Below are 122,975 nucleotides of genomic sequence, written 5' to 3' on the forward strand. Positions count from 1 at the left end.
AGATCAGTCTGAGTTAGTTTCTTCCCCTACCAGAAGATCAAGTTTTCCCAGACTGAGAATGCAGGGCCCCAGGCACCTGTGAGGGTCTGCACTTGCCCCCTGAGTATTCCGATGCCTGAGAGTGCAACAAAAAAATAGCAAATAAAAAACACCATAACAGGCTGAGAGAGAGACTGCAGAAGAAAGGGAAAAGCATTTTTTCCTTCTTTTATGAAAAAGAGGTCCCACATTTTCATTTCAGACTGGGCCCCGCAAATATGTAGCTGAACCTGCTGGCAGATAAAGCATTCCTGAAGGAGTTAGCCAAAGCCTAAGAACATTCTGGGGGTTTTGTGGCTTAAGTAAGAATGTCAGTTAGCCCTGCCCAAATTTGGAACAATGTTGGGGCTATTTCAAGCCACGTGAAATGTCAACAACAGTGGTAAAGGACTATTAGCGAAGCAAATATGAAGTGACTGCACATGTGATAAAGAAACATAAATCAAACTTGCTAGAAGGTGTTTGTGGCTGTTCAGTTTCACCTGGAAGACGGAAAAGGTGGGTAGAAAAGGGTGTCTGGCTGGCGCCCCCTTGAAGCCAGAACTCAGCTTGTTTACCCTGATAATCTAGGATCAGATCTGAGGATGGAAACTTCAGAAAATCTTGATTTGAATAGAGAGTTGATCTCACACCGTCTTCAATATTAGGTGACACCAAATTCTGGTTGTTGCCAATTTGTTACTGAACAATGGTATTATGTGTTTATTTTCATCCAGTCCCTAGGATAGTTGAACTTAACTTCAAATGGGTCTTCCTTTAAAAAAACAAAACAAAAAATCTTCAGATGTTTGTGTCCTTTTTTGAATTCCCCAGTCATATTCCTCATTTTATTTATTTGCAAGCACTTCCTACATATCGAAAATAACATATTGCTTATCATATATGTTGCAAATAAGTTTTCCCAGTTTGTCCATTTCTTTTAACTTTGTCCCTCTGGACTGTCTCCAAAGCACACCATCTGATGGGAATGAATGAGTTCACACTAACAGTAATACCAAAATCTCATTAATTCAAATTAATAATCACCTAATTTACCACTAATAATAATCAACATTTACTGAGCACGTACTAAGTGCTTCATGTGCCATTAATCCTCACAATTACTCTATAGGGTGGGTACTGTTGTTAGTTCCATTTTATAGATGAAGAAACAGGTAAGAGAGAACAAGTAATTTGTGATTACACAGCCTTAGTAAGGGATGGAATACGGGTCTTGCTATCTGTCTGACACCCATCCCAGGTTCCAACCATGCACTGGCCAGTACAGTAGCCATATGTGGCTACTGAGCACTTGAAATGTGGCCAGCCTAATTTTGAAGCCCAAGTATGAAAGAATGGGAGAGATCTCATGATTAATTTTTAAATTGATTATATGTTGAAATAATAATTTTTAATACATTGGCCTAAGTAAAATGTTTTACTGCTTAAAAATTTTGTTTGATGTGGCTACTAGAAAATTTTATTTTATTTTATATTTATTTTTTTTGGCCACGCCACATGGCTTGCAGGATCTTAGTTCCCTGACCAGGGATCGAACCCGCACCCTCAGCAGTGAAAGCGCAGAGTCCTAACCACTGGACTGCCAGGGAATTCCCTATTTTATCTTATTTTTTAAATTGTTTTCCTCTTTTTTCTATTTTTAGAAAATTTTAAATATGAATCACTTTATATTTTTATTGACAGGACAGTTCTAACCATTTTCCTCTGCTGCCATCCTTCACTTGGGTGAAGAGTCTTTGTGGTCCCTTGAGTCTTTTCCAGTCACATCACATCGTTGGCTTTTTTTTTTTCGATGGTGTAAACAACAAACTTTTATTTCTCACAGTTTTGGAGACTGAGAAATCCAAGATCAAGGTGCTAGCAGATTTACTGTCTAGTGACAACCCTCTTCCTGGCTTGCAGATGGCGAACCATCTTCTTGCTATGTCCTCAGGTGAAGGAAAGGGAGCCTGTTGTTGACTTTTAAAAAATTTGTTGTTAACTTAAAACCTCCAGGGTTTTGAGGGTTTTTTAAAATGTCTGCCTTCCTTTTATTTATTTATTTTTAAAACATGAATTAAAATCATCCTAGGACCTCACTTTCTTGAATATTCTTAGTCTCCTCTACTCTTTCTTATATATGATTTCTCCTATGACCAGGTTTTTCATCCTCGTTATCCACATCTGGATATTCTCCAGTGTATGGCTTTGTCCCCCTCAAACCCACAAAGAGGGAACATGGGCAATTGCAGATACCCCACCAAGGTGATGGATGCCCTAAATTCACAGAGACTAATTAGAACGGTGGTTGCCAGGGGCTGGAGGACTTACTGTTTAATGGGTACATAGTTTCAGTTTGGGATGATGGAAGAGTACTGGAGATGGACAGTGGCGACGGTTGCGCATCCATGTGAATGTACTTAGTGTCACTGAACCGTACACTGAAATTTGGTTAAAATGGTAAATTTCAGGTTATGTACATTTTACCGCAAAAAAATAAAATAAAATAAAAAGTAAAAGGAATGAGGGGCTTCCCTGGTGGCGCAGTGGTTAAGAACCCGCCTGCCAATGCAGGGCACACGGGTTCGAGCTCTGGTCTGGGAAGATGCCACATGCCACGGAGCAACTAAGCCCGCGTGCCACAACTACTGAGCCCGCGCGCCGCAACTACTTAAGACTGTGCGCCTAGAGCGCGTGCGTGCTCCACGAGAGAAGCCACCGCAATGAAAAACCCGCGCACCCCATGGAAGAGTAGCCGCTGCTCGCCGCAACTAGAGAAAGCCCCGGCACAGCAACGAAGCCCCAACACAGCCAAAAATAAATAAATAGATTTTAAAAAATAAAAATAAAAAATAAAAGGAATGAAATCCTCATATACGTTACAACATGAATCTTGAAAACATTATGCTAAGCAAAATAAACCTGACGCAAAGGGGGAATATTGTGCGATTCCTTACATGAGATACCTAGAACGGGCAAATTTGTAGAGATGGAGAGAGTAGATAAGAGGTTACCGGGAGCTGAGGGGCGGAAGGGAGAGGAGATTAAAAAAAAAAAGGGGGGGTTGCGGAGCAAAGGGTCGCTCGGAGGGGAGCGGGGCGGAGGGGGGCGGCAGGAAGAGGGGGACAGAGGGCCGGCGGAGGTGCATGCGGGGCGCCGGAGCTCCGCGCCCGAGCTCCGCGCCCGAGCTCCGCGCCCGAGCTCCGCGCCCGGCGCAGGCATCTTTGAGCAGAAGGCGGCAGCTGCCCGGCGAAGGCGGGGCGCGGGGCGCGGGGCGGCCCAGGCTGGGGAGGGCCGCCCGCGGGGAAACGCTAACCCGGGCACAGGGCCCGGCCGACGGACGGCGGACCGTCCCGGACCCCGCCCGCACACCCTCCCCTGCCCTTCGCCGGGCGCTGGCGGCGCGGCACACCCTCCCCTCTTCACGTCCTCCTTAACAAAGAGCAGGGAGGAAGCCGGCACCGACGCCCACGAATTGGAAACGACGCTGCCGGGCGCTTCCGCTGCTCTGCTGCTCCTCTGACTGCGCCCAGACCCTTGGCCTCAGGGTCTTTATCACCGATCTCGGGACCTGGGTAGTTTCTGCTTTTGTTTTGCACTTGCTCCTTTTACTGTGTAAGTTGGAAGGATTTTCCCCCTCTCCCTTCCTCATCTACCACTATCCCAATTTTAACCGATATACTTACGTGATTTTCCCCATGACCACGTAAAATCAGACACAGGCACGCGCGCGCGTGCACACACACACACACACACACACACACACACACACACACAGTACTTCCTTTTGTTTTCCAAAATGGCTTCATATAATCTGCACTACTCTGCGTCTTGCTTTTCTAGTACATCATGGAAACCCCAAATCCCAGTTGGGATTCACTCTAATAATGGCTGAATATTAATCCACGGCATGAAAGCACCTCGGTTTACTTAATAATTCTGTTGTTTATGCTCTTCCCTTTGTTTCCTGTGTTTTACCACCATAAACGGTGCTGTCTTGAATATCCAGCCCCCAGAGCCGGAACAATTCCCGTTTTCACCAGTGAGGTCTGAGAGGTCGTTCTCCCCAGGCCCATGAACGTTTTGCCGGCCCGCCGGGTGTCAGTGTCACTTCATCATGCCTGCTTTCTGACATGGAATCCGCCGGCAACGTCCCCTCCATTTCCCTCCCTTCCACCCTGCTCCTCCTGAAGGTCTTTTCTCCTCCCTGGCAAGACTGACTTCCTCCTGGGCCTCGGAGCTCTCTCCTCCCACTCCACTCCCGGGCCCTTTTTCACCTCCCCCCTCCCCCTCCCATTTTCAATTTCATCTTCCAAAGGTGCTCAAGTCTCCCTTTCCTAAGGAAAAAAGAAGCTGTTACTCCTTTGTGTCCTACTTCTTTCCTTCCATTTTCTACACAACTTGAAAACCTTCTTCTAATTATTTTGCTGTTAGATATTATATGCCCATGGCTCATTGTCCAACGGTATAATCTAAAAGGGAGAGACAACAGACCCCTGTCTAACCACCCATTTTTCTCCCAAGGCCCCCGAGTGATACCACTTCCTTGCGTATTTTTCCAGAAGAATTATAGCAACATATATATCTTTCACAAACAGTAGCCAGAGGTGCAGACTGCTCTACAATGCTGCAGGATTTCTTGGCAGTCTATCTATTCTCTCTGGCTCCTCACCTGACTTCTCACCCCCTCTCTGCTTCTGGTCTCCTCACACCACCAAAGCTGCCTTCTCTGAGGGGCTGGAAACTCAGGTCTAGTCCCTTCCTCTGGATTGCCTCCCTTATCAGATTAGGTGCTGGGTCCTGGCAGTGTGACCTTTGCAATATTTATTTCTCTGATCCCTCCTCTTTGTTCCTCCAACTCCTCCTTCTTCGGGCCTCATCGGTCACCCTGCCAGGCCACTGCAGTAGCCTCCTGGCCGTCTCCTCCCAAGCTCTGGTGCTGATCCCTCATCCTGCTGCGGGCCGTTGATCCATCGCAAAGACTATGCCAAGGAAATGGCCCCTTGGTTTCTGGAGATTGATAAAAGTCTCTTGCATGGAAGGAGCACTGGCCTGGGTGACCAGAGACCAGGGTAGAATCGAGACCCTGCCCTTTCCTTGCCTGTTACTGCCTTCAGCAAATTCCTCCCCATCTCTGATTTCCTCACCAGTTGAGCTCCAAGGCCTTTCTGGCTCTAGCCTCTGTGAGGCTACAATTACCATTCCATTCCTTCCAGCCCCACCCCATCTCCCACTCCCTGTGCTGGTCCTTTCCCCAATCAGCCACACTTTCCTTTCCCTCTCACTGCGCCCCTGGAAAGCCCCTTTCTTATTCTAAATATCCAGATCCTAATCATCCTTGAAGACCTGACTTTCAGTCTTTTTTCTCTAAAAGCCTCTACAATGTCCCCCAGTGAGAGGAACCGCTTTGTTCTTGCAAGGCCACTGTTGGTAGCACTTTATCTGTATCTCATCAATGGCACTGACCACTCTGCTTTGTACAGTTGTTCCATACCTGTCCTTCTTCTACTGCTGTCTACCTCTCCCCCACGACCCCCAGCATAATACTTTGTACATCGTAGAGGATATGGTGTTAGGAGTCCCAAGACCTGGACCCAAGTCTCAGCTCTGACACTCAATAATTGTTATCTTGAACACGTCACATAGCCTTTCCGAGCGTCAGTTTCTCCAGATGTAAAGTGGGAATAACAACCTGTTTCATAGTGCTGGTGCGTCAATTAGATGACGTGTGAAAAAGTGCTTTGTGAACCGTAAAGCTATATACAGATCTAAATAATAATAGTAAAGATAATATTACTCAGATGCTGGCAAGAGTGATTGCCTTTCCAAAGCAGAAAAAAAAAAAGTGGGGAAATCTTTGGAAAACGAGAGAGCTTTTCCTCTTGGTTGCATTCTCAAAATTTGGGGACGGCATTCTAATTCTTCCTTTTAGATCAAATATATGGTATTAAATATAGTAGTAAAAGCTAGAAATAATCTATATTTTATTTCTTTTTATTTATTTCTTTTTATTTATTTCTTTTTCATTTATTTTTTATTTCCCCCCCTCCCAGAATAATCTAAATTTTAAACAATGGGGGAATGACTAAAGGATGGTTAGGTAGTGGGAATAATATGTGGTCATCAAAATTATATTTCTGAAGAATGTTTAATGACATGGGAAACTAGTCATAATTTGACATGAAAGTTTAAAAAGCAGGATACTAAATAGTGCGTGTGGAGAAGAGGTGTAAGAGGGTAAGAAGCTGGGGCTTCCCTGGTGGCGCAGTGGTTGAGAATCTGCCTGCTAATGCAGGGGACACGGGTTCGCGCCCTGGTCTGGGAGGATCCCACATGCCGCGGAGCAACTAGGCCCGTGAGCCACAACTACTGAGCCTGCGCATCTGGAGCCTGTGCTCCGCAACAAGAGAGGCCACGATAGTGAGAGGCCCGCGCACCGCAATGAAGAGTGGCCCCCGCTCGCCGCAACTAGAGAAAGCCCTAGCACAGAAACGAAGACCCAGCATAGCAATCAATCAATCAATTAATCAATAAATCTTTAAAAAAAAAAAAAAAGAGGGTAAGAAGCTTTCCCCACCTCTTTTCTTAGCTTTTTACTAGGCCTCCAAATTGGGCGCCTGGTGCCGGAGAACTTGGGATACATTCCAGGGCCAGAGTCTTACACAAATAGCTCACTCCCTGCCTCCCCAGAGTCAGGGATTCAGGACAGATGAACCCGGAGCCAAGTGCCTAAGGGGAGGCCACAGCCTGTCCCAGATCCAGGGCTGGCCTTCGGCCTGCCTGTTTCCCCCTGCTGATATTCCAGGTCATCTCTCCACCACTTCTTCCAGTTGGATTGTGGCCTCCAGACAAATAGAACCCCTCAGGGCCTGCTTTCACAGCTTCCAGACTGGGTTTACAAGACCACTCCCTCTAGCCAAAACGCAGACTCGGCGCACAAACACTAGAGAACTAAGCTCCAAGAGGAAGGGCCACGGGCCACAGGAATGGGCAAAAATTAGCCATCACAGGGGGTTGGGGAAGCTCAAGGGACTCCAGAGAGAAGGTAGCATTTATGTTGGTCGTGGAAGGGTGGTAGGAATTTGGCAAATGGAGGTATCATTAAAATAAAGCTCTATGGTTGTTATTTTACCCACATTTATATCCCAGAGTGGGAGAAGAGAGATGTTTTGTTTAAAATATCTTTCCCCCTTATTACAACTTTTATTGTAGAAAATAAAGATTAAAAAAGAACAAAAGTCTCCTATAGCCTATACCAACTTAGAGCATTGGTTTTCAACCCTGTTTAGAATCTCCTGGGGAACTTTCAAGAAATATCATGAACTATCTGCATGCAGACGATCTGATTCACTTGAGATGAGGGGGAGTCCCAATGTAGACACACACACGCACACACAAACACACATAAGCCCACACGTCTCACCCCATCCATTAGCAAATCCTGCCAGTCTACCTTCAAAATATATCTAGGATATGAATACTTCTTAACACCTCCTCTGCCATCACCCTGGTCCAAGCCACTGCCTTCTGCCTGGGTTATTGCTGTAGCCTCCTAACTAGTCTTCAACTTCTATCTTTAGCCCTCACACCTGACCCCTAAGTCTATTAACTACATTGCATTCTCCAGAGCGATCCTTTAAAAGCGTAAGTCAGGTCATGTCCCTTCTCTACCCAAAATCCCACTGTAGCTCCCCGACTCACTCAGAGTAAAAGGCAAATCCTTAGAATGGCTACAATGTCCTACATGACCTGACCTGGCTACTTCACTGACCTGTCTACTTCACTGACCTGTCTTCTCTCACTCTCCCCTTGGCTCACTGCACTCCAGCCATACTGCCTCTTTGCTGGTCCTCAAACACAGCAAGTGTGTTGCTGCCTCAGGGACTTTGCACTTGCTGTTCCCTCTGCCTAGACTCCTTTGGTAGTTCTCACCTTTCCTTCAGGTCTCCGACAAATGTCAATCCATTAGAGGGGTCTTCCCTGACCACCCTAAATAAACCTGCAAAGTCCCCCATCGCCCATACTCCCTATACTCTCTTATCTGCTTTACTTTTCTCCAGAAGAGTTTTCACCACCACACCTATGATATCTTTTTCGTTCATCCCAGGCAACAGTTTAAAGTCTCACAAAGTCCCTCATGAAAACAGCTTTTCTGCTTCTGTCTCAAATCTCTCTTTCCATTGATATTCAACAGTCCCATTGTCTGCCTTTCCCGGCCCCCAATCCTGTGTTCCCCAAACTCCTCCTTCCTCCTGCCTTCACCTGTCAGCTCAGGAAAATGAACTCCCAGAGGAGTTACCAGCCTTCCAGCCCCACAAATGGCCCAAACTCTAAGCCCAGGCTGGGCTTAGCTAGGAGTCTCTGCTATGTGTGTATTTATTTATTTATTTATTTATTTATTTATTTATTTCAATTTTACACAAAGGAGATCATAACATTCCTATTATTGGACAGTTAGGGTGTTTTCCCAGTTTTTACTATTGTCGGTAACCTTGAACACACCCATGATTGTTTCCTTGAGATAAATTATTTGAAGAGGAATTATTGAGTCAAAGGGTACACGATTTTGAAGGCTTCTGGTGTGGATTGCCAATTTTTCCTCCCGTTTATCTAATTATAGTCTCACCAGCTGTACGTGATGCCTTTTATATTCTTACATCTTTGACAAAACTGGGTATTTAAAAAACACTGGGAGGTGAAAAAATGATATTTTGTTTTAATTAACATTATTGGTGAAGTTGTACATATTTTCATTTATTTCCCTTTTTTAAATGATTTGCCTCTGCCCTTTTTCCTTCTATTGGGTATTTAGACTTTTTTTTTTGATTTATAATCCTTTTTAAACATTTATTTTATTGCAGTATAGTGATTTGCAATGTTGTGTTAGTATAGTCATTTTTATATTAAGAACATTTACTCTGAAATTTGTGTGCAAGTATTTTGTTTTCAGTTTGTTTTTTACCTTTCAATTCTGTTTTACACCTTTTAATGTAGAAAATTTAGAAATATTTTCAAAACCAAGTTTCTAAATCTTTTCTTTGCAGCTTTTGGTTTTGGTTTCATGCTTCTAGGTGGCAGGTTTTTTTTTTTTTTTTTTTTTTTTTTAGGTGGCAGGTTTTAAATAGCCCCCATGATACTCCCTGACAGCTGAGACCTAGTATTAAGTGGAGAGGATTATAAACCTAGGCATTCCAGCTCAGTCCACCTAGCCAGGGGCTTTCAAACTTTTTTGTTTAACTGTGACTCGTAAAAAATAAATTTTACATTGCAAGCCACTACCCACAAAAATGTTTATTTTAAAAAATTATTTCAGTGAATTCCCTGACAGTCCAGTTGTTAGGACTTGGTGCTTTCACTGCTGGGGCCCAGGTTGGATCCCTGGTTGGGGAACTAAGATCCCGCAAGCCGCAAGCCACAGCCAAAAAAATTAATTAATTAATTTAAAAAAAATTTGGTTTTTAAAAAATGTATGTATTTTAAAATGTTTCATGAAACATTACTTACCCTGACTACATGTGATATAGTCTATTTCCTGTTTGACTAATTCTATTCTATTTCATTTAAAAAAGGTGTCAGTCTTGGCTCAGTAAATTGACTTAACCCATCAGTGGAGCCTGACCTAGAGTTTGCAATACACAGATCAGAACCATGAAGAGGCTGATTTTCACTCTCCCCAAATCGTACCAACTTCCATGCCACTTTCACTCATCTCCCACACCCAGGGGTGATGGAGAGGCCAGACAATCGTCAATCCATAGAGAACACTGAAGACCTTGTGTTTAAGCACTGAAGCTGAACTAAGCTTTGATTGACATCTAACAGGCAAAAGCAAAAACTGGTTTTGGATTTCAATCCTGAGGTTTAGAATAAAGTTCTTTCTAGTTCCATGGTCCTGAAATCCTCACCCTAACTATACTCACTTTAATGTAGTCCTAGAAAACTCCTCTTGTCTACTGTGTAATCCGGGATTTGGCAACAAATGGTCAACAGGATCTGCTCCAGCTCAGCTGTTCTTGCAATTAGAGCCCAAGAAAAGGGTGACACTATTTTCTTGGGCAGAGAAACTAATCGGATGCATTCTTTAAAAGTACACTGGCATGGAGAAACCAGTCCCTCTGTGTAAAGGTGAAGAATCATTAGGTAACATACTCTGGTGTTAGAAGACCTGAATTCAAGACCTCATTCTATATGGAGTTTCCCAATATGCTGTTCTAGGGCCAAGTCAAAACTCCTCTGTGCCTCTCATTTTTCTCATCCATAAATAGTTGTAATAATAGCAGCTTTCTCAGGATTGTAGAGACGTGAAATTGAACTAGCAGTAAGGTGCTGTGCAATGGTAGTTGCTGCTGTGTATTCACATACAGGCCTTCCTGACTTTGAAAGTCTGGCTGAACTACTGGCCATTTAATGTGGTTAGTGGTTTGTGCCTATAAGCTGAACTTCAGTTAGAGCTAATGGTTTTAATAGCCTTAAATGAGTTTTAGAATTTAGGCCAGGCTTGGTTATTGCTTGATGAGACTGGCTGTGTGGGGCAGGTTTCTATGCAATGAGCCCAAACACACAGTTAAATGGAGTCAAATGCATGACATACATATTAATTGTCTTTTTCAGAGAGCCCTCAGGGGTTCCTGGAGAGTGAGCACAGCCTGCCACCCAGGCAGCTCTGAGCTTTCTGGATTGTAGGCCTTCATTTCTTCCTGCCCTGAGCGGCCCTCTGACCCACTAAACCCCCTATAGGGTTACTTTGGAAGGCAAGATCCAGAGCAGCCACCTTGGCACAGGTAAGATGAATTTTAACACTTTAAGTCCGCTGAGGTCAAAATTGCAGATATGCTGCCAAAGTTTGTAACTCCGGATAACGATGAAACTGTGAATGGAACAATATGCAAAGCTTAGGCTGAATTTATAGCTCAGAGCATTTCCACAGGGGCCTCTCGGGGTGCCAGGGTACTCCTGTTGCCTTCTTCCCTCCCCCAGGAAATTTCCTTCTGAAGACACATCTGGGAGTCTGCCTGGCCCACAGGGACTCGCCCCCTTCTCTGAGAAGAGCCAACACCCAGGATGAGCCCCAGTGGCCAAGACTAGTGTCCAGTCCTCCACTTCCCTGGGCAGAGCTGATTAATAGGGCTGTAGACACCTAACCCAGGCAGGCAAACCGATTCTCCCTCCTGGGACTTTGAAACCTGAACAGAGAGTCTCTGAGCCCGGCAAGCTCAGGTGTACATCACATGAACTGCCACATTCTAGAGAGACGGTCCCCCAGCTGCCCGGTTTGCTAACTGTTCCTTCAGTTCTCTGAGCCCACAGTCTCCTTCCAATAAAGTCCCATTTGGAGCAGGTAGTCAAAGTTGTTTTGGGAGGACTCAAAACAAAAACAAAAAATAAAAACCACACAAACTACTATGTATAAAATAAATAAGCTACAAGGATATATTGTACAGGGAATGTAGCCAATATTTTATAATAACTTTATTTATTTATTTTATTTTTGGCTGTGTTGGGTCTTCGTTGCTTCACGTGGGCTTTCTCTAGTTGCCGCGAATGGGGGCTGCTCTTCGTTGCCGTGCGCGGGCTTCTCATTTCCGTGGCTTCTCTTCTTCCCGGACCAGGGATCGAACCCATGTCCCCTGAATTGGCAGGTGGATTCTTAACCACTGCACCACCAGGGAAGTCCTTATGATAACTTTAAATGGAATATAATCTGTAAACATTCTGAATCACTATGTTGTACACGTGAAACTAATATAATATTGTAAATCAACTATACCTCAATAAAAACGACACAAAACAAAACAAAAACCAAACCAAGCGAAACAAGAAAGACATTATAAATATTATAGCATCCAAGAAGTAGAGGCATGGTGAAGTAGAAAGAGCATGAACTTGGGGTTTTTTTCTTTTTAAAATCTTTCCACATCCAGAGTAGTCTTGAATCTTGGTTCTTTAACTGGCCAGCTGTATAAATGTAGGCAAGTAACTCTTTCTAAGCCCCAAGTTCCTTGATCATGAAGTGGAGATGATCGCCTACCTCATAAAATCTGTTCTTTAATGTCTAGTGACATTTACTGTGGTCACTCAGAGGCTATTTTTGCTTATTTCTTAGTCCTGGGCTCCGCGATAGATAGTTGAAGCTTCTGGAAATGTGTGATATTAGGGTACTTTGAGTATCACTGCATTTGAACATTTTATTAAACCAGGAATCCTCTCTTTCTCCATTTTCTTTAAGAATAAAGGTTTTGATACCTTTCCTACTCAAAGGGGTTTTTGTTTGATCACCTTGAAATCTCACTAGACAGAAGGGCTAGGGGCATTGTGGTAGCAACTGAACACTCAGAGAGGTCTTTTACAAAAAGTGGTGGTGAAAAACACATAGCATAAAGTTTACTGTCTTAACCATTTTTAAGTGTACAGTTCAGTGGCATTAAGTACTTTCACGTTGTTATGCAACCATAGGACTTACTAAAAATTTTTATGATTTACTAAAAATAAACAAAAACTTTTAAACCCTTTGTCAGACCACTTGTCTCTATTTTTCTGGATTGGAAACTGCAGTGACTGTTAGTATGAACTGGGTCAAGTTCTAAGCAGTTTTGAGCTCGGCTCTGGGGAACAGTTCTCAGAAGCTAGTGCCAGAAGAGAATTTAGGAATTGTCCAGTACAAGGGCCTTAATTTACATGGTTGCTCATTTAGTTGGTCATTCAGGCATCAAACCTTAACTGAGCCAGTGTCCCAGGAACTGGGATGGGTGCTGGAGGATGGACACGGCCAGAGGGGTCCAGCCACTGCCCTTCCTGGTGGAGCTCATGGCTGTCCAGAGGCGGATATGACACACAGGGTGGTAGGGCAACAGGTTCAGTGGTCTGGAGAGCAGGAGAAAGGCACAGATCTGCAGATGAGATAAAAAAATGCATCCTGGGACCAGATTTTGAAGGGCCTCAAAGGACATAGAGAAGAGTTTAGATTTTTTTTTCCTTCTGGTCATGGAGGCTGCGGGGTAGGAGTCGAGCTGGAGACTGATCCTAAACTAGGGAGGAACATGGTCAGATGTGCATTTCAGAGCGAGCGCTGGCAGCCGTGCAGACAGATGGTGGGCTGGAGGGACTCAGGGGCTCAGTGAGAGGCCTGTTGCACTTAGTAGACTGGAAACATGAAACGTCTTTTTTTAATGATACAGTGAGAGAGCCAAGTCCGTAGCCCGGTCCCAGGTTCTTTCTGAGTGACTGATGTGAAGGATTTTTCAGATCTTTGCATATCAGAACTTGCAGATGTTTCCTTTCAAAGAAGACTCCCTCCTACCCTGTCCTTGTTCTTCCCTACATTCCATCACCAGTTTCCCCAGGGCCTTGCTGCAGGAAGGTCCCTCCTCTGAGAATACAGTAGCAGTGAAACTTGCTAGAAGAATGTGAAGCATTCCGAACCATGCCACCTCCACACCAGCATCAGGCTTTGCAATGCTATCATTGTGCCTTCAGATAAAGAGATCAAAGTTTCTCCAAGATCTGATTCCCCAGGCTGATTTACCTGAGGAGGGTGGGAGTGGGGAGGGTGGGGATAAGCAAGATAGGATGCAGAAGGAAATTTCTTTTTCAAAAGTTAAGTGTCCGTCATGGCCAACAGCATTGGATCTGCACTAGAGAGGGAACCAGCCCTGTTCTCTAGCTGGGGAATCAGACACAAAATTTAAGGCAGAGTCTGACCTCAATCTAGAATTCTGCAGTGTCTATGTTGGAAGGGGCCTTAGGCCTGTCTAGGCCAACCTACCCATTTTACAGATAGGGACATTGAGATCTCTGAAGTGGCAGACTGGACCTGTGGACAAATGCTCTTGGCTTTTTTTTTTCCAATTGAAATATATTTGACATACAACACTGTGTAATTGTGTAAATTTAAGATACACAACATGTTGGGACTTCCCTGGTGGTCCAGTGGTTAAGACTCCACGCTCCCAACGCAGGGGGCCCAGGTTTGATCCATGGTCGGGGAAATAGATCCCACATGCCACAACTAAGAGTTCACATGCTGCAACTAAGAGGCCCACATGGGGCAACGAAGATCCTGCATACCGCAACTAAGACCTGGCACAGCCAAAATAAATAAAAATAATAAATAAATAAATAAATATTTTAAAAAAAGAATAAAAGAAGTTAAAAAAAAAGATACACAACATGTTAATTTGATACCTTTATATATTGTAATATGATTGCCATTGTAGCAATAATTAGCACCTCTGTCATGATACATAATTATCCTTTCTTCTTAATGGTTGGACCGTTAAATTCTAGTCTGTCAGTAGATTTGATGATTATAATACAATATTGCTGTCTATATTCACTATGCTGTGCATTAAATCTCTAGGGCTTATTTACTACTCTTTGCAAGTGCTCTTGGCTTAATGTCCATCGTACATTCCACAACCTCCTGTTGATTTCATCCACTAGCATGTGTGTATGTGGGTATAGATTTTTTTTTAAACATTTCATATTTTTAAATTTAATTTAATTTTATTTATAAATTTATTTATTTATTTTTGGCTGTGTTGGGTCTTTTTTTTTTAATTTTATTTAATTAATTTATTTATTTATGGCTGTGTTGGGTCTTCGTTTCTGTGCGAGGGCTTTCTCCAGTTGCGGCAAGTGGGGGCCACTCTTCATCGCAGTGCGCGGGCCTCTCACTATCGCGGCCTTTCTTGTTGCGGAGCACAGGCTCCAGACGCGCAGGCTCAGTAATTGTGGCTCACGGGCCTAGTTGCTCCGTGGCATGTGGGATCTTCCCAGACCAGGGCTCGAACCCGTGTCCCCTGCATTGGCAGGCAGATTCTCAACCACTGCGCCACCAGGGAAGCCCTGTGTTGGGTCTTTGTTGCTGCACGCGAGCTTTCTCTAGTTGTGGCGAGCGGGGGCTACTCTTCATTGTGGTGCGCGGGCTTCTCATTGCGGTGGCTTCTCTTGTTGCAGAGCACAGGCTCTAGGCGCACGGGCTTCAGTAGTTGTGGCACGTGGGCTCAGTAGTTGTGGCTCACAGGCTTAGTTGCTCCGCAGCACGTGGGATCTTCCCGGATCAGGGCGCGAACCTGTGTCCCCGGCATTGGCAGGCGGATTCTAAACCACTGTGCCACCAGGGAAGCCCGGGTATAGATTTTTAAATAAATAAAATTTAAGAGATAAATTACGTTTATTAACAGACTGAACAGACTATGCCCTAGAGTAGCTATATTTTAAAAATGCACACATTTAGAAAGAGCCCAAGTCAAAATGCTCAGCCTTTAAGAAGCTCTATGGTCTTGTCCCCTTCCTTGTACTGAGCTCTGTTCACCCCAGCAGCCCCTCGTAATGAGTTCGGGACATGAGCACACCTTCAGCTGGTCAGGTGGGCAGAATGAATCAGAAGAGAGCAAATGAGGGAGCCTGGGGTTGTGGGATCCAATCTCCATATGGACCAGTTAACTTTTTACTCCAGTGATTCTCATCCACGACAGCACATTAGAACCACTCCCTCCCTGGTTTAAAAGTCCCCAAACTCAGGCCCCAAACTAATTACTTCAGAATCTCTAAGGATGGCGCCCAGGCATCAGCATTTCTCCAAGCTCTCCAGCTGATTACACAGTGCAGCCGAGGTGGAGGACCACTGTTCTCTCCCCAGGTCACATCCTGAACCTCAGAGGAACTGACCAGTATGTCAAAAAAGTCTGGCAATCTTTGTAAAAAATATTGGGAAAGAGAATGCAGATAGATGGTTGTGTGTTTCAATCATGTTAAAAAAACATTTAAAGTGTATGTGTTCCTGAGGGTGGGTTTTTAACTTGGGTGTTCTCGGCTTCACACAGCCCTTTTATTATGTCGGGGCAGGCATCTGTGATGCACCCCAACTATACCCCAAGGTCTTTGCCGCCAGGAAGGCAGTTTGGCCAATTGGTTAATAATGGGGGTTTGGGAAGCCAGTGTACTTTCTTAACTAGGGCAAATTACTAAATCAGTGCAAAGTGCCTGGCAAGTAGTCAGCCTTATAAAAACTGGAGCCATTATTAATATTATATGGCTTCCTTGGGCAAAGTGGGTGTCCAATAAAAGTTCACTGGGTGAAGGGCATATGGCAACACTGTCCAACAGAAATATCATGGAAGCCATAGATGTGATTTCAACTTTTCTAATAGCAACATTTTAAAAAGTAAAATGAAACAGGTGAAATTAATTTTAATAAAACAGTTTACTTCATATGTTCAAGTATTATAATTTTAATGTGTAGTCAGTATAAAAAAAATCAATAAGTTATTAATGAGCTATTTTACACTTTTTTCTCCCCCTGTATTATATCTTTGAAATCTGTTGTGCTTTTTACATCTAATTCAGATCAGTCACGTTTCACGTGCTCACCAGCCACACGTGGCAAGGGGCTATGTGTTGGGCAGTTTCCTTCATGTCCCAATATCTGCACATTGAAAATGTCCATTAAATGTGCTCCTCTAGGGACTTCCCTGGTGGCGCAGTGGTTAAGAATCCGCCTGTCAATGCAGGGGACACGGGTTTGATCCATGGACTGGGAAGATCCCACATGCCGCGGAGCAACTAAGCCCGTGTGCCACAACTACTGAGCCTGCGCTCTAGAGCCTGCGAGCCACGGCTACTGAGCCCGTGTGCCACAACTACTGAAGCCTGCGCGCCTCGAGCCCGTGCTCCGCAACAAGAGAAGCCACCGCAATGAGAAGCCCGCGCACCGCAACGAAGAGTAGCCCCTGCTCTCTGCAACCAGAGAAAGCCCGTGCACAGCAATGAAGACCCAATGCAGCCAAAAATAAATAAATAAATTTATTAAAAAAAAAAAATGTGCTCCTCTGGGCCGTTTCTACCTCCTGACCCCTCCTCACAGGGGCATCCATGCCCTGCAGCCCTTCTCTTGTTCCATCCGGAGCCTGTTTTGAAAAAGGTCACAGTTTTCTGCCTAATATTGTAAACCCGACCCTTGTGCAAACATCCCAGGGCTTTGCAAGATCCACTGGCCTCATCCTTGCTTCAGCTTGTCTGCTTGCACCAGAAATTTGTGGCCATAAGCGGAAAGTTACATTTTCTGTCTTAATTTTTACAAAAATATTTGCTTGACCCAAAAGGCAGCCTGCCCAGGGGCAGGGTGGAAAGTTCACAGGAACTGCTGTACCTGCCGCTCTTCCCACCCAGGCCCCACCCCACTGGGCGTGGCAGCCTCCTGGTCTCTGCAGCCAAGCAGCATGACTCATCCTGGTCACTTGTTCAACCTCCCCTCCAGTCTCAGAGCCGCTTTTGTATTTCAGTTGAATAGAACGCCTGAAACACACACACACATACAGGCACACACACTAGCAGTGAGCCAGGCCGAGGGCTTGGTTCTTAAGTGGGAAAGCGTATTGTTTGCCATAATTACTGTCATATTCCTCAACCTGGCCCTCCACTGCCATTCCAGGGCTCCCTGGGTCTCTCTGTCAGGGAAACTTTCTGTGGTTTAACTCAAGGCAAGAAGTTGGAGAGGAATTCAGATCCTGACCAAAGGGCAGAACAAGTCAGGAATCTGTCCTCTTGTCACTGGGGGGATGCCCACAGCCCCACAGGACATTGAGGTTCAGCCAGGGTAGCTGAGCCTCTCCTTGTCCTCCCCGCTAGGCTTGGAGTCTCTATATGCACAAATGAATTTTTTTTTTTTTTTGCCATGCCACGTGGCTTGCAGGATCTTAGTTCCCCGACTAGGGATTGAACGCTTGCCCCCTGCAATGGAAGTGCAGACTCCTAACCATTGGACTAACAGGGAATTCCCACAAATGTACTTTTTGACCCCAGCATTTCTCAACCATGGTTGCATGTTAGAATCACTGGAGCAGCTTTTTATTTTTAAGTTATTATTTTTCTTTTATTTATAAATATTTATTTTTAATTTTTATTCTATTGAAGTATAGTTGATTTACAATGTGCTAATTTCTGCTGTTCAGCAAAGTGACTCAATTATATATATATATACTTTAAAATTTTTTTTAAATTTATTTTTGGCTACATTGGATCTTCGTTGCTGCACACAGGCTTTCTCTAGTTGCAGCAAGCGGGGGCTACTCTTTGCTGCGGTGTGCAGGCTTCTCACTGCGGTGGCTTCTCTTGTTGCGGAGCACAGGCTCTAGGCGCGCAGGCTTCAGTAGTTGTGGTGCTCGGGCTCAGTAGTTGCGGCTCACGGGCTGTAGAGGGCAGGCTCAGTAGTTGTGGCACATGGGCTCAGTAGTTGTGGTTCACGGGCTCTAGAGCACAGGCTCAGTAGCTGTGGTGCACGGGCTTAGTTGCTCCGTGGCATGTGGGATCTTTCTGGACCAGAGATCGAACCCATGTCCCCTGCATTGGCAGGCAGATTCTTAACCACTGCGCCACCAGGGAAGTCCCTATACTTTCTTTTTTATATTGTTTTCCATTATGGTTTATCTCAGGATATTGAATATAGCTCCCTGTGCTGTACAGTAGGACCTTGTTGTTTAACCGGGGCAGCTTTTTAAATTCTGATGCCCAGGCCCAAAACCAGACCAATTAAACTGGAATTTCTTGAAGCTTTTACTCTGTGACCAGGTGGGTTTATGATTTCCAGTTTGAGCTGGAACCCTAAGTTCTGCCCAGCAGCCCCTCAGGCCTCCCTAGTCAGTAGGCCCAGGCCATGATTCCACACCTCCACTGCCCTCTGGACTCCCATTCTCCTTCCTCTGCCAGTCTAGGTGGGAAAGGACAGAGGTGGGAAGTTACTTTCTCGGGAGGCGCCAATCCTCACCCATCTTATGTCCTTCCCACTTCAGAGGAAGCAGAGACCGAGGCTAACAGGGTCCCCACCACAGGAGTCCATCCCTTCCACACCTTCTGTGTGTTGCTCACCTATATTTTTCCTCTGTCTCTTTCTCAGACTTTTAGTCTGCTTCACTGTCTTTTCATTTTCAGCTTATAAACATCCTCGTGTCACTACCACCTGAAAAATTGGAATCCCTTCCTCAATTCTGTCTCCCTTTCAGTTTAGTACTCTATCTCTTTGTTCCTCTTCCTTGCTAAGCTTCTTGAAGGAGTCCTCATCCTCATGGTGGTCTGCACTTTCTCACTTCTCCCCAACCCCCCACAGGTGAGCTCAGCTCCATCACAATGCTGACACTCCTGACACTCGCTAAAGTCACAGGTGACCTCCTAGACACTAAATCCTTGGCCTATTTTCTATCTTCCCCTCCTCACTCTTTGGCTGTGTTGGTCACCTCCTCTCCCTTGAAATTCATCTTTGGTCTCCTGTGACTCCTTTACTGATTTCCTCTCATCTCTTTGATGGTTTCCTGTTCCTCTACTCAGCCTTGAGATTGGTGTTCCCCAGTTCTATCCTTGACCTTCTCTCTATGTGAATTTATCTATCCCAAGGCTTCAGCTCCTACCTATATGATGTTAACTCCCAAATCTTTGTCGCTAGCACAGATTTCTTTCTTTTTTTTTTTTAAACTTTATTTTTTGGCCGTGCCGCACAGCATGTGGGATCTTAGTTCCCTGACCAGGGATCGAACCTGTGCCCCCTGCATTGGAAGGGCAGAGTCTTAACCACTGGATGGCCAGGGAAGTCCCTCTAACCCAGATTTTTTTTTTTTTTTAATTTTTATTTTTTTTTGGCTGCGTTGGATCTTTGTTGCTGCATGCGGGCTTTCTCTAGTTGCAGTGAGCGGGGGCTACTCTTCGTTGTGGTACGTGGGCTTCTCATTGCGGTGGCTTCTCTCGTTGCAGAGCATGGGCCCTAGAATGTGCGGGCTTCCATAGTTGTGGCACGTGGGCTCAGTAGTTGTGGTGCGCGGGCTCTAAGGCATGTGGGCTTCAGTAGTTGTGGCACACGGGCTTAGTTGCTCTGCAGCATGTGGGATATTCCCAGACCAGGGATCAAACCTGTGTCCCCTGCATTGGCAGACAGATTCTTAACCACTGCACCACCAGGGAAGTCCCTAGCCCAGATTTCTTATATGTCCAGCTGTCTACTGGACATCTCCACACTAATACACCTCTGAACACGTCCAGAATGGGACCCGTTATATTCTTTCCATCAAACTTGCTTTTACTCTAGTCATCATACTTAACAGTGAAACACTAGAAGTATTACCGTAAAAGTTAGGAACACAAAAAAGGTGCCCACTGCCATCATTATTATTTTGGATTGTTCTGAAAGAACAACAGAAACCTGAATAGAAAGATCTATTCAGTTCAATAAGTTTTAGAAGAAAAGTCAATAAGAACAATACATGTTGGAAAGAAAACAATTATCAATATTTGCAAATGTGGAAAATTCCAGAGAATCACTTGGAAAACAAAGCTAATCAATAATTCAGCAAAGTTCCCTGTTACAAATTAATGACACACTAAGACAATAGCATTGCTTTATGTTCACTTACTTAGAAATGTATAGAGCCTACAATGTGAAGCCACTGTTTCTTAAGCTGTAGGACTACAGTTATGAACAAAAGATATGTAGTTTCTGCTCCCATGAAGCTTTCATTCTGGTAATAAGAAGTTACATATTGTATTAGAAAAAAGGTCTCACCACAAATATAAAATATCTAGGAATAAACTTAATCAGTAGTGTGTAGGACTTAGAATAAAACTATTCAGAAACATAAAGGGAGTCTTTAAAAATGGAAAGACCTGTACCTAGATAGATACATAGGTATCTATGTACCTAGGTTTAAAAATGGAAAGACCTGTACCTAGATAGATACATAGGTATCTATGTACCTAGATTGGAAAATCTAACATGAATTTTAAGTTTTAATTAATTTATTTTGGAGGTACTTTGATTCAATAAACTTACAAGTTTAAATGAGAGAAAATACTCAAGAATGTGTTGCAAAGGGTGTAAGCCTTGTGCTACCAGTTATTACGGTTTAGTGCATAGAAGTAATAACCAAAGAGGGTGGAGAGGGCACAGGAAAAGACAGGCATATCGATAAGGCAGAAAGGAAAGTCTAGAATAAAAAAGAATGTATTTTCTAATAAAGGCCTCTCACATCAATGGGGAAGAGGAAGGATTAGTCTAGAGAATGATAAAGAGTTTCATCTTGATACCAAATGTCACAGGTAGGAGTAGGAGGTGGCTGCCTGAAGTTCTAGGAGGGCTGTGAGGCCTAGTCTAGGCTTAGCCAGGAGTTCTGCGTTTGATTAGAAATGTCTTCCAGGGGCCCAGGAACAGAAGACTACACTCAGGCCACATATTTGTCATTCCTGGATTATTCAAGAAATATCATTGGGACAACTAGGCAGCAATTTTGGGGAAAAAAATTATTAGCTTTTCCTACCATATATACCAAAATAAATTTCAGATGGATTAGATTTCAACGTAAAAAATGAAAACATAAAATACTAGAAGAAAAAAGAGGATTTTTTTTTTTTTTATAATTGTGGTGAGGAAAGGACTTCCCAAGCGTGACGCTAAAGACAGAAACCATAAAGTTAAAGATTGATAGATTTAGCTTCTTAGTCATTAGAAACTTCTGCAGAGCAGAAGCTGAAAGGAAACTGACCAATTGAGGGGGAAAATGCAGTATATATGATGAAGCGTTAATATTTTAGTATATAATGAGCTCCTCAGTCAATAAGAAAAATATGAACACCCCCAACAGAAAAAGGTGAAAAAAGTGTTAATAGGTGATTCACCAAAGGAGAAGTGCAAACAGCTGAGAAACATATAATTTTTTTTTTTTTTTTTTTTTTACTCACCAGTAATCTAAGGAATGAAAATTAACACAATGCCATGACATTTGTTTTCACCTGCCAGATTGGCCAAGAAAAATCTCTAGTGTGCTTAAGAACATGGGAAACAATCCTGGGAAAATCCCTGCTCACGGGGCTTAGTCATCTTGGATGCAAAAATCCACTTTGTAATGCTTTCTGATTACCTTTTTCAGAGAGCAGTCAAGCTCTAGAAGGTAGCATGTACTGGAGAGATTTGCAAAAAGTTGCGAAAGGAGATCTCTGTAGCTAAGCTATAATTCTGTAAATTTGTGGTTAGCTAGAATATCCTGTCAGACTGTTAAGTTCTAGTTTCCTTTTCTTATTTTCAAATGGCTCTTCCTAAGAAATGGGTCATGAGTGCTTTGGCTATTGTCCCCTAATAAAGCTTTAACTTCTGGAGACCCGAATCCCTTGCTAAATTTTTGGGTATAAATTGGCCCCATCTCAGGTACGTTGAGACAGCCCCCTGCTGGGCACCACAGCGTTGGCATGAGGCCAGGAGCCCACCCGGATGGGCCACCTCCTCCCCTGGGAGGAGCAGGAGACTCACAAGTCTCCAGACTTCGGAGCAGGTGAGACCCACCTCATCAGACACGCAAACAATAAACCTTACTTCTGTCACCTTGTTCTGGGTAAGCAGGAATTTTCTCCCCAAGGACACTTGGTTGGGAGATGTCCTGGCATGATGACATCAAAGGTCATCTTCATTCTGGCTCAAATGTGATTTCACTTTCATTGTGTAATACCCACATAATCAATAGAATAAAAATAAGAAGATGTTATTAATACTATAAAAGTGCTAATCTGGTACTTCCGGATGCCTTCCTAGGCCAAACAGGCACATTCACACTGCTGGTGGTAAATTAAATTAGAGGACAATTTATTTGACTTTAGGTAGGGCAAAAGGAAAGGACAAAACCATGAAAAATACTGGTAGGTTTGCTTATATAAAACAAAACAAAACAAAAGAAAAAACTCATGCACATCAAAAACACATCCAACTTTCATGACAAGGGGCTAAAATCCTAAATATATAGAATGCTCTTACAATCATTGAGATAGAAGATGTTCATCTCAGGAAGAAAATGTGAAAAAGATATGAAAAGGCAATCTATAAAAGAAAAATATAAATTACAAAAATCATGAAAAAAGTTTCAACATTATGAGAAATTACAGAATGCAAAGTCAAATCATAAAGAGAGCAGGCTTTTTGCTTAACAAATTAGCAAATGTTAAAAAAAAACGTGTAAAGCAATTATACTCCAATAAAGATATTTTAAAAAATGATGTAAAATAGATAACTAACAAGGACCTACTGTATAGCATAAGGAACTCTACTCAATATTCTGTAATAACCTAAATGGGAAAAGGATTTGAAAAAGAATAGATACATGTATATGCATAACTGCATCACTCTCCTGTACACCTGAAACTAACACAAAAAATAAAAATTTAAAAAAGAATAAATAAAAATTAAAAAAAACATGATGATGCCCACTGTTGTTGGAGGTGCAGGGAAAAGGGTACAGTCATAAGAATATACTTTGGTAAAATCTTTCCACAGGGCAGCATTTCTCAAAGAGTGGTCAGGGACACCTAGGGCTCCTTGAGACTCTTTAGGGATCTAAGAGGTCAAAACTATTTTTATGATAATACTGAGATGTTATTTGCCCTTTTCATTCTCATTCTCTCATTAGCGTGAAGTGCAGTTTTCCAGAGGCTAGATGGTGTGTGATATCTCAGCCAGCCTGATGCAGAAACAGATAATGAGGCTCCAGCGTATTCTATTAAACCAGATACTAAAAGGGTTTGCACAAATGTCAAACAGCCACTTTTCTCACTAAATATTTTTTGTTGTGGAAAATACGATTTTTAATAAAAAAAGTATCATTTATGTTAGCACTTAATGGGTTCATGATAGTTATTTTGAAATGAATATATAAATGTTTAAATTTGTTTAATGTTTTAATTTCTAAGACCGTTAATACGAATAGAATAACCCACACAAACAAAAGCCTGTTGGGAAGTGCAATAATTTTTGAGTGTAAAGGGATCCCCAGACCAAAAAGTTTGAGAACTGCTGCTCTAAAGTCAGGTGGTGGTATGCATCTAAAGCCTTGAAAATAAAGCTGCCCTTTAATCCAGCCTTTACTCTTTTGAATAATTTGTCCTAAGAAAATAATCAGAGATGTATCTCAAGATATTTTTCTAAGAATATTCACCACTTTATTATTTAAGACAGTAAAATGTAAAAACAATTTAAATGTCTGTAAATAGGAGATTAGTTAAATAAATTACATGAGTGTAATGGAGCACATATGGCTAATAAAAAAATACTACTACAAAATAATATTTATTGATTTATCACAGTGGAAAATAGTCACAGTTTATTAAGTTAAAAAATAGGATATAATGAAAAAGTTTTTCAACCAGTGAGTGGTGCTGGGACAACTGAATATCCACATGCAAAAGAATGAATTTGGATCCCTACTCAGACCATAAATAAGAATTAGTTCAAAAAATGGATCAAAGGCTTAAATCTAAGGTCATGAAGATTTATACTTATGTTTTAAGAGTTTCATAGTATAAGAGGTAGAACAAAAAATTCTTAGAAGAAAACATTAGTATAATTCTTTATGACCTTAGATTAAGCAATGGTTTCTTAGACACCCAAAAGCACAACAAAGAAAAAAATAAACTAGACTTCATCAAAATTAAAAACTTTTTGGGAATTCCCTGGAGGTCCAGTGGTTAGGACTCGGAGCTTTCACTGCTAGGGCCTGGGTTCGAGCCCTGGAACTAAGATCCCACAAGCCGTGTGAGGTGCGGCCTAAAAAAAAAAAAAATTAAAAACTTTTATGCTTCAAAGGACACTATCAAGAAAGTTAAGAGACAACCCACAGAATGGGAGAAAATATTTGTGGTCATCTATGAGATAAGATTCTAGTATACAGAATATATAAAGAACTCTTACGGGACTTCCCTGGTGGTGCAGTGGTTAAGAATCCGCCTGCCAATGCAGGGTACACGGGTTTGATCCCTGGTCCGGGAAGATCCCACATGCCGCGGAACAACTAAGCCTGTGCACCGCAACTACTGAAGCCCGAGCGCCTAGAGCCCGTGCTCCACAGCAAGCTTAGCCACCACAATGAGAAGCCCGCGCACCACAATGAAGAGTAGCCCCCGCTCTCCGCAACTAGAGAAAAGCCCGCGCACAGCAACAAAGACCCAACCCAAAGAACTCTTACAACTCAACAAGAAGATAACCTAAACTTTTAAATGCGCAAAGTATTTGAATAAACATTTCTCCAAAGAAGATATTCAAATGACTGATAAGCACAAGAAAAAATTCTCAGTGAAGGAAATGCAAATCATTAGGGAAATGCAAACCAAAATCACAATGAGGTATCACTTCATGTCCACTAGGATGACTCCAAAAAAAAAAAAAGAAACTAACAAACATTAGCAAGAAGGTAGAAAAACAACTGGAACCCTCATACACTGCTGGTGGGAATGTAAAATGGTGCAGCCCCCATGGAAAACTATTTGGCAGTTCCTCAAAAAGTTAAACAGATTTACCACATAACCCAGCAGTTCTACTCCTAAGTATATACTCAAGAGGAATGAAAACCTATGTCCACACAAAAACTTATACAGGAATGTTCATGACAGCATTATTCATAATAGCCAAAAAGTGGAAACAACTCAAATGTCTATCAGCTGATGAATGGATAAACAACTTGTGCTATAGCCATACAGTGGAATATATTCAGTCATAAAAAGGAACAAAGTATTGATATGTGTGACAACATGGACGAACCTTGAAATCATTATGCTAAGTGAAAGAAGCTAGACACAAAAGGTCACATGTTATATAATTCTATTTATATGAAATGTCCAGAATAAGCAAATCCATAGACTCAGAAAGTAGATTACTGGTTGCCAAGGAATGGGGTAGACGGGGTGTGTGAGGAATGAGGAGTGACTGGTAACAGGTATGGGTTTCTTCTTGAGGTGGTGAAACGTCTGGCATAAGATAGTGGTGATGAATGCACAGCCTTGTGAATATACTAAAACCCACTAAACTGTACACTTTAAAATGGTGAATTTTATGGTATACGAATGATATCGCAATTTAATAAAAAGGAAAATAGCATACAAGATAGTGTGTAGAGTATATCCATTTTTTAAAGGGTAGTATATATATGCTACTTTATTTTTTTTATTTTTATTTTTTTAATAAATTTATTTATTTATTTTTTGGCTGCGTTGGGTCTTCATTGCTGTGCGCGGGCTTTCTCTAATTGAGGTGAGCGGGGGCAACTCTTTGTTGCGGTGCGCGGGCTTCTCATTGGGGTGGCTTCTCTTGTTGAAGAGCACAGGCTCTAGGCCCACGGGCTTCAGTAGTTGTGGCACGTGGGCTCAGTAGCTGTGGCTCGCGGGCTCTAGAGTGCAGGCTCAGCAGTTGTGGCACACGGGCTTAGTTGCTCCGCGGCATGTGGGATCTTCCTGGATCAGGGCTTGAACCCGTGCCCCCTGCATTGGCAGGCAGATTCTTAACCACTGAGCCACCAGGGAAGCCCTATATATGCTACTTTAAAAGAGCAGCATGTAAAACAAAAGGCTAGAGGATGTTAACCTCTAGTTAGCAATACGTAACAAAATGGATTTTCATACGTATTATATATTTATGTATGTTCTACAAAAATATGTATTGCTGTCTTAACTGAAAAATTGGGCAATAAAAGTTATTAAAGACAAAATGAAACAATGTGCAGACTATCTGTCCATTTAGGCTCTCCCAGGGCAGTTTTTCTGGCCTAGTGGGACAGTCCAGAATGGTGGTTAGAAAGCAGCTTGGAAGCTACATTGCTTGTGCTCAAATACTGTCTCTGCCTCCCACTGGCTCTGTAAGCTCGGACAAGTCACCTCACTGCAGTGTGCCTCAGTTTTCTCACCTGTAGAATGGCATCAGAATAACTGTGCCTCATAGGGCCCTGTGGATTCAAGGAGTTAATTCATTTAAAGTGCTTGGAACAGTGCTTTGCACATAGCAAGCTTTTGATAAATGTTAGCCAGTCCTGGAGATGTTGCTTGAGTGGCTCAGGTTGCAGGCTGGGGAATGACCACATCTGACCTCACTGACGTCCTGTCAGGAGCCAGTGGGAGAAGGTTCTCTTAAGGGCTCACTGAGCAAGCCCTGAAAATGTTTTCTGAAATAGAGGTAAACTAACAAATGAAGGCACGGGTTTTCATCTACATGGAGGCAGGTTTAAGAAAGTGCATCTGTCTCCTTGCTATGGTCGAATGGCTCAGGGAGTAAGCAATCTGGGGTCTTCCACCGCCTGAGTGACTAATTGGGGAATGTGTATGCTATCACTGAAGCAGTTAGTTGCCTCAACTCCCCACCACGGTGGACTCAGCCTCGTGGCAGATGTCTGGAGTCTTAATTGGCTGCTGGGAGGAGAAGGGGGCAGCTATAGTTACCCTCTCCCTACTTTAGTGGACATGGGTCCAGGGGGCACTCAGGGGGGCCAGAGCCATCTCACAGAGCCCTCACTGTTAGGGCCTGAGAGCAGGGGAAGGAGGGGGAGGGGGCCTGGGTCTGCTTGGGGGCCTATCTCCGCCTGCCCGCATGTAACCTTCTCTGGCATGCCCCCTTTGCCTTTCCCCCTACTGCCCTCTCCTCTTCCCCAGAAAGTCTAAAGTGGACGGCACTTTCAGGGATATTCAGAGCAAATCTCTCTGGTAGCTCCTTTCTGCTTCCTCCTCAATCAAGCCCTGGTTGAATAGTTACCCAAAATGCCAAGCTGGGGCTTGCTGCTGCCAGTTTTTTGTTAACTTCCGTTTTTCTCTCTTAGAGTGTTTACAGAAGGCCTGTGTGTCAAAAGTCAGCCCTGTGGCAGGAGGCAGAAGCAGGGGTGGGTGCCCATGAAGGCAGTATTTCCCAAGCAGCCATGGATATTATCTTACCCAGTTAGCTCAGAGGGAGAACTGCGACCCGGGAAGGGGGAGCAATTTGTCCCAGATCACTTAGAGCCAAGACTAGAACTCAGGTCTCTGAACCTAGAACCCAGCAGAGTATAATTTTCCTTGCAGAATTTTGATGCTCCAGAGCAGGAACCCCAGAACCCCAGGCAGGTAACGAAGAAGAGGACAGCCAGGGTCAGAGTTACAAAGAAACAATGATTTCCCAAATGCAAGGATGCCCAAACAGAATGACTTTGGGGAACTGCCAAGAGACTAGCAGTCTTTGCACTGGTGAGGCTGGTGGGAACAGATCCTGAAGGGTCTGGAAACTCTGCTGAGAAGTTTGGATTCTCTTTTGTAGACCACGGGTAGAGGTGAGACTTGATGGCCTTTAAGCAGGGGAGTGATGTGGTCAGATTGGAATCCTCAGGTGGCCAGGCCAAGCAAGGTGGCCAGAGGACTTGGCAGTGGACAGCTTCTCCGGTGGTGACTGCCTATTTATATGTTTGGCTGGGTGCTGCCTTTTCGCAGGAGATGACAGGCCCAGCGATGCTGGACCGTTATGTGGTTCACTACTTGGGGTAGCCGGGGGCGGGGTGTGTGTGTGTGTGTGTGTGTATGTCTGAATCCACCTGTGTGAGGTGGATTCAGCTCACAAACCTCAAGCTTTTGGCAAACAGGTGACAGAGAATAAGTAACTGCTCCACTGGTGAACCCAAGAATGGTGACCCATTGCCCAAACTGCTGGCTGGGGTGGGGCATGTGGTGGTGATGTGTGTGTGTCTGTTGAGTGGGGCAAGGGAGGGGACTGGGGGTTGGGGGGAGACCAGCCTTCTAAATATGGGGAACAACTCCAGGGGCTGTGACACCACAGGTGTTTGTCAACCTGTTTAAGTCTCCTCCAGACTGTGGCAGTGGCGGTGGCCTAACAGCTGGTGGCAGGAATGATAGGGCTGTGACAAGCATCTGCAGGGGGGGCTCATGCATTTCCAGTCCTCCATCCATTAGAGGATGAGACCTGCTCAAGCTGCCCCGAAGAGAAAGGGGAGGAGTCTTGAAGTGCAAGTCCCCATAAGAGAGGGGACAAAGTGAATTTAACTCTAGTAGTCAGACTGGCCTGGCACCTGATGATAGTCACTGCTCCAATGCCCTCTTCTATTTACAGCCTTCTTAAACCTGTAGCTTTTATTTTTAGCTTTCTATTGCTTCCTTATTACTCTGCCTTTAGTGAGATTCCTTTCGAAAACAACAAAACAACAGAAAACCTTTCCCCCAGTTCTCCCCCCTCAAGTCACTGCGCTATTTCTTTCTCTCCTTTGTACCACGTATTTGAGCCATCTATACTCCTGTCTCCATTCCACAGCCCCCAGGCCCTCCCCTCCTGCTGCAGTCTGGCTTCTCCCCATATTTCTGAAATTCTGCTCCCTAAGGATACTCATGATATTGAAATTGCCTTCTCCAGTATCCCCTTTAATCTCTAAAATGAATGGGGGGAAAGGGAGTAAAAAAACCCTATTAGAAATTAGATTTGTTTTTATCTTAACTGTTAACATTTAAGTTTTTTGTATTTTCTAATATACATAATATTTAGAATTATGCTTGTATATAGTTTATAAAAAAGCATGACTATAGACATATACGTAATTTATAAATAAATGAGCATGTAATAAGGGTATAGGCTAAAGACTTTTTTTTTTTTTTTTTTTTTAATTTTATTTATTTATTTATTTATGGCTGTGTTGGGTCTTCGTTTCTGTGCGAGGGCTCTCTCTAGTTGCGGCAAGTGGGGGCCACTCTTCATCGCGGTGCGCGGGCCTCTCACTATCGCGGCCTCTCTTGTTGCGGAGCACAGGCTCCAGACGCTCAGGCTCAGTAATTGTAGCTCACGGGCTTAGTTGGCCTAGTTGCTCCGCGGCATGTGGGATCCTCCCAGACCAGGGCTCGAACCCGTGTCCCCCGCATTGGCAGGCAGACTCTCAACCACTGCGCCACCAGGGAAGCCCTAGGCTAAAGACTTTTTACAGAAGGGGTACACTTTAAGAAAATGTTTGGAGACGACTGGTTTTCAAGATAAAGCTCAAACCCTTATTTCGGCATTCAAAGCTGTTTATAATTTAGCCTCAAATGATTCTGCGGCTTCCCCCACCTCCCCTTCCCTCCCTTTACCAAGTAACATGCTCTAACTACGATGGGCTATTACACATCTCCCAACTGTACCAAAGCTTCAAGTTTTAGTTCAAATCTATGTTTGCACATAGATGTTCAATCAAACCTGTTAAACCTCACAACTGCTGCATTACTGTCATTCCATTGGCCTTGAAACTTTCCTCCTTGACTACTCTCAAGGGCGCTATCCTGGTTTTTCTTCTGCTGCTTTGACTATTCCTTCTTCATTGGCTGCTTCCTCCGTATTTATTCCACAAATACTTACTGAGCCCCTGCTGTACACCAGGTATGGTGACAGGCACTAGAGATACAGTGGTGAACAATTTGACTAGGTCCCTTTACCCCCAGCTTATACCCCAAAGCTCAATCTCTAGCCCTCTCCTCTTGTTACATGTCTCCCTGTAGCTCTGATTTCCCTTCAGAGTTTGTCTCCTGGGCTTCCCTGGTGGCGCAGTGGTTGAGAATCTGCCTGCTAATGCAGGGGACATGGGTTCGCGCCCTGGTCTGGGAAGATCCCACATGCCACGGAGCAACTGGGCCCGTGAGCCACAACTACTGAGCCTGCGCGTCTGGAGCCTGTGCTCCGCAACAAGAGAGGCCACGATAGTGAGAGGCCCGCGCACTGCGATGAAGAGTGGCCCCCGCTTGCCGCAACTAGAGAAAGCCCTAGCACAGAAACGAAGACCCAACATAGTAATCAAGCAAATCAATCAATCAATAAATTAAAAAACTTTAAAAAAAAAAAAAAAAAAAGAGTTTGTCTCCTATTTCAAGCTACTTGAGTATTTCTGCCTGCAAATACTCCCATCACCATGTCTGAATTCACTGCTCCCCTTCCTTACAGCTCTTTCTCTGGTCTCCTCCTGCAGTTTCAATCTCTCTTGCATTGGTCCCTTTCTATATGCATTTCTATTGATACCGCTTCCCAACCAATATTAGAACCTACTTACCTGAGGTAGTTTTCTAACTGCTGTTCCTGCCTTTATTCTCTCCAAGTTGCCATTCTTCCCATCCTATCCTATCCATCCTTGCTGCCTAAATCATTATTTTACATAGTATTGCCGGCTTTGCCTTTTAAGGGGTGGGGATGGGGTTTGAGGAAAATTTGAGGCCTACTTTTTATAGGGTATTGGAACCACTTCCCCCAGCGAGTTTCAAGGATATCTCACAAACCATTCAACGTGGTGTTTGAGGGTCCAACCTAATTATCCCCTCCTGCTCTACTCTACACAAACTTGATTTGTGCTCATTATTTCCAGAAGACATCAAACCCATTGCTGGGTCTTCACTAGTGTCTCCCTTACCTATCCTGGTCCCTCAAGACAGCTGTCTTCTCTCAGCTTATCATTTAGTACACATTGCTTTCTTTCAATATTTCTCTGCCCAAAGACACTGGGGGCAGAAACGGGCCTTTGGCTTTTTGCAATCTAAAGTATACTGAAGTTTACTGTGTTATAAGCACTGTTCTGTTTTACACACGCTTTTTTTTTCTTTCACAAGCCCAGATGTGTACTTCAACACCTCCATTTTATACAGAACTTAAGTAATTTGCCCAAGGCCACAGTGGCAGAATTCAAATTTAAATTCAGGTTTAACTCCAGGACTTGGGCTCCTTTCAGGGACTAACTGCCTGACTCCGCAGTGAGTATAAAGTACATGGTAGACGCCAATCTTACCTCCAGGGACCCTCGGAACTAGGTCTGTACCTCCAAAAACAGGAGCAGATGCCCTGTGGAGAAGAAACCTCAACAAATATTTATGGTGGCTAATACTCCCCTCCCACAGGAATTTCTGCTGTTGGTGATCTCCCACAGTGCCTGGTTTGAACAACACACTCTGGCACCTAATCGTCTATTGTCCTAATCTGCTGTTTCTAGTGTTTCTGCCTAATGGTGGAAAAATTTTCTTCTCTCATCAGTTTCAGCCTAGACCCACTGGCTGACATGAGGCTGCTAGGCCTTTACAGCAACATCTTCCTACTCCACTGGTGAAGAGAATCAGTGGCACTCACATCTAAGGACCTTTTGGAGTTTTGCTGAAAATGCAGTCTTCTGATTAGATTTGGGGTGGGACCCAGGAATCTGCATTTTTTAACACTGAGGTCATTCTTAGGCGGTTGTCAATGGATCAGCCTACATTCCTGCCTGTGTGGACTGCCCCATTTAGGCAGAATTATTTCCTGGTACAATGATTTCTCTAAACATTGCACACAGCAGGAGAATTAGAAGCTGGCCTCCTTTGTTTCTGGGTAGCCACTTGGCAGGTGTAATAACATCCTCTTGACAGGCCGCTTGCCACAGGTGCATGCGCGACACATGCGCCCCGCTGCTACCATCCCCCATTCAGTCTTGCTGCCCAACCAAGCCCACTATCCCCACCACCACCCTGTAGCAGCTACCCTCTCCCAAGCCCTTAGACCCACCCAGCCCCTTTCCCTTCCCCCACCTCAGCCCCTCCCTTCCCCCCCAGCCCAGCCCTTCCCTCCCCCACCTCTTCTCTGGGTCCCCCAGGCTCCTCCCACCTCAGAACGTTTTTTTGTTCCTGGCTAAGAGTTTTGCACGTGAGATTGAGGGCGGGGCTGGTGGGACTAGAGGACACACTGCCATTCATCAGAGGTCCTACCGAGTGGGCATACTCTTCCCAGCTGAGAAACCCCTTATGTTTTCTACCAGAGAAATGGGCAGAGGCCTCTCTCTGGAACCTGGCTGGAGGGATGTCACTCTCCAAGAGACCCCCACTGTCTCTGCAAACGTCCCAAAGCAGGCCCAGCCTGCCGTTCTCCTTTGTTGGGATGGAAAGGGAATGGAATCTTACCAGTAAGGTGAAAAGGGCTGGAGAAAATACCAGGGACGGGCCCACCCTTCTCCCTACAAAAGCCTAACACTAGAAGGGAAGAAAAGAAATGCACCAACAAAGAGTTTAAGATAGTAGTTCCCAGCTTTTTCAAATATGAAGCATTTTTTAACCAATCCATTTTTTAATTTTTAAATTCTTGACATTACAGAACTAAACTGAAATTTATTAACATTCCACTCTTACATTTCTTATCGACAAACAGAAATAAAATTCATGACCCAAAAACCCAAAACAAAACTAAAAACAGGGAAAAGCTTATAAAACTAAATATGGATCCCAGCATTAACAGCTGAACAGAGAATGTGATTTTTAAATTCTTAGCGGATGATAAAGTTGTGTAGAAACTGAACACTTACAAATTATTTAAAACCTGGAATCACTGACCAGAAATTACACAGTTGGATCATGGGAAAACAGCAGAAAGGGGTTATGAGGGAACCTACACTGTTCTAGCTGCACCCCATGCCCTTCTCAGAGGAAAGCCTGGCATTGATTAGATATTGGGCCAGACTAATACTGGCAGCAGAACCAGTGATAGTAACCTGCCTACCAGAAGAGCCTTCCACTGGGTTAGCAATTTTGATCTGGGCCCCGGACATCTGGCGGATCTCATTAATGTTGGCGCCTTGGCGCCCGATTATGCAGCCAATTAAGTTATTTGGAATGGTGAGTTCATGGGTAGTTTGAGTAGATGCATCCAAACTTGCCCAATAGCCTTTCACCTCTGGAGAGCTGGAGTCAATTCCGGCGAATCCGGTCCCGCCGTGCATCATGGCAAAGTGAGACTGCTGTCTTGCCACCTGGTTCAGCTTGGCCAGATCGAGCGGAGAAATGGTGTGTTGTCCTTGAATCGAGTAGGCATCTAGAGGTGGTCCCTCCAGGTCATGGGTGGCGTGAGGGTAGCCAGCAGCGTCGCTGCACCGATCTTGGCCGCCCGCGCAGATCACTGGAGAGCTGGCCGGCATGGGCTGGTACGGAATGGTCATGACTCTCCCTTGCGGAGACTGGGAGAGCGTCTCCAGCATGACCAGGCAGATCTGCTTGACACACTCGGTGACAGACTGCGGCACGCCAGCAATGGTGATGGCCCGCTCGGTGGAGTTGGGCAGCATATCCCCCGCCACCTGGACCTGGGCCCCCGTACTCTCGCGGATCTCTTTGATCTTACAACCGCCTTTCCCAATCAGGGAGCCGCACTGGGTGGCCGGCACCACCAGCCTCAGGGTGACCGGGGGCCTGCTAGCAGCCGTGCTGTTGGTCATGGAGCTGTTGATATCTTCTTCCAGCTTGTCGATGATCATAGCGAAGGCCTTAAAGATGGCATTGGTGGGGCCGGTCAGAGTGATGATTCTCTCCGGGCAATTCCCCTCCGAGATGTTGATCCGCGCACCACTCTCCTCGCGGATCCTCTTAACCGACTCCCCTTTCTTCCCAATAATGCTTCCTACTTCCTTTCCGTGCATAAGCAGCCGAATGGTGAGAGTCACATTTAGTCCACTTTCAGTCACACCGGCATCCATGGCGAGCGGCGGGCGGCGTTCGGGGGAGTTGGGCTCGTTACGTGGTCAAGTCTTTGGTGGCTGGCTGGGGGAGGGGCGGTGTAGGCCCAAAACTGCCGGCGCGAGGCGAGCGAGGGCCGCGGGAGCGAGCGGGCGCGGGCGGGAGGCCGCGGCGTCGTCGCAGGGGCGGGCGGCGGCGGCGGAGGGGGCGAGCGGGGCCGGGAGCGGCGGGCGGGCGGGTGGGCGAGGGCGCGGCGGTGGCGACTCCGGCGGCAGCCTCGGCGGTCTGGGCGGGGCGGGAAGCCCGCTTTCAACCCCGCGTACCCTCTGACCCCGGAAGTGCTTGCTGCGCAGGACCCCTTGAAAAAAAATGAGGACCCGTCCTTTTTAGGTCACAAGATTGCGCCAACCCCCATAGAGTAGTTTTTAAAATACACTTTTAACAGCCTAGCATTGAAAAGAAAGCCCCGGTAGGCAGAAGCTGTGAGTCCGGCAAAGTTTTAAAACGAACATGTATTTTATTAACCCCAGAGGCGCCGGCAGATGTTTGGAAAGGGTAGTGTTGTGCGCGGAGGCGACACATTATTTTCCCGCCCTACAAAAGCGGTTTAAGCGCGGAGCGACACGGGCAGCCCCGGCGATAACTGCAGGCGGCTGCTAGGACGCCGCGGGTTTAAAACATGCGCTTGAGGCGGCCAGAGCGCATGCGTGAGGGTGTGGGGCAGACGGGAGGGGCAGCCGCGGTCTTCCGGGGGGGAGGGGCGGCGAGGCGAGGCCTGCGGGGCGGGCCCCCGCCCGGGCGGGCACGTGGGGCCCCTTCATCTTCGGCGTCGGGGCGCCCAGCGCCAGCCCCCACCCCCGCCTCGGCCCCGTGGCGGCGGTCGGTGGGGAGAAAGACCAAAACCCACCACCCGCTGCCGTCAAATTCACGGCTCTGCTCATGGTTTCTGGGGAGGGCTAGAAACATGGCCATAAAGAGAATGGCGTCCATTTACATAATGCTTTGTCTGCATTTTGCAACTCTCTTTCGTTTACCCGCAGAACCCCCACCTCCTGCGCTGGTGTCGTTTTAGTCGCTGCCGCCTCGTCAGACATTTAAGACAATGGCGTGCATCTTGGGGGACCGCATTTACTCCTGCTCTGGGGAGTTCCTGCGGTTTTCCCCGCGCGGCTTACGCTCCCGCTGCTGCCTTTCGGCCCTTTCCCCGCTCGGTGCAGCCACGGCGCCCACGCTCTCCGGGGGCGGCCCCCAACAGGACCCGCCATCTTGGAGGGCCTTTCTTGCCGTGTGTGGAGCCGCGCGTTCCTCCCGGTAAAGAAAGGTCGCTGGGGCCCTTGATGCGCCAGTTGTGATTTCTGCCCCTTCTCCTTTTCCTCGGCTGAGCGAGACAGAAAAGGCCGAGTGCGCGGGGTGCTTCAGGATCCCCCAGGGAAAGCGGCTAACGTGGCGGTCCTTCCCTCCCCCCTCCCTTTCTTCCCCGTGGGGGTGGCCGCCATGTTTCCTGAACACAAAATGGCGACACGTGGCCTATATTCGTCGCCAACGAGAAATAGGGGTCGGGCCGAAAGCTCTAGAACGCGGCCGCCCCCCATCCCCCCGTCCCGCCCGTGAGCCGGGGCCTTCCCCGCGCAGCGAGTGCTCTGACCAGATTGGGATGAGACCCCGCAGGCTGGTCCCAGCCTCACCGGGCGAATTTTAATACATTTCTCATTAATTTGAAACGGGGACGCAAATAACTGTAAAATGTGGGCATCATACCGAGTCTCTCGCTCATTTCGTTTAATAATGGATAAGGGGGGGGGCAGTACCAATGCATAATTTGGGCCCTCAGTACCAAAACATTTAGGAATCACTACTTGTAAAGAATGAGATGGGAAATTATTGCTTTCCTAGACTTCTAGCATAGGCTGTTGTGCTAGAGAGATAAAGAAATGGTATTATAAAGTTTCTTTTTAAAAAAAGGCAATTTCCATGAAGCGACTAGGATACCTAAGAGCTGGCCAGTGACCTCAGTTTGCCATAGTTGTTGACTTGTAGGCTAGAAGGGACAGACATTTATTGTGCATTTACCAGTGCCAGATCCTGTGCTAGCCATTTTACTGCATACTGTCTTTAATTTTTACAATGACCCTGTGAGGTATGTGTTATCTCTCTCTTTTTTTTTTTTTAGCAGATGAAATCACTTAGGCCCAGAGAGATGCAGTGACTAATTCAAGGTCACACAGTGTCGAGGATGGAATCCAGACCTGATACAGTTATTGGTGAGCACATTTCCAAATTTTTCTCTAAGTCAGGGTTTTGAATTTAAATGCTATTTGGACGTTTAGGTGGGCTTGTTATTTCAAGGAACCCCTCAGGTAATTTTTTGTTGCATAGTCACCCGCTATTTGTATCTATTTGGGGATTCCCAGTTTCTCCTGGTGTGAGCTATGCCTGTGAGGAGCTCAGAGGCTATTTTTTTTTTTTTTTTTTTTTTTTTTTAGAGGCTATTTTTTTTAATGAGTTGTCTGGGTGAGGATAGAGAGAAGGAAGTGATTCAGCCCTGCATAAAGGCTCAAGTATCTGTCAGTCCAGCCTGGTTTGTGGCGCATTTGAGTCTACCTGGCTCTGTGGGAGCAAGCAATTTCTCTGACTCACTTGCTTCCTTCAGCTACCCATGGGCATGACTTCCGCCTTCCCCATCCCAACCTCCACCCAGGTAAAAATAAATAAATTTACTCTGGCACCAAACCTCTATTTCTCTGCAGATATTGACAGAGCATGACAGAGTGGTAGATAAGTCATGGTCTGTGGACTTTTCAGTTCAATGTAACAAATAACTTGTGGACCAAGCAACAAATATGTGCTGAAACAGGGCTATGCTTGTATGGGTATTAAGAGGTGGAGAGGAGGGCTTGTTGCTTCCTTTAACTTACACTAATATTGTATATTAGACTTTCCAAAGTGCTTTCATATTACCTTAGATAATCCTACAAACAACTTTAACAGGTAGGTACATAACAGCAACAATGACAGTCATAGCACTAAGTGCTTACTGTGTGCCAGGCACTGTTTGAACCTTTATTTTGTGCATTAATTCAGTGGTTCTCACAGTTTTAAAAGCAAACCACCATGAGAAGTATATTTTACGTAATTGAAACATATATGCACACATATAGATAAAGGAAACAAAATTATTGCAAAACAGTACTTATTCATACTACATGCAGTGTACTCTGGTAATTTCTGTTGTCTTCTTTACATTAAAAAAAAAAGAGGCACACATCACACTAAAGGATGAAAAACCCATTATTAGGTTGTGACCAATATGATTAATCTACACATTTAAACCTCACAAAACCTCCTGAGATGGGGGTGATGTTATTTCCATTTTAACAGAGGTACAAAGAGAAAGATTTATCTAAGGTCACACAGCTGTTAAGTGGTAAAACGAAGATTTGAATCGAGGCAATTTGAGCCCAGAGCCTATATACTTAACCATTAAGGTAGACCGTCTGTGGTCTCTGCAGAGGACCTTATCTTGTAGAGAGACAGTTGATCTTAGTAAATGTTAAAAACTTAGGAGACACCAAAAGGACTAAATTGCATATAATCAAGAATTATCCTGATTCAAAGCATTCTGGTCCTCTAAATCTGCCACCTGTTTCTTTTCCCTAAAGAAAATTTTACCCACTGGGTATGTCTTCCCAAGACTGCAATTTTAAGCCTTTTTTGGCAGGCATATTTCTTTTTTTTTTTTTTTAACATCTTTATTGGAGTATAATTGCTTCGCAGTGGTGTGTTAGTTTCTGCTTTATATCAAAGTGAATCAGCTATACATATACATATATCCCCATATCTCTTCCCTCTTGCATCTCTCTCCCTCCCGCCCTCCCTATCCCACCCCTCTAGGTGGTCACAAAGCACCGAGCTGATCTCCCTGTGCTATGCAACTGCTTCCCAGTAGCTATCTATTTTACATTTGGTAGTGTATATATGTCCATACCACTCTCTCACTTCATCTCAGCCTGCCCTTCCCCCTCCCCATGTCCTCAAGTCTATTCTCTCTGTCTGCGTTTTCATTCCCGTCCTGCCCCTAGGTTGTTCATGACCTTTTTTTTTTTTTTAGATTCCATATATATGTGTTAGCATACGTTATTTGTTTTTCTCTTTCTGACTTACTTCATTCTGTATGACAGTCTTTAGGTCCATGCACCTCACTACAAATAACTTAGTTTCGTTTCTTTTTATGGCTGAGTAAAATTCCATTGTATATATGTGCCACATCTTCTTTATCCTTTCATCTGTCGATGGGCACTTAGGTTGCTTCCATGTCCTGGCTATTGTAAATAGAGCTGCAGTGAACGTTGTGGTACATGACTCTTTTTGAATTATGGTTTTCTCAGGGTGTATGCCCAGTAGTGGGATTGCTGGGTCATATGGTAGTTCTATTTTTAGTTCTTTGAGGAACCTCCATACTGTTCTCCATAGTGGCTGTATCAATTTACATTCCCACCAACAGTGCAAGAGGGTTCCCTTTTCTCCACACCCTCTCCAGCATTTATTGTTTGTAGATTGTTTTTTAATTTTTATTTATTTATTTATTTTAGTTTTGGCTGTGTTGGTTCTTTGTTGCTGTGCGCGGGCCTTCTCTAGTTGCAGCGAGTGGGGGCTACTCTTGGTTGCGGTGCACGGGCTTCTCATTGCGGTGGCTTCTCTTGTTGCGGAGCACGGGCTCTAGGCTTGCGGGCTTCAGTAGTTGTGGCACACGGGCTCAGTAGTTGTGGCTCACAGGCTCTAGAGCGCAGGCCCAGTAGTTGTGGCACATGGGCACAATTGCTCTGCGGCATGTGGGATCTTCCTGGACCAAGGCTCGAACCTGTGTCCCCTGCGTTGGCAGATGGATTCTTAACCACTGTGCCACCAGGGAAGTCTCTGTAGATTTTTTGATGACGGCCATTCTGACTGGTGTGAGGTGATTTGCATTTCTCTAATGATTAGTGATGTTGAGCATCCTTTCATGTGTTTGTTGGCAATCTGTATATCTTCTATGGATAAATGTCTGTTTAGGTCTTCTGCCCATTTTTGGATTGGGTTGCTTGTTTCTTTAATATTGAGCTGCATGAGCTGCTTGTATATTTTGGAGATTAATCCTTTGTCAGTTGCTTTGTTTGCAAATAATTTCTCCCATTCGGAGGGTTGGAGGGTCTTTTCGTGTTGTTTATGGTTTCCTTTGCTGTGCAAAAGCTTTTCAGTTTCATTAGGTCCCATTTGTTTATTTTTGTTTTTATTTCCATTTCTCTAGGAGGTGGGTCAAAAAGGATCTTGCTGTGATTTGTGTCATGGAGTGTTCTGCCTATGTTTTCCTCTAAGAGTTTTATCGTGTCTGGCCTTACATTTAGGTCTCTAATCCATTTTGAGTTTATTTTTGTGTATGGTGTTAGGGAGTGTTCTAATTTCATTCTTTTACATGGAGCTGTCCAGTTTTCCCAGCACCGCTTATCGAAGAGGCTGTCTTTTCTCCATTGTATATTCTTGCCTCCTTTATCAAAGATGAGGTGACCATATGTGTGTGGGTTTATCTCTGGGCTTTCTATCCTGTTCCATTGATCTATATTTCTGTCTTGATTACTGTAGCTTTGTAGTATACTCTGAAGTCAGGGAGCCTGATTCCTCCAGCTCCGTTTTTCTTTCTCAAGATTGCTTTGGCTATTTGGGGTCTTTTGTGTTTGCATACAAATTGTGAAATTTTTTTGTTCTAGTTCTGTGAAAAATGCCATTGGTAGTTCGATAGGGATTGCATTGAATCTGTAGATTGCTTTGGGTAGTATAGTCATTTTCACAATGTTGATTCTTCCAATCCAAGAACATGGTATATCTCTCCATCTGTTTGTATCATCTTTAATTTCTTTCATCAGTGCCTTATAGTTTTCTGCATACAGGTCTTTTGTCTCCTTAGGTAGGTTTATTCCTAGGTATTTTATTCTTTTTGTTGCAATGGTAAATGGGAGTGTTTCCTTAATTGCTCTTCCAGATTTTTCATCATTAGTGTATAGGAATGCAAGAGATTTCTGTGCATTAATTTTGTATCCTGCTACTTTACCGCATTCATTGATTAGCTCTAGTAGTTTTCTGGTAGCATCTTTAGGATTCTCTATGTATAGTATCATGTCATCTGCAAACAGTGACAGTTTTACTTCTTCTTTTCCGATTTGGATTCCTTTTATTTCTTTTTCGTCTCTGATTGCTGTGGCTAAAACTTCCAAAACTATGGTGAATAATAGTGGTGAGAGTGGACAACCTTGTCTTGTTCCTGATCTTAGTGGAAATGGTTTCAGTATTCCACAATTGATAATAATGTTGGCTGTGGGTTTGTCATATATGGCCTTTATTATGCTGAGGTAAGTTCCCTCTATGCCTACTTTCTGGAGGGTTTTTATCGTATGTGGGTGTTGAATTTTGTCGAAAGCTTTTTCTGCATATATTGAGATGATCATATGGTTTTTCTCCTTCAGTCTGTTAATATGGTGTATCACATTGATTGATTTGCATATATTGAAGAATCCTTGCATCCCTGGGATAAACCCCACTTGATCATGGTGTATGATCCTTTTAATGTGCTGTTGGATTCTGTTTGCTAGTATTTTGTTGATGATTTTTGCATTTATGTTCATCAGTGATATTGGCCTGTAGTTTTCTTTTTTTGTGGCATCTTTTATCTGGTTTTGGTATCAGGGTGATGGTGGCCTTGTAGAATGAGTTTGGGAGTGTTCCTCCCTCTGCTATATTTTGCAAGAGTTTGAGAAGGATAGGCGTTAGCTCTTCTCTAAATGTTTGATAGATCTTGCCTGTGAAGCCATCTGGTCCTGGGCTTTTGTTTGTTGGAAGATTTTTAATCACAGTTTCAATTTCAGTGCTTGTGATTGGTCTGTTTATATTTTCAATTTCTTCCTGGTTCAGTCTCGGAAGGTTGTGTTTTTCTAAGAATTTGTCCATTTCTTCCAGGTTGTCCATTTTATTGGCATATAGTTGCTTGTAGTAATCTCTCATGATCCTTTGTAATTCTGCAGCAGACATATTTCTTTAATCTCTTTGTGTCTGAGTATCTCCGGGACTCTACTCACTTTCCCAATGAAGTCTTCTCTTTCCCAGCTCTCAGGACCGCCTGCATCAGAGTCTTACAGCCCCTCCCTTGGGTAGCCCACATTTAGCTGTTGATGAAATTGTAATGTGTCTTGATGTTGATAATGTGTTGTAAGGGCCTCAGGTGCCTTGGGTGACCCTGAGATCTGGCAAAGAGGGTACTGGACTTGAGAATTGGTGGCTCTGGCCCCTAGCTCCAGCTCTGCCACTAAGTAGCTTTGAGAGTTCTACAATTCAGTTCATTTATCTGGGCCTCAGTTTTCCCATCTGTAAAACGAGATTAGATGCTCCCTAAGGCCGTTTCTAATTCTGTCCAGGGAGTGATGATATTTGATGATCTTGGTTATTTATCCCTGGGAGGGAGGGTTGGGTAAATGTTTTACGTACTTATGGTAAATTCTGCACTCCCTTCCTCAGACCTGCGTTATCTTGCGGATATGTGAGTGAATTCCACACCACCCATTTTACAGATGAAGCCACTGAGATACAGAGCAACTGACTAAATAGTCACCGCCCCACTCCTGGAGCCTCACATGACTCTTCTCCCAGGTTGGTTAAAGGGTTTAACAAGGTTGGGAAGGTGAGTCAGGCTTACACTTTAGAAGTTGAACCACAGGATTTTTGCTTCCTCTTACCACATTGGCATGTTATATAAAACTTTTCGAAGTGTTATTTAATCATCACAGTCAACTTTGCCAGGGAGATATTATTATGCTCATTTTATGAAAGAACCGTCTTTGGATCAAAGTAGTAAAATGACTTGACCAAGGTTACACAGCTTGTTAGGATCTGAGCTAGGTAGGCCTCTTGACTCCTAGTTGTGGATTGTTCCTTTCCTTGGCTTCTGATGCTTGTGGCACTGACTTTAACACGTGGAATAACTTTTTAAATTCAAAGAGTTTTCTATCCAGTCTTTATTTTTCTGTCCCAGAACGTCCAATTCACTTATGTTAGGTTACTGACTCTTTTGGTTCAAGAGAATCTCCTTTCTCTGGTTCTTTAATGTTTACATTTATGGGTTTGGGAAGTGGTAGGAATGAGACTAGGTTCCCTGGGGGCAGGAACCACCTTTTTTTTTTTCCCAACCTACCTGGCCCAGCAAGTATCCTATAGCTTTTGAAATTTGTCCTATCAACACGCAACATTTTTCCCAAAAACATGGTTTCTTTTCCTCTTTGCCCTTCATATTTAGCTTCCCATTTCTCTTTTATTTAAAATTATTGTAAATTAAGAGGACCTTTACCCTATTTCCAGGATACTACAGAGTGCAGTTTAGAAACATGTCTTACCCACTGGGGATAGTAACAATTTGACCTCATATGCTGATAACCCTGTGCTGCTGTTAGGGGGTCGCTACTTGGTTTCCTCAGAAACAGCAGAAATATGTTGGTGTGCTTTACAGAAGTGACCAGGATATACAGCAACATCCTTGGCCTAAGTTCTCCCAGTTGGGCAAAGCATTGCTCATGTATTCCCCAGGGTCATTTTAACTAAAATAGGCCTGGAGAACAGAGTGCAGAGAAAAGTTAAAAGGAAAATGAGAACAGAATGCAAATGCAAAGTATAGAATGAGAGGAAGTGGGAAAAGGTAAGTAAAGCAAAGAGAGAAAAGGATAGGGCAGAGGGGACTTCCTTGGTGGTCCAATGGTTAAGAATCCACCTTCCAATGCAGGGGACCCGGGTTCGATCCCTGGTCAGGGAACTAAGAGCCTATATACCGCAGGCCAACTAAGCCCGTGTGCCATAACTGGAGAGCCTGTGTGCCGCAACTACAGAGCCCACACGTTCTGGAACCCGCGTGCCACAATTAGAAGCCCGTGGGCCACAACAAAGGATCCCATGTGCCACAACTAAGACCTGAAGCAGCCAAGAATAAATAAATAAATATTAAAACAAAACAAACAAAAGAAGAATAGGGCAAAGAGGAGAATACAGAATCGGTGGAAGGGAGGTGAAGAGAGCAATCCAGAGGTCCATTAGCCTCTCCTATGGTGTGGGACAAATCAAGGAAGAGCAGCTAGTATGATAACTCCTCCTGATCTGATTTTGAGCAGCACATATCTTTTCTTATCCTCTATTTCCAGTGTCAGGTAGGGGAAATTTCTTTGTTTCTGCTATCAGTTGGGGATATGAATAGATGCCAGTAATTTTATTTTATTTTCTTTCTTTTTTTTTTTTTTTTTGTATTTTGGCCATGCTGCATGGCATTGCGGGATGGTTCCCCGACCAGGGATCGAACCCAGGCCTCTGCAGTGAAAGCACTGAATCCTAACCCCTAGGCCGCCAGGGCACTCCCTGTTTTATTTTATTTTTATTGACGTATAGTTTTACAATGTTGTGTTAGTAAGAAACTGTTATAAATATGTATACATTCTTTTTTATATTCTTTTTCATTATGGTTTATCACAGGTTACTGAATATAGTTCCCTGTGCTATACAGTAGGACCTTGTAGTTTATCTATTCTACATATAATAGTTGGCATCTGCTAACCCCAAACTCCCAATCCATCCCTCCCCCACCCCCCCCTTGGCAACCACTAGCCTGTTTCCTGTGTCTGTGAGTCTGTTCCTGTTTTGTAGATAGGTTCATTTGTGTCATATTTTAGATTCCACATATAAGTGATATCATATGGTATTTTTCTTTCTCTTTCTGGCTTACTTCACTTAGTATGATAATCTCTGAGTCCATCCATGTTGCTGCAAATGGCATTATTTCATTCTTTTTTATTGCTGTGTAGTATTCCATTGTATATATGTACCACGTCTTATTTATCCATTCAGCTGTCGATGGATATTGAGGTTGTTTCCACATCCTGGCTATTGTGAATAGTGCTGTCGTGAATATAGGGGTGCATGTATCTTTTCGAATTACAGTTTTGTGTGGATATATGCTCAGGAGTGGGATTGCTGGATCATATAGACGCCAGTAATTTTAATATTAGCCTCAGTTCACCTGGTTTATCAAGGAAAATGTGCTACAAAAATCACGTAAGGTATTCTAGGTCAACTTTCATGTTATTCGTTCATTCAGCAGGCACTTGATTGTTTGATATGTTTCAGACACTGAGGCTATAAAAATGAATGAGATATTGTCCTTGCCCTCAAGATGTTTATGGTCTGGAGAGGTAGACAGAGAAGTAAACAGATTCACAGTATAATGTGTTAAAGTATTGGGATATGAGTAAGCTGTGGTGCTTACCAAGCTGTGCTGTTACGGGTTCAGAGGAGGGCCCTTGATTCAGCCTTGGAGGGGATCTGGGAAGGCCGCCTAGAGAAGTTGTCATTCAGGCTGAGTCCCAAGTTGGCAAATTGCACGGTGGAGGGCAGGGAAGGGTATTCTTCCCAAAGGCAGGGAGCTCAGTCCTTTCAGAAGTTGTAGCTGTTTCATGAAGACATGAAGGATGTTTGCATGATCCAGTTTTTGGTGAGTATTGTTCTGCTTCAGAAGTGTAGATTATTGAGACTTGACTCTGTTCGCTAGAGCACTGGTCCCCAACCTTTTTGGCACCAGGGACCGGTTTCGTGGAAGACAGTTTTTCTACGGACAGGGTGGGGGGGGATGGTTTCGGGATGATTCAAGAGCATTACATTTATCATGCACTTTATTTCTATTATTATTATATTGAAATATATATTGAAATAATTATACAACTCACCATAATGCTGACAGGAGGCGGAGCTCAGGCGGTAATGCGAGAGATAGGGAGAGGCTGTAGATACAGGTGAAGCTTCGCTCGCTTGCCCGCCACTCACCTGCCCTGCTGCCTGGTTCCTAACCAGTACTGGTCTGTGGCCCGGGGGTTGGGGACCCCTGCGCTAGAGCACAGAAAGTTAAAGTCCTTATTTTGTAACAATAATTCTCTTTTAAGGTGAAGACACTAGAAATCGCACTTCCTATCTAGAGATTTTAAGGACAAAATGTAAACAAAGTACAGCCTTTGAATTAGCAAATAATTATTAACCCTTTGTACAGTAAAAGAAAGCAGCTACAATAGACGGCATATCCCTTTCTCATCCAACTTTTGGATTTTATTGTGTTCTGCTTTGTTTATAAAGGGATGTGTGTGGAAATTTAGGGTCTTTGTTTAGCTGCTTAGGATGTTTGAGTTAGGAAGGAGGAAAATGAGTTCAAGAATAATTGCTACTTTATGGCAGAACAAAAGAAATACATTTAAATAGCTCATTTCTCTGATCCCATCTACTGAACACAAGTAAGACTTGGTCGGGGACATTGTTTCAGAGAGACAGTTACTTCAACCAGATAAAGCATTTGCTCAACATTATTCACTGTGTAAAGTCTGCTGTGTCCATATTAAGAGCATTGATTTTGTTTTTTGAGATGCACATATAGCTGCATTAAACAGAAACCTTATGTGTATTCATTGGACAATACTGGGATTTTACCTAGATTAAAAGAAAAAAATGTGTTATGTGTGGATTAGGGAGGAATGCTTAGAAAATAGTACATAGATTCAGTGGTCATTTCTCAGTCATCTTCTTGATCTCTCAGTAGTATTTGACACTTCCTCCTCACACACTAGTTTCACTTGGCTTCCAGGATGCCACTACCTTGGTTCTCCTTCTACCTCAGGAGCCCCTTCTTCTCAAACTCCCACGTACCGCCCCGCCCTTTTGGCTGTTTCCTTATCTCCTCAGCCTCCAATGATGGAGTACTCAAATCAGTCCTCGGATCACTTCTCTGTCTACACTCATTTACTAAGTGCTCTCTTTTAAGAATTTAAATATCATTTATACCCTGAGAATTCTCAAGTATATATTACCAGCTTGAATGTCTTCCTGTGAACTCAAGACTCTTCTGTCCAGCTGCCTACGGGATATCTCCACTTGTGTATGTAATAGCTTCTTTTTTTAAAAAATTAATTAATTAATTTATTTATTTATTTTTGGCTGTGTTGGGTCTTCGTTGCTGCACGCGGGCTTTCTCTAGTTGTGGCGAGTGGGGGCTCCTCTTCGTTGCAGTGCATGGGCTTCTCATTGCAGTGGCTTCTCTTGTTGAAGAGCGCGGGCTCTAGGCGCACGGGCTTCAGTAGTTGTGGCTCGCGAGCTCTAGAGCACAGGCTCAGTAGCTGTGGCGCACAGGCTTAGTTGCTCCACGGCATGTGGGATCTTCCCAGACCAGGGCTCAAACTCATGTCCCCTGCATTGGCAGGTGCATTCTTAACCACTGCGCCACCAGGGAAGTCCTGTAATAGCTTCTTGAACTTAAAATATTCAAAACATTAATCCTGGAACTTCTCCTCTCAAACCTGTACCTCTGGCAGTTTCTCCCCATCTCAGTTTCAGTTATATTGAGGACTCTCCCTTGACTCTGTTCTTTCTCTTTCTCTCATCATCCAATCCACCAGCCAGTCCTGTGAGCTCTACCTTAAAATGCATCCAGGGTTTGAACACTTCTCACCCCCTTCCTTGCTACTATTGGAATAGCCTTCTAAATGGTCTTCCTGCTTTTGCTCTTGGTCTCCCCCAGTCTAATCTTTTTTTTTTTTAACATCTTTATTGGAGTGTAATTGCTTTACAATGGTGTTAGTTTCTGCTTTATATCAAAGTGAATCAGCTATACATATACATATATCCCCATATCTCTTCCCTCTTGCATCTCTCTCCCTCCCGCCCTCCCTATCCCACCCCTCTAGGTGGTCACAAAGCACCGAGCTGATCTCCCTGTGCTATGCGGCTGCTTCCCACTAGCTATCTATTTTACATTTGGTAGTGTATATATGTACATGCCACTCTCTCACTTTGTCCCAGCTTACCCTTCCCCCTCCCCGTGTCCTCAAGTCCCTTCTCTAGTAGGTCTGCGTCTTTATTCCCGTCCTGCCCCTAGGTTGTTCATGACCTTTTTTTTTTTTTTAGATTCCATATATATGTTTTAGCATACGGTATTTGTTTTTCTCTTTCTGACTTACTTCACTCTGTATGACAGACTCTAGGTCCATCCACCTCACTACAAATAACTCAATTTTGTTTCCTTTTTGGCTGAGTAATATTCCATTGTATATATGTGCCACATCTTCTTTATCCATTCATCTGTCGTTGGACACTTAGGTTGCTTCCATGTCCTGGCTATTGTAAATAGAGCTGCAGTGAACATTGTGGTACATGACTCTTTTTGAATTATGGTTTTCTCAGGGCCCCCAGTCTAATCTTAACAGTGACCAGTATAATCTTGTTATATGTATATCAAATCATACCACTCTGCTGAAAACTATCCACTGGGTCCCACCCAGATTAAAAACTAAAGTCCTTCAAGTGATCTACAAGGCTGCATGGGATCTTCAACATAACCCTCTCCCAGCTGCTCTGACCTCATCATCTATCACTTTCCCTTTGTGCTCTGGCCACACTGGTCTCCTTGCAGTTGCTCCAACATGCCAAGCCTTGGGACCTTTGTAGTTGTTTTTTCTGGAACACTTATTCCAGATGTCAGTGTGGCCTCCTCCGTTACCTCCTTCAGGTTTCTGCCCAACTGTCACCTAATCTAAGCATTCCTTGACCATCCTATTTAAAGTAAAAACCATCTCCTGCTCTGTGCCTTCCTTGTTTCCCTTCCCTGCTTTATTTTTCTCCACAGAACTTATTACTATTTGACATACTGTTCATTCATTCATTCATTCATTCATTATTTAGATATTTTGAGTCCTGCCTACTGTGTACCAGGCACTGTTCTAGGAACTCTCTACTATAGTTTATTATTTGTCACCCATGACTAGAATGTAAATTTCATCCACTTTGTTTTGCTCATTGCTATAACCCCACCTCCTAGAACAGTACCTAGCACATTGGAGTTGAATGAATAAATTTATTCTTTTTTAAAAAATTTATTTATTTTTTTGGCTGTGTTGGGTCTTAGTGGCAGCATGTGGGATCTTTCTTTGTGGTGAGTGGACTCTTCATTGTGGCGCACAGGCTTTTCTCTAGTTGTGGTGCATGGGCTCCAGAGCGCGTGGGCTCAGTAGTTGCAGCATGCGGGCTTAGTTGCCCCGTGGCATGTGGGATCTTAGTTCCCCTACCAGAGATCGAACCCATGTCCCCTGCATTGGAAGGCGGATTCTTAACCAGTGGACCACCAGGGAAGTCCCAAAGTTATTCATTTTTAAACAAAAATGTATTGAATAAATAGAAGGTTGTGTACCAGTTAATAGATCTGTATGAACAAGACATTGTTCCTGCCCTCAAGTTGCTCACTCTAAAAAACACTTATTTTTGAACTGTGCTCTCTAGCAGGATAAAGTGATACATCATTTTGGAATTGGGGAGGTAAGAACTGGTGTGCGGGGGTATGGTATGGATATCTTCAGAGATGAAGTCCTGCTTTGTTAGGCTTATCAATAATTTGCACTGTTTCTGGGAGGGCAGGATTGATGATAGCTCACTGCATTACTGGCTTTTTGGGTTACAACATCTGTTCTTACCTTGTTAGAGCAAGAGTTTCTTAAAAATCCCATTATCAGTCTTGGTTCTTTTTAACCTTCAAGGAACCATCTGTCATAACCACTTCCTCTCAGGCTTAGTGAAGGAGTTTACTATCTTTACCTTCCTCCATATCTGTAAGTTCTTTTCCAGAGACCCTGGCCATCCACTTACCAGCTGTATGGTCGTGAACCTCTCTGAACCTCAGTTTCTGTGCTTGTTAAACGGAGATGATGATGAATGACACCAGTCTTACTTCTTGTGAGGATTAAGTGACTAAATAATCTGCTGGTTTTGAGAACAGGAGAGTGGAAAGGGGAAGGAGGTAGAGAACAATTAAAAAAAAAATACTGTATATCTGTGCTTTATTTATTTTTTAAAATATTTATTTTTCTTTTTGGCTGAGTCAGGTCTTAGTTGCAGCATATGGGATCTTTGTTGCGGCGTGTGGGCTCTTTAGCTGTGGCGTGTGGGCTCTGTAGTTGTGGCACGTGGGTTCCAGAGCACGTGGGCTCTGTAGTTGGGGCACGCGGGCTCTCTAGTTGTGGCGCGTGGGCTTAGTTGCCCTGCGCCATGTGGGATCTTAGTTTCCCAACCAGGGATCGAACCCGCGTCTCCTGCATTGGAAGGCGGATTCTTAATCACTGGACCACCAGGGAAGTCCGATCTGTGCTTTATTTTGAAAAATATAATAAGCATATGTTTCTTTTCTAATGAGAGTAGTGAAGATTTTATTTTTTAAAAACAGACTTTAATATATTGTTTTTTATAGAGTAGCAGGTTTATAGAAAATATTTCCTTGCCTCTCCACCCAGATACTTACTGCTGTATTACATGAGGGAGATGAAATACTAGAACCTCACTGCAGGCTGCCCAGTGAGCTGGTTGGTATCTAGGTAGGAAAGCAGCCATTTCCCTTTACGTGAAATTAGAACTCAGGAGGTAGTAGTATTTGAGAGTCTCAAAGGGATTGATGATGATGATAATGACAACAACGGCAATAATGGTAATGGTGAACCTTGATGAACAAGGCCCTGCACTAAGCACCTTATATGGATTGGCTTATTTTAACGACGTAACAACCATATGAAGCTGGTGCTATGAGAAGTAGAGCAGCGTAGGAGGAGGGAGCATAGACTCTGAGGTCAGACCTCCTGTACTGACATCTCAACTTTGCCAGTAACTAGCCATGTGGCCTTGAATAAGAAGACTGTGCCTCATTTTCCTCATCTGTAAAATGAGGGTACTAAGGTACCAGCCTCATCAGGTGTTTGTGATGATTAAGTAATGTAAGCCATGTAAAGTGCTTAATGTAGTGCTTGGCACATAGAAAGTGCTCACCAGATGTCAGCTGTTATCATAATCAAAATGGCTGTTATTCTCATTTAACAGATGGAGAAATAACGGCTTAGAGAGAGGTAAGGTAATTTGCTTAAGTGATACAGCAAATAAATGATGGAACAGGAATTTGCATTTCAGGCTGTCAGACTCCAGAGCTCTTGTTCTTAACCTTTACACTATACCACCCGTCGTGGGTTAAGAGGAAGAGACTGGACCCACAAGAATTGCATTTTGGGTTTGGACCTCCCTAGCTTTTATCTGTGATCTTAAATATCTTGTCACTATAACATGTACTTGGTTATTCTCTGAGTTGACTCTTTCCTAGATCCAAGGAAATGAATGAGTGATGGATTAGTTGTAGTCTTCCCCTGCTAGGGATTGGGTGTTCCTGGCCAGGACCAGGAGATGGAGGTAAGCAAATACCTTTGTTCTTCCCAGTGCTCTTTGGACCAGAAGTGGAGCCTGTCTCGTCTCATTTGTTATTATGATTGTCTTTCTTCTTAATGCAACTGGTAATGATGAGAAACAGAGGAAGCAGTATACACATTGAGCACTTTCTGTGCGCCATGCATTTTACATGGATTATCTCATCATATCCTTAAAATAACTATAAGGTAGTAACTCTTACCCCTATTTTATAGAAACAGAGAGGTTAGGAAACTTGCTTAAAGTCACAGTAAGTGGTAGAGCTGGGATTTTTTTTTTTTAAATATGTATTTATTTATTTACATATGTATGCATGCATGCTGCGCCGGGTCTTAGTTGCAGCATGTGGGATCTAGTTCCCTGACCAGGGATTGAACCCGGGTCCCCTGCATTGGGAGCACGGAGTCTTAACTGCTGGACCACCAGGGAAGTCCCCCTAGAGCTGGGATTTGAATAAGCCGTCTGGCTCCAGAGCCCATGCTCTTAACCTCTGCACTCTACTGCTTCTGTTTCTCTTCTACCTGTGTAAAGTACGTAGTATGGGTCAGTGGCATGGGACTCAGTAGGGCCAGTCCTACCGGAAAATGGGACGACTTTACTGGGCTAGGAACGAGGAGGCCTGCGATCTTGTCTTGACCCTGCCACCAACTTGCCACATCTAGGACTTCACTTTTCTCAGCCTGTTGTCTGCATTTATTAAACAAAGGGGTTGCTCTACATGGTCTCTGAGATGGTCCTTCTAACTCTGATATTCTGTAATTGATCATATGAAGTGAGGAGGATAATACCTGCTCAGCTCCTTGATCTGGAGCATTGGTATTTGTGAGGTTTTAGGGAGCCCGCTTTGTGCAAAGGAAGATGATAGATTTCAGGGCAGAGAATGAGCTGCCTTCCTGAAGAAGGTTGATCTGGGCTCTTTTTTGAGGCTGGTTGCCAAGGGAACCTAGCCTCTGGCCAGCAGCAGCCAGGATTGCTTTGGTTGAGGGTTGGGAACAGATAACTAAAACAAGCAGCACATTTAGGTTTCACTTTCCACCCCCGCTCCCATTCACCACAGCTACCTGCTAGTTGTATACACTTTCTTTGTTAGGTACTGTTTTAAGTACTTTATAAAGTATCATATTATTTAATCTTCATAGTAATCTTATGAGATGGGTACTATTATTGTTCTAAATTTACAGACAATAAGAGTGAGGCAAATAGAGTTAAGTAATTTGTCCACATTTACTTAAGTGGAAAGTGGTATCAAACCCACTAAGTTGTACTGGCTTCTTGGTCGGACCTTGAAAAAAAATGCAGAGGGAAAACTCATTAGTTATTTATTAGTGGGTTTTGTTTTGTTTATTTGTTTGCTTTGTTTTTGTTTTATTTAATAGAATGACAGACACTTGGAATTGGAAAGGGCCTTTGAGGTAATACAATCAATCTCCTTGTCTCCAGACTTCCGTTCAGTTACAGAATTGCTTTATATGGTCCCCGGACAGATGATCATTTAAATCAGGGGTCCCCAACCCCCCGGCCGCGGACTGGTACCAGTCTGCGGCCTGTTAGGAACCGGGCCGCACAACAGGAGGTGAGCAGCGGGCAAGCGAGCGAGCGAACCTTCATCTGCTGCTCACCATCGCTCGCATTACCGCCTGAGCTCTCCCCCCGCCACCTTCCTTTCGTGGAAAAATTGTCTTCCATGAAACTGGTCCCTGGTGCCAAAAAGGTTGGGGACAGCTGATTTAAATTATTTTTGAATACTTCCATTGCTGGGAAGCTCATCACTTCTTGAGGAATCCCATTATAGTTGTTTTTTTTTCTTTTCCATTATGGTTTATTACAGGATACTGAGTATAGTTCCATGTGCTATACAGTAGGACCGTGTTGTTTATCTGTTTTGTTTTTTTTTTAATTTGGCTGTGTCAGGTTTTAGTTGTGGCACGCAGGATCTTTCATTGTGGTGAGTGGGCTCTTCGTTGTGGCATGCGGGCTTCTCTCTAGTTGTGGCGCATGGGCTCCAGAGTGCGTGGGCTCAGTAGTTGCACCATGCAGGCTTAGTTAACCCGCGGCCTCCGGGATCTTATTAGTTCCCCAACCAGGGATCGAACCCGTGTCCCCTGCATTGGAAGGCGGATTCTCAACCACTGGACCACCAGGGAAGTACCCTGTTTATCTGTTTTATATATAGTAGTTTGTATCTGCTAATCCCAAACTCCTTATTTATCCCTCCTCCACCCCCTTTCCCTTTTGGTAACCATAAATTTGTTTTTTATATCTGTGAGTCTTTTTCTGTTTTGTAAATAAGTTCATTGGTATCATATTTTAGATTCCATGTGTAAGTGATATCATGTGGTATTTGTCTTTCTCTTTTTGACTTCACTTAGTATGATAATCTCTAGGTCCATCCATGTTGCCAAAAATGGCATTATTTCATTTTTTTTAACGGCTGAGTAATATTCCATTGTGTATATGTGTACCACATTTTCTTTATCTATTCATCTGTGGATGGACATTTAGGTTGCTTCCATGTCTTTGCTACTGTAAATAATGCTGCTATGAACTTTGGGGTGCCTGTATTTTTTTTCATTGTCCAGAAAAATTTAACAGGTTTATATATAATTGTTATAAAATTGAACTGCTGAAACTTGTTTACTGAAACATTTTGACTTGCATTAATGCTTTAGGTCCCCGCATTTATATTAAAAATTCACACACAAATGAAAATGGAAAAATTGCCAATACCTGATTTCTGTCCCCCGTTTTTCCACCTGCAATCATATGCTTAGGTACCTTTTGACCCCATGGGGAAAAAAAATCTAATGTTCAGAACTACCAATAACAGGAAGAAGAGAAATTTTTTTTTCAAGAATGAACTATGTCCCATCAGAGTGGATTCTTAAGGGTGTTTTCCACGTAAGCGGCGTGCTAGCCGGATGTCGCTTGGCATAATTGTTACACGTTTGGCATGGATAGCACACAGGTTGGTGTCTTCAAAAAGCCCAGCCAGATAGATCTCACTTTCCTCCTGCAAAGCACCAGTAGCTGCACTCCGGAAGCGCAGATCTGTTTTGAAGTCTTGAGCAATTTTCCGTGCCAGCTGCTGGAAGGGAAGTTTGTGAATCAGAAGTTCAGTACACTTCTGACAACGTCTGATTTCACGGAGTGCCACGGTACCAGGCCTGTAACGCTGAGGTTTCTTCAGCCTTCCAGTAGAGGGCACACTCTTGCGAGCGGCTTTTGTAGCCAGTTTCTTCCTTGGTGCTTTACCGCCGGTCGATTTGCAGGCAGCCCGCTTTGTACGAGCCATGGTGTAGAGACCTCCTTACTTACCCTACTTCTCCTTCAGCTGGAGCTTGGCTGCCTGTATCTTTTCAAATTAGAGTTTTCTCCGTATATATACCCAGGAGTGAGATTGCTGAATCATATGGCAACTCTATATTTAGTTTTTTAGGGAACCTCCATACTGTTTTCCATAGTGGCTGCACCAATTTACATTCCCACCAACAATGTAGGAGGGTTCCCTTTTCTTCACACCCTCTCCAGCATTTGTTATTTGTAGACCTTATTAGTGATGGCCATTCTGGCTGGTGTGAGGTGATACTTCATCACAGCTTTGATTTGCGTTTCTCTAATAATCAGCGATGTTGAGCATCTTTTCATGTGCCTATTGGCCCTCTGTATGTCATCTTTGGAGAAATGTCTGTTTAGGTCTTCTGCCCATTTTTTGATTGGGTGGTTTGTTTTTCTGTTATCGAATTGTATGAGCTGTTTGTGTATTTCGGCAATTAAGCCCTTGTTGATGGTATTGTTTGCAAATATTTTCTCCCATTCTGTAGATTGTCTTTTCATTTTGTTTATGGTTTCTCCCATTATACTGTTGAATAGCTCTCACTTATAGAAAATTATTTCTTGTTTTGAATTGAAATCTAATTGAGGTATCTTCTCATCATTTATAGGCCTGTCTCCTGGAACCATACAGGGTAAATATAATCCATCTTCCACATCCAATCTTGTGAATGTTTGGAGACGTTCTTCCTGTTTATAAGGAGTATTTGCAGTTTTCTCATAGCATCTAAACTTGCTTTCAGTTCAGATTGGTCTGCACAAAAGCATTCTCTGTCTCTCACTATTTGCAAGTGCAGCCTTGCAACAAATTATGCTTCACATCTTGTGATTAGTTAGCACAAAGTGTGGGCCCTTCCCACATCCTTGGAGAATGAATGGTTAGTGAGCTGAATCTATACAGTTTTATATGAGCCTGGTGGGTTTGCAGTCCCCTACTCAGAATCTCTAAGACATCAGGCTGCTGCCCCGTACACACTGTCAGAGATCACAAAATGGCTGGAAGTTTATCCGGGCACTTGATGAAACTGCATTTACTTCATCAGGCCACTAGGTGATGTACAACTCACAAACCCAGACTGCCAGGGAGGGTTGTGTATAGGACGGTTTCTGTTTGTACTTGGAAATGCCATCAGAAGTCGCTTGGTGCAATTTCATGAAAAGGTTTTCTTAGGGGGAGGGGAAACATGTCTTGCATATACTTGGTCTTTCTCGGCTTTGTTCCAATTTTAAATATTAATTTGACTAGGATACTTTGAGTGATTTACTTAGACAAGGGGCATGGATGGTCCATTTATTTATTTACTTATTTATTTGTGTGTGTATGTGTGTGTGTATATCTTCATGTATGAATGATGTCTTGGCTGGGTTTAGGATTCTTTCCTTTTTTTCCTTTTTGGCTGCGCCACACGGCTTGTGGGATCTTAGTTCCCCAACCGGGGCTGGAAGCTGGGCCCTCGGCAGTGAAAGCACAGAGCCCTAACCACTGCACCGCCAGGGAAGCCCCCAGGATTCCTGACTAGCAGTCCTTGTCTCTACAAAGCATGCAGCCTTGTACTGTCCAGTTTCTGGTAGTACAGATGAAAAGTCCACTGCCAATAGGTGTCTCTTTCCTTTGTAAGTAATAACCATTTCTCTTTGAAAGTTTGTAAATTTTTTCTTCATGCTTAGTGTTTCATCATGATAGGCTTAGGTTTGATTTAAAAAAAAAACAAAACCCTGCTTGTCACTTGATAAACCTTTTAGACTTAAAAACTTAAGTCTTTTCTCAGTTCAGGGAAGCTTTACTGCTTTCCTTCTGTCTGTTTCCAACCTCCTTACTTTATAGATGAGGAAACTGAGCCCAGAAAGGTTAAATGACTTACCTAAGGGTCACTCAGGTAGTTAAAATGAACCTCAAACAAATAACCGGACTCCTCTGATGAGGTACACTTTCATTGGATTGAATATGGCTCTAGTGAGAGAGCCATTATGAACTAATCAGAAATTTTTTAGTGAGACAGGAATTTTTCCAAGGGGTCATGAGGAAATGAAGAAGGAAGAGGAGATGATAGAACTCGTTAGGATTAAAATGTGACCCATATGAAGGACTGCAAAATTCAGAAGTTCCTCCCCCACCCCGTTATCCCAGTTATTGGAGATACCCCAAAGCTCTAGAACTTAATAAAGCCAGGAACTTGATTGAACATTTGGAGAATTCGATATTTAGTTGTCAGAAGTTGGATAAGTGTGGTCATGCCCTGTTGTAAATATTGGAAAATATGTAAATGGCATCTGAAGGCTTGGAGACAGATATCATAAACTGTCTTATCAGTGGTCTGGTTTCTGTTTTGAGTTCCAGCTTGGGACCCTTTTCTGCTGGGAACCACCTGTTCCTGGCTCTGTTGATCTTTGGATTTCCCCAGCCCTTCAGTCCCTTTCAGTTTTGAAATGAAACCTACCCCAGAGGGTGAGGTCAGGTACCGAGAGGACTTTGACAGCTCACACCAGATTGTTTTCTTTCCAGAGCCGTGCAGTATGTGACTGTGCGAGGCATGAGGCGCAGCAGGCCGTGATACAGACTAATTGATGGTGAGTCAGCTGTTGGGTAAGACCTCAGCTAGGCAGCGTCATCTCTTCGGGTAACCAGGAAAACATGTAGACCAAACATGTTGTCTTTCAGGCTCAGAAAGTTGAAAGTTAAGAGCACAGTCACCAGAGGTCTACCGTGATCTCTCTGCCTTTGGTTTACTGAAGAAGGAAAGGCTTTATTTCAGTGTCTTTTCTCCTCATTCATAGAACCTTCTTTTCAGGAAGAAGCCAAGTCCCTGGCCTCTTCCTGCTGCTCCAGGAAGTTTCTAAACTTTTACACTGTGCCTCCTGGAATTGCTGCTTTGATGGGGAATGATTCCTCTAGATATCCCTAGACCACCCCCCACCATGCCCCCAACCCCTTCACAGAATGCAGCTTCCCCTCTTCCTTTTGTTGTAAATGTCGTTTCCACCATGTTATGGCACTTCACTTGGAATCTTTATAAGTGGAACTGGCTGTTTCTTCAGCTTGCCCGTACCACTTCCCCCAGTTTTGCCTGACTGCCCCTCAGCCTCATCCCCCAGCACTGCAGAGCTGCTTCCAGATCTTTCAATACTTCTTCCCCTTGGAGACTGCTGCTGGCCTGTAAGGCCACCTCATCCCTGTCCTTGAAGCTGGCATCTGTACTTACTCTCCCATATTTGTTTAGGACTTTGGTATTTGACCTCCCTTCCTGGGGTTCTGGCCCAGTCTAGGGGATCTGTGGCCAAAATTGGCCTGGGGCCAAGGATTCAGGCTAGAGCATGGAATTAGGGGGGCTTGGTGTTAACTTCTCAGACATGGGCAGATGGCAAGCCAGAAGATCTAAACATCAAGCCAGTCGGGGATGGAAGGAACAGAGAAAATTTACTATCTGAAGTAAAGGATGTCCTTTGTAGGCTCCCTCTTTTCCCACTTTTCAAAATTGAGTTATTTTTTAGAACAGTTTTAGGTTCATAGCAAAACTGAGTAGAAGGTACAGAAATGCCCATTATTTTTTGAAAAATTGATCTTTAATTTTACAGAGAATATAGTAATCTAAAAAAGTCAAAACATTGTAGATTTTTAAAAAAAATTCTTGAATGTATTTTACTTCAGATTGAAAAATGAACAGCTTCCACACTGTTCATTGCAAGATACACAGTATCTTGTACAATGCTGGTCATTTGAGGAAATGTACACACCTCAATTTCTCCTTCATGCTTTTCTTTTAGAAAGATACTGTTTACCAAAAAGAAACTTCAGCAGTACAGGAAAAACTATTTTCCCAGTAAATGTATGAGAAAACCTAAGATTCCCAACGGAATCAAGATTATCTTCCTGCTACCACTACCTTAATATAATCACATGCTTATTGGAACACTAGTATCTGCACCCTAAGAGTACATTTACTTTCAACAGTGAGGGTGATTCTTTTTTTTAAAAATAAATTTATTTATTTATTTATTTATTTTTGGCTGCGTTGGATCTTCGTTGCTGCGTGCGGGCTTTCTCTAGTTGTGGCAAGCGGGGGCTACTCTTGCGGTGCGCGGGCTTCTCGTTGCGGTGGCTTCTCTTGTTGTGGAGCACGGGCTCTAGGCGCGCGGGCTTCAGTAATTGTGGCACAGGGGCTCAGTAGTTGTGGCCTACGGGCTTTAGAGCACAGAGTCAGTAGCTGTGGCGCACGGGCTTAGTTGCTCCGCGGCATGTGGGATCTTCCCGGACCAGGGCTTGACCCGTGTCCCCTGCATTGGCAGGTGGAGTCTTAACCACTGCGCCACCAGGGAAGTCCTGAAGTTTTTTTGGTTTTTTTTGTTTTTTTTAAAGACTCACCCTCGGGACTTCCCTGGTGGCGCAGTGGTTAAGAATCCGCCTGCCAATACAGGGGACACAGGTTTGATCCCTGGTCTGGGAAGATCCTACATGCCGTGGAGCAACTAAGCCCGTGTGCCACAGCTACGGAACCTTTGCTCTAGAGCCCGCGAGCCACGACTACTGAGCCCGTGCACCTAGAGCCCGTGCTCCGCAACAAGAGAAGCCACCGCAATGAGAAGCCTGCGCACTGCAACGAAGAGTAACCCACGCTTGCCACAACTAGAGAAAGCCCGCGCGCAGCAACAAAGACCCAACGCAGCCAAATAAATTTTTAAAAAACAGAAAAAAAGCAAACAACCAAAACTTCAGTGTAGTAAGTGTAACATGGGTCTCTGCAAGTATTAAGTGTCTGAAATAGGCAGCTAATACTGGATTTAATATTATTTTATAAATAATTGTTCCCTTAGCAATAAACATAAGTCTACACATTCACAATAGTCCCAGAAAATAAATACTATGATTATGCACAGTATGTATGACAAACTAGTTCCAAACAAACCAGTTTCAGCATCTTGATAAAAATTCAGATCAAAATAAAATGTGACTCTAAAATTTAAAACATTGTCAAAATAACATCACATTTAATCTTCCACGGTTTACACAAGTATTATGAATTTCCAGTTTTGGAACACATTTTTCTGTTGTGAATTAAAATACGAACATACTGAAAACTGTTAATTTCAGAACATTGTAGATATTTTGAATACTCCTGCTCCCCGCTCCCCTGTTTCAATTATTTCTGTATTTCCAGAGGCAACCTGTTAGTGGTTTAGAATGTACCTCCCACACTCTGTGTGTGTTTGTGTACATATGTATGAACCCAGAAATTTTTTTTTTTTGGCCACACCATGCGGCATGTGGAACTTCCTCGACCAGGGGTTGAACCTGTGCCCCCTGCAGTGAAAGCGTGGAGTCTTACCACTGGACCACCCGGGAAGTCCCAGAAAATATTTAAAATGCTATTGCCATGTTTTATTTATTTACACAAATGGGGTCACATTTTATGTATCAGTTTTATATTTCTTTCTTTGATTCAGTAATGTGCCTTGACAGTATTCCATGTTGGTACATAAAGATACTTCTCGTTCTTTTTGGCTGCTGTATAATATTTCATAGACTAGATATACTGTATTTTATTTATCTGTTTTCCTATTGAGGGACATTAAGGTATTTCCAGTTTTTTGTTGCTGTTAATGATTCTTTTTGTGTTTAAAAATTTTTTTTTAAATTTTCCTTATGTATTTTTTAAAAATTTATTTGTTTATTCAACTTACTGTGTTTTAAATGTCAGCAATCTGTTCCTAGGCTTTTTTTTTTTTTTTCCTTTTCTTCCTGCTCCCCGTAGGTGATCTCAACTTCTGTGACAGCTTCAGTTACCATCTACGCATGGATGATGACCAAATCTCTCTCCAGACCAGACTATCCAACTGTTCACATGGACAGCTCCACTGGGATGTTTTGAAGACTCAGCGAAATGCAGCCTTCTGCTCTTCCCCTCTTGCTCTTCCTCCAGTGTCCTGTCACATGGTAAATAGCACCACCACCCACGCAGTTGCTGGGCCCAAGGCCTAGTAGTCATTCTAAGTCCTACCCCTTCCCTTCCCACAGCTGACAACCAGCCTATCATAGGATTTGTCCTCCCCAATATTTCTTGGATCCAGTTGCCTTTTTCTTCTTCTTCTTCTTTTTATAAATTTATTTATTTATTTTTGGCTGTGTTTGGTCTTCGTTGTTGTGCACGTGTGGGCTTTCTCTAGTTGCGGCGACTGGGGGCTACTCTTTCTTGCGGTGCGTGGGCTTCTCATTGCGGTGGCTTCTCTTGTTGCGGAGCGCGGGCTTCAGTAGTTGTGGCACGTGGGCTCAGTAGTTATGGCTCTCGGGCTCTAGAGCACAGGCTCAGTAGTTGTGGTGCACGGGCTTAGTTGCCCCGCAGCATGTGTGATCTTCCCGGACTAGGGCTCGAACCATGTCCCCTGCGTTGGTAGGCGGATTCCGTGCCACCAGGGAAGTCCCCAGTTGCTTTCTTCTTCATTGCCACTATCCTCTACCTTAGTTTCCTAATTTATAAGATACAGTATTTGTGAGGTTTAAATGAATTAATATATAAAAAATGCTGAGAACAGTGGATCGGCAGCTAGTATGTGCTATGTGAGTATTAGCTATTACCATCATCCTTGTTCCTGTGCCCTTCTTCCTCTTCTTTCCCTTAGTCTACATAATCCACTCTCATCTCTGTCTCCAGTCTTAATCTTATTCTCCCCTACCTCCATTCTGTTCTCTACATTGTAGCCAGAGTGATCTTTATAAAATGTAAGAATGATCATGATCTAACTCCTCTGCTTAAAAAAGCTTCAGTGATCTTACTATTGGGCTTTTGCATGTGTGTATTGTTAACCCCGCTTAGAATGCTTTTTCCCTTGGTCTTTGAATGGCTGGTTCCTTTTTATTTAGAGACCTACTTTTAAATGTCATCTCCTCAGAGAGGCTTTCCCCTGACCACCTAATGATTATAAAGTAGCCACCCATATACATACTTTCTAGCACATCACCTATTTTAGTTCTTTGCATAGCACTTATCAATAAGTGATATTTTTCTAGTTTAGTCACATACTTGTTTATAGTCTCCTCCAATTAGAACGGAAATTCTGTGAGAACAGGGATATTGTCTGTTTCATTTACTGTTATAAATAAAACATAGGACAGTGCCTAGCATATTGTAAGCACTCAGTGAATACTTGTTAAGTGAATGATAAAACAGCTTCATATCTTATAAGACCCTTCTTGGTCTCTCCAGCAGCATCTGCCCCAGTATTCTCTCTACCTTGACCTCCCCAGCTCATCTCATCTCTTCAGATATGCTTTCTTGCTGCAGGGCCTTTACATACGCTGTTTCTTCTGCCTAGAACATGCTTCCTTAAATGCTCTGCCACTGCTTGGGTATCTCCTATTGATCCTTCAAGTTTCATCTTAGGTGTAACTTCACCTGACTAGCCTTCTTAATCTTACAGCTACGCGTGCATTGCCTTTAACTATCATACATGTTGGGATTATTTAATTGTCTTTCTCCTTCATTAAACTGTAAGTTCTATCAGACAAAGGCCTATGTCTTGCTCACCGTGTATTCTTAGTCCTAGCTGCTGTGGGATAGAAGGATCCCTTGAGGTGTAGGTGGTGGGCAGGAGGGATGGAGTACTAGGGATATCACCTGAGGGCTAAGAAGGTGTGCCTTAGAATGTCAGGGGGAGGTCTAGACATTTCACCTGGCTCATTGTTATTCTCCTTATTCCACCTTTGGTGATTCCAGTGTTTGCCAGGATGAACCAACTAACATACTTGGGATGAACCATCTAACATGCTTGTCTCTCTCCAGGACATCTTCATAAAATAAGGGTAAGCCTGGCAGGGGACTTGGCCATGAAGGGGGCCTGAGTGCCTAGGATCAAGGTTGAGGATCTGGATAGGCAGATTATTTATTCCGAGTGGCTCGTGGCAGAATAACTGAGTGGAGTGCAGTCCTAAGCAAGGAAGGAAGCAAAAGACCGCAGGGATAAGGTGAGGGAAAGATGAAACAGGAAGCTAAATCATTAGGTCAAAAACCTAGAGAACCAGGATAGTGGGTGGAGTGTAAGAAGGGACAGAGCAAGCAGTTCAGGATTAAGGCCATAAATAATCTTTGGGATTACTAAAATCATCTTTTAGCTGTCTTATTTCTTTAGTGTGGAACCAGCTTTTGGATTATAGGAACAATCAGGTATTTGACATATAAGGGTTTGAGCTAAATTTTGTATTGCTTTGTATTTTATGTGGTATTTAAAGTCAAATCCCCAGAAATCCTACCTTACCTCCCCCAATACCCCAATTTAATTTCTGCTCTGAATAGCCTCCCTTCCCTCCTTTTAAATATACTAGGTTCAACTTGCTCATATTTTTAAAAAGTCTCCTGTACAGAGGCCTGTAGCAGTCTTGGTGCTCCCTTCAGGTAGGCTGAGGATATTCCCTTCAGGTAGGGTAGGCACTCCTTCAGGTTACCTCCTCCTACCAAACTAGGCATAGGAGCTAGCCTCAGAAGTTCAGGACTCCCTGCCTAACCTGAATTTGTGGAATTTCTCTCTCAATTTTGGGGAGGGACATGGGAGTGTAGAATATAGGTTGGGACTCTCTTGGTGAGGCGTAGTAAGGAGTAGTGGAAGACTGGCTGGGTATGCATGGATGGTAGGATCTGAAGGTTGAAGGCAATGGGCTTCAAGGTTTCTGACCTGGAATTGTCCTAGAGTTTATGGCAGCATTAGGGGGCTCTGATGTGCCAAGCGGAGAATCTTGGTGAGTAGGGCTGGTCATTACCCCTTAGAGGTGTTCTGTATGTTTTTCTACTTAGCCTGGCGCTCTTCTACAGACTGACCAGTAGCTGGCATCGTGGTGGATGCTGAAGGGGAATCATTGGGATAGAAACAGTACTTACTGAGGAGGAGTGTCATTCTCTTTTTGATTGTTGGATGGAGTGATTGTGTGCACATACTGGGCAGTCTAAGGCCCGGTCACCTGGCCTGTGTGAGGTGAAGCATCTGCACTCCCTTCCTAGTGCTCCACTGGGGAAACCAACCTAAGGCAGCCAGAGATCATGGCCATTGTTAGTGATTTCCCCAGGAGTGCTCTCTGTCTTTGATTCCTCTGCTCTCTAATCCCCATGCTCTGATGTCCTGCCTTCTATTTTCCGCTTTGGGGGACCTTCAAATTTCATAATCCCTTCTGACTTATTTTTCTAGTTTATTTCATGCCCAGCTTGACTCTTGGTTCTATGTAGTCCCCTAATTTTGACGTTGCCATTCACCCTCAAGTGAGGGCCTTCCTCCATTAGCCCTATTCCTGGAGCTATGGTTTTGAAGCGTTAATACATCAGAATTATCCATGGGGGCAAGTATTGAGGGGCTGGCTACTTATTTAAAATGCAGATTCCTGGTCTTTACTCCTGCTCTCCTGACTGAGTAGGTATGGGTGGTAACCAGGAATCTGCATTTTGATTGGCCTCCAGGGGACTCTCACACCAGTCATCATCTGCAGACCATATTTGAAGAAACTCTGACTTAGAGGACTGTGTTGACCCCTGCTCCCCTAGAGGGGAAGGAAAGGGGTTTTTTTTGTTTTTTAATAATTTATTTATTTTTGGCTGCGTTGGGTCTTCGTTGGTGTGCACGGGCTTTCTCTAGTTGCGGCGAGTGGGGACTACTCTTCGTTGCGGTGCACATGCTTATTGTGGTGGCTTCTCCTGTTGCGGAGCATGGGCTCTAGGCTCACGGGCTTCAGTAGTTGTGGCACGCGGGCTCAGTAGTCGAGGCACAGGGGCTTAGTTGCTCCGCAGCATGTGGGATCTTCCCAGACCAGGGCTCGAACCCATGTCTCCTGCATTGGCGGGCAGATTCTTTTTTTTTTTTTTACACACACTGTTATTTATTCTTATTTATTTATTTATTTTTATTATTTATTATTTTTGGCTGTGTTGGGTCTTCGTTTCCGTGCAAGGGCTTTCTCCAGTTGCGGCGAGCGGGGGCCACTCTTCATCGTGGTGCGCGGGCCTCTCACTGTCGCGGCCTCTCCCGTTGCGGAGCACAGGCTGCAGACGCGCAGGCTCAGTAGTTGTGGCTCACGGGGCTAGCCACTCCCTGGCATGTGGGATCTTCCCGGACCGGGGCACGAACCCGTGTCCCGGCAGGCAGATTCTTAACCACTGCGCCACCAGGGAAGCCGCAAGGAAAGGGTTTTGAACCCTTTACTTGGATCCTAAGGTCCCAGGAACCTTAATCTGTCACCTGTCTTCCAGTGGGGACAGTGGATAACTGTCCCTATGTACTGACACCTCATCTTCTCGTTGCCATAGTAGGCAAAGATCCCAGATGAGGTAGAGGGCCTTAATGATTCCCCCTGGCAGGTCAGTAGTTCTGGAGTATACTGTGGACTTTGACTTTGGACTCAGAAAGCAGGCTAGAACATAGACTTTGAAGGCTGCCAATTGCACTTCAGATTTGCCTCTGGGATGCCTCTTTTTCTGTACACGGTGACCCTGCCCTAAAGTAGGCTGTCTTTTGGTCTCCAAGCTGTCGTCACTCCCTATTGCAGCTGTCCTCTAAACAACTTCCACTATCCTTCTATAAAACAACCCAGCCTTGTCTCTCTCCTTTTCACATCCTCTCTTGTATTCCTGTTACCTATACAATCAAGTCCAAGTGTCTCAGGTTGGAATAAGCAGTCTTGCACAATTTGACCCAAATCGTGGCCTACAAGGCCTAGCAAGATCTGGCCCCTGCCTGTATTTTAAGTCTCGTTTCAAGCCCCTCTCCTCCTTATCTCCGGCATGCACCCTCACCTGCTTGCAGTTCTTTCAGTTCTCTGGCTTCAGGGACTTGGCCTAGAATACTCTCTACCCTGCTCTTCACTTCATTAATTATCACTTGCCTTTAAGTTTCAGTTGAGCGTTATCTTGTTTTGGAGGTCTTTTCTGGCCTCTCCATACAAAGCAACACGATGTTATTACCTTAGCACCTGTTTGTTTCCGTTAGACGACTTAATGCTTTTTACTGGTTTATCTTTCCCTCTTACTAGAGTATAAGCTCCATGAGGGCAGGGACCTTCTTGCTCATGGTTTTGTCTTCAGTGCCTAGTGCATAGAGGTACTCAATAAGGATTTGTTGACTAAATTGCCTTTCACCTTCTTGTCAGTAAGTGTGTTGGTGCTTTGTGGCTCTGCAGAACTCTCACCCTTTGTGCATGTGTTACCTCTGCCAGAGCACCCTTTCTCTCATTGACTGGTCAGATTCCTTCTTGTCCTTTACCACTTCTCTAAGCAATTCTTTGACTTCCCCAGGCAGTGCTAGTTCAATAGAGATAGCACTTTGGTCCTCTTGAATGGACTTTTCACCCTGTGTGGCGATCTTCCCTGTGCAAGAGATAGATGGTATTGCCCTTGGTTTACAGATGACAAGCCAGAGGCTCTGGGAGATGGATTAACTTGGAAATGGCAGAAACGGGATTCAAACCCTGATTCAGAGGGTCTGTAGAGCCCTCACTCATTCTATTTCACTGTGCTTTCTCTAAAAGAAACCAAATAGCAGACCCAGAGACACTGGGTGAAAGAGGTGGGGTGGGGGTTTTTTTTGTTTTTTTTTAAAGTTTTATTTATTTATTTATGGCTGTGTTGGGTCTTCGTTTCTGTGCCAGGGCTTTTTCTAGTTGCGGCAAGTGGGGGCCACTCTTCATCGTGGTGCGCGGGCCTCTCACTGTCGCGGCCTCTCTTGTTGCGGAGCACAGGCTCCAGACACGCAGGCTCAGTAATTGTGGCTCATGGGCCTAGTTGCTCCGCGGCATGGAGGATCTTCCCAGACCAGGGCTCGAACCCGTGTCCCCTGCATTGGCGGGCAGATTCTCAACCACTGCGCCACCAGGGAAGCCCGAAAGAGGTGTTTTTAAAAAAAATTTCTTAAATAATGGAAGTGTGTGTGTGTGTATGTGTGTGTGTGTGTGTATTTTTAATTTTCTCAGAGTTAAACACAGTAAAGGGTAGACAGTAGTTCCTCCTTATCTGAGGTTTTGCTTTCAACAGTTTCAATTACTTGAGGTCTGAAAATATTAAATGGAAAATTCCAGGAATAAACAATTCATAAGTTTTAAATTGCACACTGTTCTGAGCAGTGTGATGAAATCTTGTGCCATCCTGCTCCTTGCCATCCAGGACGTGAATCATCCTTTGTTCAGCATACCCATGCTGTGTATGCTATAGGAAGACACAGTATATATAGGGTTCAGTACTATCCATGGTTCCAGGATTCGGAACGTATCCCACATGGATAAGGGAGGACGGCTGTACTATTGACAAACCATTTATAAGGATGATGGAGTAAAGGGTGACCATAATATTCAGAGGATGGTGTGTATTTCATGTATTCCCTTGATCATACTGTTGGTGACTCCTTGTGACAATGACAAGTCAACATACAACCTAGTAGAAATGAGCCAAGGTGAAACACTATTAAATTCAAACTAAAGCGAATGTCAGTCATCATTTATAGTTGCTTGGAGGTATTATGAAGAGTAAAATCTGAACATTTTTGTTGAGGGGGAAAAATGTGCAAAATCAGTGTGCAAAGCCTTTAACACATTTTGCTTAAAAATACATCTTACTATATTGATAAGGGACTAGTTGAGTAAATTATGGTGGATAGCACCATATTAATACAGCAGTTAAAAAGAATGAGACAGGTGCACCCACCCTCACACACACACATTCACACAGTGATATAGAACAATCTCTAAGATCTATTGTTAAGAGAGAACTAAAGCAAGCAAAATAGAGTTTGTGGCATGCTAGTATTCGTATTTGAATGAAAAAAGGGGAGGACTCTATATACTTGTTATACCCAGACTACCCCTGGAGGTTCGTTTTTGTGGTTTTTTTTGATATCTTTTTGTGTTGCTGAAATTTTTTTTTAACCCATGTGTGCATTACCTTTTTAAAAAATTCTGATAAAAAACATAAAATTTACTGTCTTAACCATTTTTAAGTTCACAGTTCAGTCGTATTAAGTATATTCATATTGTTGTCCAACAGATCACCAGAACTTTTTCATCTTGGACAGCTGAAACTCTTATACCCATTAAACAACAATTCCTCATTTTTCCTTCCCCTTCGCCCCTGGTAACCACCCTTCTACTTTCTGTTTCTAGGAATTTGACTGTTTTAGATACCTCATATAAGTAGAATCATATACTATTTGTCTTCTTGTGTCTAGCTTATTTCACTTAGCAGAAAGTCCTTGAGGTTTTTGTATGTAGTACCATGTGACAGCACTTCCTCCTCTTTTAGGCTAAATAATATTTCATTTTTTGTTTGTACCACATTTTGTTTATATATGTTCATCTCTCAATATATTGCCCTTTATAATTTTTTTTAAAAAGTACTTTGCTTCACCCTGTGAACCTGAAGAGTTGAATGTAAACGTTGTGTGTGTATGGGGCAACAGGAACATGGGTTGGGGGCAGGTTAAATGGTATCTCCCTAAACTTTACAGCAAAGAGATTGGTTTTTTTCTAGTGAATGATTCCCAACTTTATGTATTGGATTTTTGTATTTGAGATTTTTCTTGAAGTGAAACACATTTCTACTAAGAATAGAACAAAAAAAGGGGAGATTGTGTTGAAATTGAAGATACCTATGTGTACCGTGTGTCTAACATCATTTATCCCTCCATTTGTGTTACTAGCACCACTCTTGCACTAGAAATCTTAGAGCCCCTCCCCCTTTATTGAAGTATAGTTGATTTACAATATTATATTAGTTTCAGGTTTATAGCAAAGTGATTCAGTATTTTTGCAGATTATACTCCATTGTAAGATAACCATTGTAAGATAATGGCTATAATTCCCTGTGCTATGCAATATATCCTTGTTGCTTATCTATTTTATACATGGTAGTTTGTATCTGTATCTGTAATACCTAATTTGTCCCTCTCCTCTTTGGTAATCACTAGTTTGTCTTCTGTATCTGTGAGTCTGTTTCAGTTTTACGTATACATTGGAGTCCCCCTTTTCAATAACATGTTTCCTGTGTGTTAATTTTGTCTTCCTAAACAGAGTAAATTCTTGAGGGCAGGAGGCATGTCTTATGATTATATCCTATAGTGATAAGCATAATAGAAGTTACTCAGTAACTACATATTCAAGAAAGACAAGAGAGAAGTGGATAAAGAGAGAAAGAGACTCCTCTGCCGAAGAGATGATTGCTTTGGTTTTTCTCTGATTCACCTTGTACTCTTCCCTAGTGAAGAATTTCTTCCACTTGCAGACTAAGGACATTGGAGGATTTGTGTCTGTGTGTGTGTGTGTGTGTGTGTGTCTGTGTGTGATGTTCCCTGCTGCAAGCCCAGGAGAGAGAGCAGAAGCTGGAATGGGGCCTTGAGGCTGTGGCCTGAGAGTATGCAGTGAGACTTCTGTGTTGTAGCCTCAAGGGAAGTCTTAGATTTCTACCCTCTACCTAATTTCAAGCTTGGGTATTCAGCTGTCAGCAGGGCAGCTGGACCTGTGTGTGCCTTAGGTGTCTTAAATTCAGTAGCACATAATAGGAATGTTTGATAAAAGTAATTTGTCAATTTTGGTGTAAGTATATGAAAGCACTTAACACAAGGCCTGGCATATAGTAGGTATCCAAGAGGTGACAGAGAGTGTTTGAGAAATATTTTGAAATAGTCAAATCTTTCCCTAGGTCCCCTACCTCTATTTGTGTGCCTCCACTGCTACCCTCAGGCTACAGAAATAGGGAATAGCAACATGGATTCCACCTTTATGAAGTTGCCAATTTCTTGTGTGTGGCTTTATGCTCAAGCAAGAAGTGTATTCTGCTCCCACATATCTGAGAGCAAATATATCTGGATCTAGGGATATACTCGAAACTGCGTCGCAGCTGAAAATGTTCCAGTGTACACTAGCATGGCTGGTCACTTTGGGCAACTTTCTTGGTAGGGACCTAGCCTGAGAATCTTAGTGGGGAAATCTGAATCTCTAGGGTAGTCATGTATAGCCAGGACAGCTTGTTGGGTGCAGGCATGGAGGAAGGGATAAGGTAAGGGGCAAAAAGGGCTCAGCTCTGTGTCATTTTCTGCTCAAAGGAAGATGTAGGCACTCGTGTACCAGGGGTACTGTTCTGGCCTGCTGTGGCTTGTCACCTCCCTGTGAATGAGTCAGTCTTGCTCCTGGCTGCCCTGTAAGGCATTTGGGGTTTAGTAGGAGATATAATAGGGAATCTAAATCAGATAGCTTTGCTTCATATCTTATAGATCTGCAGGGGGGAAATATGCCTCCCAGGATGTTTCCCATGTGCTGCAATAAGAGGAATCCCATCCAGATCTGTGGGGGTGTCCCTCCATCCGTCTTATGTCCACTCAGCTTATCTTGATCTTAAGCTTTTATCCCTTTCACCCTGTCACTGTCCTGGCTTCTGGGAAGAGCAAGGAAAAGGGTGAGGGAGGATGGGCAGAGTTAAAGAACTTGTGGCGTATGAGGATTTGCTGCCGTTAAATCCTTTCTGGAACAAAGTGTAGATGTGGAGAGGAGGATGAGTGAGCAGGTAGGAGAACAAACACATGCTGCCTGTACTACTTATCTGGCACTCAGCCTGGACCCTTGCTTGGTATTATCAGTCTCTTTCTGTGTTGTTTCTCTCTCCCATGTAAAGCATAAGCATGTATACACATGTAATTTCATATCAATGGACCCATAACTTAATGCTGTTTTTTTAAAAATAAATTTATTTATTTTATTTATTTTTGGCTGCGTTGGGTCTTTGTTGCTGCGCGCAGACTTTCTCTAGTTGCGGCAAGCGGGGTCTACTGTTCGTTGTGGTGCGCAGGCTTCTCATTGCGGTGGCTCCTCTTGTTGCAGAGCACGGGCTCTAGGAGTGCAGGCTTCAGTAGTTATGGCGCGCAGGCTCAGTAGTTGTGGTGCACGGGCTTAGTTGTTCCGTGGCATGTGGGATCTTCCTGGACCAGGGCTCAAACCTGTGTCCCCTGCATTGGCAGGCGGATTCTTAACTGCTGCGCCACCAGGGAAGCCCTGGTTTTTTTCTTTAATACTGTTTTGTAATCTTTTTTCACCTTTTTTCCCAGCTTCATTGAGATATAATTGACGTGTAACATTGTGTAAGTTTAAGGTGTACAGTGTGATGATTTGATATATATATATATATATATATATATATATTGTTAACTGATTACCACAATGTGGTTAACACATCCATTACCTCACATAATTACCTATTTTTTGCGTGTAGTGAGAATCCGTTTTCATTGGATTATGTGTTATAGACATCTTTTCAGTAAATACAGAATTAATTGCTGAATTATATTTCCATGTGTGGATATACCATAATTTTATTCGCTTAGTATATAATACAATGCATTTTATTATCTTAGTATATAATCTGTTTATCTCATCTCTAATCAATGGTGCCTTCCCCGACCCTCTTACTTGAAGTTGTGACAACCTTCCTTTCCTATCTTCCTTCTCTCCTTTACTTTTCTTTATAGCATTTAGCCCCACATGCCATACTACATATTTTTTTATTTGTTTATTGCCTAACACGCTTCATTAGAATGTAGGCTCCGTGAAAATAGGGATTTTAACATTTATTTATTTATTTATTTATTTATTTACTCTGCTTCTCTGTAACTAGAGCTTAGTACCAGTTCCTGGTACATAGGTGGTGCTCAATAAATATTTGTTGAATGAATGAATTTGTTGGATTTTTGGTGTGCCTGTTGAGGTTTTTATTTGTAATATATTTGTCATTATGTACACTCTATAGTAAATACCTTGGTAAATAATCTTTATACACTTGTCTATGTATCTCCTTAGGATAAGTTTCAAGAAATGGAATGGCTGAGATAAAGGATATATGCACAGTTAGAATGTTGATTCATGGAGCCAAACTACCCTTAAGAATGTTAACTTAAAAAAAAAAAAAAAAGAATGTTAACTTATACCAACAGTGCATGAGATTGCCTGTTTCTCCATATCATCAGTAACACTGGCTTGTGTGTTTTTTGTGTTCCTCATCTGACAGGTGAAACATTGTCTTGTCACTGTATAACATGGTAGTTGAGAATGTGACTCTGGAGCTAGCCTGATGGGACCTGAATTCTGACTCAGCCACTTACTATGTGACCTTGGGTACGTCATTTAACTTCTCTGTACCTCAGTTTCATCTTTGGTAAAGTAAGGATAATGATAGCACCTATTTCATGAGAAATAAATCAGTTAATCCAAGTAAAATGCTTCGAATAGTAACTCAGACATGGCACTTAATTATGATTTAATTTACATCATATTTAATCATTAAATATGATTTAATTTACATTTCTTTGAATATTAAAGATTAAACATCTTTTCAAATGTATTTTGGACAGACGTATATATTTTTTGAATCACTTATTCGTGTCATGTCCTTTGCACATTCTCCCAGTAATATTTTCTTAATAATTTGTAAGAGCTAAAGTGTTGACTGTTGTCTATAGTGCAGAATTGTTCCCAGTTTGTCATTTGTTTTTCACCTTTGTTTATGCAATTTTTTATCTGTCTGCAAGTTTGACATTTTTAAGTAGTCAAGATAATCTTTTACGTTATAGTTTTTGCTACTAGTTCAATGTTTAGAAAAGGCATGCTTCCCTACCTCAAAATTATAAAAATAGTTACTCATTCTTGTTGAGTACTTTGTGTGGGTGTGTATTTTTAAATCTTTAAATCTTTGATTCATCTGGAATTTATTTTGATATGAAGATAGCAGTTGAGATCTGGTTCTATTTCTTTTTAGTAGTGTCCCAAACCCCTTTATTGAAGGAGCAAGCGCAGGAGCCTTTAATCCCTTCTCCCCTCCCCTAATTTGAAAGTAAGCTATCCTCGCTATAGCAAGTAGCAAATCTCCATTTTAGAGAATGAATTTAATCTTTGGACTCAGTCAGTAGTCATTCATTTGTTAAACTGTGGGATGAATATGCTGTGTAAAGCAGTTTGGGATCAGAACTCACAGTTGATTCTAAGTGATGAGGCTGCTGGGCTCACTGGTGCAGCTTCTCTCCTGGCTCTGGAAGCTCCTCCTAAGTGGGTCCTAATTTGAGGACTTCTTTGATGGGGCCATTGTTAGTTTGGAATGATAAGTTCTCTGTTGTTCAAAAAACAAATGATGTGACTGTAGCAGATATTTCCTCACTCCAGCCTAGGTGTATTGATAGGGTATTGGTAGAGGGGGTGTTGAATGGTAATAAACCCATTGTGTTCTAGCTCTGTCCTCATCTTTTCTTTCTGGAACTCTAGTCCCACCCAGTTTTTTGCCTCTGACTCAAGATGGAGGGAGGATGATTCTTACACAACAGAGCATCCACATGTTTCATGGCAGCTACTATCTGCCAGAGATAATGAAGAAAGGTAGCTAACTCACACATGGCGTATAGTATCTACCAGGAACTGTTCTAAGGATCTTACATATATAAACTCTTTATGTGGTAGGTGCTCTGTACTGGGTTGCATAGTGTCCCCTAAAAATTCACATCCACCTAGAATCTATGAATGTGATCTTATTTGGAAATAGGGCCTTTGTAAGATATAATCAAATTATGATGAAGTCATAACTTGATTGGGCCCTAATCCAATGCCTGGTGTTCTTATAAGAAGAGGGAGACACTCACAGAGGAAGGATGACCATGTAGAGATGGAGGCAGAGATAGGAGATATGCTGCCATATGCAAAGAATGGCAGGGATTACTGGCAACCACCAGAAGCTGGAAGAGGCAAGGAAGGGTTCTTTCCTAGAGCTTTCAGAGGGAGCATAGCCCTGCTGACACCTTTATTTTGGAATTCTAGCTTCCAGAACTGTGAGAGAGTAAATTTCTGTTGTTTAAAGCCACCTAGTTTGTAGTGTTTGCTACAGCAACCCTAGGAAACCAGTGCATGCTATTATTATCATCTCTGTTTTCAGATAAGGAAACTGAGGCCCAGAGAGGTCAAATACTTGGAAATCTCTTTAGGCCACTGCTCTGCTGGCTGGGCACTCACTCTGAAGCTCTTGCTATTATTCTTATCAGCTCTTCACCTTTACCACAGCCTTCCCACTTCTGGTAGTGCTGAGGCTGGGCTGCTCAAATAGCTCCTTTCTCCAACACAGCAGGCTGCAGCATTTCCCCATCCTTGCCCACTTTACACCCTAAAGCAGAAATGCCTCTCAGGAGGCTTCTGGCTGTAGCCTGATCATTTCAGCAGGTCTCTTCCTGACCCCACCCCTCCAGGTGAAATCAGGCCTTTTTTTTTCATTCCCTTGTAATGTCAGAAGTGTCAGTGACAATTCAGGGGAGGGTCATCAAGTTTCTTCTGGCGACTGTTTTTATGCTTCCCATTTTTGGCCCACTATATTTCCTGGAATTCCTGTCAGTAGACAGCTCAAGTCTTGTTTTCCTTTGGAGATTTCAGGATCTCACACATAGCCCACATGGCACATATCACAGTTCATGGCTGTGAGCAGAGAAGGAGCAGCTTCATGGTAACACTGGCTGTGAGGGCCCTGGTCACTTGTTCTTGATTAACTCAACCCACAGCAGTGGCTCTCTCCCCTGCCAAAAAGAATGGGAGGATAAGGGTATTTTATTTGACCCAGCTCATCTCCCTGAACAGCACCTTGTCTGCTATGGTCTCTTCTGCTGGCATCCCAGAAGAGGTTTCCTCCCTCTGCATCCCATTGCTGGCTACAGAATCTTGCCTGTTTTCTAATATAGACCTTTTGCTTTGGATCCTGATCTTATTCTCAACTCCTCTCACTAAACTGTAGCTCCAGGAACTCAGGAACCATATCTGTTTTTTGTTTTTTTTTTAAAAGAAGGATATTTATTTTACTTTTTTTTTTTTAAAGGAATTCCTTTATTTTTATTATTTATTTATTTATTTATGGCTGTGTTGGGTCTTCGTTTCTGTGCGAGGGCTTTCTCTAGTTGCGGCGAGCGGGGGCCACTCTTCATCGCGGTGCGCGGGCCTCTCACTATCGCGGCCTCTCTTGTTGCGGAACACAGACTCCAGACGCGCAGGCTCAGTAGTTTTGGCTCACGGGCCTAATTGCTCCGCAGCATGTGGGATTTTCCCAGACCGGGGCTCGAACCCGTGTCCCCTGCATTGGCAGGCAGATTCTCAACCACTGCGCCACCAGGGAAGCCCCCATATCTGTTTTGTTTGCTGCTGTATCCCAGGACTGAGTAAAGACTTGGCACTTATTGGCCCCTAAAGAAATGTTTATTGAATGAAAAAATGAATATTGATCATGAAGCTTTGGAATCCTGGTTTTTCTTGCTTCATGCTGAAGTCAAGGACCAGATTAAGAACTTAGAGGCCTCGGGACTTCCCTGGTGGCACAGTGGTTAAGAGTCCGCCTGCCAATGCGGGGGACACAGGTTCGCACCTCGATCCGGGAAGATCCCACATGCCGCGGAGCACCTAAGCCCGTGCGCCACAACTACTGAGCCTGCGCTCTAGACCCTGCAAGCCACGGCTACTGAGCCCGTGTGCCACAACTACTGAAGCCCGCGCGCCTAGAGCCCGTGCTCCACAACAAGAGAAGCCACTGGAATGAGAAGCCCACGCACCACAACCAAGAGTAGCCCCTGCTCGCCACAACTAGAGAAAGCCTGCGCACAGCAACGAAGACCCAACGCAGCCAAAAATAAATAATAAATAAATAAATTTATAAAAAAAAACAGAAAAGAACTTTAGAGGCCTAAGCAATAGGAAGATTATGATGTTCCTCGTAATTTTAGCCCTCAGTATATATTTCAAAAAGAATATTAAACACAAAGTAAGTATAAGGAAATCTAGCAAAGTATAAGGAAAACCCAGCAAAATTTTGATATTTACCATGGTGGCTACCTGGATAAATATAAAATAATTTAAAACATTTGTTATTATTGTTTCTGCTTTGCCAGTTCCCTGAGCATGTGCTGTCAGATAATCCTGCCTGGACCAGCCCCTTCCTTACCTTGGACTTCACCTTCATTTCCTCTTAACTCCATCTGCTGAAGCTGCCAGCCAGCCCCTTTCACCCCCCAGTGGTGTCCAGACCACTGAGAGCCCAGCCTGGGCTATGCTCCGGGCTCCCTGGGGCCTTGCCAAGAAGGTCAAGTAGAACATGCACACTGCTAAAGAGTCCCTCACAGTGAGAACTCCCATGCTGAATTGTGATTTATAGTCAGCATAGCATTTTGTGCCACGTGATTACACTTAAGCCATTTTTAGTTGTAGTAATCCGCTTCAGTGATCTTGGATGTGGAAAGTCCAGAAATTTTCCTGTGTTCCTCCTTCCTAGATCACTGAGAGAGAAGTCAAGATGCAGGCCCACTTTGCTTCCTGTATTAACATGGGCCTTGTTGAGACCATTCAGTGAGGTAAGGTATGATTCTGGAAGTGAGCCCAGGCCTCAAATAGGCTGTTCCAAGGCTGTGACCCATAATTAAATCCTATTACTGCTTGATTCCATAGAGTTTAAAATAGTGTTGGAAACCTCCTAGGAAAAAAGCACCACGGTAACTTCTTGGCTGAGGAAGTAGTGTGTGCTGGCCAGAGCAGAAGAGGTAGCCAAGGCTCCCAGGTTCTATTCTGGACCTGTTGATTTGAGGTGTGACATTCAGCAATCTGAGATGGTGTCCTGTATCTCTGATAGTTTCTCATCTTTACCACAGAGACTGTGCTTGCAGGGAGAGAAGCGAACACACTGGTCCCCTGTCCTGTAGGAGAGTCTCATCATTAGAAGTCTTTTCTTTCATTTGAATTTCCACGCCCCCCACCCTTTTTTTTTTAAATGAAGAAATATCTCCCACAGAGTTAATATAGGAACCCAGCAATATCATCCAAGTTTTACTTGACTTCATTTTATCAGAATTGCTTTCCTTTTAGCTGTGTGATTCGATTAGCTTTTGTAAGGGATGGGAACTTTGATAGGGTTTAGGAAAAGGAAGGGAAAATTTGTGTGGAGCACACACCTTGGACAACCAGAGCATAACATGAGGGGACCAGGTACATGATAAACTAGATTGGGAAGAAGACAAACTTACATCCCTGGAGAGCCAGGCATATATTAGATGTCTTGGCATATTTTCTTATTTAATATCATAATACAAATCAGTAAGTTATCATCTCCATTTTTGCACATGGGGAAGCTGAAAAAGAAGTTATGTAACTTGCCCAAGGTCAGACAGCTAATAAAAGGCTGAGCTATGATTTATTTCTCCTCAGGTCTGTCCAATTCCAAAGCCCATGCTGTCTTCATAGAGCTCTTCTGTCTCTGACAAGATGTAAGAAAGGAGGGTGGGGAAAGAAGAGAAGATGGGGAGATACCATCTTTTTTTATCTCACAGCTTTGCTTGTTTAGACGTGTTTAGCCAGAGGATCCTGTTTATAGACTAGTACTAGGTTCTATACATAGATATGGTGCAACAACATATGTGGGAAAGATAACCAATTGACTGTAGGGGAGGATTAAAAAAAGTCTTTGTTCTTTACCTCTAGGTCTTCACTGTAGTGTAACTCACACTGTCAAAACACCACTGGTAACTCTGGTGTACTGTTTAAGGCCCTGTCCTATCATCCAAATAAAACCTGTTCATGTGTTCCAAGGAATAAGCCATGATGGCGGCAGAGGTGAGGGTGTGGTGTGGCCTTACTGCATGAACTGGGAGCTGGTGGCACCTGTCATGTGACTATTACAGTGAATTATTACTGAGTAAACAAGAGATGTCTCCCTTTTGCTTTTTCAAGGGAGACCAGATGGCGGTGAGTGTTGGCCCAGATCCAGGGGAGCCTGGCCTCTGGCTGGCAGAGGAGACAGCTTAAGGGTGTCAGGTGATGGAATAAGAAGAGACAGGGCTGGTCTGTTAAGTGGTATAATTTCAGGGGGCACCAAGAGTATGTCTTGCCGCTCAAAGACTTGCCTCAGCTACTTGCTGTTGCTTGGAATTCCACAGGTGAAATTTCTTTCCCTTAAGTCTATTGAGACCCTATTAAAAATGAAGAAACTCCAGGAAAGGGTTTGATTATGAAGCATCTTGGTCATGTAAGTAGAAGTATGAATGAGTTTATGAGACTGATTTCTGAGAACTAGACTAAGGCAGGGACAGAGAGGAGAAAACATTGTGCCCCCAGTCATAGTGACGGGAAGGAGACACCACTGAGGTTGAGATAATGGCCCTGAAAAGAGAAGTTGGGTTCCTAAAGAAACACCTTGTTTTCTTCACAGTTTTGCCTCAGGAAAGATAAGGAGCTGAGAGTGGGGGGAAATGGAGGCTCTTGAACTCCAGCGGGGGTGCTGGGTAGAGAGATTTCCCCACCAGTGTGCTGGATATGCAGTCATGGTGTTGTCTGGAGAACAGCTGACAGGCAGAATGTAATAAGGAGTGTAGGACCTTTGAGTCTGTGGTTTGCTCTGATGTCCTCAGACAAGACCATCACAGATCTTAGGAAGCAGGAGGCAGCTTCCCATAAATGATGTAAAATGGTGGCGCAAAAGAGGCCACCGATGACGACATGGGCAGGGTACTTCCTCAGTGGCCGCTGGTCACAGACGACTTTTGGTCTTGATTTCCCAATGAGCTGTGCTGAGATAGGGCTTTACCAGAAAGTAAAATAAGCCTTGTCCAAAGCAGTGACAAAGCACTTGGGGTATCCATACAAAGGTGCAGTTCCCTCTTGTTCACTAACTTTGTGGAGCCAAAATAACTAAGCCAGAGGTGCCAGCATAGCACCTGTGATTCAATTTTCAACTTTTTTGGATTGAATTCACTACTGGTTGACTGTTCATCTTTCATTTACCAGTGCTCTCAAACTGCCTTTGTGATATGAATTCTCACATCTTTCCTCCCTCAGGGAGTCTTTGACAGAGACAGCTCAAATCTCAGTGCCTTTCCCAGCTCCTCACAGTTGGGTTCATGGATGCCCTTTACCCTCAGGCTTCAGCTTCTACTTTGTCCACATTTCTACCCTAAGTCTGGAGCATTTTCTTTGGGTCAGACTTTTGGCTTCATTCAGGCCTCTAAGGTTCTCCCTTCTTTCAGCACATTTCCCTAGAGAACTACCTGAAGAATGGTCTCTACCCCTCACCTCCTAAAGTTTGACATAATATGGACCTCCTTCCTTACTGGAATCAGCACAATTCTTTGGAAATTTCTGGATATACCACACCCTACCTCTCTTCCCAACCACCTTAGCCTCATACACAAGATCTAGTGATGCAGCTGGATCTGCTGATCACCAGGATTTTGGAGCCAGTGCCCCCAGCAGGGAGGAACTCCTGGGCATGTGCCCTGAGTGACAGTTCTGCCCACCAGTCTCTGCCTCTCCTCCATCTCACCTTTTCTTTGGCTTTTCCCTGAGAGGACCCCCTAGCCCTGTCCAGGACTGTAACCCCGCTGTCAGCCCCTTATCAGGGGCTGTGGCCTTTGCTTTCCAATCTCTTCTGCGCCAGGTCCCTTCTCCAATACTAGAGACTCTTCCTACAGCTGCGCTTTGGTAAGTAGAGTTCTGCCCATGTACTGATATCCCAGTGTTGACCACCTTGAACTCTGTCTACTGCTCTTTGGGCTAATTAGATGTCTTGCTGGTCTGTACAGCTATGCTTCTGGAACAAGGCTCTTAGGCTTAGTTGAGCCCCTGTCCTGAATTTCATGTTAGCTCTCCAACTGCCTCTGCCTCAAAAAGAGCTTTTAATATGCATTTATAAAGCTCCAAAAGGGAGATAGAGAATATAACATTTCCTAGACTTATTTAACTAGAGAACCTTTTTTTTTTCTGGCTGAAGAAAATTGTTAAAATCTGACAGAGTATGGTGTTTGGTGGAGCACAGTTTTGGGAAATACAAGGCTTTATCCTAAAGGAATGGACATCAAATGGAGGAATTCCAGGTGAAGGTAATGTGACAGTCAGTGAAAAAAATTCTTTGGGGATAGGAAATCTCTCCTGGGGCTCCTCATTCAACAAGTGCCCACTGAGCACCTGCTACTTATGTCTCTCTGCTGGAATCACACCATGTGTTTGAGTACTTACTGTGTGTCTGCATAAGGCCGGCTCTGATCTGGAGTGGAGCCCAAGGTGGAGAAGGAGGTAGGGGTGCTACATTCTTTCTCTCATGTTTAGGTCCTCTTCCCCTTTCCTCCAGCGGAAACAGGAAATGGTGAATGGGGTGATGCCATCATGGCCACAGATACATCAGCTTCTGGATCCAAGGAAGGAGGGCTTCTGTGAGGCTTCTTTCCCTAGGTTTGACCTCTTCCAGGATTTCTCTAGCACTTTTGGGCACCCCATCTCTCCCACTCTGGGACTATTCATCTCTGCATTAGTCTCAGTTCTCACTGCTGGTTCAGGATTTTGACTTTACATATGGGCATCAGTGCCAAGTGGTATGGAGGTCATTTTTATGGAATGGGTGTGACATTATAAATTTTCTACTTTGCCTATGAAATCCCTCTTCTTTTATAGCTCATGGGCGGTCCAGACTATAATAATTTTTTTCAGTCCTTCAGTGAAGATAAACGCATGTCTGGGAAGGGCAGTCTTGCAGCCATTTAAATCTGTCAGGGTGGGTGACTAAGTGTCAAGGGCATAGCTGGTAACCAAAGTGGAAGCCAGTCACTTCCTCTGAATGTCATTCTCAACCAGGACAGGAAAAGATCACTTGAAGCAGATAGAAGTCACTAAGACTCTTGACTAAGACCTTTTGAGACCCTGGTATATGGATCTTTACTGTCACGAGTGAGATCTTTGGTTGGCTGATCTTAACTCAGCTGGCTTGAGCTAATCCTAGAACAAACTAGATGGAAAGGCTCAGCGTTGAACTTTCCCTTAGGTATGGTGTTCTCTGAACATCAACAGATAACATCCTCCACCCACAAAGCCCCACCTTAGGGGCCCTGGCCTGTGACACTTGTCCATTTCTGCCACTTCCTCTGAAAGACCATGGTTTTAACTGTGAAGATCAGTGAGTGAGTTCACTTGCAGGAAGGTGGAAAGAGGGCTTGAAATGGGCATTTAGAGATCTTAAATAGAGCCAGTCAGTTACTTGGTCATTCTATAGGTGTTTATAATTATTAGTTTGTCTATAACTGCAGAAGGCTTTACTTTCCCCAACTAGTCTTTCCTAACAGGCTCCCTACATGAAGACATTTCCTAAGATTCTTTCCTTAGACCTGTTCTCTCCTCCCTCTATAAACTGTCCCTGGGTGATATCATCTGTGCTTATCAAAAACTCTCAGATCTCTATCTCCAACCTAAATCTCTCTTCTTAGTTCCTGACTCATGATGACCATACACTATTGATATTATAACCTGGATGGCTCTTAGGCATTTTAAACTCTACATGTCTTAAGCCAGATTACATTCTTCATCAACCCATCCTCTTCTCCCTATTCCCGCATTCCTTCCTATTTTTATTCCTCTTACTTTGTTCCTTGATTTAGGAGCATCACCATCTAGGTTGATGAGTAAACTTGCTTCTGCATCACTGTCTTGCACTGTTCCACCACCAAGAATTTAATAGGCTCTGAGTGTAATATAAGATGTTTAGGATGTGTGTAGGTGGTTTGTTTCTTTTCTTTTCTTTTTCTTTTTCTTTTCCTTTTCTTTCATGTAATTCTTGTCTGCATGGCATGTATAGTTGAATTCCACAGAGAAATTAACAGGTAGAAAAAATAAAGGTTAATCTGAGGTTTAGATTTTAAGTAAACTGGAAATTCTGGAAAGGAAACATCTGAGGGCTAAAACCTTGGGAGAAAGCTTCGTGGAAGAGGTGAGAGTCGACTGAGGACACCTTAGGTGGGGTAGGGACCGCAAGACCCCTTTGGGAGCATGTGCAATGGTGAAGGGACAATCCTCAGCTTGTTTCTTGTGCAGGCAGAGTGATCAGCACCTCCCCCACCAGCTACTTCTGTTCATCACTGTTGTACCTCATGCAGTTTGATTCTGTTTAAAAGGTTCTGAGAATTGAGTATCGTAGTGTAACCCATTAGTTAGCTGGAACCATCTTTTCCCTTAAACTTTTGGCTCAAGGTGTCATTCTGCAACTTGTGGAAACTCTGATTCCTTCACCCGGAATTCACCAGTTTCTTGGGAGCTCATGTATTTATGGTCACTCTGATTTTGATCTCTTGCTTCCATTAAATTAGTTCAGATTATAGACAGTCTTATTGTCTCAAGCATGCTGTTCCTGTTTCCATCCACATTGAACCAGATGGTAGAACTCAAATATCTCCCAGCTCAAAGCCTTTTTGTGTGTAGCGGACTTTATTAAAGTTTGGCTTAATGGAGAGTATTTTACATTGCAGCAAAGTAAGCAACTTGAATTCTCATACTGGCTATCCCTTTCCCTTAAAGTAATTTGTCCACCTTTCCATTAGGGATTCATTAATATCACCCATACATGTGGCCTTGGTGTCTCTTACAATCTTATCTTTCTTTCCTTTGCAAACCTTCCTTACTCTATTGCCACTAAGCGCTCCAAATACTTCTTACTCTATTATGCGAAGCAATTGAACTCTAACTCCCCCTCCCAGGTTCACCTCTGTATATCCAAGGTTCACTGAAGGGCTCTGCTGAATAAAAAGCTCATCTACTTCTTAGCCACACAAAGTACTTGTAGAACCTCTTATGTGTTTTTCTATATTATCGTCTCTCTTTTGGAAGTATTTCTTGTTTTAAATAGCATTTACTTCTTCTTACCCCAGAAATGGTTTTGCTTTGAAGGATCTGTGGAGGGAAGGTAAGAGGCAATGTGAACATAAGCAGCAGCCTACATAAAACCTATTGTGGGCAATGAAAAAACTCGTCTAACTGGGAAGAAGAATTCTTGTTGGGGAGTAGAGCTCAGAATAAATTCGAAAGTCCAGAAACAGACTTAGGTTTCAGTGGCAAAGGATAGTGTTTAGGACAAATGTCTAACCATTTAAAAGAAAATCTCTGTCACCTTCTAGTAAAATAAATTCTAGATAAATATTTTTATTTTTAAAATTATTATTATTTTCATTTTACTTTTTAAAATTATTTTTTATTGGAGTATAGTTGATTTACAATGTTGTGTTAAAGATTTTTACATAAAAACTAAAGTGATAAGTGTACTAGAAAATAGTTTTTTTAGTGTGGTACCAAAAGCAGAAACCATAAAGGAAAAAGTGTGGTGGATTAGCTTTAAAAAAATCACAAGTACCATAAACAAAATAAAAAGTAGGTGTCAACTGGTTAAAAAGAGTTTTCAACATATCTCTAATGTGTACAACGCTCTTACAAATCAATAGGAAAAAAACACAAAAAGAAAATGGGAAAAGTCATAGAAAAATAAATATAAATGACCAATAAAGCATATAGAAAAAAGCTGTTATTTATAATCCAGAAAACACAAACAGAAATGAGATATCATTTTTCAACTGCTTTTTTTTTTAAACATCTTTATTGAAGTATAATTGCCTTACAATGGTGTGTTAGCTTCTGCTTTATAACAAAGTGAATCAGTTATACATATACAATATGTTCCCATTTCTCTTCCCTCTTGCATCTCCCTCCCTCCCACCCTCCCCATCCCACCCCTCTAGGTGGTCACAAAGCACCGAGCTGATATCCCTGTGCTATGCGGCTGCTTCCCACTAGCTATCTATTTTACATTTGGTAGTGGATATATGTCCATGACACTCTCTTACCCTGTCACACCTCACCCCACCCCCTCCCCATATCCTCAAGTCCATTCTCTAGTAGGTCTGTGTCTTTATTCCCGTCTTGCCACTAGGTTCTTCATGGCCTTTTTTTTTTTTTCCTCAGATTCCGTATATATGTGTTAGCATACTGTATTTGTTTTTCTCTTTTCTGACTTACTTCACTCTGTATGACAGACTCTAACTCCATCCACCTCATTACAAATACCTCCATTTCATTTCTTTTTATGGCTGAGTAATATTCCATTGTATATATGTGCCACATCTTCTTTATCCATTCATCTGTCGATGGACATTTAGGTTGCTTCCATGTCCTGGCTATTGTAAATAGAGCTGCAATGAACATTTTGGTACATGACTCTTTTTGATCTATGGTTTTCTCAGGGTATATGCCCAGTAGTGGGATTGCTGGGTCGTATGGTAGTTCTATTTGTAGTTTTTTAAGGAACCTCCATACTGTTCTCCATAGTGGCTGTATCAATTTACATTCCCACCAACAGTGCAAGAGTGTTCCCTTTCCTCCACACCCTCTCCAGCATTTATTGTTTCTAGATTTTTTGATGATGGCCATTCTGACCGGTGTGAGATGATATCTCATTGTAGTTTGGATTTGCATTTCTCTAATGATTAATGATGTTGAGCATTCTTTCATGTGTCTGACAAATATTAAAAAGAAGAGGGGCTTCCCTGGTGGTGCAGTGGTTGGGAGTCTGCCTGCTAGTGCGGGGGACACGGGTTTGAGCCCTGGTCTGGGAGGATCCCACATGCCGCGGAGCGGCTGGGCCCGTGGGCCACAGCTGCTGGGCCTGCGCGTCTGGAGCCTGTGCTCCGCAACGGGGGAGGCCGCGATGGTGAGAGGCCCGTGCACCGCGATGGAGAGTGGCCCCCGCTTGCCGCAGCTAGAGAAAGCCCTTGCACAGAGACGAAGACCCAACATAGCAATCAATCAATAAAAATTAAAAAAAAAAGAAAAAAAAAAAAAAAAGAAGAAAATATTTATTACTGTCGAGGGCTGGAGGAAACAGGATCTCATACTCTGTTGCTGGGAATAAATATTAATACATTCTCTCTGAAGTTCAATTTGGCTATACGTATCAGATTTAAAGTATACATGCTCTTAAACCAGCAATTCAACTTCTAGGTATTTATCCCAAGGGCAAGTGTACAGAGATGTATGTGTGACGATATTTATTACAGAGTTTATAAAGCAATCAAAATAGCCATTGATAGGGGATTGGTCAAATAAATAGTGGTATGTCCATACAGCGATACACGAAGTAAATATATAATTATTGTCACAGAAAGATGGCTACAATATATACATGAAAAAATATATAGCATATGAACTTATTTCAGTTGAGATAAATATAGCCATAGCTATGTGTATATATTTTAAAAATCATGCAACACATTGTTAACAGAAATTATCTTTTCTAATTCAGAAAAAGAAAAGCCACTTTAAAAAAATAGGGGACTTCCCTGGTGGTGCAGTGGTTAAGAATCCGCCTGCCAATGTAGAGCACAAGGGTTCGAGCCCTGGTTTGGGAAGATCCCACATGCCGCAGAGCGACTAAGCCCATGCGCCGCAACTACTAAGCCTGTGCTCTAGAGCCTGCGAGCCACAACTACTGAGCCTACGTGCCACAACTACTGAAGCCCGCGTGCCTAAAGCCCGTGCTCCGCCAACAAGAGAAGCCATCTCAGTGAGAAGCCCGTGTACCACAATGAAGAATAGTCCCCGCTCACCACAACTAGAGAAAGCCTGTGCTCAGCAACGAAGACCTAACGCAGCCAAAAAAATAAATAAATAAATTTATTTAAAAAAAAATAGGAAATAGATTCTGACTTGAGGGTGGTAGGTGGGCTGAAACCAGACAATTTTTTTTTTAAACCTTGATGGGCTAGGTAAGGAATAGTGGTGATAAAAGTAGGCAGGTTTTATGGTGTGAATGAGTGAAATGAATGAAGTGAAAAATGAGGTTAGGGAAACCAGTTAGGAATCTATAGTGGCAGTCCAGGCCTGAAATATGAAAATAAGGTGTCAGCTGGAGTAGGCAATGGGATTATAAGGAAAAGAACCAATCTGAAGGACATTTCATAGAAGAACCCACCGATCTGGTAGTCTGTCAGGCAGGAAGAGGATAAAGAAGAAAGAATAACAAGTCACTGATAATGCCAAAGTGTTTGTCTGCCCTGTGAAGTTGGAAAATTACTCGTCATGACAGGTATGGGGTAACTGGAAAGGAGAACCACTCTTCTAGAAGGGGAGACAAATTTGTTTCTTGGAGTTGAATTTGAAGGGCTAGAGATATATCTGAAAAGAAGTGTTCTTTAGGGTGGGGATTCCCATTTGGAGAAAAAGTTACCTGTAAAAATAGAGGTAATAGGAGTGGGAACTCTCTAGATTTGACACCCTTGAGATTCTTGAAGGAGGGGTGGGTCATATCTTGGTTCTCCCTTTCCTGTTGGCAGTCTTGGCAGACTCTGGAGAGGAGTGTGGCATTGGTCTCAGTTGGAACCTGAGAGTAGAGCTTGAGGAGAGATAGGATTGGGCAGTAATCATAATAAAACAACAGCCACAGCATTATTTTAAAATCAATCTGCCATTTACAAAGGCCATTATATACAGCAGCTTATTTAACACAATCCTGTATACGATGCTTTATTACTTTACTCCTTACTAGAACTGAAGTTCAGTTAGAGAATTAGGACTCAAACTAAGGTATTCAGGGCTCAAATTCCATTTCTCATTTTTCTACTCTCCATCTCTTAGAGTTGAATTTTCCAAGGAGGGAAAGACTAGAGCAAAAGCTGTAGCCTGGAGCTAGCAGTACCCACAGTTAAGAGGTGGAAAAAAGAAGAGAGCCAGGGAAGACATCAAGTCACTCACAGTCACTGCCCTGTCCCCTGTCTCTTGTAGGCCCTGACATTCCTCTAACCAGAGAATGTTGGATGTTCCATTGAATTCAAAAAGAAAAAAAAAGTCCTAATCTATTCATAAATAGCTTGAGGTGTTTTAAGTAAGGTTGTCTAGTTTGGTTACAGCAGAGTTAGGGTGGTAACTTAGTGTTTTACTGAATTCTGGCTTCATTCTTTTGAGAGCAGTACAATAAAAGCATATTGACTTCGACCCATGAAAGAAGGGCTTGTCTGAATTAATTACATGAAAAAAATATTTTTTTTTGTGAAGTCATTAGGTTTGTTTACTTTTGGAATCACATGGTTAACTCACTTGTGTATGCATTAGCTTGTAGAGATCCTAAGAAGACCTGCTTTAATGGGTAGAAAACCAGAAAACCAGAATCAGTAGTTGTGGCACGTAGGCTCACTGCAGTTTTCCAACTGACAGTCATATTTATGGGATTAAATTATTTACCTAACCCATCCTGATAGCATAGACACAAAAAGCAGTTATTTCCTGTCAGAAGTTTGAACCAACAGGGTCCACTTTAAAGAGGTTCTTAGGCAATTGCCAGACTGGTGTCTGCTAAGAATCTTGCAAGGCATCCTTGCCGCCGAGTGGTTGGAAACTGTGGATGAATGAATGAGTGAGTGAACGAGTGAAGGACTGAAGGAATCTTTCTCCCCAGGCATGTTGAACTGTGTGAAGCATTCTTTCCACAACCTCACACTATAGCTTGGCTGGGTGGTTTGGGGACAAGTCTTAGATTCTGTATTGGCGGGGGGGAGGAAATGGGGGCACCATGGGAAGTTTCTGCTCTGTGAGCTGGTGACTCCGTAGAGAGGGGACATTTCCAAAACCAGTATGCTGGTGTCACTTGAGTCCCAGTCTCATGATCTTTCCTCCTAAAAAGATCAGGCTGATGAGAAAGTCTCTGGAGCAAGTAAGGAGGCCCATGGAGGTAGGCGATTTCCTGTTGGCAACCTGGGTCTTACTCAAAGAAAGCAACTACTTTATAAGTCCTCTGTAGAGGCTCTCCACTACCTTTCCTCCTCACTGCTTGGATTCTAAATTGGGAGCCTCTCGGGCTCATCCCTGGCTTTTGCTTACCCAGCCTGGCCCTGCGCTTTGGCTGTGTGCCATTGGTGATTTTATTTTAGGCCTGCTGGAAATTACACCCTCTACAAGGGTAAAGCAAATTGGGAGGTTCTGGTTCTGGCTGTAGAGGGACTGGGGCCTGTCACCTGGCCCTGCCCTGTGTTTCCTGGCATGCTTTCCTGGCCACCTTTTTACCCTTACACAGTCCTCCAAGCCCGTATTTCTGCCTGGGTGAGGATTAAAGACTGGCTTCTTCAGCGGGACTGTGGGGGCAGGAATCAGTGCTTTGGAAGAAGCTTCTGACACCAATCTCCATGTTCTGCTTTAGGAAAATTATTGATTTCATACAGATGATCTAACAGTTATATTGAGGCTGGTTGGGGGACGAGGACATGGAGATTCTTCATATCCACAAAAGGATTTACCACTGGGTTTCTTTAAGCACTGAACCTGCTTTTCAAAATCAAATTTGATTTTCATGCTTTAAATAATGTGCAGTTATTTGTATCAGAAAAAAGCGTTTGAGATTTTCTAGGCAGACTTCCTTGTTTCAGAAATGAACACACTTCGGGAGGTCCAGGAATGGCAAAGCCGTGCCTGTGCCAGGGAGCTGAACACTCAGATCGTGTGAAGGGACTGAGGCAGAAGGGGCAGACGGTGTGAGAGGGCGTCTCATTCCCTCCTGGAGGAGCGTCTCTTGGGCTGTTTTTCAGGTGAGGCAGGGAAGATGCACTCCTTCCCCCGGAATGCCCTGCTCACATCCCTCAGATTGGGTAATTCCTGCTTCATTGACTTCTACCTTAGTCTTTTCAGACTGAACACCAAATGACATGGTAATGCCTTAGTATTTGATATTTTTAAGGCACATTTAAATAAGTGAAAACCTAAATTACAGGATGTGAATGACTGAATGCAACTTTGTGAAATTCAATGTGTAAAAAAAAGCCTAATACTAAGTTAGCAAAATGTCAGTGGAGGATCTTCAGGGGGCCTGATTTAATTGGTTGAGTAGATCTATTATTAGAATTATCCAATCTATAATAATAATCATTCATTTATCAATTATTTATTAACTGCAGAGAGTTTTATGATAATTTGATATAAACTGATAGGTATAAGACTAATGCTGTGGAGCTCAGAGAGGAGAGATGATTTTTACCTTTGGATCTAGAGAATCCGGGTTTTGTGAAAACAAGTTTCTTTGTCTTAACACTTTAAATGATCTTGCTTATACACTAGTCAGAGGTAGTGTTGATACAAAGGAAAATCTATTCTCCTCATTTATATTATTAAAGTTCTGAATTAATCGCAACACAGTGTATTTATTTTCACCGTGTTTCTTTGCTAATCTCTAGAGCAGTTTTCCGAAGAGCAGACCTTTGGTAAATAAGAGCAGTCCACTCTCTTTTATTAGATAGTGTCTCTGCAGCTAGCAGATGGAGGCAAGGGTGTGGACCCCATCAGGGAGGCCACTCTTTCAAGAAGCTTGTCTGTGAAGAGAGGAGAGTTGGTGAAGGGGGGACACAGGATCTAGGGAGGGTTATTTGTTTTTTGAGACCCAAGCATGACCTTGTGCTGTGGGGAAAGAGCTAGGAGAGAGGGAGAAGTTGAAGACAGAAAAGAGAAATAAAAATTGTTGAGCAAGGCTCCAGGGGAGAAGGGTCTACTGTATCCTAAGAATCGGTAGAGAGATTAAACTTGAACTGAACAAAGGACAAAGCCATCGCTGATTTTAACTGCATCACCACCGCAACACCGTTTATTGCTTTCCTACCTTTTGCTAGTACTCTCTTGAGCACTTTTAACTCTCATTTGATAGGGGTGAGGGATGTGATGGGGCAGAGGGATTTGGTAAGATTTTGAGGAGACAGTTTCTTTCTGTTGGGCTTTGTTTTTTCTGGGCAGAAGAAATTGAAGTCATCTGCCGGGAGCAGGTGGGATATGGGGACAGTAGCATGGTTTTTAAAATCTGTTGTGCCAATGGCTGTAATCTGGAGACAGGGAGGAGGATAGCTGAGCCGTGCTAAAGACCCAGCTAATATTGGAGACAGTGACTTTCTAGAGGAAGTAGCCCTCATGATGAATGACTGCTTTAGCAGTGCTCAGCAACTTGGGGGTTAAAGCAGAGGACATTCGTATTCAAACAGGAGCTGTGTTTTGTGGGGCAAATGGAAGACTTGGAGTAAGGGGCGTCTCGGATATTGGTAGTAGAGTGGTTGTCTACTTGACTAGAGAAAGAAGTGAATCTAGGAGAGGACTGATAGGCAGCAAAACGATGAGGGGGGTGGGTATCGAGAGGCTGGAAATCTCAATGAAGTTGAAGAAAAACTGTAGAAGACAAGACAAGGAGAGGTAGAAATATAGGAGGATATAGGAGAACATGAGCAGGCAAAAGGTGTGACTTGGAGTGGAAAGGCAGACTCTGATCAAGGGGCCAAGTCCTTGATAACCAGGAGGTCAATAGCTTACAGAGATGAGGAGGAGCGTTGTTGTTTGGTATAGGCCTCAGCAAAGGAAGGATTTTTTTTAAGGTTATAGGAATAATGACGTTAAAGCAGCATTGAGACAGACCATCTGTTTCTTCTTTTGGTACCACTGGATACTGAAGGATGATTTTATGGCAGAACCTTCATTGTTCAGAAACCAAGTTCCTTAAGGACTGTCAGGTTTCAGCTAGGGGAAAGGAGGCCAGAACCATCTTTTAGGCCTGCCTTCTGCACAGCTGGCCTAAATACTATGGAGTTTCAGTAGTGGGGCGGCAGGTAGTTCTGGCCAAGTGGGATGGCCTCCACAAAGTATTGGGCCTGTAGGCACAGTTTGCAGCAACAGGGACTAAGTACTCTTGCAGGCAAAATCCCATTTGGCCACTAAGGTTTTTTGAACTGTTCAGGATCAGATTGGGGCCAGTGCTAATCATCTGTGAGAGGCTGAAGGGAAACTTTAAAGGTTTCTTGCTTGAAACTTTAGGAGTCATTTGACTCTTGAGCCTTTCTGTTCCTATGGGGTCTGGAATGTATTTTTCCCTCCACAGTGACAGCAAATAATGCCCTAAAGCCCACATTTGAAAGGGTCTGGAAATACTCAGATTATTGTTTATAAAGATGTTTTTGGATTTTCAGTGGCTCAGGATTTCTTTGACATTGTTAGTACATGACTCCAAACATTTAAGAAAGAAGCCTCCAAATAGATGAAAACGAGCAAGCAAGTAAAATCCTCACAATTCTTTTGCTCCTTCTTAACTTGATTAATTTACACCACCACCTTGGCTGTAAAACCAGACGTGAACAGCTCAGAAAATGATTGCCTAACCAGCCATTTCACCACAGGAACCTACTAAGCACAGCTATGTGGCCCCTAGCAGAAGAGGCTGTGTGGCTCAGAGCTTGGAATGCATTGCTCCCATGGCAGTACTTTCTAAATTGTTTGTAATTGGTTTTGTCACATAAAAATGAGAAACTTCTGTATGGCAAAGTCATCATAAACAAAGTTAGAAGACAACCAACAGGCTGGGAGAAAATTTTTGCAATGTATGTGATAAACAATGGATTAAGGGACTTTCCTGGTGGTACAGTGGTTAAGAATCCGCCAATGCAGGGGATGCGGGTTCGAGCCCTGGTCCGGGAGGATCCCGCATGCTGTGGAGCAACTAAGCCCGTGCGCCACAACTACTGAAGCCCGCATGCCACAACTACTGAAGCCCGTGCAATCTAGGGCCCACGTGCCACAACTACTGAAGCCCGCACGCCACGACTACTGAGCCTGTGTGCTGCAACTACTGAAGCCCACGCACCTAGAGCCCGTGCTCCGCAACAAGAGAAGCCACTGCAATGAGAAGCCCGCGCACCACAATGAAGAGTAGCCCCCACTCGCCATAACTAGAGAAAGCCCACGCGCAGCAACAAAGACCCAGTGTAGCCTAAAAAAAAAAAAAAAAAAACAATGGATTCGTATCTGTAATCTATAAAAGGTTTCTAAAAATCAATAAGGAAAAGACAACAAATCCTATAGAAAATGGGCAAAAAATACAAATAGGCAAGTCACAGCAGGGCAAACTAGAATTTTGTCTAAAGAAGTGCTTATCCTTGAGCACAGAGTTCTCTGGACAAGAATGTTTATTGCATTGGTAAATATCCACGAGTAGGGACTGTGAAATGCTATGTGGCCATGAAAACATTGAAGTAGGTTCTGTATCAGTGAAAAGAGCAAGTATACCCTACAGGACTGCTATAAAGAGCCTAGTGAGACTAGGGGTCCTGAGTTTTCTGGGGACAATTCCAGCTTTATTTTCAGTCAGTACATTTTGTTAGATATGCCACAAAATGTAACCTTTTTATGCCTTCATAAGGCCTTAATGTAAATAAATTCACATCCATCCCCCCCCCAAAAAAAAGAAGAAGCAAGTACAGAGCAATATGAATAGAATGTTCCTATTAATTTTTTTTTTTTTTTTTTTTTTTTAGTTAAGAAGTGGATTTATTTAGAGAGAAACACACTCCGCAGACCAGAGTGTGGGCCATCTCAGAAGGTGAGAAAGGCACCAGGGTATGGGGTTGTCAGTATAAAGTAGGTATAGAGTAGGTAATTTCATAGGCTAATGAGTGGGAGGAGTATTCCAGCTATGTTAGGAAGGGGCGGGGATTTCCAGGAATTGGGCCACCGCCCACTTTTTGATCCTTATGGTTGGTCTTGGAACTGTCATGGCGCCTGTGGGTGTGTCATTTAGCTTGCTGATGTGAGCATATACTGAGGCTCAAGGTCTAGTGGAAGTTGACTTGTCTGCCTTCTTGGACCCATTTGGTTTTAATCAGTTTAAGTCATGTCCTCGGGCTATGTCATTCTTTCAAAGGTTGTGCCCTGCCTCCTTCCCTCCTGTTTCATTCTCCCCCTCAGAGATTTTATTCCCATATTCTTATGGGAAGCAGAAGGGCGATGGTCTGTCTTATGTAACTGCTTCCAGGCTGAGTAGGGGCATCAACCCTGCCTGTCAGGAAGTAAAAATCTCTGGATGCCTGATCTAGGGGCCCCAGGGGCAGGACAGCTCCTTGTTTTAAGTCAGTATGGGCTGGAATCCTCACATAGCCATCATCTTGGTGTGGAACGGTTGTAATTGTTTCCATAGCTTTTCTATGAATCTCCTTGATAATGAAGCACTTTTTGTAACAGCATCAGAGTACTGATATGATTTTAGATGCTGTCCCTTCCAAGGTAGTCTCCCAACCAGGTGTTAGTGCCCAAAAAGTCACAAAGAAACAGCATAGGAGACGTCCCCAGTGGTGCTGACGATGAGCGGGAGTTGGTCTAGCTGGTCTCAGGACTTAGTGAAGCTCAGGTTCTTGATGTCCCTTGCAGAAAGAATTCAGTGAGAGACAAAGTGATAGGTGAGAAGTGGATTTATTTAAAGAGAAACACACTCCACAGACAGAGTGTGGGCCATCTCAGAAGGTGAGAAAGGCCCCTATTAATTTTTTTTTTTAAATATTCTTATTTATTTGATTTGGAATGTATTCATCCTGTTTTAAATTTTATTAGAGGGTTCCTGTAGGTTAAACAATATTTAAGGCTGTATTATTATAATTATGACATTAACAAATGAAACATCAAGTTTTGTCTTCATGTAAGATAGAAGAGGGGCTTCCCTGGTGGCGCAGTGGTTGGGAGTCTGCCTGCCAATGCAGGGGGCACGGGTTCGAGCCCTGGTCTGGGAGGATCCCACATGCCGCGGAGTGGCTGGGCCCGTGAGCCACAAGTACTGAGCCTGCGCGTCTGGAGCCTGTGCTCCGCAACAAGAGAGGCCGCGACAGTGAGAGGCCCGCGCACCGCGATGAAGAGTGGCCCCCGCTTGCCACAACTAGAGAAAGCCCTAGCACAGAAACGAAGACCCAACACAGCCAAAAATAAATAAATAAAAATAAATAAATTAAAAAAAAAAAAGATAGAAGATTTATTTCCCATCCTCACCTTTTCCTGTCTTTGTTTAATCTGGTATTATAAATTTTAGCTTCTGTGAAGAATTTAGGGACCTCTCACTACCCCTCCCTTCCTGGAACGAAAAGGATTCCTGAGGAAGGCTACTGGGCCATGGTGCCTACAGTTGCAGTTTCTGGTGTGATGAACAAAGGAATTCAAAGCTCAGAATTCTTCTTGCCTAGGATTTGCTCCTTTTTGGTATTCACAGCCTTGCAGAGCGTCTCAGTCTCCTGCCTCAGATGCAGTGGAAGGGACAGGGGCCTCCTTAGGGAGGCCTTTCTTGCTTCTTCCCCTAAGAAAGGGAAGGTAATTACCTGAGTGGCCTAGGAAGGCAAGGCTTATTAGAGCTGCCCTAGGTCTTGGGAGGAAACCTGCTCCTTGCATTTGTCCTTACCTCTCCTTTGGAGAAGCCTCTCAGCTGGTTTTAGGCACCCACCAACCGAGGTGAAAGGAATCCTTGAAACTGACACCTTAGTTTTGCCTAGTTCCCTGGCGTTTGAAGCTACATATAACCCCTTTGTCCTTCTTTGAGACAGAGCACTGTGTTCCTTAATCACATTCTCAGTGTCAGTAGACCCCAATATGGGTGTATGGGAATTGGTTTAGACGTGTAATGTAGGCTTTTCTCTGAGCTGGAGAGTTCACATAGAGTGATGTAATAGAAACTTATTTAAAACCAAAACTGACTGCAGCCAGTTCTGTTCTAAAAAGGGTAGTACAATTCATATTCTTAGGGAAAAAAGCATTCCACCACAGAATGGTAGTGGTGAGAGAGTGAAAGTTCAAAACTTAAACTTCTTTATGTTCCATAGTGCTGCTCGGAGTGGAACCTGGAGTAGGTGGTTCACAGTGGGGCTGACTCTGGCTGTGGGTTGTTGGATATCAGAGGTAGGGGGATGGAGAGCTAAGTTGCCCTGAATGATATGAGGGGAATTTAGTTTCCTGAGGGAAGGGGAGACCCCTCCCAAATGAGAGAAGTGTCTGGAGAGGGTGAAGGAGCCAAGCAACATGGTAATATAAAACCCATCTGTCTTTTCATAACTTGAGGAAAGGCTGATGAACACATAGTGTTTTGATGGAGTTTGTATATGTGTATATTTTTCTTTTTGGTAAAGCATGGAGAAGGGGAACCAAGTCCCACATCTGGGACAACTCAGAGCAGAGGGAAGAGACCAGTTTCGGGAGGTGAGATGTGAGTGAGATCAAAAGTCCAGCAGGAGCTGGATCCAGAGCCAGAAGGGACTGCTAAGAGTATTAGCTGCTGGGAATTTGCAGAAATTGCGAGAGGCTATTGGATAGGGGGATCCAGGCACTTCTGTAACGTGCCCAAGGTGAGGGTGGTTGCAGCTAACATATGATTGCTGTAGTGCTGTGTAACTCACAGACCGTTTAACAGTGATCCACCCCCACCCCCGCCCCAAGAGCTTTCTGATGGAGGTCTGTTTGTTGGATGCTCCAGGAACTGTCCTGATACTCCCCTTTCTGCCCAACGGAAGCCATTTTCAGTTTAGACTCCAAAAGGGAAACAAAACTTGCCAACAAAGGGCTTGTCATTCTCTTCCTTTCCTGTAATTTACACAGACCTTGAGGACGCTTGTCACAGCCAGAGAGCTGTGGCCTCCCCAGCCACGCCAGCACTGTGTAGGGAGTGAAGGGAGGTAGGGAAAGTTTTCCACGAGGTATTGGGACTTGAAGACTGCTCTGAGCAAGTACCTAAACAAATATTAAGGCTCCAGTGAGGGCCCTAAAGACGCCAAGGTCTCCATGTAGCTGGATTGGGAACAGGGCAAATCCAGCCAGTGCCACACTAAATAAGCACTCTTGCTCATTCCTTAGGGAGGAAAACTCAGTTGATGGAAGAACCTATTGTTTAGTCTTAACATCCACTGTAATTCCAAACTTTGAGGACAGTAGAGATGAGTGGGCTTTGACTGCCCAGCATCATTCTCCCGTCTTAGATAAGAGCACCTTGATTTACTCTGAGGGTCCGCCTCCTTCCTACTCTGAGATCAGGTTCTGGTGTAGTAAAGTCCATCCTTTGGTTCTAGATGGAGGACACATGACTGTGCCAGTCAGAGAATGGCAGTTAGCATGGGCATGGTCTGAAATTCAGGCCAATCAGGACTCTGGACTTTCACTGGAACTGTTAAGAAGTGAATTCTCATTTCTTTTCCAACTGGATTGCCAAACCTGTAGAATGTACATAATCCTGAGGCTGCTGGTGACCATCTTGCTGCCCCAGGGGGAGTTCTGAAGCCAACACAGATGAAAGCTGAGCTGCAAGATCGAGAGAGATGGAGACTAAATGACATCTTTTGAGCACCAGGATCTAACCATACCTTAAGTTAGTCTAACTCTGAATATCTCTTTTACATGGGTCTAGGCTTTCCCTTTTTTTTTTTCCTTTTGAAAGTGTGATTTGGACTTTTTGTCACCTGCAGCCAGTTGAGTGCTAATTCAGGTCATCATGAATTATATATAGTTCTCACTGTAAAGTGTGGTTTGGCTTTTCTTAACAGACAGTTTTGTCCTAAAGCGCTAAATTGTAAGTTTGCTCTATGAAGCAAATGAGACCATAAAGAACCTAGTATCATCCTCTCTACATAGAAAAAAAGTAATTTTTTTTTTGAAGTAGATATTAACTACAGGAAGTAAGGAGGGAGGGAGGAAGGGGAACGGGAAGGAAGATAGGGTGCTGAATTAAAAGAACCCTGAAGTCCGTAGGTATCTAGGAACCTTCAGACCCTATTGGGTCTTCCTGTTCTAAATGCCCCTAGCGCCCTATACTTTTCCCTAACCCTTCATCATAGTTAGTAATGATATGTTTATGTAATATTTTGATTAATGTCTGTCTTCCTCACTGACCTGGCAATTCCACTAGGGCAGTGATTTTACTCAATGCTATATATCCCCAGCAACTAGTTCAGCGTGTGGCATTCAGCAAACATTTATTGAATGAATTGTCACATATAGTTACCGAGATTGGACTGACCCTCCTTGATTATTGGGGTTAAGATTGTGGCAGAATTGGCAAAATCAGGGAAAGCTGTCCCTGTCCCCTTTGTATCTCCTATACTACCCACACCCCCAACACATATAACAGAGAATTTTTGTCTTAATGAGATAGTTAAATCAAACCTCTAGTGCTATATTGTTATAAGGTCATTTTATTGAGGAATTAAATAGTGTGGTGGTTGACTTAATATGTGGAAAGCCTTGCAGAGGAGTGGGTCAGATCTGTGTGATTAACAAGCAGTCTTCCTTGCTCCTTTGTCTTTATAAAATGATCTATTTAACTGAGATAATCCACCCTCACTCAGGCTTGCCCAGAAATGTGTCAGAGGCTGTAGGAAGGCCCAGGAAGTCGATGAGGGAGAGGTTGGGGATGCTGGAGACTTGACTCTCTAGCAAGAAACAGACGCAGTAAAAAGTGGCCCCTGGGAGGAGAGGGGGTGGATATCCTGCAGCTCACTCCTTCCTCCTTCCCGCTCTGGGCTGGGCCCAGCAGGAGCTCCAGTACACCATCCCACCCCCTGACTCGCCTCCTCCCAGATGAAGCTGTGGTTCATCCCTTCCCCCAGCCTGCTTCCCCTGAGATGGGGAGAGTGTTTCCCAAGGCCCACGTGACTTCCACTGGCAAGTGACGACTACAGACGGTTTACCAGTCGGTAAAACTGCCAAAGGCTTTTGTGCTGTAATAATCCTTTTCCTGTTTAAAACTCTGGGGATTTTCTACTGTTGCCAATAGTTTTTCAAGTCAGCAATTACAGCGTAGATTATGTAATGGCTAGGTATTAAAAATAGAAAAGACCAGAGTTTGCATCTATTTTAACCAAATCAAGAGCAAAGGGAGGGGAAAGGAGGAGAAGGAGAGACCAGAGGAGGAGGGAAAAAGAAATTACGTGACAAGAGGCAGTGAGATCTCATCATGTGACTGGACAATCAGCCCACAATTTATTCTGCCCTTTTCCTGCCTTTCTTGGCCCCAGCTCCTGCAGTTCCATCCAAGGCCTCCACAAGGGAGGGGACCCTGCCGAGAATTCTGAGGACTCAGGACCCTCTTGGATATTCCTCAGCTCAGCCTTGGGGTGTTTGCCTGCCTCTGACAAGCAGAGTGACTAAGAGGGGAAGGAATTGAATTTGGTATTCTCCCCCAACCCGCCAAGTCCAGGACTCTTGTGTCTTGGTTTCTAAGGTCTTAGCGCTCTGATTGTTTCTCTTGTTGCAGTGTTACCATCAAGGGGTGGTTTACGGGGGAGTCTTTAGCATCCCAGATCTCTACCAATCCCTTGCCAAAGCCACCCCAAATAAATATTCAGTGCAATTAAAAACCCTGTATTCACTATGAAAAATGGCTTTGGATACTCTCAACCCTCCCACTTGCCCACCCCCACTCCTCTTCCCACTGGATTGCTACCTCTAAGCCTTTCATCTAGGAATTCAAGGCCTACCACTGGTTTGTTCTTTTGTGACTTCTCACTAATCCCCCACCCCTACCCTGAATCAAGAGATCTTTTTGTTTTCCTAGAGACCTATTGAGTTACTTTAAGGACCTCTAATGGTGAAATTTTAGGTGCCAGGTGTGTCTGGAGTAGGGAGGATGTTTTTGTTTTTTTGTTTTTTTTTGCAATTTTATTTATTTATTTATTTATTTATTTGGCTGCGTTGGGTCTTTGTTGCTGTGCGCGAGCTTTCTCTAGTTGCGGCGAGCGGGGGCTACTCTTCGTTGCAGTGCGCAGGCTTCTCATTGCGGTGGCTTCTCTTGTTGCGGAGCACGGGCTCTAGGCGCGTGGGCTTCAGTAGTTGCGGCATGTGAGCTCAGTAGTTGTGGCGCACGGGCTTAGTTGCTCGGCGGCATGCGGGATCATCCCAGACCAGCGCTCGAACCCATGTCCCCTGCATTGGCAGGTGGATTCTTTTTTTTTTTAATTATTTATTTTTATATTTTTATTTTTGGCTGTGTTGGGTCTTCGTTTTTGTGCGAGGGCTTTGTCTAGTTGCGGCAAGCAGGGGCCACTCTTCATCGCGGTGTGCGGGCCTCTCACTATGTCTCTTGTTGCAGAGCACAGGCTCCAGACGCGCAGGCTCAGTAGTTGTGGCTCATGGGCCTAGTTGCTCCGCGGCATGTGGGATCTTCCCAGACCAGGGCTCAAACCCGTGTCCTCTGCATTGGCAGGCAGATTCTCAACCACTGCGCTACCAGGGAAGCCCGGCAGGTGGATTCTTAACCACTGCTCCATCAGGGAAGCCCAGGGAGGATATTTTTGGAAGGAGGATTTCTAAGGGCCTGACTGATCACTTCAAAATACACCAGGCTTTCTACTGTGTTACCACCTATACATAGGAACCCCCAGAGGGAGGTTTTGAGTTAATCACTTACAGCCTTTGAGCCTACATAGAGCCCGTGCTGAAAGTACCCTACATCGTAGGTCTCAGGTGGCAAGGAGTGATGGGCACTTTGAAGAAGCAGCTCACTGTTTCCAAAGATTGAACCCAGATAGTTTTGGTGGGGTTAGGGAGAGAGATCTGAAAGTCTAGATCATCAATAGAATTAGTTGCAGGCAGTATTAGAAAGCTACTTCCTCATCATTACTTCCGTCCACTCTTGTACCTATCCCAATCACACTTCATTCTCAGAGCCTTCATCTGTACTGGGGGTGGAAAAGAGTGCCAACAGCTCAGAATAATACTGGTCCCGGCTCCATCCAACACCACCCAGCACTGCCCAAGCTAGTGGAAGTGCAGTGAAAGGAAGAGAGGTCTAATTTAGGAATTTTAGGCATTATTTCACTAGATAGGAGGGAGAATCTGGGGACCTTCCTTAGGGCTTTTCAAATCATAATATCAACCTGGACTGGGAAATGCCCATGGGGTGGCACCGCTCTTGTAGGTTTTTAGTTTTCTGATACTGGATTCCTATCTACATTCTCACCAGAGGCTGACTTTGGTAAGGACTGTCTAACATCTGATATGGTCCAGATTTTAACTCTTCCAACCCACTATGTTCATTAATGCACTTGAACATGCCTGATAAGTTCCTGGCCTCAGGTGTGGTCAGTGTCATTGCAGCATCAGTTGTCTGTTATCTGGACAGGCTGGCCACTCCAGGTAGTCAGCAGAAGTTGGAGGTCACAGTGAGTATCTGCCTTCCCACATCCCATCCCACTCCTGAGGCTTTAGCAAGGCAAGGAGTCCACCGCAGTACCTGCCTTAGGGGCTGCCAGGGGCTAGAGTCAATCCAGGACTAGATCATTAGCAAGGTCTACAAAGGAACCCTTTCTACCTAAACTCAGCTCTCTCTCTGCTGTGGCCTCCTTCCCATTCCCATCCCCATGGATAAGACCATAAGGAGACATCATAACTTGACCACAGCAATGGTGGGTACACTGGTCATCCCCATCCTTTTCCTGAAAGAGATCACCCTTTCTGTCATTAAGATATTTAAGGGATTTTCACCCCTCAACACACACAGACACACACACACACACACACGTGTGCACACGTAGAGGTGGTGCTTCTAGTGTCTGTTGCTTGAGATAATACTAGTAGTCACAAGCTGGTATGGACAGGGTAACATTTAAATAGATTTAATTTTTACTCATCCAACTGCATTGACAAATTTGAGGCACAGTAGTGCTTATGTATATGAGATAGTCATTTGGGCCACAGACAGTGTAAGGTGTAAACGGGTAGAACTCTTGCATCAACTCCACTACCAGGGGAGAGAGCTAGACAACTATCTCCCTTTACCGCACACACTACCACATCCCTCAGACCCCTTCTCTGTCCCGTTCTGACATCAGATTCAGAAATGAGTTTGGGGGACTTCCCTGGCAGTCCAGTGATTAAGACTCCAAGCTTCCAATGCAGGGGGAGCAGGTTCAATCCCTGGTCAGGGAATAAGATCCCACATGCTGTGTGGCATGGCCAAAAAAATATTAAAAAAACGAAACAAAACAAAAACCAAAAAACGAAAAGAAATGAGTTTGGGAAATGAGCCAAGACAGGCTGAGGGTTAGGCCTCAGGACTCCACCTATTTGCTACAACTCCTCTGGCTGGAAGTACCAAGAAGTAGTACCTGATATGACTCCAGCCACACATGGAGCTACTCTTTGTCACCTTACAGAAGATGGGGGAGGGGAGGCAGAGAGAGGGGAGAAGAAGTAAGGAGAGGAGGGAAGGAGAAAGGGATGAGGGGACTGTAGGCTGAGCCTTGGGGCTGGGCAGAGCCAGATTGACAGGGACATCTCTGTTTCCACCTGGGACTGACAGGCCAAGCAGCCTCTCATGTTTGAGGTGCTGAGTCTTGGGGAAGTTAGCAGAGGATGTCTTGGCAGCCTGGTTCAGCCGTGGGGTAATCTGACTCCAGGGTTGCTAAACAAGGAGCAGTGCCAGCCCGTCCTCTGTACTCTAGTACCTTCTTTTCTTCCAACCAGACAGACAGGTCTAAGCTCCAAAAACTCATCTATTTTGTCACAAAAGGCAGATGAGGAACAACTCACTAGTACTTCCTGCCCTGAGGGGTTTGCATTTTAAAAGGATACCTTCAGAATATTACTTCTATTACTCTTACTATATGTATTACTAGAACTTACTTCTCCTCCAGTCAGTTTTGGTAATTTAAAATTTTTTCTCAAAAAAATTTTTAAAAAGTCAAAGTTTAAAACTATTAGCATAAAATTTTCAGTCTTCTCTTGTTTTCATATCTCCACTGTATTTAATCTTCCCTTCTTCATTCCCAGTATCATGTATTTAATGCTTTATGCCTTTTTGTTTTTGGCTGCACCGTGCGGCAGGTGGGATCTTCGTTCCCCAACCAGGGATCAAACCCGTGCCCCCTGAAGTGGAAGCGTGGAGTCCTAACCACTGGACTGCCAGGGAGGTCCCTCATGCCTTTCAGTTTTGTTAGAGGTCTATTTTCTTTTTCTAATAACCAGCTTTTATGTTATCATCTCTATTGTTTTTTTGTCTTCTATTTCATTGTTTTACTTTTTAATCAGTTTTAAACTAGTTTTGTAATTGAAAAGTAATACAAAGGGTCATTTTCTCTTATAAAAAGACCAGTTACCCAAAAGAATGGACAAAGGATTAAAAAAATAATTTTATGTGGCTTACAAACATAAGATCTTACTTACAAGTAAAATAATGCATCTTTAATGGTGGACCTCTGGGCTTGAGCGGGGAAGAGAGGCATCTTAGAGTGAATGCCCTGTGGAAGGAAACCTGGGTTGCAACGCTGAGGCTGCAGCTCCCAGCCTGTGTTTTATTTACTGGTATTAGTCAAGGTACAAACCTCTGTTTCCTCCCCTGTAAATCATGACTAAGAAAAAAATGGCCCCACCTGTCTTACTTCATTGGTTGTATCAAATCAGGTACTGAATGTGAAGGAGATAAGACACCTGAATTCCCACTCAGCCCTCTGCCCCCAGTCTTTCTTCTCCCGCAGGTGGCAGTAGGGAGGGGTTGTGGATGAACTCAGCCTAGCCTGGCAGGGCTGCGTACCAGGCTGTGGCCCTTAAAGGAATATTATGTTGAAGGGAAGGAAAGGATCTTAGTCTCTCTTTAGCTCACTGTGCCTGCTCTCTTTATCTCTTCTGCTCTCTTATCTCTTCTTCAGCTAGGTTTTGTTTTTGATTTTATTTTTAGGTTTTATAATTCTTATTCTGTGGAGAAGTGAATGGGAGGGGTAGGTGTGCTGGAAACAAGCCCCAAGAACTGGGAGTCAGGAATGGGTGGTCTATATCAGCAGTTCTCAAGCGTTTTGGTTTTGGGACCCTTTTTATGCTCTTAAAAATTATTGAGGACTTCAGAAACTTTTATTTATGTGGATTGTAGCTATAGATATTTACCATAGTACAAATACGGAAAAAAGTATTAGAAACTGAGGCTTTAAAATTAGTTGTTAACTATTTTAAAATAATAGTAATAAATCTTTTATATACTTTTTATAAAAAATATATTTTCTAAAAGAAAAAAATTAGCGTAGCTGTATTGTTTCATAGTTTTGCAACTCTCTTTTATGACTGGCTTAATAGAAGACAGTTGGATCCTCGTACCTGCTTCTTTTTTTTTTTTTTAATTTAAAAAATTTTTTGGCATGTTGGCTCTTCGTTGCTGCGCGTGGGCTTTCTCTCGTTGCAGCGAGCGGGGGCTACTCTTTGTTGCAGTGCGTGGGCTTCTCATTGCGGTGGCTTCTCTTGTTGCGGAGCACAGGCTCTAGGCATGTGGGCTTCAGTAGTTGTGGCGTGCAGGCTCAGTAGTTGTGGCTCGCGGGCTCTAGAGTGCAGGCTTAGTAGTCATGGCACATGGGCTTAGTTGCTCCGCGACATGTGGGATTGTCCCAGACCAGGGCTTGAACCCATGTCCCCTGCATTGGCGGGCAGATTCTTTTTTTTTTTTTTTTTTTAATAAATTTATTTATTTATTTATTTTTGGCTACGTTGAGTCTTCGTTGCTGCACTCAGGCATTCTCTAATTGTGGCAAACGGGGGCTGCTCTTCGTCGTGGTGCATGGGCTTCTCATTGCGGTGTCTTCTCTTGTTGCAGAGCATGGGCTCTAGGCGTGCAAGCTTCAGTAGTTGTGACACACGGACTCAGTAGTTGTAGCTCGTGGGCTCTAGAATGCAGGCTCAGTAGTTGTGGCGCATGGGCTTAGTTGCTCCGCGGCAAGTGGAATCTTCCCGGACCAGGGCTCAATCCCGTGTCCCCTGCATTGGCAGGTGGAGTCTTAACCACTGCACCACCAGGGAAGTTCCTCATACCTGCTTCTGTATTCAGTCTGTTGTGATATCTTGCTTTGGCTGGAGTAGATAAATAAAATTCGGCTTCATACAGATTTGTAGTTGGAAAAAGTAGGAGTATTTTATTTATTTATTTTTAAAAATTTATTTTATTTTATTATTTATTTGGTTGCACCAGGTCTTAGTTGCGACAGGCGGGCCCCTTAGTTGTGGCTTGTGGGCTCCTTAGTTGTGGCTCACCAGCTCCTTAGTTGCAGCATGTAGGCCCCTTAGTTGCGGCTCCAGGGCTCCTTAATTCCGGCTCCAGGGCTCCTTTAGTTGTGGCTCGCCAGCTCAGTAGGAGTACTTTAATAGCCTTTTCAGATAATTGTGGATATCTTCTTTAATATGTCACCAAAACTGGACAGATGGCAGTTTCTGAAAGGTTAGTTGCAATGTGAGATCTGAAACCATATCAATGAATTTCTCATACTCAGCTATGTTAAATTCCATTGGTTTGTCTTGCACTTTGAATGGGTCTTTTATTCATGACTGATTTTGTAACATCATGCATTGGTCATTGGAAAATAATGGCTCAGTGATTTATGCAGATCTTCCAAATGTAGACACAGGTCAGTTCATAATACCACATTTGTTAATATTATCACTGATTTCATCACCAAGTCTAGGTATTGGGAAGCTGTCAAGCTCATCCTGATTTTCACTTGACAGCTCAAATTTTATCGTTAGCAAAAATTACTATCGGTTTTTCTTGATTTGACAAGTTCACTTCATTCATTTGCAGGAACATGTCTGCTAAATACCCAAGTCTGAATTATCATAGTTTGTCAATTGTTCTTTCTAATAAAAATGGTGTTCCACAAAAAAAAGCAGGTAGTTTAGCTCCCAATGCAAGCAATAACGTAAATGCATCCAGTACTTCAGTATGCAGCAGAAGTGCTTTGTGCAAGGCTAGTAACAAGATATGCCCTCAAGGGTCATGTTTTAATAAAATTAATGATTATTGCTCCATTATAGACATTCTTATGTGAAGTTGGCCTTTTTGTTAAAACATAAGTGCTTGGGGGTGAAGAATATGACTTCGTTGATTTGCGTTAAGGCCCCAGCAGTTTTATCTACTGTTGCTTTTGTATTAGTGCAAATGTTAACAAAGTGAATACTACAGAAAGTCTTGGTATTATTATAAAAATAGTCTTTACTTCTCTGACCACCCTGGAAGGGTCTTCGGGACCCCCCCCAGGAGTCCAGAGATCATAACTGATCTATGTGATCATGGGCAATGATAGCTTGTGGGATCGAACACCTCAGTCAGCCTACCTGTGCCTCAGTTTTCTCAACTGTAAGGAGGGGCCTGGGTGCGTTCTCAGTTTCTCCACACTGTTGGACCCTGTTCGCTAGTTCTTGAAGCCCCTTTTCCCCCAGCAACTGTGCTACTGCTCTCTTTTCTCTCTTCCTCTCTCATGTCTCCTTTTCTCTCCAAAAGCTCCTCCTCAGCCCACTTCTTATAGGTGGATGTCCTCCTTGTTTCACCTGCTCCTTCACTCCTTGGGTGATCTTATCCCCTCCCTGGTCTTTAACCATCACCTGCAGGCTGACAGCTTCCAAATCTCTATCTTTAGTCCAGATATCTGTCCTGGGCTCAAGTTCTATGATTTAAGCTGCCCCTGGTACCTCTCCACCTGTATGCCTGATTGTGTCATCTTCCCCCACACATAGCCAGTCTTGGTTCATCCTTCATCCACCTAACTAGTTAAGCCAGAAGCCCAGGAACTCCCCTTATCTGGCCCCCTTACTTCCATCATCTAATCACCCAGGCCTATCAGTTCTGCCCCCTAAATATTTTCCCAGTCACTCCCTGCTCTCCAGTTCCGCCACCACTGCCTAGGACCAGGCCCTCATCATCTCTCACTCAAACTATTGCAAGAACCCTCTCCCTGGTCCCCTGTCCTCCCTTTCCAACCTACACTTTACAGCTCAGGCTGGAAACCTCAAGATACCTTCCCACAGGGTTTTGGATTTTTGTGCATTAAGTAAATACGTATTGTGTGCTTACTATGCCAGGCACTGTGCAGGGTGCTGGGGACACAACACAGAACACAACAGACAACAGTTGCTGGCCTCCAGCACTCACAGTGTATGAGAGAGAAAAAAATACAGGACACAGGGAATCATGACACAGTGTGATAGAGAGAAACGGGGCGGTGCTTGGGAACCCCTAGAAGCCTTAACTGAGGGTTAGGTAAGTCCAAGGGGTGGCCAGGGAACACTTCCTAAAGGAAGCAACACTCAGACTGCACCAACTGGGCGGGAGTTAGCTAGAAGTGGCGGGAGTGTGGTGGTGAGAAAGCTTTCCTGGTAATTTGACCATCTCATTTCCCTGTTGAAAACGCCCTTTTGAGCTTCACCATCGCCTGTAGTATAAAGTCCAAATTCCTTACCATGGAACACAACCTTTGTGGCTTCATCTGCTATTCCCCTGTATTCAGCCCGAGTTGCTTTCAGTTCCCCCAAATCCCGGCTCACTCCCTCACAGTTCCTGGCCTTTGCATACGCAGTTCCTCATGTCTTCCACCCTTCCCACCCTCTCTGAGTTACCAGTGTCAACTGACTCAGGAGACCTTCCCTGACCTCTCCCACATAGACTTTGTGGCTCCGTCTCCTGTGCTGCCCACCTGTGCACACAGCTGGACTCGTGTGCATTTATCACATCATTAGAGCCCATCCCAGTGTGTCTCTGACTCTTGCTCCTACCTGCCAGTGCAGGATCCCAGGTCCTGCCTAGTTCCCACTCGCTCACCCCATGAGCATTTTGGGCATCCCCAGGGTGTGTGTCTCCCATGTGCTGGTGGATAAGGTTAGGCAGTTTAACCCCCTACCTCCTACCCCCACCCCTAGGTATCTATTCCCCTCCTCCAGCTCTGCAACCTCACTTTGCCCCTGCCACACCCCATGGAGCTATCAGTTCTGCTGGACATTACCACACCCATCAGGCACCCCGCCCCTGCTAGGAGTCACTGACATTTTGGCATGAGGTCAGCCAGCTCCACTATCAGAGCAGGGCTATGGGGCTTCTGGTGCCCCCATTGCCTTATAGAGCCATTGGCTTTGGCTCCACAGGTATGTCTAAATCACAGTTACCACCCTGGCTCAGAATTACCTCCTCCTTTCCACAGAGCAAAGCTTTTGTCTCTGGGTCAGCTCACTGTACCTATTTCCTTCTTCCTTTAGAAAGAGTTATTTCCCAACAGGTCTCCCAACCACTTATGCAGATAGCTTCCCAAGGTTCTGCCCACCAGCGGGCCAGACTGGTGTGACCTTCATCACCTTCCGTCTCCAGCCTGGAGGCAAACAATGTATGGGTATTTATCTATTTAAAATAATAGATTATATAAGCAGTACTGAATATAGCTTCATCATTAAAAAATCCAAGCAGTTCAGAAATACATAGAATAAAAAGGTAAAGCTCCTCTTCCACCCCTTCCCCTGTCTTAAAGCTTACACTGCTGGTAGGTACTGGTTGGTTAACTATTTGGTGGAAATGTTCAGACTTTTTGCTCTGCTTTTACACATGTGTATGGCTTGCATAATGTTTGAAAAATTATCTCTTTTTTCCTCCCTGGATTTCCCCCTTTTCCACTCTCACATTCATGGAGCTTATTTCGTCTTGAACCAGCTCTCCAGATTAGAAAATGGAATCAACCTTCAGGTGTCTCTGGCTTTTGTGTATCAAAAGCTTACACACTTAGGGAAACTTCAGGATTTGCAGAATAGCTCATCGAAGGAGAAGGATCCTCTTGCACAGTCTGAATACTTTGACTAGAAACAAGATGGAAGAAGGATTTCACCTGAAGTGGCAAGACCCCCAACTCTTTGCAGCCTTCCCCTCCCCCAGACTGGTTGGGGGCAGGAGACACAGGGGAGAAAGATCTGTGGTCTCTGGAGTCCCACCCTGCCTTCAAGCAGCTCACCTGGGCAGGCAGGAGTAAGATCCCATAGAGCGGTGGCCGCATGGTGGGACCAAGCTGTAGGGGTGCAGGCAGCCTGGTCCTAGACTCCTCGCTGCCCACAGTGGCGCAGAGCAGCAGAGGCTGCTGGACCCGGCCTCAGCCACCTTCACAGCCCCTTCCCGTGTCCCATGTCTGGCACTTCTCAGGGTTCAGACACACCTAGAATTAAGTTGCCTGTTGGCAGGATGGAAACTCACCATAAACATTGAGTTGAGTTATAGAAACTAAAGTTTGGTTTCTTGCTCACCTGAATTTGTGAACTGAGGTTTCTTCCTGTTGCTTGTACCATTCATATTTTGCCACTTGTGAAAAAGATTTCGCAATATATCTTGAAAATGTTTCCATAGAAGTAGATATAGATTTATTCTTTTTAAAAAACAATATTATTTTTTTAAAGATACAGGCTCATAGTAGGAAATTCTAACAGTACTGAAGGAGAAAGCAAAAGTTCTCCAGTCATCCATTCCCATTCCCTAGGCATAATTACTGCTAACAGCTTCTTGAGTGTTCTAGAAATTTCCTATGCAGATAAAGACATGTATCTATTTCTGTGTAGCTCTTTTTATATACAGATAATCTCAAACTACAGGTACTTATCTGCAACTCTTTTGATTTTTTTTTTTATATATATATATATATATTTTTATATTGAGCTTTTTTTTTTTTTTTAAAGATTTATTGATTGATTGATTGATTGATTGATTGCTATGTTGGGTCTTCGTTTCTGTGCGAGGGCTTTCCCCAGTTGCGGCAAGTGGGGCCACTCCTCATCGCGGTGCGTGGGCCTCCCACTATCGCGGCCTCTCCTGTTGCGGAGCACAGGCTCCAGACGCGCAGGCTCAGTAGTTGTGGCTCACGGGCCCAGCCGCTCCGCGGCATGCGGGACCCTCCCAGACCAGGGCTCGAGCACGTGTCCCCTGCATTAGCAGTCAGATTCCCAACCACCGCGCCACCAGGGAAGCCCTCTTTTGATTCTTTATTTAACAATTTGACCTTTATTGTTAAATAAATTCTATTATTTAAGTAGATATAGTTTAACTTTATTTCTTTCAGTGATGCCCAGTATTCCATAGAATGGATGTAACACATGTGTTTAACCAGTTGATTGGCCTAAATTTCCAGATTTTTATTAAGGGCACAATGAACATCATAATAGCTAGCATTTATTGATCACAGACATAGTTCTTAGTATATGGTAAGTCACATAACCCTTGTAACAGCCCAATGAGATATAGGCCCTGTTATTGCCCCTGCCTCACAAATAAAGGGACTAAGCCACAAAGAGGTCAATAACTTTCCCATGGTCACACATGTGGTAGTACTAGGTCTGGAATTTGAATCAGGCATCAGGTCCCAAGCCTAAACTTTAAATTAGGACACCACAGTCCCTGTGTATATGCTGTGTACCTGTGCTGAGATATCCATAGAATACATTTGTAGCAGTGCAGCTGCTGGGTCAAAATAAATGCATGTTAAACTTCAATAGTGCTAAATGATTAGGAGTTTATTTTATGAAGAGAGCAGTGTGCTTCTTTTCATAATCAAGTACAGAGCCCACTTGTTTCCTGAGAAGAGAAGGGCCACACCTCTTGTGCCCAGAGACCTCACTAGGTAAGGATGTTTTCTTTGCGGTGGCCGGGGCTTCAGCTCTGAATCCTATCTAGCCTTCTCCTCTCTGGGCTGGACTGCGCTCCCAGGAGTCTTGGTAACCATGCTTATGCCCTATTACTAAGGCCACAGCCACAAGCTGCCAGAGAATTCAGCCCCTGGACTCCTTTTCTCTCTGTACCCTGTTGGTCTCTCAAGGGCAAGGGTGCTTGACAGCTAGGAGACTGCCCAGATTCCAGTTTCCTATTCTATCTGCAAGAAGAGAAAACGGCAGCCACCTAGAGAAACAGTTGGCTACTCTTTACTTCCCCACCTGCAGCTCCTACATCTAACTGCAAGGGACATCAATGTGGGGCTTCTAGGCCTGGATCCACCCCGGACCTGCACAGAAGTGGGAGGTCAGAGTATGTGGCATGGCTTCTCCATGGCAGTGGAGCAAATGGAATCAACTTGATCTAACAATTCTACTTAAAGACTGTAACCTAAGGATAACAATAAGGATGTGCAGAGTCGGAATTATATATTGGCCAGCACCGTCAGTAACCTAAAGAGGCAATAACAAGGGATTAGTTAAATCATGGTAGGTACACAGTGCAATACAAGAGATCCATTAGTTTACAGACAAAACCGTCCGCAACTTATCGCTGTGTCAGTGGTTCTCAAACAGGGGCGATTTTGCCCCCATCCGCACCAGCATGGGATATTTAGCCATGTTTGGGGATGTTTTTGGTCATCACAGCTTGGTGAGGGGGTTCGGTGGGGTGTGCTGCTGGCACCTAGTGGATAGAGAGAGGCCAAGGATGCTGCTAAACGTCCTACAATGAATGCCCAGGACAGCTGCTCACAGCAAAGAGTTATCCAGCCCAAAATGTCAGTAGTGTTGAGCTGAGAAATCCTGGGCTACAGGAGGGCAGGCAGTGCCCAGCATGTGGCTGTCGCCATGACACTCTCTGTTTTTGTGAACAGGGGCAAACACTTACGATTTATTCACCTGTAGCTTGCCACTGTTTTAAGTGATTTACACCCATTAACTCATTTAATCCTCACAACAAGTCTGTGAGGCAAGTTCCACTATGATCATCCCATTTACAAATGAGGAGCTGAGGCACAGGGCTGTAAAGTACTAGTTCAAGGTTCCCATGGTAGCAGTCTAAGCTTGGCCTCTCACAAGTGCTCATGGCAAGTGCTCCAGGACTTCTCTCCCCTCTCTGCTTCTTCCAGAACCTGGGAAGCACCAGGGGTTGTTTATATCTGTACAAAGAGAAAAAAAAGAAAAAGCAGTCAACTGGCCCTTCTCTTTGATTCTGACATTTCCAGTGGCTTTTGTATTTTTTTCTTCAGAGGGTTTAACTGAAATGAATACTGAGGGCAGAGATTATGGACAACCATGAAAATTTACTTGTTGAGTTTACACGAAAAAATCCTCCTGTCACTCCTTCAGTGGTCTCTTAGGACTCTCTCAGCCTCTGGGCCTACAGTCTGGGCTGCTTGGGTAGTAGATTTGCTTAGACATGAGAGCAAACTTTCTCATCCAGGAGGACAAGAAGGAGCTGGTGAGCCAGTTTTGGGACACCAGGGACACAGGGCTGTTCTGACTAAGCCCATAGTTTGGATGAAGTGGATACTTCTCCATAGGAGGCCTCCAACAGATGGGAAGTTGTAAATGGGGTGAGGATGGCGGAAGAAGTGGGAAGGGATCTGTTGGATCAAAGCCAACTTTTCACCAGAGGAAAAATTTATTAATTATAGGATGCCGTAGGATTGGCTTCGCCTCTGAGTGTGGGAGTAGTAAGCTGTGCTTTAAACAAACAGCCCCATCACTCAGCAGTAATTAGCAGCAACAATAGGCATCTTCACAGGACCAGACTGACAGGTGGCTCACAACACACAGCCTCGAGCCTGGCCTGGAACCAGGCTTGGATGCGACACCTGTGGAGCCAGTCGGCCCATGCTGGGGCAGCCCAAGAGGCACCGGCACAGAAGTGACATACTCATTCTTGGGCCATTTGCTGGAAACTTGCTATGTACTAGGCACTGAGAGGAACACAAAAGAAATGTAAGACACAGACCATACCCACAGTCAAGAGAATTGAGGAGACAAGATTAAGTTTGAAAAGTTATAGTAGCACAGAAATACAACTGTCCCCCCATATCTGGGGATTGGTTCCAGGATCTTCGCCCCCCTCGCCCCTGGAGATACCAAAATTCATGGATGTTCAAGTCTCCCGTATAGAATGGTGTAGTATTTGCATATAAGTTATGCACATCCTCCCATATACCGGGTTTTTTTTTTTGGCCACGCTACGAGGCTTGCAGGATCTTAGTTCTCCAACCAGGGACTGAACCTGGGCCATGGCAGTGAAAGCACAGAGTCCTAACCACTGGACCGCCAGGGAATTCCAGTATACTTTAAATCATCCCTAGAGTACTTATAATAACTAATACAATGTAAATGCTATTTAAATAGTTGTAAATACAGTGTAAATGCTATGTAAGTAGTTGCTAGCAAGGGGGCAATTTCAAGTTTTGCTTTTCGGAACTTTATGGAATTTTTTTTTTCTCAAATATTTTCAGTCCTTAGCCTGTTGAATTCACAGGTAAGGAGGGCCAACTGTATATTACATATAAGGGATGTGGACCCTCAGAGCCAAATGGGAATTCTGGACCAGGTGATGGAAGGGAGAGAGGTCTGTATCACACTGGCATGTTTCTTGTAAAAGAAGTAGGAAACACAAAGAAGAATAAAGAAGAAAATGAATCATATTAATTAACACTTGTCAGAGATATACATTGTTACTATTTTGGTTACATCCTTTAAGATCTTTTTTCTGTGCACATATATGGGTATAAACACACACATTTCATTACATAAATGGGTTCATATGCTCATGTGGTACATACTGTTCTTTGTCTTGCTTTTTATACTTAGCGATAAGTTGTGGACAGTTTTCCTTGTCAGTAAACTAAAGATCTCTTGTATTTCACTGTGTACCTACCATGATTTAACTAATCCCTTGTTATTGCCCCTTTAGGTTACTGACAGTGGTGGCCGATATATAATACCGACTCTGTGCACATCCTATTTTTATGCTTAGGTTATAGTCTTTAAGTAGAATTGTTAGATCAAAGAATATGCGCACTTGCAGCAGTTTTGGTACATATTGCCCAATTGCCTTTCAGAAAGGATATATCAACTTAGGCTCTCCAGTCCTATGAAAGTGTCTCTTTCACTACATCCTTCCCAACACTAGGTATTATTATTATTATTTTTAATTGCAAATTTGATAAGCAAAATAGTGTTTCGTTGTTACTGCTTTATTTTTCTTTATTATTATTATTTTATCACTTGGACTTTTATTTTTTTATAGGCCAATTAGTCATTGGTAATTCCCTTGACAAATTGTTTGATTATGTACTTAGTTTTCAATTGGAATAGTCTTTTTTTTTCATTTTATTTGTGAGTATTCTATTATTATTATTTAGTGTGGTTTATTCTTTTTGTCTTACTGATTGATAAGGGTACTTGATGAATATTCAGTCTATTAACTCTTTGTCTTTTTTATATTACAAATATTTTATCCTAGATTGTCATTTGCCATTTAGTTTTGTTCAGTATTTAAGCATTTGTAAAACTGAAATGTCCATGCAATCGAGGTGGTCTGTCTAGGCTTTCCGAACCACTGGGCTGGAATGGCCATGACTGGGAGCAGGGAGGCCCATTGGTGGCCCCTGCACTGGTACCAAGGTGGCAAGACGAGGCCCACAGTTAGGACCAGGCTGGAGAGGATGGAGCTGTGCAGTTCAAGACAGAGTAGAGGTGACCAAGATGTGGTGATCTTGAGTGGGGGAGTGAAGAAGGAGGGAGAGGAGTCTGGGGTGACTCACAGGGTGCTGACCTGTACAGCAGAGTGAGCAGGTGGAGGGTGAACCGGAATCGGGAATACAGGAAGAAAGGGGTTGGGGGTCAGGGGCAGAGATTGTCATAATTCCTCTAGGGATTGTTGTTGGAGTCTCCTGGTAGAGAGAACTCTTTGGTATTTGAATCTCTAGGCCTGGCCTGGCTTCTGTCTTTGTGTCAAGCTCGGAGAGGCTTTCTCTGCTACAGAATTATAGATTTAAATAAATTCTCTCTTAATACTTTGTTTCATCTGTTTTTTTAGATTTTTTTTTTTTTTAACTTTTTTTTGCAAACCAACACTGTTTTATTGTCAACAGAACCTGCCTGGGGAAGTAGGAGGCCCACTGTGCCCCCGGAGGGGCTATGGACCTTGGTTGTCTGGGGCCCGTGGGAGAGATGGGTCTGTGCACTGAGAACAGCTGTGGCCACCACTGGCACCTGGGTGGTCAGAGGCAGGGTCTGGGGGGCCAGCAGGGGGCTTGGGAGCCCCCGGGGAGCTGGGTCTTGGCTCCCCCTGGCTCATCTGCAGGAGGCCAGTGAGGGCGATCGGCTCAGGCCCACTGAGCCAGGCAGTGGAGCAGCCAGAGGATGGGATGGGGAGGACCGAGGGGGACATTATTGGGGGTGGGAGCAGCAGTTTCAGAGAGTCCATCACCTGCTGAGGGCCCTGAGACAGGTACAGGGGAACATGCTACCCACAGGGCAGCAGAGGGTCAGAAAGAAAGACGCCTTCACAGCATATCACTGGGAACCCTGCATCCCTGGGTGCCTGCTCTCCACTCTGATGTCCTGTTAGACTGGACCTGAGGCCTCTGCCTGAGGCTGCCTTGTACAGAGGCCAGAATGAGGGATGGCATGAGGTCCGGCCTGAGAAGGAGGTGCCTGACCCACAGCTGGGTCCCCACACCAGCCGAGGTCCGCTTGAGCCTCATAGTTTGGGTCCCAGGATGCCAGCAGGGTCATCTTTGACAGGGCCACCTCCCAGGTCGTCTGTGGGGAGAGGGGAACTGGGGTTCCTGGGGACCGCTTGGCAGCCAGGCCTGGGGGCGGCCAAGGCAGCAGCTGCTCTTTCCGATCCAGGAAGGCCTTCGGGACCAGGGCTGAAGACTGTCCTGTGGGGTGTTCTTGGCTCCCCCAGGGCTTCCTCTCCAGAGTCCCAGGCCTGGCCAGGGTCGCTGCCCGCCAAGGGGCCTTGTGCCTCGGGCACCTGCTCTTCACCCGCGCCCCACTGCCGGGGGGTCCAGGGCAGCATGCCACATCCAGGGGGAGGGCAGGGCAGGGCCCTGCGCCGCCCACCCTGCCTGCCTGGCCCCTCCCGGCTCCCACTCGGGCCCAGCTTCCGTCAGCGGCCCGTGCTGCCCTGCGCGCCCCTGCGAGCCCAGGTTGCGGCCCACCTCGCAGGCTTTACATTTAAATCTGGATGGAATTTGTCATATTTTGGTGAATTGTGAGTTAAAGATTTAACTTTTTTTCCCCTAAGTCACTAATAATTAAAACATCTATCCTTGCTCTTGTGATCTGAAATACCACCTGTGTCTTACAGTATATTTCCATGTATATACCTGAGTCTGCTCTAGAATTCTCTGGTGTGTTCCACTGAATTGTCTGCTCCTGCACCAGCACTGTTCTGATCACATTTTCTTTAAATATATCTAATAGGTGCTAGGGTAAGGTGTACTTCACACTTTTTTTCCTCAGAATTTTCTTTGTTCTTTCAGGATGGACTGCAAAATCATTGTAAGCCCTGCTCCTTTGGACTGCACAGTGGGAGCTGGAAACATGGGTGACCCCATTGGGACCCTTTGTATTCATAAGCACCAAATATACCAGGAGCTGGGTTTGGTGAGCCTGGACTTTCTTCTTGATACAGAAATCACATGGGGCCTCTTTAGGAAGAAGCCCCTCACTGCCATTGACTTGGGGCATCGCCCAGTCTCTGGCCCGAAGACAGTCCTGTGGACCCTCAGAGCCCCTGTGTCCTTGCTGCTGTGGCTGCTACAGCACCCAGCCATATGCTCCCCACTGTAGCCAAGCCAGCCTATACTGGGGTTTTATTCTCCATCTTGCAGGGAATCTTGTCTCTAGCCAGTGCCCTCAGTGCCCTCTCCGAGCCTGCTCTCCTCTAATGATTTTCTGTAGGTTAGCTCTGAGGATCTTTTCTTTTCTTTTCTTTTCTTTTTCAATATTTATTTATTTGGCTGCCCAGGGTCTTAGTTGTGGCATGCAGGATCTTCATTGTGGCGTACAGAATCTTTAGTTGCAGCCTGCAGGCTCTTAGTTGCAGCATGCCTGCGGGATCTAGTTTCCTGACCAGGGATCGAACACGGGCCCCCTGTATTGGGAGTGTGGAGTCTTAACCGCTGGACCACCAGGAAAGTCCCTGGGGATCTTTTCTTAATCTGTTCTTAAATGTGTTTCTTCTAGAGAATTCTTCATAATTGGCAGCATTATGATGGCTTCTTCCTAGTTTCTTCTGTGCATGTAAGTTTTTCCCTATTTCACATTTGCTAGGCTTTTTCTTATTTAAGTGACTTTTTCAGGGTCTTTTTTACTGAGGAGTCATGAACATACCGTAAAGTCACAAATCCTAAGCGTACATCTCAGTGAGTTTTTATATATGTGTACACTGTGGAACTACCACCCTGATCAAGATAGGTATTTTAGAGTTAAGAAGCTGTTGGTGGGAGGTTGGGTAGAGAGGGAAGTCATGAGTGTGTCCCCAAGTTGCCATCTTTTTCTGGAACTGCCTTTAAAGAGTGTTAAGGAGGGAGCCACATGTCAAGTCTATACGGTATGTGGAGAGCAGAATGGTTAGGAGTGATGGGTCATGTTTTGGTCCTCCCCCTTCCTAGCCATGGGACTTTTGTGCCTCAGTTCAACAACTGTAAAATGGGAGTAGGTGATAGCTCTTACCTCACAAGGTTGTCATGAAGATTACACAAGGAAGTACATGTAAGTGCACAAAAAATGTTAATTGTTGTTTTTGTTTTTATCAATGAGGAGGAGGAGGCAGTAGTTCTCAATGAAGGGCACACATCAGAATCACCTGGGGCACTTTTGCAAAATATACATTCTCAACCTGGCCAGATGTACTGAGTCAGAATCTAGATTTTAAACACCTTCCCAAGTCATTCTGTTGCTTACGTTGGTTAAGAACCCCTGCGCTGGACGTGGCCATGACAGGCTGCAGGAAGGTCAGTGGGTGGCCCCTGCGATAGTGAGGGCTGGAGAGGATTGAGCTGTGCAGATTCAGGGCAGAGTGGAGAGGTGGCCAAGATGATGACCTTGGGTGGGGAGCAAGGAGGGAGGGGAGGAGTGTCGGGTGACTCACAGGGTGCTAACCTGAATGGCGGCTTGAGTAGGTGGAGGATGAGCCAGGATTGAGAATACAGGAAGGGGGGGTGGGGAGTGGGCCAGAGATTGTTATAATTCTCCTCGGGATTATTGAGTGGAGGCTTCTGGTGGAAACACCAAGTTAGTATTTGGATCTCTAGGCCTGAGCCTTTGGTGTTTTTCAGGGAGTCATCACTGTGAAGGAGGTAGGTAAAGCCATGGGTCTAGTCGTAGAGTGAGTGTAGAAGGCAGGAGAGGGCTAAGTTCACAAGCATCCACCTCTGGGAAGGCCTGCGTCCACTACTTCCTCCCTCCTTAGAGACAGAGAAGCACTTATTTCTTGTGTATTAATAGCCCCCTTGCTGAGGACTGTTGGGGAATAAAATCAGTCTTCTCACTTGAGGATGAATAATAACTGTGGGTCACTTCCTTTCCTCACAGGTCTCAAGGGTTTCCACATCCGCAGACGGAAGAGCTTAATCCTCCATCAGTATCCTCCGACAGCGCATTCAGTTGAGGGCAGTGTCTTATCTTCCGACGTCCGTTCACCCTCATGCTTCACACATACTCTACCACTGATGGTTTCTTAGACTCTGGCTTTCGTCAGGCCCTTGATATCCACCAGTTACCCTTTGGTAAGAGATTAAGCCATTCCACTACTCTCCCAGAGGCATTTGCATTTAGAACTACAGGTATAATAGAAATAATGGAAGACGTTGCATTCCTGAGGGAAGGCGATCCTGGAATGAATTATTCATTTGCTCATTCTAGAACATCCCTGTCCAGTAGATCTTTCTGCACCGAAGGAAATGTTCTTCTGTGCTCTACAATACGATAGCTGCTAGCCATGTGTGGCTAGTGTAACTGAGGAGCTGTGTTTTTCATTTTAATTAAAGTTAAATTTAAATTGACACGAGGAAAGCAGGCATTATTAGGTTGCATCCACTGGATTGGTGAGAGACCCCTGACAACCCACTTGCCTGCCCTACTATCCGAGCGCCCCCCAAAGGTAACTTTAAAAACGGGTCTTTCCAAGGTCGTGGGAAAGGACTTGGTGTGCCGCCACCACTTCTGCCTTTGGTCTCTGTGCCTTCCGCAGAGCTTCCAGCAGCGATGCGTTGGGACAGAGTGTCTGGAGGCTCACGACCTCTGTGGTTCGGAGGAACCACTGTGAGGCAGGCCCAGGGAAGAATTTGCCATTTTCAATGGAAAACAAGTGGCAGTTACTAATTATGATGACTTTGTACTTTGGATCTTGATTTGCTACACCTTTCTTTATAATAAGCAGTTACTTAAGAAATTAGGATGTTTTAGTTAATCCACGAAACAGGTATGAAGAGCAGCTTTTTTTTTTTGGCTGTGTCAGGCAGCATACGGGATCTTAGTTCCCCAACCAGGGATCGAACACATGCCCCCTGCATTGGGAGCACGGAGTCTTAACCACTGGACCACCAGGGAAGTCCCAAGAGCAGCATTTTAAGAGGTGCAGTTTCTTTGAAAAGTGGATCAAACCATGACCTTAACATACTAACTATGTTTGTAAATAAACTCATGACATAAATCCTTAGTGCTTCTCTGAAATATGGAACGTGATAATCGAGCATGTGCTTGCATTTGTATTTGGGTAATATTCCAGTATTAGTTTCTTGATTAAATATGCGTGTGATCTTGGGACTTCCCGGCAGTCCAGTGCAGGGGGTGCAGGTTCGATCCCTGGTCAGGGAGCTAAGATCCCACATGCTTCACAGACAAAAATCCAAAACATAAAACAGAAGTAATATTGTAATAAATTCAATAAAGACTTAAAAAAACATGGTCCACATCAAAAAAAATCTTAAAAAAAAAGTATGTGCGTTATCTTAAAAAAAGGAAAGAAAATGGGTCTTTGAAATCAGATGGGCTTTCTTTTCCCACCCCTCTAGCCTTGACCCCTCAGTGTGTCTCCCCAAGAAAGCAGATGTCTGTGGCTGTCCCCCACAGGCCTCTCCTAGCCCTAGTTTTTCTCACTCTTTGCCACAGGACACTGCCCATGCCTTTCCTTCTGCCCTGCCGCCCCCTCTCTCTATTCCTGCTCGTGCCACGGTAAACCCTACTTCCTCCAAGAAGACTTCCCCAACTCCTGTCCCTTCCAGATGAGGCCAGTTTTAGGGCTCTGAACAGATTCCATTTGGCTTCCCGGTTGAGGGTGGAGGTGGCAGGGATGGATCTTAGGAAGATGTAGCTGCAGGATGGATGTGCATTAGGTCACTGCATTTCAAACTTCCAGTGAAAAATTTATGTCCCAACTACCGCACACACCTACATACAGATATATAAAACTGAAACAAAAATTTTGTAAAAATAACACTCACTATGTGTGATGCATTTGGATATTTTCTGTTCTATTTATTTTTTAAAGGAAAATGCTGGTTATAACCCATTGAACTGATTTCACGACCCAGTAACGGGTCACAACCCACAGGGTGAAAAATGCAGAGTGAGATCATTGCTGCTCAGCACAACTCTGAACACAGCCAGGGGGCCCTGTGCAGATGCTGCCCGTTGGGTGCCTCGGAGAGCTGGCAGCTGATGGCCCTGGCAGCGCTGTGGTCCACCTGGTGCTGCTCTGCTTTCTCCATGGAGTCTCCTTTCAGGGCCCCAGTTGGTTGTGCCATAACGTGGCCACAGATGCTTTCTCAGTGCTGTGGAAGGAGGTTGAAGTCTATAAAGCACTCCATACACCTGACAGAAAGACGCTGGCTCAGTGTGAAGTGTCACAAGGCTGTATACCTCATCCCATTTGTTGAGGCTCCTCATGGAGACAAAAGCTTCCAGGCCCCACGGGGCTCACTGGTGCTGCTTACCTCGGAGGGCTGTGAATAACAGACAGAATAAAAGCAAAACAGGGAGCTCTTGCATGCAGCGTAACAATGACAGAAACATCTTCCTGGTTAGAGGATGGATGATAAATATACATAAGGAACATTCCAGGGGGCAGTGAGTCTTGGAGCCCCATCTCCCTTTGGAACTGGAAGTTACTGAAAACCGAACCCACAGAAATAGCTACTTCAAAACCCCTGCATTTAAGCCAGGTGTTTTATCCCTCTGAGAGCCTCAAAGTCTGTTGACATTTACTTAGCACACTTTTCTAAGGAAAGTGGCTCTCTGATTTCTCAACCCACTGCAGAAGAAAATTGCCTGGAAGGGTGGTGGTAGGTCTTTTCCAGAGAGAGACATGTAGATAACAGGAAAGTAAAAGCCATGGGGAAGGATAGAGAAACAGTAAGAAGGGGACACAACCATGTTATTATCTAGTTCCTTAGGGAATGTTCCTAATGACCACTTATGTGGGAAAAGGACATTTTTTAAAGCATTAGAGAGCGGTGGACCACATTTTAGCAAGATTTCACTTTAAAGTGGTTGGCCATTGAAGTTTCACTTTTCAGGAAAAGTATTCATGAGAACCTCAGTGATTCTGGATAAATTAGGTGCTGTTGAACTGCCCCTGATTAGGGCTAGTCATGGGTTTGAGGCATGCTGTAATCTCAGGTTCACGGGCAAGTCCTCCCCACCCAGCCCTAGTCTGCCTCATAGCCTGAAACCCCTCCATTACTGTTACTGTTGGGTTCCTTTGTTCACCTGTGTGAATTTGTGAATAAATTCTTTCCAATCTGAAAGCTTCTTGATAGTGGCTCCCGGATATTCTGAAGGTAGATGTAGAGAGAGAACTCTGATCTGGACCCTACCTGAGGATGGGGTGGCCTAAATGACCAGAGGGCAGGACAAAACCACTGGGATTTGGGCTGTGGTGAGTTTTTAGGGAGCAGTGGGGGGCAGGCTTGGAAGCCGAGTTCCACCCTTTTCACTGCTTTCACTACTTGAGGACAGCCCACTCACTGAGACAGAGCCAGGTCTCTGTTTCTCCCATCGCCTGTCCCCTCGCGGCTCACTGGCCACCTGATCCCCAGCTCTGCTTCTGTGAGTTACCCTGAGTGACTGCAGGGGGTGCTCCAATTAAGTAAGGGGACCTCAAAGAAAAGCCAGGTGTTTCTGAGACAAAGATCATTTATTCCATATCAACTGAGAAAGCAACCTTTAAGTAGAAGGCAGTGGGGTTGGTGGTGTGTCACACCACCAGGAGGTTTCTGTCTTAACAATAGATTGCTACATAGTATGCATGCATAATACATTACAATTCTAGTATTAATATTTACAAATGCCCTGTGACTACAAAATGATGAAATTTCTCCCAGTGGGGAGAATAACAATAAACTAAAATAACAATACCAAAAGTCTTTGAAGAGATCTCAGGGATCTCCGTGGTGGCGCAGTGGTTAAGAATCTGCCTGCCAGTGCAGGAGACACGGGTTTGGGCTCTGGTCCGGGAAGATCCCACATGCCACGGAGCAAGTAAGCTCGTGCGCCACAACTACTGAGCCTGTGCTCTAGAGCCCGTGCTCCTCAACAAGAGAAGCCACCTCAATGAGAAGCCAGTGCACCGCAACGAAGAGTATCCCCCGCTCGCCACAGCTAGAGGAAGCCTGTGAGCAGCAACGAAGACCCGATGCAGCCAAAAATAAAAATCAATTAATTAAAAAAAAAAAAAAAGATTTCAGGGACTTTGGCCAGAAATGAATTGGGGCTTGGTCAAGTGGTGGTTCTGAGAAGCTGCCTAATGGAATTCTTTTTTTTTTTTTTGGTAGGAATATAATGTGAAGGGTAGAGAAAAACCACTCGAGCTTAAGCACTCTAACTAGTGGAAATTAGATTCTGATGATGAAATCACGAATGATTTTAACAGCGAGAAGAAGGGGCATCAGCAAAAGAAGACCAACGAGCTTAAATTTTCAATGAACCTACTGTTTTCTCACATGTACGGGATACCTGGTGTGTGATACACCCATGTCAGAACGTCCAGAAGGAGCAAAGTCCAGAATTAGACGAGATTGTAAAGGAATCCCAACCAGCACAAAGGTTGCTTGTCTGCTTCCTTATTGAAGTCAAGAGGAGGAACAAGGCAAAGACAGGCCTTCTGCTAGGGGGAAGCACAGAGTATTCATGTCAGAGAGAAAAAAAAAAGGTGCCCAATTCCCGTTTGCTTCCAACTCTGCCTCCCTTGAGAATAGTCCCCAAACTGAGGAGAAAAAGTAACATCGTATGGAATGAAATGAGGCTCCCGACGGTAGAGGAGATGTTAATGGAACCCTCTTCCCGGGGGGAAAGACCACTGTCACATTTCCCATCTAGGTTGACTCACGTCCCTGAATCAGTACTTCCAGGGAGAGGCAGTCTAACTAGAGACAGATCCATTTATTAGTCCTTGATTTCAACATAGATAAGGAAACTGAAACCTGTCCTTTTCAGCAATTTTTAAAATTTAAATCAATAAAGACCCACTAGGTAGGCTTCTCTAAGCTAAAGATGACATAGCTCTGGGAGGGACAAGTAAATGGCTTTGGGGTGACAAAGTCAGGATTTCAAACAGTCTTATCAGGGTGGAAAAAAGAGGAGGGAATTTTATAAGGGAAAATTTAATATATTTGGGTTCAACAAATTTAATCATCTAAGTGCGTAATGGGGGTGCCTGAGATGGGCTTGTGGAGGGGCCTGAAGGGGCTGGTTTTCCACAGGCTCCTTGTGGACCAGGAGTGGGGGGCTCAGGGGAGCCCAGCCACACGCCGGAGGTGCCAACCCGGAGCGAAGGAGGGGGTGCAGCCCATTTCCACTCCCTGCTCCTTAGGACACGCGGATGTCCAGTGTGGGGTGCAGGCTTCTGGAGACTAACAAAGAAGGAAACATCCAGGGCGGGTCATCAGGATGGAGAGGGTCTGGGGACAGGGGAGTGGGTGATGAGGCAAGGACCGTCAGCTTTGGGAAGAGAGGTGAGTTCAAATATCTGAAGAGTCTCCTGAGAGTGAAAGAGGGGACAATTCTGTATGTCCAGAGGGCGGCCCAAGTTAGAGGGAAGTAGGCCTAGGTTCTGTTTGAGGAAGATGCACTGTGTCTTCCCTGTCAATGGAGGGTTTCTACGGCCTTGGGATGGCCTCCCTACCAGGGACATCTCAGAGGGGATGCCTAGCGAGGTGGCATGAGGATTCTAAAGTTCCTTCCCAAGATGTTCCCTCTGCCATGGACGAGGAGTCCGCAGAGAGCGCCTTTGCCCAGGCACTTTGGAGTAAGTAGCTGTACAAGGGCAAACTGAGGCTCCGGGTTCAAGTCCTGCTTTGGTCACTTTGCATGTGACCTTTGACTAGTTACTCTCTGCACCTTGGTCCCTTCATTAAAAATATGGATCATGGCAGGGGCTTCCCTGGTGGCGCAGTGGTTGAGAATCTGCCTGCCAATGCAGGGGACACGGGTTCGAGCCCTGGTCTGGGAAGATCCCACATGCCGCGGAGCAACTGGGCCCGTGAGCCACAACTACTGAGCCTGCGCGTCTGGAGCCTGTGCTCCGCAACAAGAGAGGCCGCGATAGTGAGAGGCCTGCGCACCGCGATGAAGAGTGGCCCCCGCTTGCCACAACTAGAGAAAGCCCTCGCACAGAAACGAAGACCCAACACAGCCATAAATAAATAAAGATAAATAAATAAATTAAAAAAAAAAAAAATATATGGATCATGGCAATAGTACACTCCTGCCAGGACTTCTGTGAAGTTTAATTGAGTTAAAGCGAGGCATTTAGAGCTATTCCACAGCCTTGGTAAGGGCTGTGTACCAGATAGCTTCAGTGATGGTCATCCGCCCATTGTCACCACCACCGCCGCCTCCGCTGATTCATCACACGGTGCTGGGGGAGTAGAGGTGAGCGGGTGGGCTCCCTGCCTTCAACAAGTCAAAGCCCAGTGTGGAAGGTGGAGGACTGTCGCATGTGGGATGGGGTTTGGGGGAGCACGGGGCACGGCCACTTGCGGAAGGCTTGTGGGGCGGGGTGGCAGTCCAGGGCCTCCTTCCTCTGAGACCAGCTCCTGAAACCATGGCTTGGCTCCACAGCATTTCCAGGCATCCCAGGGCTGCTGTCTCGTCAGTCCAGCGCTCTCCTGGCTGTTTGCTCTGGAGGTGCCCCTTCTGCACCCCGTCAAGTGCTAGGACTGGCCAGGCTGGCTTGGCAGGTTGGGGCCCCAGGGCCCCCTGGCACAGGGCCCCCCGGCACAGCTGGGGCCCGAAGACCCTATTCCTGAGCTTCAGGGCCCCAAACGCTAAAGCTCCCTGTGTGCCTCCTCTGTGCCCGGCACTGTGCTGGGTGTCCTCCTGCAGAGTCGTGGCACGTCGTATGCCGGGAGACAGGTGGTATCAGTCATCCCCATTTTACAGCTAAGTAAACAGGCTGAGACATTAAGTGTCTTATAAAGGGCAGGGCCAGGACTTGGACCGAAGGTTTCCGAGGCCAAAATTGGGTGCCATTTCCATACCCGACCAGAGGTGACTCAGCCAAGAGCCCAGCCCTTGGGAGGAGTTGGAGCCAGAGTTCTGATAACTGACTACTCCAGCCCAGGGGAAGGGCCAGAAGGGCTCTGAGAGCCCTACCCTTCCAGGCCTGTCTCCTGCTCCCCGAATCCCTGCCTACTCATGAGATCCCCCTCACGAAGCCAACGCCCGCCTGGGAAGTGCTCAGGGGACCCCGTCTTGCAAAGTGGTCCCTGTCTGCTCACTCTTCATGGAAACATCTCTCAACCAGTGGTCATTTTAAAAAAGGAAGGCAGTGGTTTAGGGAAAAAAACATGTTTTTTTAAGTAGTGGTGGCCTTTTTTGTTCCCTAAAGACTTTTTTTTTTTGAAGAACAGTTTCAGGTTCACAACAAAATTAAGAGGAAGGGTTCCCATGTACCCCCCCGCCTCCACACACACACAGCCTCCCCCAGCGTCAGCATTCCCTGCTGGATCCATGTGTTTGTTACAGC

At 44.2% G+C, this 122,975-nt stretch overlaps 2 protein-coding genes, 1 long non-coding RNA gene and 1 pseudogene across 13 annotated transcripts; 1 reads left to right on the top strand and 3 right to left on the bottom strand.

Annotated features, from left to right (window-relative positions):
* Positions 1-32,841: 32,841 nt before the first annotated feature.
* Positions 32,842-34,455, bottom strand: PCBP1 (poly(rC) binding protein 1). The gene has a single exon (XM_036872882.1). It carries the CDS (start codon positions 34,260-34,262, stop codon positions 33,192-33,194), a length of 1,071 nt encoding a protein of 356 aa, XP_036728777.1. The 5' UTR covers positions 34,263-34,455; the 3' UTR covers positions 32,842-33,191.
* Positions 34,456-34,614: 159 nt separating this feature from the next.
* On the top strand, positions 34,615-120,545 carry LOC118905907. Of its 11 annotated transcripts, none has more exons than XR_005022369.1 (10): positions 34,615-35,987; positions 36,413-36,503; positions 41,782-41,913; positions 56,396-56,460; positions 59,640-59,821; positions 61,599-61,684; positions 70,896-71,002; positions 113,485-113,608; positions 114,191-114,247; positions 115,541-116,448. It is a non-coding gene; the product is annotated as an uncharacterized LOC118905907 (long non-coding RNA). The 11 variants fall into 11 exon arrangements; XR_005022367.1 differs by lacking the exon at positions 61,599-61,684 and adding an exon at positions 75,168-75,246 and having other exon boundaries at positions 34,616-35,987; XR_005022375.1 differs by lacking the exon at positions 61,599-61,684 and adding an exon at positions 119,782-120,545 and having other exon boundaries at positions 34,619-35,987; positions 115,541-115,734.
* On the bottom strand, positions 53,444-53,854 carry LOC118905906 (histone H3.3-like). Its single transcript, XM_036872884.1, has one exon. The coding sequence runs from the start codon at positions 53,852-53,854 to the stop codon at positions 53,444-53,446; it is 411 nt and encodes a 136-aa protein (XP_036728779.1).
* On the bottom strand, positions 111,957-113,093 carry LOC118905905 (annotated as a pseudogene).
* Positions 120,546-122,975: the final 2,430 nt, after the last annotated feature.

The sequence above is a fragment of the Balaenoptera musculus genome, chromosome 13, assembly GCF_009873245.2.
Source record: "Balaenoptera musculus isolate JJ_BM4_2016_0621 chromosome 13, mBalMus1.pri.v3, whole genome shotgun sequence".
Lineage (NCBI taxonomy): Eukaryota > Metazoa > Chordata > Mammalia > Artiodactyla > Balaenopteridae > Balaenoptera > Balaenoptera musculus.

Bases quoted from the DNA above. Each gene is read 5' to 3' on its own strand.
- PCBP1 (XM_036872882.1), bottom strand. From the start codon at position 34,262: ATGGATGCCGGTGTGACTGAAAGTGGACTAAATGTGACTCTCACCATT.
- LOC118905906 (XM_036872884.1), bottom strand. From the start codon at position 53,854: ATGGCTCGTACAAAGCGGGCTGCCTGCAAATCGACCGGCGGTAAAGCA.